Source organism: Mugil cephalus, chromosome 21 (assembly GCF_022458985.1).
Source record: "Mugil cephalus isolate CIBA_MC_2020 chromosome 21, CIBA_Mcephalus_1.1, whole genome shotgun sequence".
NCBI classification, from domain to species: domain Eukaryota; kingdom Metazoa; phylum Chordata; class Actinopteri; order Mugiliformes; family Mugilidae; genus Mugil; species Mugil cephalus.
Genome location: NC_061790.1, coordinates 8,493,394 through 8,624,882, shown reverse-complemented (window position 1 = coordinate 8,624,882; position 131,489 = coordinate 8,493,394). Strand labels below are relative to the sequence as shown.

General features: G+C 42.9%; 1 protein-coding gene across 3 annotated transcripts; it reads right to left on the bottom strand.

Moving 5' to 3' along the window:
- Nucleotides 1-40,442: 40,442 nt before the first annotated feature.
- On the bottom strand, nt 40,443-131,218 carry stxbp5a (syntaxin binding protein 5a (tomosyn)). 3 transcript variants are annotated; one of them, XM_047573830.1, is made up of 28 exons: nt 130,919-131,218; nt 130,580-130,724; nt 128,360-128,457; nt 97,662-97,743; nt 95,836-95,936; nt 83,305-83,439; nt 76,154-76,217; nt 74,682-74,765; nt 64,394-64,517; nt 62,267-62,345; nt 61,646-61,800; nt 59,824-59,896; nt 59,457-59,604; nt 57,158-57,225; nt 55,786-55,826; nt 55,413-55,633; nt 53,999-54,171; nt 53,530-53,655; nt 53,078-53,229; nt 50,719-50,781; nt 48,398-48,451; nt 46,475-46,525; nt 45,373-45,654; nt 44,870-45,239; nt 44,532-44,697; nt 44,190-44,301; nt 43,867-44,087; nt 40,443-43,200 (listed from the first exon to the last, which is right to left on the bottom strand). In XM_047573830.1, the coding sequence occupies exons 2-28, from the start codon at nt 130,715-130,717 to the stop codon at nt 43,159-43,161; spliced, it is 3,423 nt and encodes a 1,140-aa protein (XP_047429786.1). In that variant the 5' UTR covers nt 130,718-130,724; nt 130,919-131,218; the 3' UTR covers nt 40,443-43,158. The 3 variants fall into 3 exon arrangements, with proteins under 3 accessions (XP_047429786.1, XP_047429787.1, XP_047429788.1); XM_047573831.1 differs by lacking the exon at nt 48,398-48,451; XM_047573832.1 differs by lacking the exons at nt 46,475-46,525; nt 48,398-48,451 and having other exon boundaries at nt 45,373-45,612.
- Between the last annotated feature and the right edge of the window lie 271 nt (nt 131,219-131,489).

The window sequence follows — 131,489 nt, the reverse complement described above, 5'->3', positions numbered from 1 at the left end:
CATTTGTCATTTGAACGTATTCCAACTTCTGAGGCCCGATGAATAAATTGCGCACAGAACAACATATGAATTCTAATAACCGGCAAATCCATTAACATTTGTTTTCTTATGCTCCGCTTCTGCAACATAATTGTACTTCGAATACCTCCCAGGGGTTATGCACATGCATCATCACGAGGTACAGCAAGAAGTGCAAGGCAACCAGAGACACAACCTTGTGACACCCCCCCACACACGATAAATGCCAAAACTGTATGACTGTTGTCAATCACACCGCGAAGTATGTGTCATAATTGGCCTTACATCTTCAATCCTTTTGTTTTCCATATAAGGACTAGTGCCTGAATACCACACACACAACGGGTGGTAATTTGCAATCTGCTACAGCTCATCACGCTTTACTGCTTCTACTTGAGTATGGCTTTTAATTCTGAGGAAATCTCATTCTGTCAGGTAGGATGTTTACAGCAAATGCAAAACCCAAGCTATTTAACCTCCTCATGTCAACATTATATAATCTTACGCTTGACTTCAACTGCAGAAAAGGTCACTTTGCTGGTACCCTTGGTAGGCTATCGTAACCTTTCTAATGTTTCCCCCCCTCATTATACTGGGAAAGGCTGAATATCCATAGAGAGCCTGAGAATGTCATCCCCCAGGTTCAGTAAATCCACCTTTATCTGATCAGTCTGGCAGCCAGTTTCCCTCAACTGAAGATACTGAACATCCGAGCTACAGTCTCTTTTTATATTGGTATTTCATATAGTAGGTCCCTTGTTTTCAGTCACTATTTCTCAGCAGCTCAAGTTAATAGATAATAGAACATCAGGTATAAAACGTTTTGCTGTTATCACATTAGCCGTATCACATTGCCGTCGCACCAGGAACTATAACTACAGCGAAGGCCGGAGCAAATGATACAGAAAATGAAAATGAGATGGGATCGTAAAAGCGTGCGATATCACATTTTGATGCATTTCGATCACGTTTTACACAATAAAATTCGGCGAGACACAGGTGAACACTAATCTCAACTCTGAGGCGATGAGCAATGGCACAGCTGACTGACGCGTGATGCAATCGGAATGATTACCACGAGCATCCACGAGTTCACCGCCATTCTGCTTGGAGCGTCAGGTGAGTCCTGATGGAGCAGCGGCGTCGTTGACAGCATTTTCTTTCCACATTAAGAGCATTGACAGGAAGAGGATCAAGCTCTGCCCTTACTGCTGCAGGGGTTTCTCCAATCTTCTATCGTCCAATTTTGGTGAGCCTGTGTGAACTGTAGCCTCAGTTTCCTGTTCTTGGCTGACAGGAGTGGCACCTGATGTGGTCTTCTGCTGCTGTAGCCCATCTTCTTCAATGTTTGTCAAGTCTGCCTATTCTCCTCTGACCTCTCACATCAACATCAACATCAAGACATTTTCGTCCACACAACTGCCGCTCACTGGATATTTTCTCTTTCTCGGACCATTCTCTGTAAACCCTAGAGATGGTTGTGCATGAAAATCCCAGTAGATCAGCATTTTCTGAAATACTCAGACCACCAACAACCATACCACCTTTAAAGTCACTTAAATCCCTTTTCTTCTCCATTCCGATGCTCAGTTTGGACTTCAGCAAGTTGTCTTGATCACCTCTACATACCTAAATGCACTGAATTGCAGCCATGTGATTGGCTGATTGGCCATTTGTGTTAACAAGCAATTTAATAGGTGTACCTAATAAAGTGGCAAGTGAGTGTATGTTAACTATAATCTTTAATATAAACAGACACCACTTGACACATTGAGTATATTGATACTGTGACGCAGCTCTGCACGTTAGTTTTAATTTAAGTTCCGCTGAAACCACTGCTGATCACTTCAGCGCCTCTTTGACGGTTTTTGCACCAAGTGGTTCCAGCTGCAGTTTTTAACCTTTCAAGTGGAAGTGATTAGAAAAGAAGTTAAATGAACATTTTTTTGGTTATAATGCTTTTAGCCCAACACAGGCAGCCACGAGGAAGGAGCAGAGACCATCAAAAAGCTCCCATTACTCCCACTTCAGGAAGGCAGAATAGTCAACTTAATGGCTTAAGGCAGTTAGATGATATAATTATGTATGAATATGGACTTAATTTAATTACTGATTACATATTAGGTAGAGCTCTCTATATTTCATCTTCCCTTCATCCCAAGGCTTTGTATACAGAATCCTTGTGAATCTATTCACATACACTATTCCCAGCAATGGCAGGCCTAGCTTTGTTCCGACCTTTTCAAAAGGCAATGCAAATGAAATAAATATTGTTTGAAAAACTTTCTCTTATCTTTTAATTCACACTTGCCCTCTATCTTTAGATTTGCCTTTTCTCCCCCCTCTCCCACTCCTTTCCCTTCACCAGTTGTCTGAGGCACAGTGAGCCAGAGAAATATAAATTCTGAGCTTATCAGTCAAATGGGATGTAAGTCAGAGGGGTTTCAGCTCAGATGGCGCATGCAAAAACGCAGATAAGGAACAAACTCTGAATTGAAAAACGTACTACCTGAATAGGGTGAAAAAAAAAAATCTCCAGTGAGAGGAAAATAATGAAGCAACTAGTAGTGACTGAAATAGTGTTTAGAAGCGATGAAAATACTTCCCCTAAGAATAACCAAAAAAGGTGTATTTCACAGTCTAACCAGCTACATTGCAGCAGAGAATTTGACGTGAAAAAACAACTCTAAAGCATTAACGCCCAGCTTATTTAAAATAGGTTTAAAATGAGCTAAACATCCCACAGGGAATATACTGTCCACAACTTAGAAGTGGGCCAACTCTCCTGCAAAGCCACTGACAGTTCCACAAATCCTGCTTCTATCTGCACGGTACTAAATGTGCCATCCAAAAGCTTAAGCCCCCCGGTGCTAATGGTACGCACTGAGCTGTCAGATTAAGGCTCATTTACTCCCAGCGGGGTCTTCAATTACCAATGATTAAAACCCCTTTTGGTATTCTGTTTTAAGAAGAAACGGGATCTGTCTAGATTCAGAAGCTCCTGGAGAAGCGTGGAGCAAAACGGGGAGGGTCCAGGTGGCGGTCGCATATTTTAAGTGGGTAACACCAAAAAATTGAAATCGCAGTTAACGATACAAAGTAAATGGGGAGGATGTGAATGGCGTACTACTACACCCTTTAAGAGTTTGGCGTTGATCCTAGGATGGTTTGTTCACACACGTCACCCCCGTCTGCGCCAAAACGTTGCGCTTGAACACACCACACCAGACCAAAGCTAATTGCCACATAAATTCTGCGACTGCGGGAAAGGCAATAACTCTTCCAAACAGCAGTTGGGAGCAGCAGATGAGACACTACACCAGCTATAAACCATCGTGGAGACCTGATGGTCGTGTCACCGTGAAAATATTCACGTATTTGAATACTCAGACTGGATGAAGATGTAAATCAAGATGCGTGACCATTTAAACTCTTCTCATGCACTGGTCTCCTGAGCCGAGACTCAGGTTAATCGCTCTCACGCTCTCTCGTGCTCACTCACGGACGTTAATCAAACGTTTCTTAAGTGAAGTCAGCAGTTTAATTCGGCGCAGTTCATCACAAACCAGAGACAGCGCTTTTAAATCTCAGAAGTCGGAAAGATGGGACTGACCAGTGTCACTGTTCCTTTTTTGTTTTCTTCATAACGTTTGGCGAGGAAGTTCTACGATGGTGTCCTTTGGCAACGTGGGCGACAGCCGTCACCCTTGACCGTTCACAGAATATCAAACAGTCGGGTCAAAACCAGACGACGACAGCACTGCTAACCTCTGCAGGCAGTGAGAGAGAGGCAGATGGCACAATCGCAAAAACAGATAAAACAGAACGCAGTTACTCTATTAAGGCAAAGGACAGCGTTCTGATTGAATTTGCCGTCCAGAGAAAACACAGCGCCGCAGAGCCTTTTTGGTCCACTGTATTTGTGCATGTGTCAGTCTCACTCTCTGCCTCATTCCCTACCCACCTCTATTACTTAAAGATACACGGGCAGGCAAGCAGAGCAAGTGTCATGCCTGAAAGCTCCTTCAGGCTTTTAGGCCTTTAATACCTGCTACAATTACTCAAAATCATTTAAATCTATTCTGGCTTAGTCATTCCTACTTCAACATATTGGCTGTTTTTTTGTTTTTTTCCTGCCAGAAAGCTAAGAAAGATTCTTTTTTGCACACTTGTTTCAGAACCAAGGGCCACCCTCCAGGTATACAACAGGAGCAGGGACAAGAAAGATAAACAGTACTTGTGTAAATATTGTATGGCCAGAAGAGGTGATGCAACACAGTGGTAAGCATGTCCTTTTAACGGTTTTTGAAAAGCAATATTAAAAATATATATCTCTAGGTGATGCAATGCATTTTGTTATTGTTTAAATATTATATCCCACTCCAACATGTTTATATTTCCAGCATGTACATCGCCGCTACATCGGGCAGTTAAACTGGCTTGTCAATGATCACCTGGGTTCTCATCCCAACCTGTTTTTCCCCTTTTCCCTTTTCCAATCTAAAATAGATGAATAAGACTTTGAAATGAGACCATTTATTATTAATCCCTCCCCGCTCACTCTGCCCCTCTCATCTGTCTTGGTCTGGCAGCGCAGGTAGCGAAGACTGTAAGACGGCCTTTGTCCCCCGACTTCCTCCCTTACTCCATCAGCTCACGTGCCGCTGCGAGGTGAACAAATGAATAAAAAAACAAGTTGTGACAGTCGGACGCAGGGCCAGCGCTGAGACAGTAAAACCCTCTTTGGCTTCTCTTGATCAATCAGTTGTCATTCGCCCGGCGGAGACACCGCTGCGCACGGGCGTCCAACCCTGCATGCATTAGCACTGACACACAAACACACACACGCGCACACACACTTCATGTAGCTTTCAAGTCACCCAAGTAAGAAATGTATGTCCTCCCCTCCCTTTACGAAAACGCGTATATGTGGGCTCTACTGGATGGAAGGGTGATTTGTCATGTTGCATTTCCCCGTACAGTGTGCTTCAGACAAGTGCTTTGCTTTGACAGATGGTCACATATGGTTCTTGGTTTCATATGTTATTTGTACACACGTGCGCGCACACACAGGGAGGGAAGTAGACAAACACAGAGATGTAGCACTGAATTGCTGTTTATCTGTGTATGACTCTATAGGGGATGAGTTAAGTGGGCACGGATGACCGTGGCCATGGGAGCGGCGAAGAAAAAAGGAAAAAAAAGAAATAAGCTATGTGCATCCTCGCATCTCTCGTCCATTCCCATCTCTCCCTCTGAAATAGGCCCACCAGGCTTGACTGCTTGAGTTAAGCTCCTTTTAGTCTGTGCTATAACTCCAACAGACCTGCAAATGACCCAGTTGCCCCAGAGCACCACCTAGAGATGGGATGTAAAGATTGGAGGTGCTCCCGCTGCTAAATATTGCCAGGTAAATCATCTGCAATTTGACTTGTAAAAAAGATGTCTGTCGCCCTTTAAATGAAGATAAATGACGTGAGCTATTAAGGCAAACTCCGGACCATAAATCAACATTAAGTAGTGTTTGCTGCTAGTTGTCTCTCTCTCCCTGCGCTCGTGCGTCTGTGTGTAATATCAGGATGTGCCAGGGGTTACACGCTCACCCCGCCCCGTTTCTGATCGCATGTGATGTTTTTCTAATTACTCTGAAAAATGACGGCGCGCGTCTCCATCCGAGTGTGTCCCCGACTATGGCACCACTGGCTCTGAGACATACATCACTCTAATTGGCTCAAATGGCTCTAATATATGCCACCATGTTGCCTTCATGGATCAGCAGCATCGCCTTTTGAAAATCAATACAGAAACACGCTGGGACAGAACAGCGTTGCGTTCAATAAGCAGCAAAATGACTTTGGTATTTCCGTGTTAATCTCTCCCCCCGTCCGCCAGCAGAGTGAGCGGTAATTGTCAGTAATTGGGGGAATATTAAGGTCTGAGATAGAGACAGGAAGGGTTGAAATATGTCAGGATTCGCCATGTTTTTAGGAACATCTACCAATATGTATGAACTTGGTGGGCGGCTTAACGCATGCGTGTCTGGGGATTTTGTAATTGCAGGCACCTTCAAATCTGAAAATATGAAAGAGCAGAGGGTGCGAGGTTGATGCTGCAGGATACTGATGCTTCATCATTAACGTGTAGCTTCATTTTCAAGTGTGTGGGTGACAACTAATCTCTGAACCGCATATTGTGGAAAGCTGCATTTACGGCGCTACTTAAGCAGGGGTCTTACAGAAGGTGACTGATGCGACGCTGAGAAAAGAGCTTCCAAAGTTGTTGCTGCGAAGCCAAACTGAAAATTAAAAATACCATGTAATTCACCATAAAGGGCATTATATATGATTTGCAGCAAAGACGAGTAGTTTTAGCATTTATTTAAACATGCCACTGATTTAATAGAAACAGAAACAGCAAATGCAAGTTTGCAGACCGAGCGCTGCAAACAGAGCTCAGATCATCACTGCAGCCATTATAACGTCTTCTCAAAAACTGACACGTTTGATCAACAACGCCAACACAGATCTGCAGGTGTTTCATCTGCATGTGAATGATCTTCAAAGGGAGATCAAAGTCATAATTTTAATAATGGATAGTAAGCACTCTGAAAGGCAGCAGAAATAAATATGAAAATCCCCTCTGTGATTCAACCCTACTTTGTCCGGTTGGTTTCAATGTGGATTCAAGCCAATTAGGACGCCCCTTTCCCTGTCCACATAACCATTCACGGCACTGTGTTTTTTTCAGCTAATTCCGAATGTCGATCTGGCATCAGAACAAGCCGATCAGAGAGATCTCCCCGATTGGCTGTTCAGCTCGGCAAACCAGTACATCAGAGGCGAAACAGATGATAACTGTAAATAAAGACTCCTGATCTCATCTGAATATTATGATAAACAAATGAGTGATAAAAATGGCATTGGTAATTGTTATAAAATGTAGACCAACTGATCCATATGATTTAGGAGATGCAAGGCTAGGGATGGGCATTACAGGCCTTTAAAAGGGTTAGTTTCAATTGGTTCAATTCATGGATATCATTAGCCTTCCTGCTAATTGATTCCCCTCATTGATTCATTTCGTGATGAATCTTTACGTCCCAGTAGCAGTAATTAGGGGAATATTAAGGTCTAAGATAGAGATAGGACGGGTTGTTTTTAGGAACATCTACCAATATGTATGAACTTGGTGGGCGGATGGTGGCGGTAATGCACCTAAAAGTTGTTTGACAACCGCCATACGTCGATCACATCATGTGATGCTCATGTGACAACAAGGAAGACATGATGCCGGAGAGACTGAAATTGTCAAAAGTGTGGCTTCACTTCACCAGAAGGGATTGTAACCATAACTTATGCAGCAACATAATGTCAAGCAAGAGCGGCAACACCACCAACAGGATGAAGCATTAGTTGATGACACATGGCATTAAATACTGACAATCTCTGGTCAACAATTGCAGCTAAGTCGCTAAGTCTCAGCAGAGCAGTGCTAGTCAGGTTTCAGTGACCAATTTCCTATTCGTTTACTTATACAAGTTATACAAGTTATCTCTTGTTTAGAAACTCAGTTAGGTTTCTTGTTTACATGTAACCATGAATGACTACTTTGTCTAAACCAAAAAAATTCACAGGAGGAATTGACAATGGCATCAGTATCAATAAGAGGAGGGTTTTGGCAAGGACTTCACGATACGATACGTATCACAATTACGATACGATACATTATTGCAATATTATGACATTGGAATATTTTCCATAGCTTGCTGAAAATTTTTAAGTGTAGCTTAAAATACACTTATATATGTACATCAGATGACAGTGATAACTTCATTGGACAAATTGAGACGAAACAACAGTACAACAGTATTAATCCAAATGATCTATTTCCAATTTATTGCATTTGTACAGAGAAAGAATGGTGGTGGAGGTGTGGAAGTTGTTCACGATCCGCCCAAAACACGACCTTTTCTTTCAAAATCGAAATTAAGACATTGAAAATTGTATCGGAAGGCAAAGCATCGTGACATATTGCCATAGTGATATTTTTTTTCCACCCCGAGTATCAATAAAATGTCATCGATGCCCATCCCTATGCAAGACACGGGTGACATGAAGCAACAGCAGTCAGACTTCATTGCCGGTAATTATTCAAGGTGAATTTGGTGTCTCCATACCTTAAATAAGCTGCAGTGGACTTCCAAATCTGAACTCAATTGATGGTCCAGTATGTTATCTCTGTCATACGTTAAAGCATGCATTAGAAACTGTTGAGGAAAACACCAGTGTGAATTTCCCCTTTTGAACCCAATGCAAACAAACGCAAACACAGTGAGAGACGATGCATTGAATTCCCAGCAGAACGTCTTTGATAAAGCTCTTCTGGGGAGTCTCCTCATCATTCCTTGAACTGGTGTATTTTCTATCTATATAGTCTATCTGAGATTAAAGGACAGAGGGAGGAAAACAAACCACGCTGCCCACCAGGACACATAGATCACTGTCACCACGGTGGAAATAGAAGGTGGCCTTGCAGTCAGTACATTTTGTCAGGAAATATTCTCCCTTCCTCTCTCCCTTCCTCTCTTATCCAGACCATCTCTGATGGAACAGCTGTAGAGAAGACTTCAGCTCGTGTCGCTCCTCTTCATTTAGGGTCGTAAAATGGTTCGAGGAATGATAAACATGGGCTCAGTGGTGATGTACCACTGGTGTGCTAAAACCTCAGCCGCACTGGGATTCTGACCATGCCTAAAAAAAAAAATAAAATAAACCCCGGCCTTGGTTTTCTGCTCCCTTATCACGTCGTTACAGCTGTTGGTGCTCAAAGAGGCTCAGCTGCCTTCCTCTGTGTGTGTGTTGGAGTGTGTGCACAGGAGTGTTTCAGCGAGGAACAGACAGAAAATGAGAATGAAGTGCAAGAACTCTGGGGAGAGGGATGGAAAAGACAAAGACAAAATGATTCTGAAACTCACTGGCTACCATGTAACACCGCTCATAGCTCACCAACGTTTCCATCCATACAAATACTATATATTGGTCATGGTTTTGCATAAAGTTTTTTTTTTATTTATTTTTTTATTTTATCATTCAAGTCACCGCTGTAGGGAAAAGGTAACTACACTACATTATCTGTTCAAAGTGTCTACCATATCACTTCCTCGTCTGGTGATGAGAAGTACATGTATTTGTATGTGGAGTAGCAGCAAACCCACCATCAGGGGTCAAATGGTTCAATCTCGGCCCAAAGCCGACGATTCCGATACCCCATCCCCAACATTAGTGAAAATGGTGTGGTCAGAACTAGACGGCCAATACCGATGTACCGATCATGTCAATCAGGCCAATGGTTGTTACATGCTGCCGCGAACCCACCTGGGTATTGGCCGATACCAGTAACAAATAAATAAATTAAAAAAAATTCCAAATATCGTCCTGATAGTCGGCCGATCTCTAGGATCTCTAGTCAGAACACTGGCCAGTAAGATGATCTGAGCACATGTGCCATGATTAAACAGTGGCTAGCACAGCGACTTAACAGCCACTTTGGGCGACACTGCAGACTACCTTAGCAGCAAACCTTTTAGATAAACCTTAATGTTGTTCTTTTGACTTTCTCTGTATGAAATATACTTGAGTGCCCAGCACTGCTTTTAACTTATTTGTTTGGTGATTTTGTAAATGGAAGTTGCCATTATAAAAAATAAATAAAAAAAAAAACAGAGTGAAGCGGTGCAGATGAGCCGTTGGAAAAGGTTTGGAAGACAGTGGCGGTTACCTGCTGGTCTTAATGGACCATACATTTCAGTCACTACTAGGGGAGTAGCTGTGTGACAACAGAAACAGAAGAATAAATAAACGAGAAAAGCTTCGACATATGAACATGACACGTGTGAGCACAGAGACTAGAAGAGAAGCAAACGAAGACAGGATGCAAATATGACTGAATGATTTCATGCAAATTGAAAAGGAGAATTAGTAACCAGCATGAAGAACTCTATTATCATCACCACCACTACTCACTTGATATCCACATGCTCCACATAGTATTCCAGTTCTGGACAGAACGTAACTTTACCCTCTAGATTGAATTTAATACAGAGTAAATGTATTTTTGTTCACCCGTGATTTGCTCTTGTGATTTAATTTCTTCACTTCATATCTCTGAGAGGATCAAATGTTGACTTACATAATGTGGAATTTGCATTTTATCTCACACCTGCATTAAAGCAAAGACAGTATGTTTGCATTATGAACAAGTGTCTCAATGCAAGAACACTAAGTTATTGTGTAAACCGTATTCACTCATGTCAGTTAACGCATTCAGCGAATAAATACGTTAAAATAAAGTAACTGGAATTTAATACTTGAGTTAAGGAGTAGCACAGAGCTCTCAGTGGTGTGAGAGACCGAGCAAAGCGCACTTAATAGAATGCCTGTTATGGTAGCCATGTTACAATTGGGCCTTGGAGTAAATAAAACAGGACCCGAGGGAGGACAAATGGCTCTAGACATCTAAACATATACAAAGCCAGGGAGAGATTAGGATTTGCTCAAAGAATGCACACACATGTGCATAAACTAGCATGAATTATGCATGATCCGTTCAACCATTCATGCATGCAGTTATATCATGTCATTTCTTCTACTGAGAAGACAACAGCTACAACAGCGTAGTCATTAAGATGCATACGTAGCTATAGACAGTATCTTTAGGAGCGAAAATTCACATCACACTACGAAAAGTAAACACTGACCGACAATGTCATCTATCACAAAGAGCAATCTAAACACACTGGCTGACAGTATAACTGGCTCCAGTCCACGTCCTGTATTAAGTATCATGGTTGTAATAATAAACAAGTCATTTAATCTCACTGTTCATTTTCTGGTCCTTAGATCACGTTGCCCACACACTTATTTCTACTTGTGCCAAAAATTTTAGGCAAAATAAAACGCTTCACCGGATTCACAAAATTCACTGATAAACAGAAGTTAACCCTTACCAAGACTAGAAAATAGGAAAAACACACACTTCCGGCCTGTTCCAGGATACCCCACCTTAATATTTTAAGCCTGATGTCCAGGAAACATTTTGAGCTTCGCTTCCCTCCGACAAATTTCTGTCTCTCCACAGTAGAAGCTCAATTACCTTAATGTGCCAGGCCCCGGCTGCACGTTAAAGCCATATTTCCTGAGACTCATCAATCAGGCATCAGTTCTGTTGAACATTTAACTGATAACATTACCAATAACATGACTCATCCGGTTCCCTTAATATTCTATCAGCCCATTTCCTAACGGATGTAATCCAGCTTGTCTGCCCATTTATTTTATCAGTAATTAACTCCCCTCTCTTGACCGGCTCCATTGTCGAGTCTCTCCTAGAAAACCCTTCAGAGCACTTCATCCTCCACAACTGTGGGCTTTTTTGTATTAAAAAAAAAAAACAACCCTTTTAATGAGCCAGTATAAAGTAGTTCTGTACTCTTCTGGTGACATAATTACAGTTTGAAATCTCCTGTAAACACAGCATTTGAAAGCGTACAACCCTTCTTTTCCAGATGGAACTAAGCAATTCAAGCGGCCGTGTGTGCTCAGGTGTATATTTCTATTGCATATGATAAGAAGCCCTTTACATACTTTGCATGAAGCACAAGCTCAGAGAGACCGTGGTCTAAACAGCTGGTTCGCGAATAGATTCCAAAAAAAAGAAAGTATGAGCTAGAGGTTTGGGTACATGCTTGGCTATATCCCAACGCAGAAACTATTTGACACACACAGTCAAACAGCATGAAGGAAATGGAAGAAAAGGAGGGAACAAACCCTCCACGGTTATCTAATGAGTGGTTTCTGCTAAAGGCCTGCGGAATTAATATACAACACGACTCCAAACAGTGTCCTTAAATTGAGTCTAAACTGCAGCAGGCAAAAAAAATAAAAAAATAAAAAAAACAAGGTCACCTTTTTTTTTTTTTTTTTCCTTTTTTCTTTCTTTTTTAAAATCCACTCACATAAACTTTCTAAATGGCCCTGCTGTGTTTACTTAGCTGCCAAATAAGGACGGGGAGAGCTTTTTACAGGGCCACATATTGTTTTAATTCCAGATGGCCGACCGAGCCCTCGCATAGCTCGAAGGGGCTGCAATCTGAAACATGAAACACAACGAAACAGCAGTTGACTCGCATAAACCGAGGGTTAATTGGGGGCAGAGATCGCTTCACTCACTCCGCCGGTCTTCGCACGCTCCGGCCTCCGCGCTTTATTTGCCGTGTTTACATTTTTTTTAATGAAGTGGATGGCATCTGAAAACATTTCACTACAAATTCCAGATAGCAGAATTTGACCTTTCTGCAGCGCAGTGGAGCAAGCTGGAATGTAAATCAGACGTCTGCTCCCCTCTAAACACAGAGTAGGTGAAGAAGCCGACAATAACAACTATGCGATACTGTGTGGCTGGTAGGCAAGTTTTTCTTATTTTTTTCCACAACAATACACGGGAGAAGTTCACTGACGATAGTATTTTCTAAACACAGCATCCATGCTTTGGGATCGCCATCGGCATTAACAAATTGCCTCTTGTCTGGACGCTACCAAGTCCATTTTTGGCAATGTTATAAACCCTGGTTGGATATATTGGATCTACAGGCATTTTCCCTGGTTATTGTTTGGCTTCTTCCCAGACTCCAACGTAAAGACAGGCTCCTGCTGTACATCCTTTAAATAATAACAGCGTTAGTGACAGCTGTGTCTTCAGATTCGTCCAGGCTGAACTTTTCAACTTCGGCGTCTTCCCCTAGAACAAATAAGCCTCTGATCCTGGTCGCCTGCGCGCGCCAGCAACCTTCCAGCAGATACGCGCTCACAAAAAAAAAACGCAACACTAAAAGCTCTTGACAAGAGGAGGTCAGCGGAGGAGGTTATCTGGGTAATGTTTTGAGGATGTGAGTGGAGGGTCCGGCCCACAGCCGTGACCCCGAAACATCTCGGCCGCTGTCAAAACAGGCGAACATGCTGCTGTGAGTCTCTGCAGAGTTGCTTGGAGTTCAAAGTTCTGCAGAAACTTCGAGTTTCCAGGAAGCAAAATAAATGTTTTTGAACAGATAGTGGAAGTGAAATCAGAGAGGATCAAATTCTTGCACGAACACAAATACTTAATGACAAGATTTGACTCAAAATGGAAACAAGCTCTTCTGCCTAAACTTGTTTATTTATTCATTTCTTTTTTTAATCTTCACTTCGGTTTTTCCAAACATGTAGACTAACTAACTCCACCTGGCTCGACTGTTCACCAGTTACGCTAATAACAGTTCCAAACATTGTCTGTCTGTCTGGTTATGGTAATAAACTTTCATTGACTAAACATGGTGTCATTCAATCATTCATGTGTCATGTGTCAAAAAGTGTGAGCACCTCGTAGTTTTCACCTTCGCCGCACTTTACCATCACCTCCTGCCTCTAACCACTAATGAATTCTCAATAAAAAAAAGGTATAAAGGGCAAAAATATGAATTAACCCTCCTGCCTCCTGGAAATCCCTGCGAGTCCCACTGTGTGTGGTCTCTCTGATTTATGTTTTTTTTTTATTTATAGCCCAAAGTAAAGAGGATGAGTTTCACGACCCCTGAGACCCGAGAGACTCACTCCAAACACATGTTGAAACTGGAAAAAAGAAAAGCGCGGCCGTAAATCTGAACGACGTGTCTTCTGTTCCAGTCTTCCATCCGAGAAACTCTTTTAAAATCCACACGAGCGAAGGCAGAGTGATTAAAATGTATCATCTGAATAAACCCCAGACATCAGAACGTAGCAAAGAAGAAAGCGGCGTTTGTTGTTTTCTAACTGGTCCTATTACGCAAACTGAAAAAGAGAGAAAGCACAAACCTGTTATGCATCGTCGCTGCTTTATAGCCGAGGCTACTCCTGGTGCTTTTTCACAGATCCATCAAAGCTTAAACAAAGGCAACTGGATTTGTTTGGGTTTTTCCCCACTCTTCCATGCACCTCTTTTAACATCATACACAGACAACTCCTGGTTAAGAAAAAAAAGTATATATATATATATATATATATATATATATATATATATATATATATACACACACACACACACACACACAGCAGGAAATAAAAGAAAAGTCTAATGGTGATTTCATCCAAGGTCTGTTCTATTCTAATTAAAACCTCCAATTCATTCATTGGTCCCATAAGGACCCCACGGAAAGCAGCCGACAGAGACCTGATTCAAACGAATGAAGGAATTAAACGCAGAAACAAAGGCCGTAGCCAAAGACAATTGCAGAGGAAAAGGCGCCGCGATTGATGGCGACATCACCAATATAAACAGGCCCCTCAGACGAGAGCGCATCCCGAATCAGACGCCTCGTATTCACAGCCGAGGAGAATGCATTAGGCCACAGTACAGCAAGTCAATACAGTGCATGCGTGGCTTGTTAGTAATTGTTAGAGTGAACTGCAGTGACTCAAGCCGTGTTACCAGATGCGAACAGTTGAAGCAGGCATTAGCAGTGTCTGCGGGCTACAACAACTGGTGGCGTGGTGTGTGTTTGCACACGGGTGCGTGTGTGATACATGTGATTAGATAAAGCCGTATAGAACAACTAGGCCCCGAGTACATGTTATAAACACATGAGCTTTGCTGCTGTGACTATTGATTCATTAATGAACGGAAAAACAAACAGAAACGCAAAATGTGCGATTTGTTGTCACGTTGGTGGTGTGCTGCTTGTGTGCAGCATCATGAGGTTCGATTAAGCGGCGCCCATGGGGAGTAATGCAGCAGGATAATCAGCGAATGCAAAGCAGATATATCGTACATATTAAATGTATCATCAACTCACCACAATGTACAAATTTACATGATTTATTATATCAGAGTGCAAACAGCTTCAAACCTGTGACTTTATATACTGAACAGAGCAGATGTATTGTTGTGATCTGAAAAGACAAGAACATGAGACGGTGCTGTGAAAATACATCAGTACTGAAACTACGGATGCCAGATAAATGTGATTTATGGCCTATTTTTGTTTTAAATGCTGTCAGACTGTTAATTGAGGTGGTAACTTCAACAAGCATGTTACTAGGTGATCCTTTATTAGAACCACCACATAAATGTACATATGTGACAAAACCATGGCTACTTTACATGAGCACTTATTTGGGTTTTAAGAAGCACAGTTGTGTCACAGCATTTGCGTACTGATTCTGTGCTGAGGTTAACTCCTGACTCTAAATTACCAATAGGCGTGAGTCTGAATGGTTGCATGTCTCTATAGTTTAGCCTCGTATTTGACTGTGTTGACAGCCTCTCTCTCTCAAAGCCGGCTTGGAAAGTCTCCAACCTCTGTCCCACCCTGTAAAGGATAAGCAGATGCAGCTTATGCCTGGACGGATTTCTTTTCACTTACCTCACACAGTCCATGTTCAGACACACCTCTGGTAAAAGGGAAATCAGAAACACATTAAAATATACACTAAGTAATAGTCAAAGGGATTTTGACTTGATACAAATAGGTCATTTGGAGCCCAAAACCCAGATGGATGCGATGTTAGATACATCGTAGGGAAGATTCTACAGTGTAACCCTACGGGGCAGATGTGTTGTGTTGAAATAAATTGCCTATTTTCACCATTAATGGGCCTGTAAATGTTATTGCCAACATCTGTCAATATGTAAAAGGTCCTCACTGAAATATCCCAGCGTCTACAACTTTAAATATCTTAAATGAGCCGGTAAAATGCTTTGTAGCCCAATTGCCTCATCAGTCACGGAGCTGTGTTTACCTTCTCCTCAGTCTCCCGTGTTTAATCGATTGTCATTAAAAGTTTGAAATTACACAGAAAAATTATAAATACTCAGAAATAGTGATAATCAAACTACTTACTGTTATTTAGTATTATCATTATAACATTAGCACGCTAGCCATAATAACTTAGTAGTAACTGAGGCAAAGTTACATGTCAACTAAATTTGTCTAGCTACATGGACATGTGGGTTTCACAGTATATATGACAGAAACTGCTATTTTTCTAAGTCTTGATAACTAGCTAGCATGAGGCTAGCATCACATCACATTAGTAATGATATGACTTTATTTTTCCTGTATAAAATCTTAAATGTCAATGAGAGACATTGACATTTACCTCACATAATAGGGAGAAACCAGTTGAAATGCAGTTCATCCTTTTAATCTTCAGCTCCTATGACTTTCTCCATTTTTGTTTTCTTGATCTTGTGCTGGAGCCGTAGGCTGAGCACTGTGGCATATTTTAACTTTGAATCCAGTTTATTCTCAATTATTACTACTTCTCTATGAGTCAATATTGGTTAGATGTATCCAACATGGCGCCCATGAAACATGTGACCAGCTCAGAGCCAATCAGCATTGAGGGATAGCTCAGACAGTCCATTCCCTAGTTGGCCGGATTCTCTCCAATATATGAAGAGAAGTGCTCACCTTATTTAGTCCATTGATTTTTAAGTTCCAAACAGAGTCCCAAACTAAAACTAAAGACAACCTCTCGGTTCTGTCAACCTGAACCATGAAATGGCAAACAACACATGCTGTGTGTTCCTACAACAATCGGTGTTAACTGTACTATAAATATCAATCATGTTGAGCTATCTCGCATATTAGTGTTAATAACTTCAAAACTTTGTCCTCCTCTGAGTCAAACTTAAAACCCATTCTTCAATCCATTCTTCTCTAGGATGGATGGAAAGACCGAAGCACAAGTGCTCAATATTCTGAGACAAGAAAAGGAGGCAAAGAAAATATCAGGTGTGTTCAGCTGTCTCTTTGTCTGTGATGCGTCGTATGGACGGCTGAGCAACCGAGCCAACTGATACCCAGCCCCAAGTGGACAGGGATGCTTGCATATGCAGGCAGGGACTGGTAGAGGACGCGAGGCCGCTTTTAGCAACGAGTGATGCTGCATGTGCGTGTACTTCGAGCAGTTTTACGACATCTGGCACCACATCTATAGCTTAAAGGAATACCATTAAAAACAGAATGCGCAACTGTCGTGAACCGCTGAAGGTGGATGACACTTGCACATCCATGCTTGTAACAGAATATATTTATGTAGCTGCCTGGAGACATGTGTTCTTTGCACCGTGGAACGCAGCTGAGGAATGGCTGAGGAATGGCTGCTATGGAACAGAAGGAGAGACGGTCACTGAATCCCTGATTCATTCTTGGCACGTTTATTTTTTGCTGGGATCGTGTGCACGCGAAATCAGCCGACCCATTTCTTCAGCACCAACTGCAGAGGTTCGTGTAGGGGACTGAGAAGCTAAGACAATTCAAATGAAAAACAGAAAACTGAAATAGAATCAAGTGCAATCAGTTGTAATCACCAAGTTGAAGTTTACATCTGTGTCGGTGCAGATGTAAATAATATATGTAGTTAGGACTTTGAAGGACTTGGATGACATTTTGCAGGACAACATGTTACCATTTTCATATTCTGGAACGATTTTAAGATTAGGATTTTTTGATAACTTGTGAAAATCAATCCGTTTTCTTTTTTTCTTAGCTGGAATCACAGCAGCATTTTCACAAGTACAGGGTGGTCTTTTCGGGCATTTTCACAACATCATCAGCGATATATATCACCGTTTTTCCTCGACGCCGTCTGTCCTCTGAAGGTGACACGTGACAGCTGTTGTATCACAGCTCATCTTGTCACCTTATCCCCTCACAGCTTTCCGTGTCTCCTTCGCCCGGACACACGACGATGCTCGCAAAAAGCTTTGTGCACTCAAAGTCACACCCGCGCCATCTGAGGATTCTGTCCGGCGCTTTTCGACCAGCCGCCCAAACGCAGCTTCTGTTGGGTTCCCTGTTCTCCTATTTGTCTCAGTCCCTTTATCGTCCTCCCTTCTCTCACACATCTCCTCTGATACTCTAGCTTGAGCTCTATATCCTTCATCCTCATCCCGCCGGTCATTATTCTTTGTTGTGTCCTTGAATTCCACAACTCAGGGAAATGTTCCTCTTGAAAGGAAAAGTGCTGACTGGGTGGCGTCTTGGTGACAAAAAATAAATAAATAAGTAAATAAAATGGGGCAAGCTAGTTTGTCAGATGCTCTGAGGTGCAAGGATGGCTGAGATGTGGAGGTGTTCAAGGTCAGCACTTTTAGAAAAATATACAATGACAAGCATTTTAGACCAAGGTGTATGTAGTACCATGATTGATTCAGCCCATGCACACTACTGTACCTCTTTATTTTCATTCATATTAAGAAAGGCTACATTTCCTTTGCTTCAGAATAACTGTGTGGCATATTTTTTTTATTTTTTTTTTTGGATTTATTGGATTGGACCCCTCATAGATCTGGATTTGCCTCATCATGGATCAGTTTGACATTCTGGGTGGTTGTGTCTGTATTAAAACTGTTCCAATTTTGAATGTGACCCATGTGCACATGTCTAAACCTTTCTAGAAGGTGCAGTGTTTGGATTAAGTCTTCAGTAAAAGTTTAGTCCTCTAAGCACAAAAAGTTCCTGTGCAGCACAAGCAAGATTTAAAAAAAAAAAAAATGGAAAACCAATAATGTCTGCAAGCAAAGTATGCTTTTCATTTTACACATTCAGACCATGGTGAAAAATCTGTTCCATAAATTCATTATATCTGTATGGGTGTAATGAATTCCAGTCAAAAGGGAAATCCACGGGGAGAAAAGAAAAATATGTTTAAAAAGTAAAGTCAATACGTTGCTTTAACAATAACTCATGTCTCTCTAACCCTTAAATATGCTTTCATATTACAGGCACCGTGGAAATAACACCTAGACTAAAATAAAAAGGCAAAAAAAAAAAAAAAAGGGCTGCATTAACACCGGTTATGTAACTGTACAGGATGTGCTGTAACAGCTCTGTTAAAGCATCAGATGTGCAAAAACCAACACATTACAAGGTGTTCTTCTTCACACATCAGCTCTGATGTAACTTAACGTGTCTTTTTGTCCTCTGTTGCACAATATTAAACTAATATTTAATCAAATGTATTTTCTTCCACACAGCTGGTACCGGTCAGTGCATGTCACAGAGCTCTGAGTGTTTCTCATAATTACATGGTTAAATGTGACAACGGCTTTACATTAAACAGATTCCCTTTATTCACTCCATTAATGTAATAAATCACTGCATCACTTGATCAAAGTAAGTACCAGAGAGGATCTCGCATAGGGGTTTGAAAAAACAGTCTATGGCATAGGTCTTCAACGGGGGGTTTGCGACCCCTATGGGGTCCGCAGAGGTACTGCACTGGGGGTCGCAAAAACTTTGGTTGATTAGACATTTTTCACGTTTTTTTTTAGTTTCCCCCACAAATTTAAATTTCTTTAAGTGCACATTAACATGAATCCAACGTATTTTAGTAAAGGGATGAGGGACAGCCTAATGTTGAACACAAAATGATGGTAATAATAATAATGTTTATAAATAGTACTAGCTCAAGTTTAATATAGGACACATATAATATGTAGGGGGTCCCTAATTAATCTCTCCGTTCATCAGTTTTCAAACGTTGAAGACCCCTGGTCTATGGTATTATATTAAATTTCTCAGTAAATATTAGCCATATGTCCTCCATTGTAAATTTAGTTTTGCTTATGCGCCAGCTCTTGGTCAGAATACATCTGCATGTAAATAGTTTTAAATCATACTCCATACCACATGTATAAGATAATATTAATACAATGCACAATTTAGACCATTAAATAAAAATGTGACCACCCACCCAGAAAACATAATTATACATGATATGAATTTTAAGCCATAGACAATAAATGCTCAACACTGAGAAGAGCAAATTAAAATGACGGTATATATCTTGCAGGGATCCTTATCAGTGATATCAAGGATGGATCATCACAACATGTTGCTTCTTACAGTGTGGTCAGACACAAAACTTAATGCAATCAAGACTAGCCGTTAAATACCTTACACTTGTTGGTGTGCAACTATTAACACTGACAAAAAAAACAAACAAAAAAAAAACCATACTCCTGAGATCAAGTTGTGGTTTTCTTGGTGTTAAACAGTTGCCATGTTGCATCCTAAGTGCATGTGTGGAATGTGTTCCCCACCATATTTAGCATATACAGAAGCATGCACGCTGTCCATGTGCACGTCTGCAGCTATCTGTGTCCATCATGGAGCAAGGCTTCTAAATACAGCTCAAACCAGACAGCGCAGACTCTGAATCCAAACAGCCAAAACTAAATTAAAAACATATTTCAACTAGATTTTCATTCATTTCAGAGCCATCAAACTTCTCACTTCGTCGTACCATTCAAGACTAAACTCTATTGAATTCATCCTGGTCAGAGAAGGATGTCAAACCCAGAACATCCTCGTTCATATTTGTGGTGTGCAGTAGTGTTTAAGCATCAGACACAAGATCTTCTCAGAGGTCTTCGATCCAAAGGCGGGTTTGGCAGTGTGGCACGAGCGAGATCCGCTGACAACAGAAATGCTGGTTTTGTGGTTGCATCTTTGCCTGTAAAGTCGAACTGAGACTCTGAGTCTACATCTCATTCACTGTTGTTAACACGAGGAAACCAGAAATAGCTTGAGGATCACAGAGCCTTGGCACAGTTAAAACTATTATTAGATCTGAACGGAGCAACAAAGACGAAGAGCATGGAAACATAACGGCGCACACAGAACCAGTGATACTGGATAAGGAAGAGAGATAAGCGTTTTAAAAAGACCAAATTAGATCATCAGAGTGGTTTGGGAAATAAATGACAGGTATGAACAGACATGGGGGAAGCACCACACCTCTTGCATCTTTCTTTCCCCTCATAATTACAGCCCATTATTCTTGCACATGGTATCTGCTTGGACCTTATTAATATAAAGTTTCAATGGAGATGCTAGAGTGACAGTTGATGGAACAAGAGAAGAGTTGAGACTTTAGATGAAGAAACAATTGTTTAAATAACTAATGTATGGTCGCTCCTGAGTAAAACTATTAAATATGCATTAGTCCCTAAATGTTGCCCTCTGGCTCCCTGACTACTTAAAAGAGTCAGACACTAAGGAACGCACTTTTACTGCATCACTGATCCAATTAATACTCAAAGCAAATATTTTAACAGTTGCCAATTCTGTGCAACGAGTGTACTTAAACTGCAATTGTATTACACACAATTACAACTCATTCTGTAGTCGTAATCACCATCACATGTTCGTGCTGCCTTAAAAATAACTTAATACATTTTTATCTCTCCGGACAAGATACTGCACACAGTACACTCACTTTAACCTTTCCATGACTTGACAGTTTTATGAGCGTTAGAGTGTGTCGAACATGACCTGCCCTAGTTTTTGTTTGTGGTTAAGCAGCTCCTCATTAGCCAAAAAGGCTACTAAACAAACTAATTAGGGCTTATAATTAACTGTTATGCACAGTCTTGCCTCAGTATAACACTTTACGAAACCACACGCTCTGTTACAAAACAGCACGATCTAGATTTCGTTTTCCCTTATTTCACTTAATTATTTAAATCCTCGGTTCACATCAAGAATCCATTTGCACAAATTACAGCAGGGATAAACAAGCTACAAGAAAAGAGAGAGAGGAAAAAAGATCCACCTCTAACTAGCTATCCCAGTTGCCCCCTCATCACTGACAACAGCCATTTCCCATTCTCATAAATGCTTCCTAAATGGATCATGCAAATCAGGCTATGAATTAGCGGGAGGGATCATGATGATGTGTTATCCATCTGTGGCATGGCGCGTCCCTGATACCGCGTCTGTAATTGACGATCACTGTCATTGTACTGCATTTCAAAATGAGGTCTTGAGTTGGCCCCAGCTGCATAAATTAAGACACATGGAGTTACCTAATTGCTCTGATTAGCATGAGCTCTGTGGCAGAGCAGTGATGCTAATCATGGCGGCCAATTTGTGCCCGCTGGATTTAGCTATTTCGGCGTCAGCGGCTTCAAATCAGACGATCTGGGAAGCTCTCACTGATTTCCTTACGTCCCGATTCCCTTAGCTTTACTACAAAAATATGAACACATCTAACACTCCCACACATAATGAGAGAAAGTAGATTAAATCTAAATGGACTAATGGCTTTGTGTTCCTCTATTCGTAATGCACCTCCAAATCAACACAACCTGAGATGAGTTGGGGATTTGTCATTTTCTGCTGAAATTATACTATTTTGGAATGACAATTACTGTTTGCAATCACATTATTTTGCCAATTACGAGTAATTTTGTTGCTAGCTAGAGTTTGAGGCAGTTGATGAGTAATCAGGTTTTGATTTCACTTTGAAAGGAATAAATTAAAGATGCAAACCAGGGCAGGTGATGAGAAGAAACCCCTATGATAATATACTCACTCTGATTTCTTATCTTATAAAAGTTTCTTTAGTAGTATTCTGTGTATGTCATTTTAACCAAACCTCAAATGCTTAAATATCACTGGCTGACACACTGCAATATGCCAAGGAAGAGGAAATTACAACGGCTTGACTTGATAATAAAATACAGAAAATAGTTTCCGTAAAGTGATCCGTCAGGGTCCTTTGCAAATGACCTTCGCTTTGCATGAAAGTACCGCCTGTAACAAAGAGATATAGAATGTACTTATAACCACTGCAGTCTGGAAGAGTGAATAATTTGTCATGGTAAAAGCAGACACAGCAATATCACAAGTGGCCTGTGTCGGTTTCTCTATCTGAACCGTTGTTAATACACGACTCTCTTATGCGTGGTGTGAATTCATGCATACTTTGGGTAATTGATTCGCTCCTTTGCTGGAGAACGTAGACGCCAAGAAGTGCTGATAAGACACTAACCCAGGCAGCCATGTGAACCCAGGTGAGTGGAACAGCAGGGACGGGAGCGGGGACTTCGTCGTTAAAGACTCGGATTGACGGATTGCCGATTTTAAACCGCAGGGTGTTGGACTGGTCCAGCTAGCATAGCAGGCTAATGAAGAGCAGGGAAAGAAGATTAAAGGATGAGGGATTGTTGCGACGGTGATTATATTTGAGGCCAGAGGGAGCAGTTTACTATCAGGCAAATCAAAACCGAAAGGGTGAGCAGTTGTTAACCCAGTTGCCCCAATTGGGAGTTTACACAGCGGGACTTCTACAGAGGTTAATGCAAACTAATCCTAAACCTCATTTTAGGCCGGTTTTAACAGCTTATCCATGATATGCATTGAAAATCGGTTTTTATGCCAAAATATCAAGTAGTGGTATTTGACGTGAGGGATGTCCCGGTACTACTCAGTTATTACTAAACTGATTAAAGGTCCATTTGCGTAGGACATCTTGTACCACTGAATCAGAACGTTAAACCAGAAATTTAAGATTAGCATACGCAGACAGAAGGGTCACATTAACGAGCAGCTAATTTACTGATTAAATGGAGTACAGTAAATGTAGCAGACGCACAACCTAATCTATATACAGTATGTCCTGGTTTGCAGACTATCAATAATATGCCCACCACAGCTAAATAGTCACCGGCCTGTCCTTTGGATAGCAGCAAACATGCGTTTTGGATAAAAGCTGATCTGATTTGCACATAATGGGATCATTACAATACATTGCAATGTGACAATAATAGCAGCTGGTGAAACATTTGTGCATCAGATCCACCATGAATGATTCAATTACACCATACAGTGTTATCAATAAGGAACACGCGCCGGCTTCCTGCATCACAGCGCGGCACAAAACCGGCTTTTGTGCTTAGCCGAAGACAGGCGGCGATCAACACCCTAGCCCATTGTGTGATGTCAGTCCAGGGGCACGAGTGTTTCAGCATGCGCGCGTATGCCGTTCGCTCTCGATTAAATTCACCGACGACAGATCAAGCAGACGTCAGCTGCCGGGGCAAACAGTGAATTTTTGCTGACGGCAGGAAAGAGCCGACAAAGGGCCAGCGCTCTGTTTACACACAGGACACACACCAAGATCCAACGCGATAAGACAACTGAAAAGATATGAGGGGAAACGGCAGATGGCTGCTCTCTCTCAAAATAAAAAGTTCACGAATGGAGAATCTGTTTCGCGACAGGCTTGTCGTGTTAGGGGTAAGGGTGACATTGTGAGGGAGTCATGTGACGAAAATCTGTCCCTGTGTTTCCTGACGGGGTTGGAAGAAGCAACAAGAAAGACAGGAGACATTATAAAACAATAAACAGTATAAGACAGAATATAAAAGCAGTTCTAGTTAATAAGACAATCAAACATACTGGTGATTTAAGAAATCACAAAAGGAGGCATTTAGCCAGTGTCACATCAAACATCCGAGCTCCTTTTTCTAAGGAAGAAGTGACATGTGTCAGACTGCTCGTTTCAGACAAACAGTGAATATTTTTCCATGTGTGGCCGATTGTCTTTTAAAGGACTTTCTGTAGCCGCCTGCTCCACGGCTGCTCTTCTCCCCAGGGAGAAATCTGACAAGCAAGCTGTCAAACGTTCAATGCCAAAATGACAACCATCACTGTACCTATACTGGTTCTTCTCTTCGGCAAAGATTTTCACCAGAGACTGTTTTTTTTTTTTTTTTTGTGCCGTAGATGCTAGAAGCTGCCAGTTCCAAACACTTAAGTGATTTGACAGCCTCCTCTATTTTTGGAAAGGGGCTTTTACATGACATTGTTTTTAACAAAAATATCACAGTCTAGTTAAAATACACTTATCGGGGCACAGTGAATGCACCGTGAAAAGCCGCTTTCAGATATAAGGGGGGAAAAAAAACATACCTATATGGTCCTGTGTGAAAATGGATTTGGTTTTACCTTAATAATACATTTCTTTGCCTAATATTTAAAATTGTTTAATGATTTGAAATATTTAAGTGTGACAAACATGCAAAATAAAATAAAGATATTAGGAAGGGGGCCAACCTTTTTTTTTTTTTCCACTGCACACTTTGATTCAATAAGATTAATTGTTACACTTTAGGAGCAGTACATTGTGCCTGCAGGAGAGCAGGCAGAATAACTATAGTTAAGGTGAGGATTAACATTTTGGTTCACACTGTTCTTACTTTCACGGGCTGGTTATAATTACAGATATCCCCATTCCCTAAAAGCCAGTTTAAATGTGCAGTGTGGATCTCGTGTCTGCCCCCTTTGGCAGTGAGAGTAATTACACAACCACGGTGTGTAAAACATATGTCTCCTAGTTCTGGCTGACAAAAATTTATGTAAATATGTGACACTAATCCATTATTTTGGGATTCAATAGCTAGCTAGCTAGTTTCACCATATATATATATATATATATTTTAAAGGCAACATCTGTGTCAGTGCTGGTCAACACTGAACACAGAGTTTATTTTTTATCGGGAGCATCAGAAACTTCTCTTTAAGACCTGCTAGGTCTGTTGTATGCTCAGTTTCCACTACTGCCATAAATACGTTGATATAAAAGGAATCACAATATTTACACCAGTGAGACCAGTGCAGATGGTTAGTTCAATCAGCTAATCAATAGATGATTAGCTTAATTAGCTAATCCATAAAAATAAAATAAGCTTGATAATTAAAAATAAAGTATTTTCTTATGTGTGATGAATCGATGAGATGTTGTGAAACACATTTAGACGCCCGGTCCAACTGAAAAACTGACCAGCAGGCTAGCAGAAGACACCAGCTAACTAGCCTAGCCAACAGCAGTAGGTAAGAAGTGATGGGATATGCGACTACATGTCAGCCAACACTTCTCCCCTCTGCAAAACACATTTAGAAATCCAGTCCAACTGGAAAAAAGAAAAAAAGGCCTGTTTAAAATGACAGGACAAGAAAGACGTACTTTAATCTTTGTTATGTAATGAAACGATGTCTAAAATTTGCTTTAGACGCCTAAAGCTACACAAAAGACGAGTGGGAAAACTGTTGCTAACCAACAGACTGGTTAAGAAATTAAATGCAGGCAGTTAGAAAACCCAGAGAAGGAAAATGTTTGGTCACGAGACACTTCAAACTAAAACCTTATCTGACTTCATTATGAGGTCATTCCCTGAGGCTGAGGGATTACATTTCGAGGTATTAGTGTGATCAATTTCTGTCAGCTCGCATTTGCAGGACCATTTCTCACTATTAACAGACCAGATGAGAAGCTTTTAACAAATAATTGTTGCCGCATCAAGCAGCCCACTGGATTTCCTGCATCCCACAGTGCTGCTGTATTCAGGCAGATTAATAGCGGCCGTCCTGTGTGTCAGAACACAATGCCACTTTGAATGCAGCACAAATATTTTCATTACCATCTCTAAATAGAATTTCAAACAGAAGAAATCTTATTGATTTGTTCCTTTTTTTCTTTTTACAGTCTCTTCTGGTGTGTACCTTGTCTTCTGGAATAGGAAACCATTCAATTAAAATGGGAAAAGCGCGGAGAGACAATATCCCATTTCAGGCTCAAATTGAACACAGCTGCAAACACAAAGCGAGGCATGCCCTTCCATTTCTGAGTCTCGCTCCCTGCAGAGATGGTGTTATGTTAGCATGTGTTGAACAACCTGATGTTCTGCTCATTTTGTGCTGAGGTCTGGATGCGTGAATGTATATGTATGTGCAGGACGAAATAGCAGCGGTTCATATGTTATTGGCAGAAAAGCAGGAAAAATTAAGTGATTGTTATTCCGATACTGTAATTTCAGACAGAATGATGACCAATAATGCACAGTGGTGGCGCCACTGCAAACTAGGTAGTGTCAGGTTCTCCTTTTGCACAGTCGTAGGGGTCTTGTTGTGTGTATATGTATACGTTAGGGGGAAAAAAACTCTAAATAAACGCAAATTTTATGTAATGGTTCTGGATAACAGGTTATCCAGGGCATCTTATTCTTAGTATTCAGCCACTCTCAACCACCAGAGCTAGGGAGGAGAAAGCAGGGGATAGGATGGATGAAGTGATCATTAAGTTCAAAAATACATTTAATCAGTATATCTACATGTACCGTTTTGGATTTGTAAAATCAATATTACTACTATATCATCATATCCCTCGTAACAAACCAATCATTAACTGGCCTGGAATTCCTCACGGGTGTTTATGTAATATTTAATGATGTTCCTGCCAGTTTTACAGTTGGTAAATATCACACATGTGCACACCTCGGTGCGTAGCTTCCAGAGTGCTCATAAAAGGGAGACTGTGGTTTTAGAGTACTTATTTGTAAAATGGTTGGTAAAAAAAGAGACGTTGTAAGTAGTGTAAAGTAAGTGGAGGCGCAGCAGAAAGAGCCAGGGCCATCATAGGCTTTAAAAAAAAAAAAAAAAAAAAAAAGGCCAGCTCTGACGTCCATCCTGCTTTTTGTTTAAGTGTTTAAGATTTTCTGCCATAGATGCACACACAGTCTTAATCATCAGCTATCTGTTGTCCTCTAGCTGTCCTCGACGTGATTGACAACAAGTTGAAACCAGGGACTGTATTGAAAGAACAGTAACTCATCAGGGCAGCACCACTTCTTCCTCCTCATGTTAGACTCAAGGCAGACTGGACCTTATATTGATTCAGTATCCAGGCCAGCAGCACTAGCTGTTTAGCATGCAAATTATACAAACAACAAAATTCCAGTGAAGCCTTTTAAAATATATGGAATCTGCCTCTGCTTGTGTCTCGGGTCCCATCAAACTTATCTTCTGGAGGATCCAGACCACAATGTAATTAATAGAAAGTCTAAGAGTGTGTGTGTTTGTGTGTGTGTGTGTGTGTGTGTGTGTGTGTGTGTGTGTGTGTAAGAGTGCTACTTTTCAAATGGCAGAAGGTTTCTCGACTAAACAGCTGAAAAGGAACATTCCCATAGTTACAAATAGAGCTGAGCTAATTTTGATTATACGAATCTTAAATACTCTTCATTTTTGATCTTTTCATTCATGTTTTATATTTAAGTCTTAGAACGGCTGATGTTTTAAGTACCTTAATTTTATCAAATACACAAGGCTACTACAATATTAGGTTGAATCTTCTGTGATTACACTTACGTCTTCATACTTACAGAACATTCTTGTGCATTAACTCATTTTGAAACAGCGACTATCTCTTAAATGTGGTGCAAGGTCATATTTCATTTTCCTGTGTGCAGCTACAAGTTGAGTATATTTCCCAGCCATTGTCAAATGCCATTAAAGAATCAGAAAGGAGAAAGATTGTGGACCACAAGAAGCTATTTAAAATTATGAAAGAGTAAACCTCCTTTGAAGGGGGGGGGTTGAATACATTCAAACCCCAGGGCACCTTTTAACCTATGCTGATGTTTTCACATGTTTACACTTGAGCTTAGCCCTCCTTTCTCCTACTTGACTTTTGGCTACACTTGACTGAAAGTTGGTTTGCCTGGGGTGAAAGATGTGTTTGTAGTGGTTAAATACTGTGACAGTAATTTAGCAGAGAGATATGGGTTTGGCAAACACGTGAAAGGAATTCTTTGTTCACCACAAGGCTGCGAGCTACGGTGCGAGCATCTTTTTAGATAACTCGCCCGTTTAATGTGCCTCGGAAAGCAGCTGTTTTGACATGCAGGGTTTTACCTGCAACTTCTGGATGAACAAACGTCTCTGCAATCAAAATATCCCATCCACGCCGTTTACGCTCTCACGTATCTTTGTTTTATTTGAATGCTGAAACATTTTTTATAAAGCTAGCCAACTCCAACTTGTAGCTTCTAGTGCAAGTCTGTTTTTATTTAGTCTATGTGGGTGAACTGGTCTTGGCCTTTCTACCTAATGCAGAAATGCATAGTGACACCTTTTAAAGCTGGAAATCTGACTCTGGCCTCTCCATGAATAGCAGCAGTGGATCCATAGCTCAGTATGTCTAGCCCTCGCTTTCTTCCTGGATTAGTGCTGAGGTAAGCAGGCAGGCTTCTCTCTGCTCCATGTTCACTGGAAAGGAAGTTTATGTGAAGAGCTCACGCTGAGACACACACACACACACATTCACAAACTCCTCATTCATAACCATTTATCCGGAGATACCGCTCAGGGTAACACATAATTAATCGTGACTAAAAGTGTTGATGCTTTAGGGAATTGTGCATTTGTGAAAATAACTACATGCAAAGCTCTGCCTGGCACAGGGAAAGTATTTCTGGCCCCGCGTGTCACTCTTCCTTAGCACAAGTGTCTTGTCCTGATCTGTTTAAAAACTTTTCCTGTGGCACTTCAGTCTGTTTAGCATCTCAGTAGATGGACCACAAAACTGCTTTGATGTCTTTACTGGTGCAATTATTTTCTGACTAGACATGAACAAGTATGCTCTACCCACCTACACTGTGTGAGTCACATCTGAGTAAAATCAGCAATGCTGCACTTCAACTACTTGGATGCTGTTTGTTCTGGGAAACAGCAAATGATTACACAACAAACGCACATGTTGTGGGATGGAGGTTTAACCCTCTTGATGGACACCAGCACCACCTGACAACTAGAGGGCCAGGGACTGATTCCCTGCATCATCTGTGCATCAGCTGCAGATGTCTCTTCATCTGGTACCTATTAGCAAAATAAATTCATAATCATAAAAAAAAATCTGTTTGCATTTCTGTTTATGTCAACAAGTTAAAAATAAACTCCATACTTTGGATTCAATGCAATAAAAGATGATAAATATTTAAATATATACAGTACTTTATAAAGCATATGACACTATTACCTGTAAAAAAAAAAAAAAAAAAAAATTAAAGTTTCATTTAATTTTAAAAATACATATATATTTAAGTGGATGGGTCAAACCGCAGGAACATTATGTCCCCAATATCAATTATATTTTTTACATTTATTTATTTATTTATTTATTTTAAGCTCCATGCTGTTAGCTGCGTATGTATTGGTGTAGTATTTCCAATCTAATAATGCTGTGATGGCTGTCCAGCCGGGGGCTGGACCCAGAGACTATGAGGCTCGTGTGAAAGTCAATAACATGAGTTTATTAAAAATTCTACAGGGTAAAAAAAACAAACAAAAAAAAACGGAAACTCTAGGGGAAGGAAAACACAAACGTGTCTCTCTCAGAGGTACTAATAAGGATAAAAGACACAGGAGATGAGTCTTTGTTTGCTTATGTTTGTATGTCAATTATATTGTTTCCCACTGCGAGGCATGCTGAAAATGAGGTTACTCTTTAAACAGAGACCTAATAAAATCAACACATTGTTAAAATGAAATCGTTGTAGAAACACCTCATTGTAAGGGCAACAACATCTACGCACAACATCTCATCAGAGAACATCCGTCGGCTTTTCAACTTCAAAATGACTCAGACAGAATCAGCGTTGTTTCAGCTGTTGACTGTGGGTCGGATCCTCGGTTGGTGGCGAGGTTAACATGCGTTGGACATACAGATGTGTGGACGGCTATAAAAGTCATCGCTTGAACAAAGAGATAAAAATATTCCCAATTTCTTAGTGACAAATGGACTAAATAATATTGTATTAGTTACCCTATTGAATATATTTGATCTTCATCTGATATGATTTTTTGAATAATATGCAATCTGACAGTGACAGGAAATAAAGACAAATATCATCCTTATGGTTTAAAATCAAGCTTTAACATAATATCTCAGCTATATATCAGCCCTTCCTGTATGTGGCCTCTTCTGATCTGATAATGCTTCACACATACTAATAATAATAATAATGGCACAGCCACAAAACATCTGTAATCATAAGATTTATATCCTGATGTGCAGATGTTGCTCTCTGCCTACTAGATAATGCCTCTGCAAAGCATCCATTAGTAGCTGGTTTGAAACATGCCATTAGATATGACACATGAAATATTCATATCACTAGTGGCACACTGCAAATGTGTCCTAAGTGGTATTTTTAACAGATCAGTGTCATGAAGACTGCTTGCTCTTGCTTCCGTTTATGTTCTATGAGATTTCATCTTTTAAGATGTGAGGTCTTGAAAGCGTAAATGAATCAGAAGCTCAATTCATTTGGTTTAAACCTTGTGATTAAATAAAGCAGCAGAGATAAATAACATCAAAACACATCTAGTTACAGAAACTACTTAGTGAGTATTTATCTAAATGAGAACATGATTTCAGACTAATAAGATGAATTATTCGAAACTATGCTGCAATGATTTTTACTGCTTAATGCAGGAAGATGTGAGATTAATACAATCATGTTAACACAATGAATAAAGTATTTATCAACAATTTGGAAACCCAGATTTTAACCGCTGGTACATATTGCTGTTCATACCATGTACATGGCATTAAATTGTTCATTAAATGAGATGCCTGATTTTTTTTAAAAAAAAAAAAAGAAAAAAAAGAAAAGAAAGAAAAGTGATCAAAGAGCAAGCACAGTGCAGGATGACATCTGCCTCCATTAGCCTGCAAGCACTGGAAGTTCCCTTTATTTAGCCCCCGCTTCATACTGCCACACATTCATCACACGGTGCAGTTCAAGGAACCAGCGAGCACCATGCCGTTCTTAATGGAACACAGACAAGGCAAGCAAAATGCAAATTAATATGCCTCACCAGGGTGAAGACTTAATAGAAGCTTATGATTGACCCACATTTAACATAAACTCTCGCAGGGTAAAATATATCCCTGTGGTAGCACTCAATTTTCCTCACTGACAGCGACCATTCAAATCCCCCTTCCCCAATCACACAGTTGCCTTGGAAACGCCAGTAGCTGCCAGGCAAGCCATTTAAAAAAAAAAAAAAAAAATTCCAAAATGAAACGCCTGGATCGGAAAATTCCAGCAGTGGGAATATCCTCGACCAAAGACACACGAGCCCGAAGGAGGAGAATGAGAAAACATCACCGCATACTGTGAATTTGTTTTCCATGTGAAATGATGCATTAAATAATTATCTTGCGTAATCTGAAATGACACACAGGAAAACTGAGTGAGGAGACGGGACTAAGACGTGCAGTTTGCGGTTTGTGTTTTGTCATGCTTCACACCATCTAGTCCGTCCGTGCAGGCAGGATGATGAGCAGCTGAGTTTGTTCTTTTTTTTTGTTTTGTTTTTTTTAAACTGCTGCTGTTGTGGGAGAACAGAGCAATTTACTGACCAGACATGTTAATTAGACCCTGTGTGCTATTCAAGCAGATAGGAGAATGACTCACTGAGTGCAAACACCTATGACTCCAAATTAACAGACAGCAGCCTGCGTCCGTTAAAGAAAACAGTCTGTCCACTGGGTCCGTTTAGTGGCGTCCTGAAGCTTTTGATTACATCACATGATCTTCACCAACAGATGTGTGTCCACTTTGTGTTCATTTAAAATACATTGTTGGCGTAACACATGGCAAACTGCGTAGAGAGAAAAATGCCAAACATTAAAAGGCATGATATGAAAAAAAAAAAACTTTCTGTTTAGTCCAGATCACGTATACACAATTCTGGAAGTCAGTTCTTCTCAGTGTAATTAAAAACAAGTTATTATAAACAGAAATAAATACTATCTCAAAACATTAGCTGGGTTTACATGGAGCCATATATTCCTACTACAATCGGTTTAGAAGCCCAAACAGACAGAATGACTCCATATAAACACATCATTTGGAATAAACAGGCCCAAACCGAATTAAATTTCACCAGTTTCACAGGGGTTGAATATTCATTTTCCAACATTGAAAGTCATGTAAACAGTGAATCGGAATGAATCTAAAGCTCCACAGAGAGCTTGTTTTTAATAACAACTCTGAAAGAACTAGACATTATCGCACACTTAGACATCAGAAAATAATAGAAATATTGAACTGTTTAAAAAGGTCCATAAAAAAAATGAACTGAAGCCGAGACCGAAGCATGGAACAAATTCAGAACGGCTGGAAAACCTTGAAGACTGGCTACTATAAGGCTCACACAGTAGCAAAAGTGGTGTGACCCCACAAACTCTCTGAATCAAGCTGTTTCATTAAGAATAAAAGTGTAAGAACAACAGCAACTACTACGCTGATTAGACGAAGAGATCAGTCACAGGTGTTTTCATCGATCTGCGCCTGTCACAGGTCTGTAAAACAGCCGTTCCGATTACAAGTAGTGGTGCATGTAAACAACAGATCAGTATAAATCACTTAACATGTAAACAGCTGACCTAAAACCTTCAACTGGAATGACTGTAATCAGAATGAGAAAAGGTTTTCTGTGTAAACCCGTCTATTGGCTTGGCTGCATTTCAGAGAAAAACATGTTTCAATGTCTTTTATATAATATATAACTAATTTTGAGATTGTTCTCATATTAATGTCCTGACAAGATAACGACTCTTAAAAAAATGAGAAACCAATAAAGAAATAGTGCATGAATTGAAGAGAGATACTTACTGTGATATGCCAAGTCATTATTTTGGACAAATTAAAAAGCTTTTGATAAAAGCCGCCTTTCCCAAATCGAACTAAATAATGATGTTGCTACATTAGATAAAGTAACCATCCATTAACATGCCTGCTGTTTCACTCTCCATACTAAAGTACTTTAACCCTCTCTAAGCCCACGTTCTAACTCGCCAGGTCCATTATGAAGGTCTGGCGTGGGAAACGCACTGACCAGCTTCAGCTATTCACACCTACAGTTCTGTCCTTCTGTACCCTCGTCCTATTCAAGCTGCTACACATCCCACAGTCAGATAAAGGCTTCAGTCACCTCCACGGCATAATTCACACCTGAGTCATGCAACGAGATAAAAACACCAACGTTAACATCGATTTTACACTGAGACAAAGCCATTTTGTGGAAAAGAGAAGTGTTGTTTATCAATACGCTTTCAGTTTAAAAGACACAGTACAGCAGATGAAACGGTTTGTTGGGAAGTAAGTTGCACAGAGTGTTTTCTGGTTATCTCTCATCTACACAATGACCGCGCCTCTTGGGGAAATAATACGTTATTGTGACAGTCGGGGAAGGAGTCATGCTTCTCTAAATGATTGCTTACCAAAGAAAAGCACAGGCTGCACCAACTGCAGCTCTTCCTGACCTCAAAGACCACAGGGCGCCCAAACAGTAAGCTCCCATCCAGATTTGGAACAACCTATGCTTAGGCAGACCAGTTAGGATCATGAATGGGTGCCTTCCTTCCCAGTTGGTGATTAGCTTTAAGGCATTTTCATGAAAGGGAACCTCAAATAGTGCAGGTAATCCTCTACTTTGAACTCTTTTTACGCAATAATTAAACATGTGGATGAAGATAAATAGCTGTGCACATGCTCCAGGAGTTTATTATCATGAGCGGTGTCTGTCAGCTTCACCAGTGGAATACACTTACATGTCTCATTGTTCCCTGCTGGGAAATATAGGTATTTCCAGTTCTAACACATGAGCGGTGTGCTTAAATCAGAGAAACGATAACCTCTCTACTGCTCAGGAGGGGGATCTGTGTGGCCTAGATAAGGATCATGGATATTTATTACTCCCTCAAGAGCCCTTGGACCGCACCTGTGGATTCCCAGTATGAGTCCACTGGGAAAACTGAACAAATATTAGAGAAATGTCTTGAGCTTTGTGTTTCTACTGCAGAGTCTTTAAACAAAACGCTTCACAATGCAGTTTGAGTATTCTTCTGCGCGGCGACTAAGAATGTTAATCCACACGCTAGCCTCCTAAACAGCCTCTCGTTGCCATACAGGAAACAGATATCTTGCTGAGAGCATTAAATATTGATGAGGTGCAGCCACCAGATTAGATCTCCTGGTATGATCAAATATACATTATGGCAAACAGATGCATTTTTAATGAATTTGTTGCGGTAAGCAGGATACATGAAAGATAGTCCAGGAGTGAAGACTTAAAAGGACACTACGTGGAGAGAATGTGTTCTTTTTAACATTAAATCATCTGCATTTCGTTGCTCTGTACTTGTACGTGTGACAAGTAATGAACCTATGTCACAGAGTCAAATTAATTTTAGCTTCAGTCTCGTTCCTTTGATGCTGGAAAACTTGCAAACACAGCATGCAAACTCAAATGATCACTCTTCCTCAAAGATTTGCACAAAAGCACACAAATGGCAGCCATATCATTTTTCAAAACTTAATTATAAAATAACTTCAGTCAACTCAGTCAAATAGATACATGCCACGAAACAGGAAAATACACATAATTCATGACACGAAGGCAACAAGAAGCACACAGTCCTGAATTAAAAACAACAAAGCTCTCAATTTACATGGCGCATTAAACCTCAAATAAACATAGGCTGATAGAGAATAGAGAAAACTGCAGGAGGAATTATCTGTATATTCCACAGCTTTAAAGCGGACACGCTGCAACACGACCGCAGCATTTACAGGAGACCCGTTTTCAACCATTCCCTCGCTCTAGGAGCGAGTTTTTCATCTCTTAGTCACGGCTCACAGAACCCGACTGATTAAACTCACTTCAGTGCCTGTTATAATTATACACATGCACACAAGACCTCATCAATTTGTGTTTATTAGTGCTGTAGTATTCCAAAACCGCATATTACGGCAAATTGAATTTGGTCGTACAAGCTGAGGGTTTGGATGGTAGCCATTTTGTTTCGGTATGCGTTCTATGACACCGTTTTTTAGTTTGTTTTTTTTTTTGCACGTGTGCCCAATCCTTCTCCACAGGCGGCCGACAAGACCGATAACACAGACGCTCGTGATACTTTTCTGATATCATCTACACGCGTGTGTGGATGGATAAGTGGACAGGAGATGCATGAAGCAGGGTCTCTAAGGCAGAGCGAAGAGCATGTGATGTGACCGCTGACTGGTGGTCCACGGCCACAGATCATCACCGCTGAGACTTCCCTTCAGACCATCTTCTCTCCACCAGGGAAAGAAGCACTGAGCTGGAGCCTTTTTTTAAATTACAAGGTCGGGGTTTGAACCACACCCATGTCTGTTTTAGACACCCCTTCTCTTCCCCCTTCAGGCATAAGCAGTTCCATACACACACACATGTGTGTGTGCGCACACCACACACAAACACTACCAGTCAAAAGTTTGGACACGCCTTCTCATTCATTTCAGCGAGAGACTGGTGGTATAGAGAGGTCTTGACAGATCAGAGCAAAATACCCGTTCAGCACGTTTCTCCCTGATGTTAACTGTTAAATGAAATCAAGAGATGCGTATTTGACTGAGCGTCCTGTAAAATCTGTGCTTTGGAATCAGGCGAGAACGGATTTAAATCAGTAAAAATGCTGTGAGGGAACGTGGAGCGTATTTCCATGAAATAAGCAACTTTCAAATGTCATGGCTTAGATTATTCTCTCTCATATCGATACTGGAGACAGAAGGAGAAGAAAATCACCATCACTGATTAAAGAGGCGAGAACGGGCTAAAATCAAAACTGGATGAATAAATAAATACGCAGATGACAAACCTGAATAAGTGCAGAGGCAAATTTAAAAAAAAAAAAAAAAAAAAAACAGAACCACTTCATCAAACAATCTATTAATTTAATTTTAATACCACGTTATTCATCGTGTGACTTACTTAGAATGGATTTTGTATGAATGTAAAAACTGATATTTTAGGCGTTTAATATTCATGTTGGAATTTCCATTTTTTCATGTTTTGAATAACACCAGTTCACAATGTGTGTGTAAAGGATGCATAATATAATGCTGTAAAACATCAGCTTAGTCGACCAACTGATGCGGAACTAATCTACAACGTGATATCGTATGTGTGTAGAGATTACTTTGGCTGCTGTGTTTACCCAAAAAGAGTCCAGAGCCAGTTATTCTTCCACTCCACCATGCTGTGTACCTCAGACCACAACAAATTATCCAGTGGGCACCACTGTGGGCCAGGCCCGACTGCTGTGAGGATATTCACCAGTAAAACAAGCAATAAAAAAAAACAGACGCACAGGCCATGTTTAAAACAAGAGTCCCGCATCTTGTGAGCTCTAAAAACCCTCCAGACATATTCTCTGAAGGTAAACTAAATGAGAACGAGTATTTGCAGAGGGCGATAGGCAAAGCCGTGTGGCATTTTTCCCCAGTGAGGAAATACTGCCGGACAACTCCTTTATAGTTATGTCAACACCAGAAGAGCCAGAAGGTCAGTTCAGACATAACAGCCAATTAAACTACTGCACACCGGAGCCACCAGCCAACAGACAATAAATAAAACAGAGAGCAGCAGCTTCCACAGCAAACATCAGCAGAACGTGAATTCTCCAGATGCTCAGGTAGCTAAAGAAAAGCAGCAGCAGCAGCAACAAGCTAAAAACACTCTGCTGACACTTACCTCGGTGTTGGGAAGAATCATGTCGGCTGGTTTTTTCCGAGGTCACCTCTGCAGAGAGTAAACGTCCGAGTTAAATTGAGTATTTAAACCAAAAAAAAAAAAAAAAAAAAAATGAAAGACCACAGTTGCGTAGGCATTTTGAAACGGAGAAAGCGCAGGTGTTTTGATTAAGGCTGCATTCCACTAAGTGGAGGTTCCACTTTTGCACACGTTGGTTCACTGTCGTGGTTCACTGGAGACACTTAATGGAACCGGACCTTCATTAACAGGCCTGTGTTTTCCATTCAGCCAATGGATAAATGTCTGGCCTCAAGAAGGACACCATTGACTTTTCATGGCTTAAGTATTGATAGTAGGCATAAAAATGATCAATAAATAACTTAAGAAAACTGCTAACTAGTTCATCTTACAGCCACTATTCAATATTATTATTTATTTTATTTTTTATCGTGCATTACGAGAAAAAAAAGTCGAAATGTCGAGAATAAAGTCGAAATATAATGTGGAGAAAAGAGTCGATATGTCGTCGCGGAAGTGCATGATGAAAAAAAAAATACCTCCTCATTTTATTTGTTTATTTATTTATTTTAAGTTATTTATTTATTATGTCTGCCCCTGTGTGGTTCCTACTACGCGTCAAAACTTATGCCATAAAAAGTAAGTCAACTTATTCCAAATTAACCCTGTAAGACTTGTACGTCCGTCTGCGCACAAAAAAGAAAAAGAAAAAAAAAAACTTGCGATATTTGAATTACCGTAATTCACCGATGGACAAAATTCAAAGTGTGACTGAACACTGGGAAGCTGCGCTCTCTGGAAAAGAAAGCTGCTATTACGGTAATGATGACGCACCGCTGCTGTTGGCTGCAGGTTGGGGGCGACAGACAGTTGTTTGAAGGAATTAACGAAGTTAGTTATATCCTTGAGATGTCATGAAGGTCTTCCAAACAAAAACACAATTTCCCCAGTGTTCAGCCACACTTTGAATATTGTCAATAGCGCAAACCACTGTGAGATCCTTGTGAGATAGCTTAGGTTTTAAAGGGTTAAAGCCCTTATAAATAGGGAAACCAGATGTACTCTCTGGACATGTCCTCTTTTTGACCCCAAAAAATGTGTCACTCTCAAACTTTGAAACAATTTTGTTCTGCTAGAGCCTCAAACATGTTTACATCGAATTTGTGTTGCGTTTCTTTGTGTCCCCCCCTGAAGGGAACTAAAACTAGCTTAGCAGGAGGGCTAGCGGCAAGCACAGTTTGTAATGTGCAGTAGCTGGCTAAAAGAGAGAATGCTTTAATATTAAATGACATTAATTAGATGAATCTGGGCAAAACATGCATTTTTACTTTTGTGTTGTAGTACTGGATTTGCCTTTTCTCCATTTGTTAGATAAAACAGATAATAAGTCTTATTTTGTACTCATTAAGTAGATAAGGTAAAGGCACTTTTAGTAGATAGTTAAAATAGGCATTTACAGTATGTTTTGCCTGATATATTTATGCTCCTGAAGGATTTAAAAAAAAAAAAAAAAAAAAATGATGCAACTGTTAATCAGTCGGATGCATTAAATCAAGCTGAAACAGACACCGTCGGCCTCCTCCCGGTGTCACACCGATTCCTGCTGCGCAGACACGCTGGGGTCATTCATGTTTCCAGTCGCCACGGCAACAGTCACACCGACGTGTCATTTGCTGAGCCGCGTGCTCGGGCCCGGGCTGACGAACCCTGCATTTCATTCAGTCAGTAGTTCAAACAGTATGCATCAACAAACGCGTCTCCCGGGTGACCTTCTCTTCATGGCTTCAGCCAAATTGAACAAATCAAAGTGTTTTTTTTTTTTTTTTTGTTTTGTTTAGTTTTTTTTTCTCCCCCTCAACACCTACCTCATTTCCCTTTCTTTGTCTCAATTTCCCACTCTTAATTTACCCTTCAGGTTCTCACAACGGCAGAAGGTTATGTGGAAGAGAAACACATGCACGCCACCTCATAAAAGGATGACACCACTTTGCCTGATGGGTTTGTTGACATGAAGAAAGGATGCAGACCGTAACCCCTGTGCAGTGTATGGTAAAGAGTGGACTTATGGAAGGAACCATAAACACAATGAGTGTAAGTGACTATCACATTACTGTTTGGTTATACACTTAGTTTTATCATTTTCATTGCATTATGGATTTAACTTGCAAGTTTCGAGCGTGCTTCTTAATCTGTTGGCATTCCAGGAAATCACAACGGCACCCAACATCTGCTCTTAGTCAGATTGATCCTTACGGCGCGTTAAAGAGAAGGCAGCATTCACTCATAGTCTGCTTCATCCCCGCAGACAGAAATCAATATCTGCAATATTTGTGCGTCTGTTCACAGCTATTTCATTTGTTCATTAACAACTGTGGCGGCCACGAAAAGTTCAAGAAAAGAAAAACAACACGTCTGTATTGTGTTCACCCGTATTCGACTGTATGTCTGAGCCGCTTCGTTCGCGCCGAGGTCCATCTATGTGTCACCGGGAGTGAGTCACACGTTATGTCAGGAAGCATCCAGTGACAATGTGGGGTCACAGTGCGTAAATCTGTCCCCCGTACAGGAAATTACCAGCCCTGCTGGAAACCTCTCTGGTTTCTACAGTAATTGATCCATATATTAAGCAACTGTAGAGGTCTAATATGCAGCAGTAAAGACAGATGCCCAGTGTAAGTGACAAGAGGCAAATACAACATAACAATTAAAGTCAAAATTAGGGTTAAAGCAAAAAAAAAAAAAAAAGACACTATTTTTTAAGAAAGAAATGACCTCCAAGAGCCTGACTAATCAATTCCTCACCTGACATGGCCTTTAAAGAAACCGCAGCTGCAGTGTGATCAATACAGGATTAGGTTGCTCAAAGAAATGGGGAAAATACACACAATAATACACACGACCTAAAACTACAATAATGAAAAGATCGTTGGCTTAACAGTTGCATTCCAGGACAATTTTCTGTATCATCAATAAATCTATCCTTTTATTACATGTGCCAGTTAAAACTGATATCATTGTGGCCTGTAACTCTTTTTGTTAACATTCAGGCAATCACGCCGGTGCATGTGTGTGTATTTGCTGCCACCTAGTGGAGATCCTAATATTTGCGGCTTTTCACGCGCCGTTTGATACTGGCAACCCGTTAAAAAGGCTTCAAATAAGATTTAACAAGACAAAAAAATAATTACATTTTCCACTTTTATTTTCCATTGCACAGTAATCTCTATCTACAGAATTTCTAAATTTTTGTGGCAGCAGATAAAGTCATAAACATCCATGTGAAAGTTGCATAAAACTGTACAAGAAAATTGGCTACAATGAGAAAAATACTGCAACCCACTGATAAACTGTTGAATCCAGGACAGAAGATGGCATATGGCAGATAAGACAGGACTCCCTCTTATTGTTTGAGTGTGTGTGGACTGTATCGGGTAAGAATACTGCATACCGTAGTGTACACACAAGAAAGAATAAAACCACTGAAAGGAAAAGAAAAAAAAAACGTTAAAGGGAAAGACATCGAACAGGCTTTGGGGGGATGATTTAGACCTAAAACGAGCTTCTTCTTCTTTTATTTTTTTTCCTGAAGTTGATTTTTATTTTCTCCTCTCTCAACTTGTGGGGAAAAAAGACAGACCTAGCTGCCAGCATCCACACTACGATGCCTACTACACACAGAGAAGACCAGATCTGAAGCCGTGGAGGAAGAAGAGCACAGAGGACAAAGGGGGGAGGCAAAGACCGACAAGTGAAGGGTGCAGTCCAAGCATGTCTGCAAAGACTGAACATGCGGCAGTTAAATGAAACCATTAAATTCATTCCCATTGTTCCCTCTGTGTCGGCGGCTTCGGCTCGTCAAACTGACACTCAGCTGGACACGAACTGGTCAGAAATCATGTCACGACCTTACATGGACACAACCTTACGCGCAAACAGAGAAAGGGAGAGACACACAAACGCGCGCACACATGGACGAATGCCGTTAAATGTTGTCATGAGGCGTAAGTGGAATGGTTCCGGCCACGTGTGACGTTAGCCTGAGCTACTCACGACACCTCGCGCTGAAAATGGCTGAGTCCAATTGCAACTTCCCATATCTCGAACCCTGATGAGTGATTTCTAAATGGACCTGGGCGAAGCGAAGCGACGCCGCACGCCGGCGGCGGCGGCAAAGCTAAAGCAAAGTCTTTGGCGTCAGAAAAAATATGGCCTGTCTCCTCTTGTGTCGCTTGAGCAACCCTCGACGTTCACTTTCCAGTTGGTCTTTAGATTGTCAAACTATTTACTTAGATATATATATATACAAATAAAGGTTCATCGCCTGGCGGATACAGAGATACATGGAGCACGCTGACTGCAAACGCGGAAACAAGGTGGAGGTTTCTGACACCAAACGCGACGGCCGCCCCTCGTGCCTCAATAAATAAATACACAAACAAACAAGAGAAATCGCGCAATCTTCTCGCACAGACAACTGCCTTCAAAGGATTACACAGCCATTTTTTCTACAGTGACGTACACGTGGATGCTATCAGGGTGTAAATCTCCACGCTGAAACTCAAATCTGACGATGAAACATCAGTGTTTATAGAGTCAGACTCGCACGCTGAGCCTCGACGTTGAAGCTCGTTACACCTAAGGTCAGGGGGCGGCGGCTAAAGATCACGTCCGCTAAACGGTGACCGGTGAATGTGTGCGGCTCGTATGCTTTCAAAGGATGGAGAACTCCGATGGCTGTCCGTGTCAGTGAGTCCTAAATGATATATGCCTTTTATATCCTTGCCCTCCTCATAGATTCCAGCCCTTTTCATAATGAGAAATTAATTTGAGTCGTTAGACAAAAATGTCACAAAAAAGGTGTATACGTTTGTTTTTTTTTTTTTGTTGTTGTTGTTTGTTTTTTTTTACCCCCTCGACAAATCAAATTTCATCCACTTTCACAACGATAGAAAAATAAGAGATTTTCCGATAATACAGACGGAGCAAAAAACCCAACGGATAACAAATAGAGGAACGGCAAGAAAAAGGTAACACACACATCCACGCGCTCGCACGCACGCACGCACACACACACTGTTGGTAACGATATGAAAGTCTGTCAGATACGGAGGAGAGTCTAGAGATTGAGCAAGATGACGGAATATCCAGTGTACATCGCAGTTGCTTTCGCCCTCGCGACTCTCTGCATAGAGGAGGCTCCCCTCCCTCCGACGTCGCCTCCTCCCTCCGGCCTCCCGCCTCCTCCATGACGTCATCCCTTCTCTTTTTGTACTTGTCACTCGGAAGTGGATACAGCATTGCACATTTATTAGATCTATGTATATATAATGATGTATTTAGATTCTTTCTTTTTACACTTTAACAATTTTTTTTTTTGTAGTCTTTTGTTTCTCCGTTAGATATTTTGTCTTTTTTTTGTCTTTTTTTTTTTCTTTCTCAGCTCTGTGTTCGTCGGTTTCCGTGGCCACCCGGGTGCAAGGGTGGAGACGGCGAAGAACATTTTGGCAAATGATGAGTCCCCGGGAGCAGAGGCGGAATAGAGATGGAACGAAGAGACGGGAACATTTTCTTTTAAAAAAAAAAAAAAAAAAAAAAAGAGAGACACCATTTATTCACTCCCTCTGAGGTTGTCCTTCTCCCCTGTCGGCCCCTCAGTTCCACCCGAAGACTGAGGTAAGTACAGTATTCAACATTGTGCTAGGGAAGAAAATCCCAAGTGTGTCAGTGAAGAAGGCTTGGAGGGATGGGTGAATGGAAGGACGGACGGACGGACGGACGGACGACGGACGGACGACGGACAGAACGACGGCTGGGGGTCACGGTGAGTCCAGGTGAGCTGATGGAAGGTTGGTCGGACAGTCGCGGTGATCATGGAGCTGCTCCAGCCTCGTCACCGATCAGAACTGGTACCACTTTTTGTCTTTGCACTTGAGCATCATCTGGAGACAGAGGACACGTCGGCATGAGGACATTTGACATGTGAAACTGGTCAGTCAGTCGAATCATACACAGGGCAAGAAGAGGCGTTTGACAATCTAAGCATCTAACCATAACATTATGACCACTGAGAGGGGAAGTGAATGAGCCTAATTGTCTAGTTCAGGGGTCTTCAATGTTATTTAAGCCAAGGACCCCAAACTGATGGTAGACTAAGTAGGGACCCCCTCATTCTATGTTTTCTTTATTAAACGCGGCCTAGAGCTATTTTATAAATATACACTATTATTATCATTTTGCATACATATTCAATATTAGGCTAATCAAATAATACACAGGTCCAAATATCATTTGGTTCAAATATTAGTACAGTATTAGGCAGGTGGTCATAATGCTGTCATGGATTTGTTTATGTCTGACATCAGAGTAGCTCATCCTTTGTACACATTTCATAGCCAGATGCTGCCCTCTAGTGGGCAAGAATTATATTTTTAAAACAATTTAAGGAATTCAATATTGTGCATTTTCACTCCTTTTTTACTGCACTATATTAACTATTTTACTTCCTGTACAGTTTTTTTTTTATAGAGGATCAACACAATTGCACGTTAGTTTTCAGCTGTGTGCGCTAATGCACAAGCTGCTACCGGCTCCTGATTTGACTCTACCTCATGGGCGTGTTTGGAGAAAGAGTCGGCGCTGGCCATCATGGCGGCCGTCCTCTCCTCCAGCTCGCCCAGCTTTTGGCCTCTTTCATCCAGCGCTATCCGGGCGCGCGCCAGATCTCCAACCACGCCAGAGGCCGCCCCCTTCATGCCCTCGAGGCCACCCGGGCCCGGGATGTGCTGGGCCAGACTTCGAGACGCCTTTCCAGCTGCCACCTCACCGACTAAGCGACGAAGGGAAGGAGAGGAAATGGGAACATTGATCAGTGCCTGAATCAGGATCTGCGGGACTAGTGGTGGATGTTCATGGAGTGAGTGTGGCTTACATAGCTCCTCTCTGTCCAGAGACTGTGCTCCTCCCCCAAAGAGGCCTTTGAAGAACCCTCTGTTGGGAGCCTCTGGTGTCTCCACTGGCGTAAAAAGTTCACCCAGCATCTCCTGAAACGACAGCACACATTATCGCACTTCGTTACACAAACACACAGTATACAGCTCCTCAGGTAAAATGATTATTTTGCATGAAATTAGATTTAATAGTATTTATTTTGCGCGCGCAGAAAAAATATGCAAATGCGCCATGGCCGCAAGCACGAGAGACTATTTAAATCCTTTAACGAGACTCATTAAAGCCATTTGCAACATGTACTGTACGCAGGGTTTTAACTCGCCTGTAGGTTTTCACAAGTGTCCTGGCTGTAAGTGATCCTCTGGATCTCAGTGGGGGAGCAGAGGTACATGGCCTGACCCAGATTGGTGAAGCAGAACGTCCTGGCTATCCGCATGTCCGTCAAAGGTAGGTAGTTCACATCCACGAGAGGTCTCAGACCCGGCACGCTGGGAACGAGACGCACAAATGAAGAACAGACCACAGCTCACATGAACAGCTCACTGATAAACTAATTTACCCCACAATCAAAACATGTCACATTTTGTGGCTTAACTCCCGCCTTTTTTGCTCCGTTACACCGAAATCAATTTCCCCATATCAGGCTGCCGTGTTTCTCACCTGAGCGTCATGATGTGGCCGTTGGCGCAGAAACAAGCGACGCACGCGCCCTGGCTCATCTGCACCACGTCGGCCCGCAGGATGAAGGAGGTCTCTGTGATGCTGTGTTTGTAGATGCAGGTTTGGGAGGGGAGGGACATGACTTTGGCCTGTTTCTCCGAACACACCACGGCGTACTGGCTCTCGCTGAGGTCCTGGGAGGTGGAGGGGGACACGGAGACGGGCCGGCGCTTGCGGACCTTCTCCCTTTCCTCGCCGTCCACCGTGACGTTGGGCTCGTACCAAGGCTCGTGAGCTGGGGGCAGCAGGGAGCCCGTGGAGTCCAGGAAGGCCATCCGCATGATGCTTCCCTTCAGCCGCACCAGCATGCCTGATGGATGGAACGGAAAAGGCTTGTGGATGTTTGAACAAAAACAATCTTCTTCTTCAAACAAAGACAGAATCTTAATCTTACAGTTTATAACTCCACGTTAAATCTCTCACTTCAGAGATGAATTACCCACCCGTAGGTGAAATGATAACCGGCTGCAGTTGCCGCTGCTCCCCAGCAGGCGGCAACGTGAGCGCCAGGACCAGCACGGTTCCCAGGGAGGTGCCCACGTACAGGCAGGGAGTCAGGGCGCTGTCCCCCTTGCGGGCGAAGGTGTCGCAGAAGTGGAAGGAGCTGATGGCCTCCCGTGCCTCCTTGTCGATGCTGGTGACGCTGGAGGAGCGCGAGCGGCTGAAAGAATTGTCCCGGTGGTCTAATGGGTTGGCACCCCGCGGCGGGCATACAGACAGGAGGACAGTAATGGAGAAAACACAGAGAGGTAAAGCACCCGCAAAGCAGGGACACGGCAAGAGAAGACAACACAGATGGGGACAACGGCACTGTGATGAAATAAAATGACACAGAACTGTTTGGATTTTAAACTCAAAACATGTGTAGAGTTACTGACAATGTAGAAATAGGAAACTGGAGCATGGATTTGGATCCAGGACAAGATAATCAGTGGTGATTTTACAACGTTACAGCTGTCTTATATTTTACAATAACAACAAATCCAGCACTAATGAATCGCTCAAAATGCCACATCACCAATAAGTACTTTTGTTAGTATGAAATAACTAGCTGCTAGGAACACCAGGGTCTTTGACCCTTTGAAATGAGACGTTTGGAAAGAAGGTTCTACAGCCCTGAAGAAAGTCTTTTTTCCTCAAAAAGATTCAGGAAAGGACCAATCAGACAGAGAAAATGAAGACATGAAGAACGCAAGGGAAAGACAAAGCTGCAAAAGTTATAGAAAGCTTCAGAGTGAGATGAGCTGTGCGAAGTTTAGCTTAGCACCACTGACCTTTGGTGACACTCCCCACCGTGGTCCAAAGGTGGGGGGGGGTTTAATTCCAGCAATTTGATTCAGCTCAACAAACTTCAGTTCAGATCAGATCAGTGCTACTCTTGACGCATGCAAACTTAGGGAGAAACATCTGCAGGAGCTTGCCAAAGTTGAGGCTAACAACCGGGGTAAAAACTGGACTAATGGAATGTGGTGGGAGTCCAGCCCGAGTGAGCAAAATATACTGCATTTCATACAAATTGTTTGGAGACACGAAGTCAAGGCTTACCCAAGTCTGGCTTTAGCTCAGTAGGCAAGCTTAATTTCCGTGACATCTTTGCTGGAAAAAAGAGAACATCCCTCTTTACAAAACACACGTCTAAGCTAAGACACGATGCCATGCAAAGCTAGATAACTAGCACTGGTTTGTAGGATTGCGCACAGAAGCTAAAATACACCAAAAAGACAAAAAAAAGGAGCTGTGGAAAAAGTGCCGAGGACAGGGGGGGAGGGGGTTGTTTGACTGACTAAGACGAGCCAAAATGCTTTACACAGGAGGGGACACTGCATAAGGGACAACCCCGTATATCACGGAGGCATGCGGAGACAGACGAAACAAAAGAGGTGACCTCCGGTGGCACAATGCCCTGGAAGAAAGGACAGTAAGACACATGAAAATTGCACGGCCATTCAAGAACCTTCATGCCGAAGAAGCATGCACCAAGAACGAGGAAGTAACAGGGAAGAGCAAGTAATGAACTAGAAATGGAAGAAGATAGTGGAAAAGATGGTTAAAAATATACTGAGGCATTTAATTGCTGTTTTTTTTTAGCACTGATTGAAACAATCATTCATTTTAGTGAAAGTCTCGGACGTTTGTGTTTTCTCTTAAGTAGAAGACAAATGATTAAACGATTCATTCATCATGCACATACTGAAATGTGACATACACTAATAGTTATGGCTAGCTAGCAAATGCTATTTTCTTTTACTCAGGAACCCAATGTAACACAAAGAAACCTACCTTCAAATGTAATCTGCAACATAACCCTCAAGATCAAATAGTTATGGATGTAATTTGATATAACTATTAATTAGCTTTGACTTTAACAAAGTGGCAGCAATGTCATTTTACTCTCTGATACCACGCTGATTTTTCCGTTTTTAAGGCTTGCTGTTGTGTAACGCCCGCCCTTGATTTATCCACAGAAATTTACATTGACAGACTCTTAGCTTCCGTATATCTGGCGCAAGTGTCACGTACTGTGGCAGCTTTGATTTATGCTAGGGATGAGACGGTGTCACCAAACTCCCGGAACCTTTCGTTTACTAAAAATGATCCAAGCGGTCCGACTCGCGTGCAACAGAGCTAAAAGGGAAAACGTGAATTAGAAGAGATCTAATTTCTAGTGAAAACACATGTCGAGAGTGATTAGCTTTTAACAGGGTTCACGCTACCCAAGCGAGCTAACGTTATGAAGACTCCACAACCTTTCAAGCCTGGAGCTCAGGTGAAAAATTCAACATCTGACTTAACTGACATTGTAGATACTGCATTTATTAACTTGAATCTATGAATTCGTCTACTTATTTAATTTGTATATTTAAATATACAGTATTTAATAGCGGCTAATAAGTGATCTGTTTCATCAACACACACTGGAAGTACACAAAGACAGTTGGACAGATGAGTTGCTCTCCGCTCTGTGGTACCATCATACCGTAATATGGACAGATATATTGGACAGATACCAAACGCAGGCACGTTTACAATCTGACAGTCGTGCTACATACATGTAGCATGCAATATGTACAATATACTGGACAACTAAGGTGTACTTTGTGTTAACAGACAGCTGCAGCCCCGCCTTCCTTACAGGTTAGCATCTGCTCCAAGAGCTTTCACTCCTCAATATATCATGTTCCATTCATTTTATTCCGTGATCAAGTATTATACAGAATGGCCTTGTTGTTTTTAAAAGGAATTTCATAATTAAATACAAAGAGAACCAAAAGATTGTGGAACAGAAGCTGACCCAGAAGTAGAGTGGAACCTCTCGTTTCTCGAATTCTTCCTACTGTGGTGACTATGGACACGCAGGACAGAGACAGTTTCTCCACAACAAAGAATAAGAATAAACAGGGGCACCAAATCTGGACCATGTCTGTCCCGACTACGCAGCTTCTCATGGAGATTTTTGGCCACTCTTACCTCCTCTACCACCGCCATTGTAGAATTGCTGTAGATTGCTGTTTGACATCAACACTTTTGAGGGTGTGCGGGAAAAGTAAAGTAAACGTGCAGTTAGAAACACGTTCGGTCTTTTGTGCTACATACAAGCTGTCGTACTTTATAGCATCTGAGCAGCTAAATGGCAGTTTGATTTCATTGAAGCCGATCCACGACACAAGTTTTCCGCAAACACCTTGTTTTCTGACAAAAGCTCCAGTACCTTCAAGTTTTCACAATGATTGGCGAAGGAATTAAATATGCACTTATACGTTTATTCCTTCTGTATATATATGTATATGTGTGTGGGAAGTGTCAAAATATGAAAATGAACTAAAACACCAGAGAAATGGACTCTTGGGTACACATTAGCATTATATTAACTATTTCAGGTGTATTTTAGTGTTTTATTTGGGCATAAACTCCCATCAACTAACGTGGAGTAGGTGGAGTTTATGAGCTATACTGCAGCCAGACGCCAGGGGGAGCTCTACTTGCTTTGGCTTCACTAAGCTCTATGGTATAGCCTTTTTTTTTGAATAATGTCACTCTATCCTTGATCCTGTCTTTTCTGAATTTGTCTTACAGTAAATGGTAAATATGGTGGACGTCCTTCCTCCATTTTAATAACTCATCACGCGAATAATAATTTAAAAAATGTATATATATAATTTAACTTTGGGAGTCATCTAAATGGAACATATGAATTCATTTGACCATAGAACTACTTAGAATTGCCACCTTTTCAAGAGAGACATATTAGCTTTACTACATTTCTGCCTTTACATGTGGTCACGTTTACAAGAAAGGTCCACACAGACAAAACTCAACGCAAGAAGATTTGCAAAAAGATTTGCAAAAATCTGATGTTTTTGCTGTTGTTTTCGGAAATACAGTTGGCCTGGGTGCTCAGTGGCATCTAAATGCCAACAGGATAGGAGCAGTGCTATCAACTGAATCCCCAGCATTTTGTGTACTACCAATGTAGTACCAAGCATATGTCTGATCAAGTAGTTTGTGTTACTGCTGCTTTGCATATTACTTTGCAACGGCTGTGATAGGAGTCAGCGGAGATCCAAATATATATGATAATACATTTCATACCGAAACTTATTTCAAGTGAAAACAGACGAAACTAAATACAATTTCTTCCGCAAATTCCGGCCTAAATGAGCAGTTGAAGCACTCGGTATTTTGCAGAAAAGCACCCTCTCTCTTTCTGTCCCATGAATAATGGAAAGCAGACAGATGTATCAGACCACGGTCTGGCAGCACCAGACATGGGGGCTGGGACACCCTTCATACCTGGAAACAGCAGCAGGACTCCAGACTTTCAGATTTGTTTCCTGTCTGACCTTTTTGAAAAGCTCCTTATTTCCATCATGCTAATGCCAAGCTACCCCTGTTCTCACTCTTCAGGCGGCTTCAGCTGAAATACTAATGACGTAGATTAAGACTGAAGCGAGTGAAAGAGCGATGGAGAATCTTAATGCTTCAAAAAAAAAAAAAACACAAGGCACTTCTTGCCTTTGTTCATCAAACGGCTGAGTATATCCATTAATTAATAACATCCATTTACATAATCCTGGCGAACAATGTCATATACAGTATTCGGTCGTGGAATATTTTTCAGAATTATGCAATTATGCAAATGTAAATAAAGAGGAAACCATTTCCTTTTTAACTAATACTCACTTTAACTGATACTGATTAATTTAAAGTAATGGATTTCTCTGCCAGAGTGGAGAGTTTTGTTTCAGAGCCTCATTCAATTTAAAATTCTTAGCTGCCACATTGAATTAGCATCACAGAGATTGGATACATTTGCAGCCTACGGGCCAGTTTTTCTGGGATACTGAGTGAGATTAAAACAAATTTATTCCTGTCCATTGAACTCTGTACAAAAAAATAAATAAATAAACATACAAATGGGTAAGTAGTCTCAAAAACCCTTAAACGTACGATATTAAACTCAAGCAGCCCATTTTTAAAGACTGAGGTAGGATGAAATTGACAGCAAGACAATTTTACGGTTCAATGAAAAAAAAAAATAAATAAATAAATAAAATTCCACACAGCTCCAGTTGGACGAGCAACAATTTCAATAGGAACGACATTAAAAGCGGAGGCTCTTTTGAAACACTGATCTCCTTCTCTAACCGATGCTCTCCTTCCATGCACATACGGTACATACGTGGTGCTGCAGGTATATTCTGAATGGTTCACTGTTTGAGCTTTACATCTAAACAGCACAAAGCCTCGGCTACACGTCTCTCCTGATAAGCCACTGAACGACATGCTACCTGAAGTGGGAGACTTGCATCGGTCCTCGGATGTGGCTGAGCATTCGTTGATGTCGCACAAACCTGCAGAAGAGATCACACAATTTACCATTAATCTCCATAAACATAGCACGGCCTTTATTAATATAGCATAGAAAGCAGCTTATATATGAAGTGGGTTTGTCATTATTGATGGTTTCTGTGACAGATTTGCAATTTTAATGTTTCTTTGACAAAATTGAAAGCGTCGCTTTATAAATGTTCAGGTATAACAATGTGTTTGTGTGTGTGTGTGTGTGTGTGTGTGTGTGTGTGAGCGCTCCTGGTTATTTTCTAGGCATCCACCGACATAGCAGGGACCAAACTGGTGGTTAAGACTTTCACACTGTACGCAAATAAACACAGAAGCATATTGGATCTATATCACTACCGGTTTGTCAGAACCAACAAACAGTGGTGTTTTCGTGTAGTGCATAAAAAAAATAAATAAATCATCAGATTGTAACTTCTACCCCGGGAGCTTCCATATGCACCTTAATCTCCGGTAATAAAGGTAAGCAAAGACACCGGTGATTACTGAGGAAATACACTCCACGTTGCCCCTTACACAGCAACGCGATCGCATCAGTAATTAACCACATGCCGGCGCGTTATTTAATGACAGAAGTGCACACAGTTATTAAAAACATTCATTCGTTAATAACTGTTTAGAAATATTTATCATTTAGTACTTTAAAAGGGTTTAATTACTGATGAACACACATAAGTTAAAGAACTTCTTCCTTTTCAGGTGATTATTAAAAATAGTGGTCGTGTGTTTTTTTTCTCTGAATAAATGAGGAAAAACCCAAAGGTTTTATTTAATGTGTCTCAGGACACACAGTGCGTTCACACTGACAAAATAACGAGGACCAATGTGACCTAGACCAACTCCAAACGGTCAAAGATCCCCGGGACAGATGTTAATGGAGGGTCTGAACAGGCCCTGAGAAAGAAATTATGTTAATGAGGGTCGCTACGGTGATTAGGATGTGTGTACCTTTTCTTGTTTTTGTATCCTGCTGAGGACCCAAGACTGAATCGGGACCGCGGTAAAATGAGTACCCCACGAGTACGGCCTGCTTTTTTTTGGGATTAACACTGGGTTTTAGGGTTGGAATGAGGTTAAGATAGAGCCTTAAGCAAAGGGACTAGGGAATGCATTATGTCAATACATGACCCCTACTGATAGTGGAACAATTTTGTCTGTGTGACACGTTGTCCTGCGAGGCAGAAAGCCAAGTAGACAGCAGTCCCTGTTGGCAGAGAAACACAGCTGTTCGCCTGATTACTGCTCACAGTCACCAAGCTCTGACAGGTGCCAGCCCACTGCCCACCAGCCAGTGACACCAGATGCTCCGTGTGTATTTACACATGCATGCTCTTATGTATGCGAGCAACAATTTTGCTGCTCCTACATGCGCAGCTGTTTAGCATATTCGCGCAGGATACGCATCAAAAAAGAATTCCCTCGGCACCCGGACGCGCTCCTTATTAGTTCATCAATCAAACTTTTTTTTGCTTGTGTATGAACAAGCACATCGTCATGACACTGCGGCATCCTCCACGTGGCTGCGCTACCGCCGCCCTACACACGGTGGCAGTGTGTCCATATCGAAAGGATGCACGTTGTGCAGCGCGGAGCTGCATTGGCGATGTGTGTAAAAAAAAAAAAGGGCTGGGCTTCGAGAGTGTGTCAGTGAGTGAGCGCAGGCACAGGGAGGTGGATAAACAAAGAAAGTCAATCAAAGCCCAAAGAAAGACTTAGTATTTGCCCAAGTGCTCCGTCATGCGTCAGGCTGGTGCACGAAGGCTGGATGGAGGGAACGTGTATTGACACTTCATCCCGTGTCATATTTGGATTGGTTTACAGATTAGATTAGGGACTGTGGACCTCTGGGGTTTGCTCGGGGGCCTAAAACAAGTCATCCTGCTCAATGAAAACCTGCAGTCCGCCATGTGACAGCCAGGACCCTGTATCTGATTGCAGCTCCCGTGAGATCCGCTGTGGTCGGACTGAGCAAGAGCTGACAAGGAGTATTTGATGCGCGCTGCAGTTTTCCGGGGCCATTTCATTTTGCTTTTAAGACAAGAGCAGGATTTCAAAATCACGGTCAGTCACAGTTAGTGACTTGAGTATCTGGAGATTAAGTCCAAGAAAGACTTGAATTAATACCATATTTTGTTGAATGTACATAAACTGGAGCGGATTAAGCTTAGACGTGTAATTGTGGACACTCAACACCTGTCTGCTAGGCAGAAGCCTCTGTTTCGTGTGATCACAAAGCTTCATAAATAGTTTTTCTTCCCGGCGTCTTTCTTATACCCTTTTCATTATTACCTCCAGAAGGCTGTCTTGCCTTTCTTGGCGACCGGGGCTGTCTCTGGTAGGGGTCGTTGGAGCCGTAAAGCTCGACCGTCCCCAAGTTGAGCACTACTGTTTTCTGGACATAGTCCACCACCGCCAGACCGTTGCTGTTGCCAAACACCAACCTGGAAAGGGGGACGACAAAGTCAGAGAGTAAGTGGAGATGGCAAGGATGAAAAGACAAAAAGATGTGGCCAAAAAAAAAAAGAACGTCGTCAGAACACAAAAATAGGCCTGAATGTCATTGTAGGTCTTTGGCAGTTACTTTGTAAAATTGCAAGCTTGTCCACTTTAAATAATAATATATTTTCTTAGACGCATTTTAGCAATGTTCCTTTTTGATGAAATTGCTCGACATAAATAAAATACATCCCCAGCTCCCCATAAAAGACATCTCTTTGTCTAAAATGTTGCTGTGTACTCACAGGCCGTAGGAGGAATTGAGCGCCAGACTTGTGATCTGCTGAGGAGGCTCTCCACTCACCCACACTAGCTGGACCACCAAATCTACCTGGTAACCCGGAGACTGCTTCAAAGGAGTACTGCGCACTCTGCGGAGAAGACGTCGAAGCGGAGGAGGGGTGGGGTGGGGTGGGAGGAATGAAAGACATAATAAAAGGTTTCATAAAGAGAATGACAAGCGGCGCAGATGCAGCTCTGAAACAGTTGCGCGTCGAGGGCCTGGCGTGAGTGGCTGCGAGGGAGTGACGGGGAGGCTGCGGCTGAGAATGCTTCAGGCGCCGACTAAGTCTGTGCAAGTGCGCTCGAGGCAAAAAGAAAGACTCTCGTGTGTGTGAGTGTGTGTGAGTGCTTCCCACCGCTCAGGAGAGTTTACGTAGGTGCTTCTATGTGTGTCTGTGTGTGTGTGTGTGTGTCGGCGCGTATGTTTCATACTTGAGACAGGGCATGTTGCCTCCGTCAGAGTTGTTGCTGCTGGTGCAAGGGTGTGAAGGTGAGCAACTCGTCTGAGGGGACGCGCCAGGTGTGGGAAGCGCTGATGTCTGTTCACCCCCGCCATCTGGAGACTCCATGTCGTTCAGCTCGTACTGCATTCGCACCTCTAGGAGCTGCATGAGAACACACACACACACAGAGGTGCACGTTAGAGGGGATCGGAGAAAAAAACGCACGCGAGAAGATGACGGAGCTCGCAACGAAAAGGTATGAGATTCTTTGAAACGGCGGCCCCTCTCGAGGGCGTGCGGCGGCGAGTGACAGCCGCGTGCATCCGCGGAGTCAATTCGATGAGAAGTGTTTGTTTGACGTGTGTGTGTGTGTGCATGTGTGCGTGGGCAGATTGAGAGTCAAAGAGGTCCTCCAATGCTGAAATATTCCATTCCTTCGAAGTCCTCCTTCAAGCTACCCCCTTTTGTAACCTCCGCCTCCGCACTGACACACGCAACTGCTAGACGCGCACACACACACACAGACACACAAACGCTTCTAAGATCCCTCTCTTTTGCATTTTCTCTGTCTCATTAGCCCCAGTCACATGTGGGAGTGAAGAGCGAGCAGCGGCCTCCTTCAGATCGCCTGTCCTACCCTACTTTCGTTTTTCTGCAAGGTTGCCGGGAGGCGTCTTGAGTCCTTCGCTGCCGCTCCCCCCCGACGCAACTCAAGCTTTGGGCTCCGACGGCAAGGCGGACGGCCTGGACGCTTTTTGCTGTTTGTCAGGAGCGACAAAAAAGAAATGTGAATATTCACGGCAAACACCCAAAGAGCATCTGCACAACGCATCACCACCCACGCGCGATGATTGACAAGCCGTATCTGTGAAGCCTGGCTTAACAAAGCAATGAGCAATGAAAATGTTGCCAGACTCACGAAAAGATACAGTCGGCTTCCAGTTTTTAACGCTCGGCTGCGGCAGACGATGACCAGCAGCGGAAGCTACGTGCCTGCGTCTGCTCTCTCGCGATGTAACAGCTGTGTGCAAACACGCAGATTAAACTGCTTTTCTCTTTTATTTCAATTAACACCGACTCTCACCGCGGCGCCATTAGCACTTATGTCTCCACCAAAGCAGGTTATAATGACGGTCTAAGCTTCGCTTGCTCGCCGCTCCGTCTGTTGGCATGGCAACCATACTGCCTTTGACTAGGCAGATCTTCGATTACGCGTGTGTTTGTTTGTGCGCGTGTCTCGGCATCTTAAAGCCGCAGAGGGAGGGAGAGGCGGGGGAAATTCATGACAACACGCGAGCAAAATGTTTGGACTTCGGGGGTTTCTTCTTCGTCCACCGTGTGGTTCTTTGGAAAAAAAAAAAAGGAAAAAATGTTGAGGACAAAAGTAATCACTGAAAACCCACCTGCACCACCTCAGTAGTTACTTCCAGCTTGCTGAAGCGGTAGATGATAACGTTGGCTGACACACCGGCCACACACAGCATCCTGCTCTCAGGGCACCAGGCCATGATCTGAATGGCGAAGGGGTCTTCATCCGACACCTCGGTGCTGCCCTTGTCCTCCTTGGGCCGATTCCTGTCAAATACCTTGGCCGTTTTGAGCTTATAGAGCACCTGGAGCGTTACTAGAAAAGAAGGAGGGGGGGAAGAGAAAGCATCACTTGCAATCCAGGGATGGAAAACCACTGCATGAGAAGACAACATGACAGTAAGATGGAATATAAATCAGAATTATTGGATTTTCATTAGAAAAAAGACACACTTTAGCATGACTTACTTGCGGAGGCATCCCAGAACTTCACAGTTCCATCGGCATGCCTGGACAAGAAAAACGAACAGACTGAGAAACGAACAAGTGAAGGAGCACATGAGAGAATAAGTCCAATGTTTTAACTGTGGTTTTCTGTGCATTTTAAGTTTACATTTCAGTCCAATTTGTAAGATCTATAGAAAAAAAAAACATATGGCATATACACTTGCTGGCAACTTTATTAGGTACACCTGTTCAATTGTTTGTTAACACTTATAGCTAATACACTACATTTAGGCATGTAGAGGAGATCAAGACAACTTGCTGAAGGTCAAACCGAGCAGCAGAATGAGGAAGAAAGGGGATTTAAGTGACTTTGAATGGGGTATCTGAGTGTTTCAGAAACTGCTGATCTACTGGGATTTTCATCCACAACCGTCTCTAGGGTTTACAGAGAATGGTCCGAAAAAGAGAAAATATCCAAATCTGCATCAACAGTGTGATACTATCGTGTCAATATGGACCAAAATCTCTGAAGAATGTTTCCAACACCTTGTTGAAAGTATACCATTAAGAATTAAGGCAGCTCTCGAGGCAATACGGTGTCCAACCTTTGACTAGCGAGGTGTACCTAATAAAGTGGCCAGTGAGTGCATATGTCAACACACGTGTTGGCTGTTAACTGTTAGCCCCTTAGTTCAGATAAGGGTAATCTTAATGCACGTTAATAGAGAAGTGGGTTCCTGCTTCGGAGCAGAAAAACACTAAATTCACGCCACCATTCAGTTTGTGATCACATAACAGTGCGATGTCCCTCTACTTTTCATCTCGCACCATAAATTGTGTTAAACCCAGTTCACGCACCGATAGTTGACAGTTCCTTTGTTTAATGTCACAAAAAGGATCATGTACTTTGGATGTCATGTCCTCAATTTTTATCCCCATTTCTCTCTCTCTCCCTCTCTTTTTTTTTTTTGTTGTTGTTGCCAATTCGTCTGAGTGGATTGGGAGATAAATATTTCGCAGGCTGTGGCACTCTTAAGAGAAGGGGAAAGGAACCCGGACTGAATAGTAATACGGAACGAAGGGCTGAGGGAGGGAGGGAGAGAAACGAGAGGAGCCAGCAGCCTGCCCACTGCCAAACCCATACCTCAGTGTCACTTCATCAGTGCGTGCTTTCCGTTAAGAACACCCCTTCTATCCTCGTTGACAGCACAGAGCGGGATAATGAACATCAAAATGGAGCAAAGAGCACATGATTGGAATATATTAACGCCTACGGTAAAGAAAATAAATAAACAAATACGGCAAGCTGCTTCGTCGTGACCCGACAAGTGCAGAAGAGGTGAAAGTATTTAGTACAAAAATGCTAATGCTAATGAAATCAGCATCGTCTTACCCAGTGATGATGATCTCTGGGTAGCTCTGTGTGCCTTGACCCCAGTTCCCACCACTAATAGGCCATTCCTGGACAGAGAGCAGACACGCACGTTACATTGGTGAACGATACATGCAGTCCAAGAACAAGCACGTCAATAAACGCGGTGCCGATAAACAATATCGATTCTGGAAAACAGACGACATGATAAAACCGCGAGAGTGTGCCCCGGGAAACCAGACGAGGAATCCTCAGAGTGTGTCTCCCAGCGTGTCTCGCAATTATACATTATGCACCTCAGCCAGTGTGCGTCTCCATCTGTGCGTGCGTGTTAGAGGGGGGTTCGGCTTTGAACACGTTGACACATACAAAGGTCAACGGGATGACTCATGGTGATCTTTATGTGAGAATGCCCTCCTGCGGCTCAGTCAGGCTTTTGCTTAACAAAAAAAAAAAAGAAAAAATTAAAAAAGAAAGAAAGAAGAAGCCAGTTTGGGTCAGTGCATGCTGACATTTCCGACAGAAAGCCAGAACAAGGCGACGGGGGGAGGAACATAAGCATACATAATGGCTGACGGAGCAGGGGGTCTGTCTAAGATGATTCAGGGATAAGTGATGAGGATGAGAGGCGAGAGGAGGTGTGCAGAGGGAGGGGAGCATCGTTAGGTAATATGACGCCGTTATGCGGTCCGTTTAGCTTCATGGACATTCAGAAAGCACCACCGAGACTAATTCACCTATGCGAAATGCGGTACGTTGCAGTGGCATGAGGTTCGATGTATTAATGTGCCCTTTAGATTGTTCTTGGGGGGCATGATGCTTAGAGAGTGGAGTGTGGGACATTTACATTTCTAATTTAGACATTTAGCTTTTTTATCACAGTTATTTCATAGATAGTCATGAAGGAGCACTGCATCCTCGGGACAGTATTACAAAGTTAAATCAGGAATCTGACATACCCTGTTTGCATTGAATAAAACCAATGAGCAGTTACAACTGTTGTTTCAACAGAATAATGGTGGGGTCCAATCGAATGGATGTGAATGGCTGCTGCTCAAGTCAGATAAACTTCACCAACCCTGACCTCAAAATCCAAGATCAGTATACTGTTTATTAGCTCTTCTGTCTGTGTGTGTCTCATTGCTAAGGTGTTGGTTTGAGCAAAATATGTCATAAGCCCTATTCGTAAGGGGCTAGTTTTACCAACCTACTCCAGTGTGAATCGACATCTCTGTGACTTAGGGGTGATTATTTTTAACTTTTTTTGCAACTTTTGTTTGATTTGAAGCTTTTTGTCTACCTTTTGTCATGAAAAATGTGTTATAAATCAAAGTTTGGGCAGATGTTAGAGTGTGAAGTCAAGATGTCGCTGAACTATTCACCTGTTGAGACGGGTGAAATGTTTTCGGAATGTGCTCATTGGCAAAGGTGGCACTGGTTTAACTACCAGCAGGTCGTTGGTAATGTCTTGGTAGTCATAGCATCAAAAATTTATTTTTATCATCCATTATAATTCGCAAAGTAATTAAAACTGTCTCTGACACACAGCGGAGTCAGACAGAAAGTAGTAGAGCCAAAACAACAAAACTGAATTTAAGTAAAACACAGAGTTTGTTTATCCCGTGTGCATGCGCCACATGAAATACAGATGCAGGGGGTAATATGTGAATGAACTGGATGTCCTCAAGTAAAACTAATCCTGTGCAAATAGGGCTATGATGTGACTTTATGGCTAATCTAGCTAGTGAGCAAACCCTGCCGTCTTGTATGTTGGTTTTCCAAATCGTTTAACAGGCCAACCCAATCTCAACTCCAACTCCATTATTAATGCAGCTTTCAAACACCAAAATTCTTGGTGGTGAAATGGCAACATTAGTCGTACATCACGAAAACACTGCTGCTAGGGGATGGTTGGTGTCTACAAGCCACAAGCTTAGCAAGCTAAAAAAAATGCTAAAATTCTGATAACATACTGTATATATAAAAACTAACAATAAATCTAAGATAATATTTACCTGCCTTTAAATGTTGTTCTCAAGGAAATTTCAGTTAATATTTGTTATTTTTCAGTAGCAAGTACTTTAGCGCAGAATGAAGAACGTTTTGTGAATGCACTGCTTTTAATCTATTTCTTCTGCTTATGTAATTGTCCCCTTTTTCGTCTCAGTGCAAAACTGGCACCCTGTAAAGACGTCTTTGTGAAGTCTGCGTATCTTCATCCAAAGCCTGATTTTTACCCTTGATGTGTTACAAATGATTTCCTATCAAGGACTCAGAGAAAGACCAACAACATGCACCGTGAAGTCACCCTGTTTGATACCTTTTTGCTGTAGCCCTGTCGTTTCTGCCGTGAGCCAACGGAGTAAAGTGCAGGTATGAGGTCCACAGGGCAGTCAGCAAAGTATTCGCAGCAGGTCACAGGAGACTCGTGGATGGTCAGAGGATAGGGGTTCTCGAATATGGGATAACTGTTAGGAAAAGAGAGCACAGGCACTAAAGCTATACTCCTGTCACCATAACTCCATTGCTCCTGTTCAGCACTGCATGCTTGCTAGGAGTTGACGTTCAATATATAGCAAACACTGACTAAATATCATGAATTATGGGCGATGCAAGCCGCATGATAATATAAAGAAGAGTGCAATAAATAATAGAGATAATGGAGATAACCGAAAAGTCAGACTCACCCATTTTGTGCAAGGTCGATCACCACTAAATCCTTTTCAAGAAGGACCACCACAGCGTAAGGTTCCTGAAAATCTACCAAAGGGAACACACAGAGACAAGTGATTCATCACACCACACTTTAATCAGTCTCGTAATTCCCCGAGAAACAATTCCCCTGAAATCTGCAAACCGCATGGGAAGAATTCCTCACACTTCACACGACAAATCATACCGATGGCCTGAGGTTGATTGGGTAGGAAAGCTCAACACTTTCCTTTTATTAATCTACGTGATTTATAACAGCGGGGGATATTGCTCTGGGTGGAATTTGTATCGGTCTGATTTGAAAAATTCATATTCCACCTTAAGAAGGGTCCTTTAAAAAAAAAAAATGGATTGCTTAAACTGAAACTGCTGAATGAATTCATAATCTGTAACTTTACACGTCCACACAATCTCCACGCCACGCACTGCTGCTTCGTTTCGGATTAAATGCAGAATCCAGACATCGTTTTATACTGACCACTTGTCCGGTGGAGAGTTTCCCCGATTTGTGTTTGCCATTGTACTGGCAGCCACTTAACCGGAGCAGCTGGGAGCTAAAAGCCTCACTAAAGAGGAGCTTGCCAAAATTTATGGGAAAGAAAAGAAATACAAAACTGCCTTTCTAACCTCAAATCGCTTGCTGCTTTCAGGCTTTGTCCGGACCCAGTGCGGTCATAAAACACCAGCCTTTGCATTATGTCTAGACGGTTAGACTTCCTCATTTTTTTTATTTTTTTTATTAGATTTTACACACAATTCATATAAGTAGTACTTTGAGGGCGTGTGTTTGTGCTCTGCTGTGTAAAAAAAAAGTCCGACTGGGCGAGCCGAGGTTAAAACACTGTCCTTCTGTTACTTCCCTGGTTCTGGTCAATGAGCGACTCACATCCTGTACGCATGCTGTGTCAATCAAGTCAAGATAATAGAGGAAATTAGTTTTACGTCTGAATAGGACACAAATAGCATCTAAGTAATGAAGATTAAAGTACAAAGCCTGCACGTCTTGCTTCATCTAACATGGAATTTAGTGACATATGATGCTTGTTTGTGTTTAATTTTAAATGAAGTGCGTTAGTTTTAATAGTAATAATGCAAAAAAAAAAAAAAAAAAAAACATATTTGCCCCAACTAATATGGTTCTGATACTGTGATTTGTTTTCCTTTCAAGCATATTGTTGCACACATTACGTTTAGGAACACAGCATCGTCTGCAGTCACATCACCATGGATTATCAACCTCCTGTGCACACCAATGACGGTTTAAGCATGTAACACCCAATCAGGCAGACATATATTGTGTAATCCACACACCCAGAAACGTCCATTACCAGATGAAACGAGCAGACAGTGACATCAGGTTCCCAGTGACATAATGAAGCCGCCATTGTTACATAACCTCGCTAATCCTTCCCACAGAAGCAGAGATTACTATACATGTTGGGTTATACGTACACGCAGGATCCTGAAAGCTACACTTGGTTTAACTGTTGACTCCCCAATACAGGAAATGAGTTATTAATTCCATTTAGACAGGGGGCTATTGTGTACAGAGGGATGAAATGAAAATAGAACATTCTGTGCGTGAGATAATGAAACTGAAAGGTACGATCCCCTCGGGAAATTTGATATTTATTGCAGAAACGCGCCAACACAGGGGCAAGCAATTCGACATAATAATAAAAAAAAAAAAAAAAAGCGTAACGGTGCCTGCGTGTTTGTGTGTCTGACATGAGGATAAGATGGCTCGGGCACGGTACAAAAACAAAAGGTAAACACACCAAAAACAAAAACACTTACCGTTAGGATATGGGGTCTCACAGAGTGTGAGGAAGTCTACGATAGGGTAGTCCATCTCCAGCACAGCTGTACTCTTCCCGTGCATCACGGTCAGACAAGGCCGCCGGCCCACCGTGTCATAGGACAGACCACCGGACAAGATTATGAAGGGCTCCCTGAAACACACACGCAGGCATAAAAAAATATTTTTATTTAAGAGCGCGCCCTAAATATGTTTGAATAATGCATATTCCTATACATTAAACATTGATGATGTTTAATATAACAAACAAATAAACGCAGTCACATTACGACTTGCTTCGGGCTCTAGTATAATGGACTAGAAAATATGTTTATTTATCGCTTATATTGCAAATAACAGCTAAGTAGATAGAGTGGCGGTTAACTGACACAGGATTGAATTATGGGTGGCTCCATATCCAAGCCGAGTGCACATTTATAACTCAGGCTGTCTCTTTAACCCCTATAAAAAAAAAACCTTGTTGTGTCTTCTGTCAGAGCCGTGTATAATTAAACATATTCATGCCCGAGCATGTCTGCAAGAGTATGGAAGTGTGTGTGTATAGTGTGTGCGTTTGAGAGAGAGAGAAAGAAAGAAAGAGAGTGCAAGAGGGACGCTACCCATTTCTAGTTGTTTTGTACTCCACTTTAAGAATTGGTTTACAAGGCTCTGGCTTCTTCCCGTCCTTGGGCTGTTTTCCTAAAATAGAACAAACAGAAGTTACTTTAGTTTGCTTGTTCACTCCTCCTTCACCTCCCCTGTTCTCGTTTCCCCTGCCATCCACCCCCCATCCGCCAACCCACCACCACCCACTCCGACCCCAGGAGCAGCACTTAAAAACGCTGCGGCGAACGGCAGCCAGACAATAACAGGAGTCCATTCATCAGAGGAGGGGTCAAGGACACGCAAAGAAGGCGTGGGGACCACTGATGATGAACGGCAGCCATCTATTCAAACCTAGCAAGAGGTTGTCAGTCAGCGTGGAGGAAACGCTCACATCCGTCACGCGCGTGTCTACCTGTGCATATGTTTTGTCATCAGAACAGCGAACAGCAAATGGTCGAATATATTTCAGCTGCTACGAAAGAGTCCGAGGGAGCCTGCTATAGAAGGCAGGTCCGTCTAATAAAGAACTTAATGACTACATCTAAATAACAGATATCTAAAAAAGACAATTGAGGGAGGACTTATACGCCTTACATAAACCTGTCAAAGGAATTTGCATAATTGACTATTAAATACCAAACTAATTATGCATGCAGCAGTGGGAGAAACAACTAATTAAAATGCCTGTGTGGTGAAATCCTTTCTACAATCCCCTACACACAAAACCAGCTTGAGAAACAAAGAATAATGGTTAGAAGTTTGTTTTTTTTGTAGTCCTCCTTTGATTTAATTCCTTTCTCTGTTCGCCTTTTGGACTCTCTTGCTCTTTGTCCGGTCGACGCCGTCTATTTCTTCTCGGCCCTTTATCTGGGTGAATTGTCATAGTGCTCTGTGAGGTGAGTAGGTGTGCGCGCGTGGGGCGGTTTGCGTGGATTAAAATACATCTTCAAAAGAGCAGACGTGCTTCCTGCAGGAAATAAACAAGAGCGGCAGCGCTAAAGTTTGCAGACGCAAAGTAAAGCAAACAGAGTCGGGACATAATTGAATTGAGAGTAATCTTCCGGCTGAAATGAGGAAACGACGAAGGGGGCCACGTGTAGGGGGGACTCACGAGGGATGGCTGCAGAGAGGATTGGCATAGCTGCCGGGAGGCGCTGTGTTGTAAAACTTGCACAATAATACTTGACTTCCACACAGAAAGACGATTAATCGCAATTAAACATCATTCATTTTTAAACTATTTTAACAGATACCTGAATATATAATGTGCAATGAAAATGTGTGTGTCTTACAAATTGGTGGTTAGAAAAGTGGTACAAAATGAGAAATTAAGCATTTCATTGTCTTCTACTACGACAAAAAAGATCAACCGTGTGGTTACAATGCCAGTCAAAGGGTTAAGTATTCGGACCAAACAGAATCATTGTTTTGTAGATGTAATACTGTGAAAAAAAAACAGAGATTAAAGAACTACTGTCAATGAAGACCAATTGCGACTATACCGTAAAGACTGCAACCAGGAAGGCTAGAAGTGGCTACAAACTGTTGTGCAGAGCTGGTCTTCCCCGAATCATGCCTACCAGTTGGTCTGAAGTTTGTGAACTTTGGATGATCTCACCATTGTGAAATGCCTCCTGAGAGCCCTTTGAATTTTTTTTCCGAACAGGCGCCCCAAGAGATGAGAAAGATTCACTCCACCAGGCTGAATAGGCTGAAAAGCCAACAACATGGGGTCCAACTTGCGCCAACAGTTTGGGACACATTGAAAAAAAAATAGGATCACAGATGGCCCAACACCAGAAAATGGCCGACCATCGGACTGGTGTGTCACGGCCGTTAGCTTTATCTAAGGCGGGCCTCTGTGGGAGTCCTGATCCCCACACTGGGAGCCATTTGGGGGTCTCCGAACTGTCCACAGATAACTAGCTTAATTACAGAATATGACTAAACCTTGATAACTTGAGGTATAGCCAAAGAAAAAAGCTCCAAAAAAGCTGCGATTGATGGATGAGACAGTCATGATCTTGTCAGTGTCTGCGTCTTTACCCTCCACAAGTATCCACTATGAGCACTGTGTGTGAATACGAATGATTTCAGACACAGCTACATGTGTGTGTGCATTCGTGTGTTCAGCTCCTTACCGTGCGGTGTGATTGTCTGTATGGGCTTGCCCTGGCCTCTGACGTTCCATATGGTCAGAGTTCCATCTGAGTGACTGCAAATGAACTGCTTGCCCTCGTGATGCCAAGCAACTGAGTGGATAGCCTAGGAAACAAGAGGCAGGAGGGCGGGGGTGAGGGTGACGGCGATTCAGCAGGATGAAAACATCAAGCGCGCTTGTGGTTGCATTACCACAGCCATACGGTACATGATATTCGCATGTGGTTTAAATGGCAGTGCCTTTGCACTCTTGGGCAGATGGTGAAAGTGAGATAAAAGAGAGTCTGGATCCAGGTGCAGCTGCTTCCTCATTAGAGGAAATGTTCACATGAAAAAGGAATACGCACATTCGGCTGAGGAAGAGACTGCGTCTTCGATTTAAGATGACTGATGTAAGATCAAATTAAACCATTTAATAGTCTAGTCCAGGAGTCTTCAATGTTTTTCAGCCTAAGGACCCCGAACTGATGGAGAGATTAAGTAGAGACCCCCTACCTACTATATGTGTTCTATATTAATAAGCCTTACATTATTATTATCATTTTGCATTCAATGTTAAGCCATCCCTTATCCCTTTATTAGAATATGTTGGATTCATGTTAATGTGCATTTGGAGAAATGTAAATTTGTGAGGGAAATTAAAAGGTCTTTCCTTCCTAGGCTCCACAATGAACACTGCACAATTAAAGTGTAATGATATATGTGTAGTTTCATTACTCCTCAAGGTTCAACACTCTCACCATTCACTACTTTGTACAACCCTGTGCAATATCTGACAATTGTTATCTGTTTGCAACCCAATTACTTTTTGTTGCAATTCAATACTTTTTGTATATATACCAATACCTGTATATTGTTTATTCTATTTTTATCTTAATATTTATCTTTTACAGTCTACTCTTTATTCTTTTTAGTTCTCTGTCCCTATGTATGCTGTTGCAAACAGCAATTTTCCCATTGTGGGACAAATAAAGGTTTTTCTATTTCCAAATAAATACACAAAAAATGTCCAATCAACCAAAGATTTTGCAACCCTTGCAGTACCTCCGCAGACCCCCTAAGGCTTGTGGACTCCCTGTTGAAGACCTATGGTCTTGTTTATCCAGACAACTTAAAAACAGATCAGATGTTGAGCTTTGGTCTTATATGGCCACACCAATTTTGTCAACACAACACATCTTATAAACACAGGAAATGAGTTTGGTGGTAAAAGGTCAAAGATCAAACACACCGTGGCCCTTTTAAATATGTTTTTGGCCTCAACAAGATATTTATGTGAGGCACAATTTGACACAAATATCTAATAAGATAAATGTGTAATCAGTGACATAATGTTTTGCAAAAGTCTTCACATGTATGGATCAGGACATACGTTACTGTAAACTGCAGGACTCAAAATGGGTGCAAGTTTCATCACAGACAGGAAGGAAGATTAATTACAGTTCTTATGTGTGTTGTATTAACAGGAAAAACAAGAGATGACCTTTTATCTGAATCCCAAAATAGGACACAAGTGAAAAAATAAAAGTACAAAATGGAGATACAGATCTTTTACACAGAGAAATGCTAACAGATAAGGGAAATAATAAAGACAGACGGGCACTGTCCTCGTCTTTCCCATCATCCCTACAGTCCCGTCGCGGCTCATGATGATTTATCTACTGACAAGAAATCACCGAAAACACAAACACATCATGACCAAAAGTATGCCAGTAAAGGTCAGCCTTGCTTATTGATGCCCTTTTCATAGCTGATAATTAAAGCCAGCAAACATTTTGACATTACTGAAACACAGCGTCCACAGTGTGAAGCTCAGAACAGCTCCGGGAGTAGTTTTACAACATTCATTTTCACTCGCAGACATACAGCATCTGAAATATAGCTCACCACAAGTCTAGCACTCTGTTCTGTCTTCCTCAGATAAACATTAGCCTCTGACACCCCGAGTTATCCCGTGTGAAAAATGTGCATCTTGGTCATGCTTAAGGACTGATTTAGCATTTCCACCTTCCAAAAATCTAAATCTCCATTCATTGTTCATTGTTTGATCTTGCCACCGGTCCAGGTCGCCTTGTCTCTTGAATACTTCTACCTGTCTCACATCGCTCATTTGATGTGATTGATTGCCTCGCCGTCAATGCCGATGTGAGCACAGACTCAATCTCTTCCAATCGCGGCAGCAATTTGTTTAGGTGTACATCAATTTGGCCTTCAGTGTGTCATTAATCATAAATGGTGGCGTGTGTCGGGCTCCTCAAAATCTGCTGAGTTTTTAAGAAAATAAGCAAGACGAGATGTGTGTGGAGGATATGGGCAGATTGTGCTTATGTGCAACCAGTGATTCACTCACCATATACTTAAATTGAGTTATCTTATACTAGGGGTCTACAACATTTTTTTCAGGGGGAGGAGCAGGGACTCCTATATTATACACTGTATAATATATTAAACTGTTATTGTGCATTCATTACTAAGCTATCCAAATAATACACGGATTCATGTTTCTATTTTAGACACTGTCCATACACTTGGCATAATAATAATATACTGGACACAGTAGTGACTATAGATGAGAGTTGCAGTGTTAAAGGCTGGAATATCTCAAAAATGTTTTGTATTTTTTGAATTTCTCCAATGGGGTTCAATAAAGTACTATCTTAAAATGATCACACAAGGATATGTGGGTGAAGTAAATGTCCTTGTTTGCAAAGGTGTCTTCTGTCATGTTCTAATGCAATGGGCATCCTTGCGTCTGGGATCTTTTGGGGACCGAATGAGCCCTGGGTCAATCAAGTTGAACCTGAAATACTTACGCCAACAGGTCCAGGCTAGTATTGTGTTGTGAGTGAACCAGTGTCCAGCTTGAGAGAGCTCCTATGTGTTGCTGAATGTGACTGAAAGATTCAATGATTCAAATGCCTTAGGGTTAGGGTTAGGGATTAGAGAGATTAGATTAGACTAGAGATTCATCTTCTAGGATCAATTGCCCTAAGGGCCATCAAAAGTCAAATACTCTAGGTTTCTCAATGGGATTTTCTCCATGTGAGTTCAAAGAAAGGGAGCCATGTTTATGTGACACTGTGCTCAGTAACATACCTTAACTCATAGCGCAGCTAATGACTGATAAGTGTTCCTTGGTTATAGGGTCTTATTTTCTGTCACAAGGATTGCTTGCTTAGAAATCATTAAGCACGATGAGTAACGGCTTAGGTGTCTTTCCATTTGTGGTGGCAGTGGTGAAGGGAACGCGATGGGGACGGTGGGATGCAGCAGCTCAGGAGCAGAGATACTTTGTCAGTGATGTTTTGCCAGAAGTGATTCACTGGTGCGCAATGCCAGATGGCGTGGATGTAGTTATCGCAGGTGTCCTGAATGCGGTGTGAACAAATTTCTGGTTCCGTAAAATGTTTCGCATCCCACACTCAGGAAATGAATTATCCAAGACTAAGTACGCTGTGCTATCAATTACACAGACAATGTATTCTTGGGGATCCAAATCCCCACAGTTGGCACCAGGACGTGACTGACTCTGCCAGTGTTGTTACCAGTACATTTATGGTTGAAGGATAGACATGAATGATCAGGGGTACAATTAGAAAGATTTGATGTGCTGATGTGCAGGGAAGATGCCAAAACTCACCAGACTTTTAACAGAAATTCAATGATGTCTTGATAGTAACAGATTTTTAGACAAAGCTCGAGGAATCTGTCAGCGCATTGTGCTCTGTGACAGTCCCAATAGGCAACAATGCACTGGGCTTAATTGGAAAATGAGCAGGGTAATTAAAACGCATGGTACACATCAAATCAAACAATACCAATTAAACGGGCTAATTTCATGATTTATTACACCAGGTCAGTCTTCATGGATTGGTCTTTGGAGAGGATGAGAGAATTCGGTCAACACTTGATACAGTCACACCAAAGCTCCTCACACACACACACACACACACAAACGAGGCAAAGGCATCGACCTTGGTGAAGGAATACAGAATGATCATAAACCACAGGCTTAGTTGAAATAGGTTGTGGGACCCAGAACAGCCCTGAAGTACCAAAGACACACATTACATTCCCATGTTATATTTCCAAGTTATGTTTCCATCACTTCACAGGACATTACACTGACATAAAGTACATCAATTTCCAAGAGACTCACTATAACCATATCCATAGCTAATACTTGCACAATGCTGTTAATCACAATATGGAGACTTCAGCTTTTTGTTACCAAAATTGAGTGTAATTGTTTGTGTGTGTGTGTGTGTGTGTGTGTGTGTGTGTGTGTGTGTGTGTGTGTGTGTGTGTGTGTGTGTGTGTGTGTTGAACATGAACTTTTCCACGCAGGGGCTCTCATAATGGTAATGTGGCTCAAGTAAGAAAAAAGTCTACAGCAGCAAAACATCCAAACAAAAAAGGGCTTAATCTCAAAAATAATCACTTGAGGGTAAAATGTCAACAGTAATTCCCAGAAAAAACTATCTATTTTTTGTTTCATAGAAAACTTTCTTGTTTTTGTGTCGCCATTGTTATATAAGCCCAGAAATAAACAAGCGCCAGTGGGCTTCTATTTACCAATTAGGACTTTTTCTGCATTAACGAGATCATAATTGTTTATGATATGTGCTATTTCAGTTTGTTATGTCAAAGTGAAACTTGAGTTTTAGAGGTAGACCGGAGTGGAGATTTTTACCCCAGTGTAGTTTTAGAAAAAACTTTGGTGACTTTCATAATCAGACAAACAAAACAACATGAGGCATTCCCATCATTCATAGCACTATTTGTTTAATGATAATTAGCAAATATTAGATGGATAGACTAATTATTTATTGTGTTAATTATAAACAATGCCTCCACTAGACAACAACTTACAACAAACTGTTAGCTTGCTAATATGCTAAGCTATTCATTTAATATGGTAAACATCGCATCTGCACATCAATATCAAAATGTTAGCTTTCTAGCTTCTATGAATTCATTATATTTATGGTATATTTATGGTAAACACTGCACCCCCCTCACATCAAATGTTAGCGTGCTAATATGGTATGTATAGTAAAGGATGACAATAAACTGTAAGCTTGCAAACAAGCTAAACAACAAATTTATTACATTCATTTTAAATACTACACCTGCATCAAAATATTAGCTAAATGCGCTAAACCACTGATTCATTCTATTTTAGGCAAACTTTTCACTTATAAGCGCTATTGTACACTATACAAGAAGCAGTGTAAGCGTACATTTATCGAAAGCATCACCCTTGGTCCACAGCGCTTGACTGACTTAGCAGAACAATTTTCGTAACGACCTTTTCAACAGCTTTTGGTTAAGAACAGACGGGGTGGGTGGAGGGGGGGGGGACCATTTTTGTGTCTTTATTTAATGAGATGTCTTGCGACAATGTTAGTATTATGAATAATATGAAATTCTGCCAGATGGACGCTGCCCCGCAGAGACTAACCATCATATTAAGAATGATAGTCCATCAACTAATGGATATTACACAAGACTTGCCAAATGACCCATCAGCTATGAACAGTTGAGTTATCTATTTGAATTCTCAACAGGTCTTGAGGGGAGGGAAAGTACTTTCTAATGAAGCCAGACTCACGTCAGATAGAGTTTGCAAATAATTTGTGGCATTTGCTTTTAAACCTCTTAGAAAACCAGATGGAAGGGATTTACTGCAGCAGGACATAATAACTGAAGACAACTGCACTTGCCACAGCAAATTTGTAGCAGTCTGGCCTTTCTAGTAATAAGTGCATTGTCTCTTGTGGAGAATCTCGGCGGAACCAAGCGTGGTAAAAGCGCTGTTGTACATCTGTCTTGACCTGCATCCGGCACTGAAAACAGTGTCAGGTTATTTTAATTCTGGTATGAAATATGTTAATGTTGCAAATTTCTCTGCAGCCGACGCAGGCAATCATTGTATTTCTGAAATGTAAATGAAGGTAATTAAGTAATTAATGCTTAGCGGGAATAATTTTGCATACTTTTACTGTTATTACTACCCTTCATTAATAGCTGTGAGAATTACAGTTCGCTCCTGGTCGAATTAAAGAAGACAATTTAACCCCTCTGTTTTTTTCTTTTTTTTTTCTTTTTACGTATCGGTGCAAATATTGACGGACCATGGCGTGGGTTGTGTGTGTGCACAGACATTCTTGGTTATCGCAGTCACACCAGAGGTATTGCAGTGCAGTGCAGTGAAGTGCGCAGTCAAACCTATCTCAACAGTGCTGTGTCGGAGCTGGAGGACAGTCTTCCCGAGCTCATTATCATTCTGGGACAAGGGGAAAAACACTCGTGTGCGTTTCTCTAAAACCACACACAACTGTCTTGGGCAGCGCTAAGCCCTGATGCAGCAAAGTTGCCCTTATGAGATAATGTCGCTGAGGACTTGTTTTAAGTGGAATTTAAACATAAGGAGGTGCCTGAGTGTCACCATTAAAATGGCTTATTTCCAACAAAAGCAAACGCTACTCAGACGGTGAAAGTCATGTAGTGTCTAGTGCTGTGTTACACAAATTTCACTGATAAAGATAATTTGGTAATCTTGCCCTAGAGGTGAAGCCTGCCTGTACTTCAGCTCTGGAGGAGCTCGCTGGACTCACTGCTCAAAGCAGAAGTGTAGTGGATCATTACAGCTCTCAAGTCAATGTCACAGGCGCATGCATTTGCTAGAGGAAAAAAGTACGTAGCAAATAAGCTGATGGCCATGTCAGAAGGATCTTAAATCTATACATGCATTCGGCAAAAGAACCTAATCGCACAACCCAACTAACCAATGAGCTAACCAACGTTTTTTATTTTTTTTTGGTCTGTTCCTTTCCACGATTTGGCAGAAAAATAAAAAAACCAGAGCAGTGTGAGCAACATGGAATGAGTCTGGTCTGGCTGTAATATTAACCGTTTATCAGGGCTGCACTGAGTCTAAGGTGTTGAGTCAGACAGAGCAGAGTGAAGCAGGGTCACGGTGACGGATGCTCTCAGGCTAGCACTCACTGGAAACCCATATTGCTGATCCACGGCTAATAATAGACGATCCATTGAAAGACACACGGTGGAAAGCGTGCTCTCTCAGCTCTTTGAGAGCTTGTAACTTCCAAAGTTTTATTGCTTCTGCTGTCCGTCTGAACTTTGCCACAAACTTTGCTGCCATCCGAGAGTCATTACTCCCCCCCCTACCTGCTGATGTCGGGCGAGAACGTTTGCAAGAATCGTTAAAAATGGGCCCCGGCAAACAGGAGTCAAACCTCACCCCCATTTGTCTCAATCCTCAGAAATCCCACACCATCGAACGGCTTGCGCTTGTTTGAACGGACACAAGCTAAAATATTATACCAGGGTCCGCATCAATCACTGCATTGGTCTGCTGGCTCATCTGTGGTTGAAAAGAAGATGAAGAAAAGCTTCCTTGTTCATTTCGGCCGACGTCTTTGATACTTGGCAGCGAGCTTCTAGGCAAATAAGAGTTTGAACCCAAGCACACGGCAGGAAAAAAAGACGGAGCGCACAACAGGAAGAATGTAGATTGGAAAGGATTTCATGGTTGTAAAAAGTTTTATTTTTCACCCTGCAGCGTTGTTGGAACAAGACATACAGAGACGGAGTTTGCAGACGTTCATTAGGCGAGTTAATGACGACCATAATTCTTGCCGCTAACCGATCAGAGGCTCGGAACTTTCAAAAACTAGCAGACAGCTAATCTGCATCTTCACATCGAGTAAGACCCACGTATCCGTATCAGACACAGAGCTCAGCTTTTTGATAAGCACATCATACGTATCTTTATTTTAGCAGAAAAAGACCATAATGACAACTTTGTAATTTACTCTAATTACAAAGGGTGGCTCAGTAGACTTTCATAATGTATCTGTACAAAGATCCGGCACAACATTATGACCACCTCCCTAATATTGTGTAAATTTCCCTGGCGCCTCCAAAACAGTTGTGAGCAATCAGAGAATGAACACAGGCCTGAACACAGGGTGTCCTGTGTCCTCTGGCAACAGGATGTTGTTAGTGGGGGGTCTTTGGGTCCTATTTGTTGAGGGGAGGGGCCTCTGTGGATCATCCCATACTTGATCATTTTGGGATCTAGTGAACTTGGAGGCCAGGTCAACACCTTGGGCAGCTCCAAGCTGGTAAATATTGATAAATGTATGCAAAAATGTATTTTTTAAATTATGAATATCATATTCATTTTTTATTAATATTAATTGTGACTACTGAGTTGATTCTGCCCCTGTCTGTCATTGGTCCAACTGGTCCAATAAAACACTATATGTATCTCTCTCTGTAAAACATTTGGATTTATTAGCCATGGGAATATTCCAAAAGAGAGGAGACAAGGGCATTGCGGGCTCCCTTCTTAGTTACTTTCCCTTTTCCCTTTTCCGTCTGCGCATATCACGATGAGCAGAACGAGAGAGCGTTTACGCCTCCCTTCCCCCCCTCCCTCAATTCCCACCCAATCATCCCCTAGTCTCCGGAGAGGTGTATCTGTGAGCTTAGGGAGAGCGGAGATGAGCTCCTTTGGGAGATTCAGTACGAGAGACTGTAATGCCCAGGAGCAGTGGGAGGATATTAGCTTATCTGAGAGAGGGAGATTGAGCAGAGAGACAGAGACACAGGGAGAGAGAGAGAGAGTTCCCTACATACTGAACATACAAAATCCACTATCGTCTGTGTGTCAGTGACTCTGAGTATCTCAGACTACTTACAGCACTGCCAACAAGGTGAGAACCACTATGAGTTAATCTCATTATCTTAAACAGGCGGTTTAGCTCTATGTCCAAACAGCACATACGCCGCTGTATGGCCACCTACATGCTGCCTGACGCATGTGTGTCCACAGCCATTCAGTCGGCTTACGCCTCAGTCACAACTTTATGAATGAGCTCCTATTCATACACATGTTCGGTCAGCCTACACGGTGGACTGTAATCACATTGGGCAAATCCCGTACACTTATTGTAAATTTGCAGTTACTTAAGTACAAAATAATAAAGTAAAAAGCAAAAAAAAAAAAAAACTCCTGCAAACACAAACAAACCATCCAGGTTAAAAGAACGCTAAGCGCAACCTTTATCTAAGTACAGATTTCATATGTGCACCACAGCGTCGCTACATCAGCTAGCTAGACACAGTCTACGTCTGACACATGCCAGGCCCACAGAGAATCTAAGCAGCTCTGATAGTGTCTGGATTTTATTGTTTTGCTGTCTGTTATTTATAGACACACACTATTGCCTCCAGGGGAAGCCAATAAAGCCACATGACTCACGCCTTCATGAAAGGTGGACCTTTTACAAACCAACCTTTCACAAAGGGCAGTTTGTAAAAAAAAATAAAAATAAAAAAATATCGCCCTACAACTGCCATGTGCAAGGAAAAGCAGAACTCACTCTGGAGACATGGACACGTGGCACTCTACTGATTTAATCATGGCTCCGGTAAAAGATGCATTTCACAAACTGTTCTGCTTTGTAAGTGTCACAACTCATGTCGGAAACATCTTTTGCTTCCTGCCTTTCTTTTCTTTAATTTAGATGCTTAGATTAATCATTGTGTTCCAGCAGGGAGGAGTCTGGGCTGTCTGAAAGTCATCTAGCATTCAGTTTGGAGTAGCTGCTATAAAGCATAGGCCTTACACGGGGGGTACTGCGGGGGGGTCGCAAAGTCTTTGGTTGATTAGTCATTTTTTATATTTTTTTTTTTAAATTTTCCCCCACAAATTAAAATTTCTTTAAGACACATCAACATGAATTCAGCATATTTTAGTAGAGGGATAAGGAATTGGTTAATACTGAATAACAACATTATAATAACGTATATTATCAACAGCACTAGGCAAAAAAATAATAGGTAAGGGGTCCCTACTTAATCTCTCCATCAGTTAAATCATTATTATCCTTCAGCTCATTATTAGAACTATAATACTACTTCCTAGTAGAGACAGAGCGCTGCATTTCTTCCCTGTCAGCACTCTCTTTTTGTACCATTGTCAGGTTTAAAACACAGATGAGAGCGGAGACTCGGTTTCAGAAAGGTGTGTGCACGAACAGCATGTGCGTACAAAATCTACATGCGCATCTCACAACCGTTGCCTTCCATAGTAAAACACGGCGCACGCACGACGGTTCATGGAAATGTGATTTAATTCCCAGTCTCCGCATTAAAAGATTCTCCGTATATCAGAAGTCGGAGGAATGTCTGAAAGCTGCTGGAGAAGAAAGGAAATCGGGGAGATTTGCCTACCTCATCATAAGTGTAGCGATAGTCTGCCTTCTTTGATTTCAGATCCCACAGGACCACGATCCCAGACTCAAATCCAATTATAAGCTGGAGAGGAAGAGCGACAGGCAGTCAGTGAGATGGGTCGGAGAGATGACAGACAGGGGATAGAGTAGACCCCATGATGGGCAGAAAAAGAAGTAATACATTTGACATTCACACACAGCATGAAAGGAAGCCAGGTGTAAGTAGACTACTGTTACCCAGGAAGAAACCTGCCCACCCCCGGCTCACAGGAGATGATAACAGAAAATGCAAAAAAGAACGCAAGCCTTTTTAGATTCTGGCAACTTATTTATAGAAAACAGCATCTCCTTCTCTCCTTGTCTACGCTTTTAAGTTCAAACATGTGTCACATTCACCGTACGTAGGAAAAATAACAAAACTTTACGGCATGCGGCCAGGGACTATGAGGGTCTATACGAGGAAGTTCTTTTGGCTTCTAAAAAATATATATTAGCAATACTTATAATATATATAAGTATTGCTGTGTATTTGCATAGAATTTCAATTGTGCATTGAGTTTATAACTGATGACGGAAACATCAAAGCATCAATACCCTAAAAAAACTGAAAACTGAACACGTTAATACGCTTTACTTTTCAAACGCACAATTTTTGCTACATTTATGCCTTTTACGTGTCTCTCGGTGACACTGCTGACCCCATTAAGGTTTAAAAACTGTGGAATTACAGTATGTTTGATCCACTGACTGTAAATTCTATGGACAAACCCATCATGACGTCACCCACTGGATTCTGAACCTTGAAAATGAAGCTTGAAGTGGGGGGAGCCTGCAGCCGCCATGTTGGATGTGCTTTACTCCACCTCCACTGGGATACTCCTAATATGGACATGAGGGTTGTGCTGAGGCGGAGCTAAAGCAGCCTGGATGTTGAGACCTGCCCACCCAACTCTCTGCTACCACTCAAAGCGGGAATGTCCTTACTTAATGAAAACAAAGACTTCAGACTTGAGTCAATCTATATTTTCTGCCGACTATAGAGCAACAGGCTACGGATTCAGTCACCAACAACTCAGTGTGAAAGCAGCACTATAAGCATGTGCTGCTTTCAGTAACTATTCCACTTTGCCATTGGTCTGTGGAGACAAATGTCTGGTCTTTTTGGGCCATTGCTGCTCTTCTCCATGGACATCTATTTTAATTTCGTTGTCTGAAACGGTAAGGCAGTGTTGACGTATGCAGCTTAACCTCCTCTAAAGGCCAAGGTAGTTCCTGGAGCTGAATTGACGTCTGTGCGAAAGGGAGAGCAGACACGGCGGGGCGTGCTGCGTTAGACGCCAACACCGTTGTGTCACACGTCACGTCTCTGATTTCGGAGCTCAGTATGCCACCTATGTTTGCTTTACAATGAGGGGTCTTAGCGGCTTTTTGTGTGCGGGTACATGCATTTGAAGTAAAATGTTTCTTTACCTTTCCCTCATCCATAGGGTTATCACTTATGTGGACGACTGGTCCAGGGTGAGCCTTGGAGGACCTTGAGAGAAAGACAAAGAGAGAGTGTTATTCCCTTTCATGGGAATTCATGGTGTAGCAGTCAGACAACCCGCAAGATCATAGCATCGTTCACTGGCGTCGCATCGTAGTGATGTATGGAGAAGGGTGAGGGCAGGGAGCGAGTGGCTTTGAACCTGTGGAAGAGGACTGCTGGGAGGATGGAGCTGTCAATCACTCCAAGGCTCTAAAAGGCTGCTCAAAGACACCAGCCCACTGAAGGTTGTGATGGATTGATCCGTCGGGGGGGCAGTCGGCAGTCCCCGGCGGATACGTGTGCCCATTTGCATGCCAGCGGTGAAGGCAGAGCAAAACGCTTGGCCAACCCCGCCGCCCGCCCGCCCACCCTTCCTGTCTGTGCTTTACCCTCCAGACAGCCTTATGTCAACTCTCCTTTCTCTGTGCGCCGCGTGGCAGCAGAATTTATCTAACCTGCCCTGCCTTGCAGAGATGATGTGGGCAGAGAGACGCCAGGGAAGGTCACTGCTGAAAAGGAGTGACTGCCGGAGCCTGAAACATAACCCCAGCGCCGCGGCGCAAGGGCAGGGATGCCCTGGGAGGCAGAGGAAGAGGAGAGGAAGGAGGTGCGACCAGATGTAAGTAATGCAAAAATTAGGGAATGCAAAGTCCTCGCCTTGACCCACGCCCCGGCAGTTAAAAGTCTAAAGAAAGGGCAAAGGAACAGGAGAACATGCAACAATGTGTTTGTGTGTCTGTTAGAAGGTAGCGGTTAGTGGGCAGGCAGGCAGTCAGTCAGTTGTCTCTATATTTAGCCTGTTAGTGCTGGAGCCTTATTACCTAAGCTCTGCTGCAGCCAGAGCTGTTGATTTATCTAATCCCCCTTCACTGGCTGTCTCTCAGCTAACAGCCATCCGCACCAGCACACACAAACACACACACACACACATTTGCATGTCAGCACAATTAAGACAGAACTTAACACATTTGCGAACAATGACAACAACTAGCGCCCTTGCTAAATTACAAAATGCAAATTTCTCGCAGGGTTTATTGGTCCCAAATGGGTTGATTTATCTTGTTTTACGGTTTCACGCGCAATGTTCCCCGCGCTCCCCTGCGACGCGTCCGGAAAGGAGCCCCCGCTTTGCGGAAAGTCAGCCGCTCCACAGTAAACAAATCCGGCGCAAACATATTCGCCAAGTCTACATATACACATTCAGGTTTGGAGATAAAGGAATCACCATGGCAACAGGGGAAGGATGGGCAGAGCGCAGACAGGCTCCCAAAAATCATCCGCGCTCTGCCACAAACACACAAAATCTACCCCCACAAATACGCACAGCGGAGGGATGTTTTCCTGTGAATGCACACCGGTGTATTTGTTTCCATCCTTGCCTGTTTGGGTGTGAGCACGCCTTTACCCTCGTAGTATCGTGCACAGTTACCGCATGTCTGTCTTTCAGCTACGGATTCAAGGTCTTTCATGTCACACGCACGCACACACAGTGCTTACGGTAATGACGATCACAGAACACGGGAATCCTTCACCTCTCTGCACCTTCAGTAAAACCAGCCGTCTTCAATAAATTTTTACTGCACCAAATCCCTCTGTGTACATCGAATATTCCCCCCGCACAGTAATGCCTTCAGCGCATTAAGGGAAATGAGCTATTACTGTATGTATGTGTATGAAACACATGAGCGCACAAACGCGCCATAAAGCAATTGTATTTGGGCGCGCATACGACACAGGGGGGATGCTTAAGCAACGGCAGAGGCAACACCTCATCGGGTTTAAAGACGTCGGCTCTTCGCAGAAATCCGCATTTCCTTTTCCACACAAACATAAAACCAACCCCTCAGAAATGGTATTTGCGTATGAATAAAAGGAACCCGCATTTGTTCGGAATGCCCTGACGCAAACACGCACGCGTGCACTGTGGGGTCCTGAACATCTGGCGTCATGACCGGGTGACAGTCTCTGAGCACAGCAGAGGTGCAGTCACCATGACAGTGTTTCCGCGGCGACGTGGCTGGAACAGCCGGTTTGCTGCCCGCCCATGCCGCATGTGACCTCATGTCACCTCGGGAGGCTGCCTGAATGCAAATGTCATAATTATCACCGTGTGTGATTCTCCGACGTAATCGTATTACATGACTGCTATGTATGGAATTCCCGGCTTAAGATCGTGACGTAACCATGCAGATCATCCCTCCTCAGTGAGAGGAGGAGGTGTCTGGTCTGGTCTAGGTGGGCGCTACGTGTCTAAGTAACATCCACACGAATGCAGTCCCGGCAGAACACTGCTTGTCGCAAGTTGGTCAATGCTATTTACTTCTCTTGTCATAAGTACAAGTCCTCAAACTGAACAAATCAATAGCTGTTGGCTTTACATGCTCTCATGCTCATAAATGGCACTCTTAGCGTTTTCCTGAAACAATCAACCCCCCTTGGATGGCTACCTTTTGGCATACCGTGCAATGAAAACCATAACCCTCCCCAAGCCAGCGAAGGCCCTCTTTAATGTATCAAGGGTAACTCAAGTAAAAGTGGAAACACTTATTCACCTTCTTGCTGCAAATTAGATAAGATGGCTCTCTCATATTTGTTTTGAAGTGTGAGGCCACAGCTAGCAGCCCATTAGTTTAGCTGTGCATCGAGACGATCGGAGACCGGCTCGCCTTGCCTCGCTCGGTCACGACTCACAAATAATCCCAGAATCTATAGGCATGGCTCCTCATAAAATAAATAGCATGATAATCAGCGACATTTAAATGTAAAGGAAGGCTGATTTTTTTTTTTTTTTTTTTGGGCGCATAACGTGTCCATCAAATTTATATTTAATGGACAGAAATGAGAGCATTACTTCTCCGCTCATCAAATTCACTGCATGACAAGTCAAATAAGCATATTTCCTTTAAATGTCTGCTAAGCTATGTGGGTTTAATTTTATGTCGACAATCAACTAAATAATATAAACTGGACCAGCAAAATTTGCGAGCAATGCAAAAACGAGGCCTCCCGATACTCCAGCCAGGGTATTGCATTACTGCTGAGTCCAGCAGTTAAAGGTCACTACGTCAAGCTTACGCCAGGAGCCTGGAGTTCAGGAACCCGTGTGAATGGCTCAGAGGAAACTGGAGGCTGTGATGCCTCCCCAGTGTTCTGTCGCACCAGCTGAGGATGTTACTTACGCATAAAAAGACAACATGCAGGAAGGAGAAGCATTAAAAATTCAACCTAGTATCTGCAACAGCTACGGGGTCCTGAGAGGGGGAGCGGGTGCAAACGCAAGGGGATGGAACGGGAGACGCCTCAGGTCGACGTGTGCACGTGAAGCATGCGTCATAGTAAGCTGTAAACATTTGCCACCTCTGTCCTACGTCTCCCGGGCTCTCTGCACCCAGTGACCATTTAGCCGAAACAAATCAAACACAGGCACGCATGGCAAATGCTTTTAAACATACAGTGAGAATACATGTATGCTGTGTGAATAAACACAGATCTACATGTGGCCTTATTGCAAAAACCTTCAGCAATGACTGAACTACGGTGCCATGCAGTTAGTGCAGGAGAGGTGTTGGTCTAATAGTCCGGTGAAGCTTCCAGTACAGTCGCATGGGAGGAGAGGTGTGAGTCATACAAATACATGGGAGCAGTGGGCCAGGCAGGGCCCGGGGCCACTGGCACAGAAACAGCAGCTTGTCTCCAAATAGAAGGGCCCGAGGGATAGTGACCCCGGTACACACTGTATTCTAGCCTCATTACAGCAGTCACAGTCCAACAGAGGTGGACGGGGTATTAAATGTTAACTCTGATGTTTCTGTAGCTCCACCAAGCATTTGTTTAGTCAGAAAACGGTGAAAAATGATAATTAAAAATTGCTAGAAGCCAAGGTGATGTCTTCCAAATTATTTTTATTTTAGTTAAATAACAGATGAAAACAGAGAGATTTTTTTTCCCTCAGCAAGATTTCCAGACAGGCTCATCCACAGGCAGCCCTGTGCTGCTGGAGATGCTGCGGACCTGCGCAGCCCATACATTGCCCAACCCCCACCAGGAGTGTGCGTGCAGCTGGAAGCTTGCTGAGTTGAAAAAAACATTTTTTTTTGTTTTGTTTTTTTTAAAAAACACTGTATTACTCAGCACCAACACATTACAGCCATTAGCACCAAGTTTTACGGTTGCTAGCTGACGTTTTTTTCTCTCTCTTTAAAGACAATTGTGCAGGTTGTCAATCAACCACTGTCCACAATTTAGATTGGAGCTATTGTGCTGCTGTTAAGCTTTTGGTAAGAATTTGTGTTGATGTTAAAGTCAAGGTGTAAAACGCCCCTGCTAGTGCTCTACCTCTTTTCGTCTCCAAAAAGTCGGCAGCACATATCGGCAATCGGCCAAGGGTATCGATCCATATTGGGCAATCTCTACTAAATATTTTCTCATTTTAGAAAGTGCAACCTCCAATTTTGAAAGGACTAAAACAATTAAATAGCTTCAAAAAGTTATAATGCTCAACCGGTCGTTACAACTGAAACTGGAGTTAGAGTAAGTATGATCAAGATCATTAAGATCAGACGCTATCGTCCCCTGACGGCAGCATCACAGGGGGGGACGAAAGGAGAGGCACAAAAGCTTTTGTTTCTGGACTGAAACCCCGCTAACCCCACAGCTGGCAGCGAGACACAAGGAGAAACAGAGAGAGAACAAGAGAATCACCTCACACCTCTCTGATGTGCGTCACAGCAACCACAGACACACACTCGTACAACCACACAGATATGCAAACTGAGATTTGATTCCCGGCACTGCTGCCGCACACCTCCTACATCACACAGAACGGCTGTGGGATAAAGAAACCAGATTTCTCAAAGTAATCATGAGCTCGGAAACAGCGAGGTGTCTGTTAGGGCTGGCAGGAAAACAGTGTCACGTTAGAGGATGTACGATGATGAGCACGATCTCTGGGTGGGGTGAGGAAATGGAGGATGAGAGAAAAGATATAAGGAAAAAGTGAAATTTAGAGACGGGGGTGGTTTGCAGGTCACGCAAGGCAAGTATGATTCAAAAATCCTTTTTAAATCAATTTAAAACAGTTAAAATGAATGTGCATGGTGGAGCAACATGGTTTTTGCAGTTAGGATGTCATGAAGGTGGCATTAACCTCCTGAGACCCTGCGTCCTCATATGGGGACATTAAGTTTTAGGTTTTATTGCAGCTTATTGTACTTGATTTAAACATGTTGTCCTCGTTAGTGGACTCTGCAGCCTGTCATCTAGTGGTAGTGGTTTTGTGCAGGTATTAAAATTAACAGTTTTACATTTTGTCACACACGGGGTGACTTATTATAATATATATAATATAAATAATGAAATAATCCCAGTGTCCACATATGAGGACATTGTTTTTTTTCAAAAACTACTACTTCCTGTTTAAAGATGAGGCTTACTTTTTATACATCTTACAGGTCAGTGGGGATCCTGGGTTCTGGGGGAGCCACCGACGAAGATGTATACTCTTTACCTTAACTAGTGCCCACCCCAAATTAACTGTACACAGGCAGCAAATAGAAAGGAGGAGTCGTGGAGTATTTTTGATGCACTGTAGCAGCTTCATACTAGCCATCAGGCTACTTTTTGCCGACAATATCTAACAATTTCAAACACTTTCAAAAATAAAAACAGCAATACTCTGGAAGTAGAGATTTGTATACAGCTAAAAAGGGTAAGACGCCTCCCTCAGGTGTGCCCTTCACATAAGCTCACAAATATATTGATGCCAATTTCTTACATCACACATTTTCAGTTGGCTGTGTTCTGTCCAGCAGGTTATATCCTCATAATCACTGGGGCTGGCACGAGGTTCGATCCACGGCCCCCACCCCCTCCTTGTCAGCATGTCCGAATGTCCTTGAGCAAGCCGCTGGACCCCTGCCGCACCTAATAGTCAGATCCAGCCCAGCGGCAGCTTACTGACTGCAGTCTGTGTGTGTGTGAGTCCGTACATGAACGTAAGCAAGAGGAAATGCTTCAGATAAAAGCCTAACGGATTCCATTATTTCCAGAATATGTATATTGACTGAATTATTAGTCTGTCTTGGTTTACGTGCAGGAAATACTCTTTGGAACTGATGATTTTTTCTTCCCTCCCCTCAGTCACACTCAGTAACCACTTCTGACGTTGCCCGAGATATTTTTTTTTTTCACGAAGAGCAGTAATTCATTCCCGCACGGATAGCTTGGGAATAGAGGTGATTAGTTAAAACAATGATATCCGAGGCAAAGTGAAGGTGAAGGAGAAAGAGAGGAGAAGGCGTTATTGGGTGACCCGTGGTCACGGCGTGCCCCGGTATCTGCCTCTCCATCGCCTTTATCTACTCTCCATCTCGCCATTATCACACCTTGCCTTCCTCTTTTGCCCTTTCATCTTTAATTGGAAACCTTTTTCCCCCGTCTATCTTCTGCTCTGCCCTCCGTTACCTGCATTTATCCCTCTGTCACCCCCCCCCGCCAAAAGCCCCGTCTCATCCGTTCCGTTCATGCACTCACCCCACTCTCTTTCCCTTCTCTTCCCTGCGGCCCTGTCGGCGAGACGAGACGGCGCGTCTCTATGTGTACCATACACTGATCTCGGCAGACACCTGTTCCACCCCCCACCCCGCCCCCTTCTTCGCCTTTCCTTCGTGCACGTGTGCAAACTCACACACACACACACAGAGAAGGGGATGTGGGGGGAAAAGCGTGAAGCAAAACGCTCCAGTGAATAATTTAAGTCTGTACAGCAGGGAACCAAAATGGAGCCTGTCAAGCTGACAGATCCATTGAAACAGCAAAGAGACGGGTTGCTCGCTACCTGGAATCCGTGTCTGGAAAACGATAGACTGCCTAATGATTCTTTCTCATATCATTACATTTAAAGCATTAGAAGACGAGACGCTGATTACACGGCATTCCTCACCTCATTAAACCTCACTCCGGATAAGAGACCCTTCTACGTGACGCAAAACTTTCACAGCGGCGTGCCCTTTTTGTGTGGAGAGCACAGGCAGAGAATGGAAGCATCGAAGGGTAAAAGGGAAAAAAAAAAAAATTAGCCAACGGGACCACTCACAGTTCAATGGCTTTGTTCCACATGATGACGTAGCCTGAGAGCGTAAAGGACTCCACGTTGACGATGTGGATGTTCCCTCGTTCTGTGCCGATGTACAACCATTTACTCTGGAAGGGCAGGTGGCAGAAAGTTATTCTGTGAAGAGAGAGAGGGAAAAGTGGGGGAGGAGGGGGTAATAAGCGTCAGAAGTGTAGGACAGTGGAAAATTGCTTGAGCAGACCATGGAGAAAGATAGATACACCCAAAAGACACAGGAGCCTCTTGAAAATCACTCAAAGTCCCATTACACCCGGAGACGAATTATGGAAAACTGAGAAGATTATTTACAGCTCCACCAGGTCGAGGCAGTCGAGATGAGAGTGGCAAACCAAAGAGATTTTTGAGTCATTCAATCAGTCCCCGCCTCCCCTTCCGTTTTTTTTTTTTCACCAGAGTCACCCATAGCTCTCCTGTTTTCATTATCAACCGCCCCCCACCCCAACCGACCGACCCTCCCATCTCCTCCTTCCATCCATCAATCAGACGTAAGTTTAATCAGAGGCAGTAAACCCATCCCTCCATAACCGTGGCTATTCATTCATCTTCTCATCCCTTTTTGTCCGTTCATCCATCCTCCGACTCGACCTCCAACCCCGTCCGCCGGATAACAACGCGCGACCTCGGTCGCTCGGGGCCTCCCAACGTTCATCAAGGTGGCTCGGCTCCTCCGGCGATCCCTTTGATTCCGCTCGGTGGGTTTCGAGTCGCAACCTGTGGACTCGGGCCGGCTGCTATCTACCAGATAACGCCCACAGGTTTCACCACGTGGGACGCCCACCCACGCAGGCAGGGAAAGAAAGCCGTGCCCGTTTCTTGCGGTGGCTCTTTCTTCTCGGCCCCAGCGTTTACAGCGAAGGTCACATTGGAGTATTTCCTCCGCAATCCCGACATATTGCATCATGCTCAGCCGGCGAGTTGCTCGGCATGACAAGTTTAGAATCCGAACGCGATACCGTTGATGCCGTCGGGACTGTGCATTCACTTGGAGTGATATTACCCGGCATCTTAAATACAAATGAATGTCTACTGTATCTGTGGTATTTAATTTCCTCCGAGTTCCGTTCATATAGAGCAAAGCTAACGTCCATCATCAATCAACGATTTGGCAAGACTGAGAGATTAAGAGCACAAGGACACAAACATGTGGCATTTCCACCGTTGCATCGAACAGTTAGCAATTGCATCTCCTCTTAAACGTATTCGGCGAATCAGTTTAGCGGAGCAGGAAACCTTTTTCAAAATGAAGAATGACATGAAAACATAAATGCACTAGGGATTACATATGCCGAGCATGCGACACAACACAAATCTCTGTCCTTGCAGTGACTTTCAGTCTGTTTCCTGTATATTTAAATGCTCAGGAGGCTCCTCTCTCTCTCGTCTTTCACACGCTGTTGCTCCAGGGCTGTATTGAGATGAGCAGCTCCTACTATAACACACGCTCCGCTTTAACACATGAATATATTCATATTTTTGGAGAAGCACCAGCTACTCGACTAAGGTTTGATCCACACCATCCAAAAAAAAAAAAAAAAAAGGCAAGCGTAGATGTGTTTGTAACAGGCTCTGTGCTTCAGCTTATGCGGTCTGAAATAAAATAAACAGATGTTTCATTTAAGTGTCAAGTTTAATATGAGTTAACTGCATGGAAGATGTATCGTGTCCTCTTTAAATGAATAGAGTCCTGAGATTAGAAGCTCAAAAGTAATTGGACAGGCGCAGCTGAAATTAAACTAAATATTTAATACGATCACATGACCGAATCAAAAAAGGACAAACTGATTTTATTTAGTCTTTAAACAAAGGTCAACACTGACTTTTGATGTAAGCTTTTCTCCTATAATATCTTTATGTTATTTAACTGTTACAGCTCTGTAATATACAAAAACATTTTGTCTTCTACATAAGCCCCTGTTTATACTACTTAAATATTTTTTTTTAAATTTAACTTTAAATGACGCTATTTTAGCAGATGTTGCAGTGTCATTTGACTGCTGCTGTGCCTATGCGTTAAGCCTGTGACAAATGAAACCCGTATATGCACTCACTTGCCGCTTTATTAGGTTCAACACAAAGAGCTAATCATCTGCAATTCGATGCATTTAGCCATGGTTACGGTGATCAAGACAACTTGCTGAAGTTCAAACTGAGCATCAGAATGGGGAAGAAAGGACATTTAAGTAACCCTAACAACACCGCGCACCACTCCTGTCAGCTAAGAACAGGAAAGTGAGATCAAAATTGGATTTGGCATAAACAACATGAAAGCATGGATCCATCCTGCCTTGTATCAACGGTTCAGGCTGCTGGTGGTGGTGTAATGGTGTGGGGAATATTTTCTTGACACGCTTTGGACCCCTTAGTACAAACTGAGCATGGTTTAAATGCCACAGCCTACCTGAGTATTGTTGCTGACCATGTCCATCCCTTTATGACCACATGTTCTGACGGATACTTCCAGCAGGATAACGTCACAAAGCTCATATCATCTTAAACTGGTTTCTTGGACATGACAATGAGTTCACTGTACTCCAATGGCCTCCACAGTCACCAGATCTCAATCCAGTATTTCACCTTTGGGATGTGGTGGAACAGGAGATTCTCATCATAGATGTGCAGCCGACAAATCTGCAGCAACTGTGTGATGCTGTCATGTCAATATGGACCAAAATCTCAGAGGAATGTTTCCAACACCTTGTTGAAAGTATGTCAGAAGAATTAAGGCAGTTCTGAAGACAAAAGGGTCCAACCTTTTACTAGCAAAGTGTACCTAATAAAGTGGCCGATGAGTGTAGGCAGCAAACATGTCCTGCCAAATATGTTTCTGAGGAGTTAGTATCAAGTTGCCTGAGGACGACCACTAAAATGGAAACATCTCGTGCAGAACACTCAACTATAAGTTACTGGTTGAATGTGAAATTATATTATTTTTTAGGAGGCAAAGTTTGCAGGAGCTAAATTAACCAAATGTGTCCAGTTGACCACTGAGATGTACAGACTCATCCAGGAAAGTAACATGAGAACTGTGGCTTCCTCGTACACAGTACAAGCAGACTGTTTATGGAGTTTAACGTCCTTTTCCATCTGTACAAACAGATGTGCCTCGACTATGCATATGAGGGTTGGTCTATGTATCTATACATCCTTGTCTGGATTACTTGCTCATCTGATTTAGTGTAATTGCACATGTGCTGTTTGTAAATGCATGCATATCAATATGACTGATGTGCGTATGATCGCACGCACGCAGGCCGACTGATGAAGAAAGCAACAACTGAGAGGTAGAATCAGGAGAACAATTATACACATTTGCATTTGCTCGCAGTCTGTTAGCACGTGCCCGCGTGTGTGCGACCATGCCGTTGTTCGCCAGCACGTCACTGTGTTCACACTTGCTGCGTGTGCGTGCGTCTTCTGGTGAAATCTCCTGCTTCGAGTGGTCACGACGCACAAAGGCAGCTGCCAGCCTGGAGGCCCGGGGGCCAGGCGCGCTGCCTCCGAAATGACAGACGCCTGCCACGCAGTCCAACTCCGAGACTAACTGCACTGTGGGCTAGACGCATGAAGGCACGGTTCACCGCCGCCGAATTGGGGTGAGGGGATACTTCAGAAAAATCATCTTTTCCAATGCATGGTTTTATGTGAGGTTCTCCGCAAACCGGGATGATTCTTATAAATGGAGTAATCTGCTTCTGCCTGTCATGCCTTGATCTAGTGTCACCTTCCCTTTTCAACTGGACCACCGACCCCGCAACACCTGAATGGACAACTAGACAATAACCATGCACGCAGTAAGTATTCCTTAGTCTTTATGCTTATCTGAGCTATTATTACACATCAAGGCTCAAGACTAATGGCAAATATTAAAATATCAAATCATCTCTTCATTAAATTATTATATGGCTGCTATAAACTTCTACAATGGCTGAGAGTTTTAGGAGTAATTGAGGCTGCCGATACCCCTCCCGGTATAGTTTGGAATGGAGATTCCGAAAAGATGGGAGGATTACGCAGCAACAAAAGAAGCAGGAAAAAAAATCTATAATTTAATATTAATTGTTCAATACCTTTTGGACACGCGACAAATTGGCCATGAATAAGAGAGCACAGATCAAACAGAAGTAAATGTTTGGCAAAGCTCCAGGCTGGATGTTCTGAGGTCTAATCTGCCCCAGTCTACCACAGGGTGGCAATTAAAAAGATCGAAATTTAATAGCAGACTGAATCCGCACGCACACACATCCTCAGACGCAATCCAAGTCATCTTTTTAAAGCATATTTGCACAGTTACGAGGTTAAGATGGAGAGGAAAGACTCACAGGAGGGAGGTAAATCAACAGGTCTGCAACAAATGTTAAGTCACGTGACTGACACAACCTCAACAAACTGCAAAGTGGACACATCTAAGACAAGATTTACCGCCTTTAAAAATAAATACTTCGAGAGACGCCCCTGCTGGTATCAAACCAGAGATTCGAGCAGCTTTAACCAGATTTGCAGCAAACGAGATGTGTCATTCGTTCACTCCCCTCCCCTCCCCTCCCCTCCCCTCCCCCGCCAAAATCTCCCTCCATCGCAATCGCCCCGTTTTGAGGAAAGCATCCACATCTGCAGTGCATTCCTGCGAGGCCAGGAGGTGACGAGCGCATCCTACGCCAGAATGACTCGGCAGGATTTCTTTTGCGCTCCCTCCATCCCCACACTCCTTCCCACAGACTGACTCACTGCTCTCTGGCTGAGGCCCAGTCTGTCTCAACTCCTCCTCTCCTCCTCTCCTCCCTTCCCTCCTCTCTCCTAGCGCCTGAGATCTGATGTGAATGGATGCCGACGCTGAGGCGTTGGGTGGGGGGGAGCGAGTGGGGGCTTTCTGCAACACTGCTTTCACCCATCAACTTAAATTCTGATCAGGGCAAAGAGGGGTAGAAGAAGGGAAGGTCTAGTTTGGAGTATTGGAACGGGCCCTGCGATGAAAAGCACCATATAGATTTATAAAGGTGAATTTAGAGCCATGTTAAGGTGGGAAAGAACAATTTTTATGGAGGGTATCCTCTTGTTGTATTCATAAGCTCGTAAAGGGACAGTTTTACAGTCTCATCTTTTATTCCTTCTGCATTTTCTACATTAAGTTGCCTGGCCCTCAGTTTGCTAAAGTGCCTCTTGGCTTCTAAATGGCAACAGTTGCCTAGCAGTGGTGTGCTAACGTCTTACGACTGATGCAACCATTTGAGCTTCCCATGTTGTAACCACGAGCCCATGAATTTAATTTCAGGGCAGCTACAGACAGACATTAAGCAAGAGAGCTGAGCTCAGTGAATGTCGCCACCGTCTATTAAAGGAACAGTTTAACATTTTGGGCGTTAGAATGAATTGCTCTCTTGTTAAGAGATACTGTAGAGAGCTAAATCAATAACACTCAGGTCCGTGCGCTAAGTAGGTGATTGGGAACACCTAGCCCAGGCTCTTTCTACAGTGGAGTAAAATGCCTACTAGCTATCTCTACTTTCCAACCTCTAAAACGTACACCGATCAGGCATAACATTATGACCACCTCCCTAATGTTGCGTAGGTCTCCCTTATGCCTCCAAAACAGTTGAGATTCATCAGAGAATGGACATGGGTCTTCCGAGGGTGTCCTGTGTAAGCTGATCTATGCTCACTAGCCATTTTATTAGGTACACCGCGCTAGTGCTAGTTGCTGCAAATTTGTCAGCTGCACATCTATGATGCCAAGCTCCCGTTCCACCACATCCCAAAGGTGCTCTATTGGATTGAGATCTGGTGACTGTGGAGGCCACTGGAGGACAGTGAACTGTCCTCCAGTTCACTGTTCCTGACTGGACATGGTCAGGAACAATACTCAGGTAGGCTGTGGCATTTATGGTTTAAATCAGTTTGTACTAAGGGGCCCAAAGCGTGCCATGTTGTTTACACCAAATGATGGACCCTGTCTGGCTCCATCAACCATGTCACGTTCAAATATCACTTAAATCTCCTTTCTTCCACATTTTGATGATCGCTTTAAACTTCAGCAAGTTGTCTTGATCACCTCTACATTCCTAAATACATTAAATTACAGCCATGTGATTGGCTGATTAGCTATTTGTGTGAACAAGCAATTGAACAGGTGTGCCTAATGAAGCGGCAAGTGAGTGTATATCTTAGCTTGACACTGAAGATACATATAGCAGCCCTTTAAATACAGCTGTACAAAAGCCAACAACAGACATGCTTGCATTTTTTTTCATGTGATAAGTGGAGAGCACTTTAATGAGGCTCAAACATTCGGGAGCATTTGTTGAGGAGCAGACATATGGAAGTCAAGGACAGCCGTGATTTAAATTATTTTTCCCAATACCATCGTCTCAAGATAACAGGTTAATTCATCTCGTTATCTAGAGGATAGAAAAGGTCTCGATTTCTCCGGGATAACAAGATCATTTATCACAAGAAAATAAGTTTCGCTTTCTTAAGATCACGAGCTGCAGTAATTGCGTAGAATTCGAAAACGAGCCCCTGCAGCATTCAACACTGCTGTCATTACTGTAGAGGAGGCCACATTACAGGGAGAAGAGACAGTCAAGGCATCAATCCCAGTTTTGTTTTGCAACAGTTACATCGTTAGAGCAGACAATATCAATTTCTAGTGGTAATAATAGACCAGCAATCATCGCTCTGTTTAAGTAAGAAGAGAAAGAGCCCTTTTGTTTAGTTGTGATAACGCGTGACAACGAATAATTGACTCTTCATCATGAGAAAATACGTTTTGTTGCGTAACTTTATTAACCCTCGATCTTGAGATCTTGAGCTACTGATAATCCTTGAAGGATGGCCTTAGTGTTTCATTTGGCTGGTGACTGTGTTTTTTTTGCTTTTTTTTCTTATATTGCATCCTGCTAGGAGGTTGTCTTGGCAGTTCTGAATGCGTGACTGTCCTTTTGTAGGAGGAGGAAATGGCTGCACCGTCCTCCCAGTGCCGACAAGTTAAAGTCAAGCTTTGAACAAGCAGTGAGAGAAGGGGAGAAGAAAGACAGAAAGCTACGGTAAAAAGATGGGACAGAGAGGCGGCGGGTGACTGAGACTTTTTACAGTTTCTACAGATCTGTCTGATTCAATCCTGCGACACGTCAGCCTTGAAAATGGTCGACGCTGTTTCTTCACTTCAGCGGTCACGCTTAACTTCAAGTGACACTTCTGTGTGATCTTGATTTTGGAGATTTGTACCCTCGTGCTATTTTGTTTCAAGACTACATGACTGAAAAGTTGTGATCCATGCGACAAAAGCATGCACATTTCCATATAAACTAAACAAAGCAGAGATAACAGATGGTTATATCTTAAAAGCAGACTGCAATTGGCTACACTGAGTGCTAAAAGTTGTAGCAAAACAAGCCTAACAAAGCTCATCCAGGTCCCATTAACTCTGGAGTCTACTCCTTGGGGTATAGCTATTATAATAATAGCTGTGGAGAACTGAGGAGGTGTATGTAAGTACACAGAGAAGGCAAATGGAGTGTTGATCTGCAAACAAATGAACATAATTAGATACCATTACATAAGATACAAATACATTTCACCTAAATAATTTCATTTCTACTCAAATTGTGAGGACTGAAAGATATTTTCTCCAGTAGGACCTCAGTGGAAAATATATTGTTATTGTTCGAGTAACTGCATTAAAGAAGCTAGACAAATTACTTGTTCTGAGCTCGTATATGCATATTGCATGCATGTAAAGAGGTGTGGATGGTCACACACAGTAAAGATAATATTGAGATATTTTATTTTATTGTATAAATTGCCACTTTATTAGGTACACCTGGTCAATTGCTTGTTAACACACATTGCTAATCAGCCAATCATTGCACTGCAACTCAATGCGTTTAGGCATGTATAATTTCAAACTGAGCATTAGAACGGGGAAGAAAGGGGATTTAAGTGAACGTGGTTTGGTTGTTGGTGCCGGACGGGCTGGTCTGAGTATTTTATAAACTGCTGATCTACTGGGATTTTTACATACAACATCTCTAGGGTTTACAGAGAATGGTCAGAAACAAGAGAAAATATCCAGTGAGCAGCAGTTGTGTAGACGAAAACACCTTGTTGATGTTAGAGGTCAAGGAATGCAGAATACTATCTCTGAACGCACAACACGTCCAACCTTGAAGAAGATGGGCTATAGTAAAAGAAGACCACAACGAGTGCCACTCCTGTCAGCTAAGAACAGGAAACTGATACTACAGTTCACACAGGCTCTTGATTTCAGAATCAGTCAGAATTTGGTGTAAACAACATGGAAGCATGGATCCATCCTGCCTTGTATCAACGGTTCAGGCTGGTGGTGGGGTTATGGTGTGGGGGATATTTTCTTGGCACGCTTTGGGCCCCTTAGTACAAACTGAGCGTGGTTTAAATGCCACAGCCAGAGTATTGTTGCTGACCATGCCCATCCCTTTATGACCACAGTGTACCCATCTTCTGAGGGATACTTCCAGCAGGATAATAGCTCATATCATCTCAAACTGGTTTCTTGAACATGACAATGAGTTCACTGTACCTCCACAGTCACCAGATCTCAGTCCAATAGAGCACCTTTGGGATGTGGAATGGGAGATTCACATCATAGATGTGCAGCTGACAAATCTGGAGCAACTGCGTGATGTTATCATGTCAATGTGGACCAAAATCTCTGAGGAAGGTGTTCCAACACCTTGTTGAAAGTATGCCACTAAGAATTAAGGCAGTTCTGAAGGCAAAAGGGGGCCCAACCTTTTATTAGCTAGGTGTACCTAATAACGTGAGAGTATAACTAAGCAATCTGCTCATTCTTCTTGAGATGGCCAGCAGCTGAACATACAGACCCATAAGACAATGTATGACATCTATCAATAAGCTATTGCCTAACATTGCTATTACTATATATGCAGGTTCAAGCACACCAACAAAGGTTGACATCAAGCACCAAACTCTGGATCTAAAATTAAAGACGACACAGTATCATCCTGTATGCTAAGTGTCACCAGCCGTTCATCCACCTTTATATACAGTAAGTGATTTCTACTCATCAGAGTGACAACATCTCCTGGATTCAATTAGTATATTTCGTGCATCTGATGTCAAATACTGCAAAGATTTGTGGCGCAGCCAGTATGTGTTTTACTTAACACAAGCTGTATGTCTTTGGGATGCAGGAGGCAACCAAAAAAACTCATAAAAAGAGACATCCGAGAAAACATGTTTTCATTATTTCAAATGGTCAGTTACACAAATAGAGCAAATCAAATAGTATTCTGTGAGACAGAAAAGCCCTTAAGTGAAATCACTGTGTGGGACAGAACAGCCAGTCTGAGTCTAACGCTGATATCAGCTGGTAAGACATTGCAATTGACTTACAAACAAGAGTCTTTCTTTGCCATTTTCACTCGTTCCAGTTTATTTAGTTTAATTTTCTTCTCTCCCCTTCCAATTCCCAATGTTTCGAGTGACTGCAACTTCTCTTTCTTGTCTTGACATCTCTTAAGATGCAGCGACCAGGCTCCTCTGATGCTGTGTCTCGGGGTCATTGCGTTGGACGACGCTGCTTACTAAATGTCAGAGGCGGTCAAGCGCATCTGTAAGAACACAAGCTGCCCTAAAAGCCGCTGCTGGCCACCTGTCCATCACATCAGCGTTGTCTCAAATCATCAGTCCTGACGTTTAACCCGTTCACCATTTATCACAGTGACAGATCACTGGCTAAAGATATGATTGGCTCTGATGGGTAATCACTGCGTTTGTGATTGGAGGAGACAGTGCACATCAACGTCCTTGAGGTAAAGCGATTCTGCACTTGTACCTCAGAGATTAGTCAACTGCATCATTTTTATTTCATCTAAAATTTGACTGTAGTTTGAAATGTATGCACTCATTGTTTTTCTGTATTTTTAAATAGCTTGTAAAACATCTGTTGCAAGTAATGTGGGGGCACCACGGGAAACTGCCCTGTCTCCTTCTCATACAGCTCTGGGTCCTGCCACCTGCAGAAGTTCTCTGATGACTCTGGAGTGGTAGAGTGTATCAGAGATGGACAGGAGGTGGAGTATAGGACACTGATAGGAGACTTTTGGAGTGGTCCAAGGTAAACCACCTACTCCTGAATAAGGACACGACCAAACAGCTGGTCATTGACTTCAGGAGGAAGAGGACAGCAGTGGAGCCCATCACCATCCAGGGCCTGGAGGTGGAAGTAGCGGACCGCTACAAGTACCTGGGAGTCTACATGAACAACAGGCTGGACTGGAGAGATAACAGTGACGCTGTGGACAAGAAAGGCCTGGGTAGACTCTACTTTTTCAAGAAGCTCAGGTCTTTCAATGTGTGCAGCAAGTTACTAGAGTCTTTCTACCAGTCTGTTGTAGCGAGTGCCCTGTACTTTGTTGTGGTTTGTTGGGGGGAATAGTACCAGCAAAAAAGACCTCAGCAAGATCAACAATTGATCCAAAGGGACATGGACATGTGATTGGTAGGGAGTGTAGTGATGGACAGGAGGACACTGGAACTGCTCTCTAACATGGACAATCCAATCCCATCCACTACACCAAACACTAGAGAGGCAGAGGAGTTCATTCTCCAGCAGACTGATTCAGCTCCACTCCCACAGTGAATGTTACAGAACTTCTTTTACACCAAACCATCTTTTTTTTAACAACTAAGCTACTGTGACCAAGCAATTTTCCTTGTGGATCATTAAAGTCCGTCTAAGTCCAAGTCATAACTTTTTTTTTTAAAGGTAATGACTATAGTAGAATACTATCATCCATTAGGTTTAGAAAGAGACCTTGATTGGGAGCTGGAGATGGATGAAAAATAATGAGCAGAACAGAATTTGAAAAAAAAAAAAAAAAAAAGGATAAAACTGAACTTTGTAGTTAAAAATTCAAAACTGTAAGCTTGCTCATGTAATCTAAATCTACTGTATCTGAAGTCTTCATCTAGAACCAATGGCTTCCAACCTGGGGTCAAAGCCCATCGTCAAGGAGCAGGGTGGTTAGGTTGTCGAAATTTGATAAGCCATGTTAAATAAAATACTAATGGCAGGGTTACTGAATAATAAAATGTATACACATATCTGTTGTTTTTGGTTCTCATTAAAAACATGCGAGCTACTTAACAGGCCAAAAATCGGTAATCTCTCAACTTGCAACCCTCAGTCATTTTCGTACATGGACATGTGATTGGTCAACTAGAAGCTAGATAGCAGCTAGGTAAAAAAAAGTTCATATAGTTTATATGCATATGTGTCTACAATGAATGTTCAAACATCAGCTGGATGGACTCTTAGCTTTTTTAGACACAAGAACCACTGAGCTAGAAGATGGTGGCAGCTATGTTACATCACAATGATAATTACGATAATCTAATTTAATATCGGTTTGTTTATAGAATTTACAATTTTGCTATGATAAGTTATGATAAGTTATGAAAGAGATTTTGAAAACCCTACTGATGCAAATAAAATTCTGAAAAATAATTCTGACCTGGTGTATTATTAAAAAAGAAGTTCATATACTTTTCCCCAGATCTTCTCTGTCGACATACTTTTTAAATCCCAAATGCTCAAATAAATGAGCTTTCTGGTCTGACCGTGCCGTAGTTGGCAAGTCATCCGAAATTGGTGAGACCGTAGCAAGATTTTTAATGAGAGGATATTGGAAATGGCAATCCAAGGGTGTTATGTATCCACTTCAGATCTTTCAAATGATTTAAATAGAAAATGTTTAGTTTTTTTAAACCTAGCACATTATCATGTGCTTTAAAATTGATTAGCAATAATATAAAACGCACATACCTTGTACTTAATACTGCAAAATACTACCTAAAAAAACATACTGTAACGTTTTCATTTCTTAAAGTTTGCATTGCTTGCACATAGCTTGTGTGTGTGTTTATGATCTGTCTGTAAGTCTGTGTGTGTGTGTGTGTGTGTGTGTGTGTGTGTGTGTGTGTGTGTGTGTGTGTGTGTGTGTGTGTGTGCGCGTGTGTGTGTGCGCGTGTGGAGAACAACCTGCTGGTGTAAACATTCAGGTGTTGGGATAGCTTCACACCTGCGCCCCAGCGATGGGAAATCCTCAAAGGCAGAGTAAGTGACCCAGATAAAGAGCATTTAGTTCGAGACCAACAGAGGCAGAAATAGACAGAGAGCGAGCACCAGCCTCTCTGCCACCTCGTTTGCCTTGTGCACAATTTTTGAAGGCGCGCAGACACATTTGCCAAATGAAATTCTGTCTGTTTGCATACAGCATGACAGAAAAAAGTAACACTCGACACAGACGGGAAACTGTGATGCAACCCCAACCCCCCCCTTCGCTCCCTCCCGCTCGGAAAGCCACAGTTCATGTTACACCAGACCAAGTGTGGAGATCTAACTGAGCATGGAGAGGAATAGCTGAGAAAAAAAAAAAAGGACAGCGGCATCGTCGTCGACCACTGACATGCAGTTTCGTGTGGGCTGCTCACCTCTCTCTGTTGAACTTGAGGGAGTGGAGGATGGCTGGTCTCTTCTGCCTCAGGTTCCACAGGTGCACGCTGTCGTCAGCCAAAGCACTCACCAGCGCTCCCTGTCAGAACAGGGGCACACACATTTCATTCTATCTTAACAAAACTTAATTTGCATACCGTTAGTCATAACTATAGAAATTCCAATAAACATATCTACAGACTGCACATTTTATCTGTGAGCATGACAGGCATTAGTCACACCGCATCCCTTGGAAAATAATTTTTTATCAGCCAGCTTTCTCCCAGGTAACAATAATGATTCATAAGACGTATATACATGAGTGTGTGTGTGTGTGTGTGTGTGGGAGGCACTAAAAATCATCTCCATCTCCCTGAGGGTTTGTTTTCAGCTGCTGAGTCACAGTCACACAGACGCTGACAAGCAAGCGCACACAACTGAGCATGAATTACTGCATTTTTCATAAAAAAAAATTACATAAAATGAATCAGAAATGTCTGTAGGTATTCCAGGCAGCATGTTTCCAGCTCATCAAAAAAAAAAAAAAAAATGACCGACAGCACAGAGCTGCCTATTTTAGTTGAGCAAATTCTTAACAAGGGTTGGGAGAGTTCTGCCCTGACTGATATTAAAAGGACTGATGCAAACAGCTGTTAGGTACGATACTGTCCTTCAAGAGTGGGGGTTGTTTTCATTTAATAAATGCATCAGCACACCCAATACATTACCAATGGTGTGTTTAAACACAAGCAGCCATGACTAAAACTAGCAAACAATCATGGCTACCACTGCAACATGCTTAATAGACCCCTTCACGGTTTGTAAACAATGTTTTTTGAGGGGCGGGGCTTAACTGGATGCTAAACATGCTACAGCTTGTAAACGGCGGTTAGCATGTTTCGATGGACTGTTCTGGCAAGAATGTGCAAGGAAAACGCATATTTTAGAGAACATACTAATACACTCACTCTCTGAGAACGTGAGTGTTATTTTAAAAAGTGAATGACTCTATCTGGGACTATATTCACGGACCCCTACACTCTCACTCACTGGATGGATGATTTGACCAAAGGAGGACACAGAGGGGATGAAGCCTGGTCTGTCTTTATCAAGTGAAGATTCTCCCACAAAGATATTACAAGAAGTAAGTGGAACCACTGTGGAGGGTAACGTAGTAAACAACTTCTTCTTGGTCACCCCAGAAACACGCAACTAATGCTGTGTTAGCATTAGCATTAATGTGTAACAAGACTCCTTAATAAGCATTACGTTAATATAATTTCAGTCACAATTTATTCTAACTCATAACTTTATTCAGGCTGAAACTGATGATGCATTACATAGTAATCTTCTCCGATAAGAAATGTGTGTGTTGTTGATTGTCTAACTCCAGTCCTTTCTTTTAATCGCCAAACCAAAGTTGTCAACAATTGGCAGTGGCTGGTACCTGATAAAACTTCATGTTTTCGGTTTTGTCACCACACAAATACAGCAAGACGACCTTTTCACGGTTGAAAGCGACAGCCTCCAGTTAACATCGTGACTCACAGTGACGTAGGCCATGAAGGGGTCTATATGGGTTCAACTGCTTGTAACATTGGTAACCTACCACCCTAATCTCAGCTGCATTGCATTGTGGGATAGCTATGCTAAGCAGAGTCCAGTATATTATTTACCCCAAATGAATAAATTAACCACTTCATGTGCTGTTGGTTTTATACTAAAACATTTTTACAGCTGTAGCAACTACTCACAAGTCTATATATTTATTTCCATTGTAGCATTCCCCTGTCGATGACATTTTTTTTTTTTTTTTGTGACCTACCTCATTGATAAGAAACTGCAGCTGGATGACGGCCGCTCCAGTCTCGTGTTGGCAGTAGCACTCCACACCAGGACGTCCAAACCTGAGGGGTCACCGGTCAAGGAACGAAACACTGTGGCTAATTAACGGACCAAACCTTCCTCTTTTTTTAATTTATTTTTTTTCCTGTTCGTGTAGGCTTTCTAGCGTGTGCTGCATCTACATGAGTTGCCTCAGCATTTGAGGGGTTTGAAGGTCACTACACCTGACTCAAAGGTCATGACATCTGTAACTTGAACATATTCAAGCCCCCGAACAAGGAAAGATCTTCAGATTGCAAAACCGCACTACTGTAGTTTAGACCCTCCACACGCCTTCGTGTCACATCCCTTACCTCATTATATGCCCTATGCGGTAGCTTTATTTTAAAAGGACAGCATGTTCTCAGCGTAAATGCAATCAGATGCCAAACGCTAAGGTGAACCGCATACTGTAGGCGACTGCAAAAACTGTTCTGTTGGCAGAGTGTGCTTACAAGGAATAAAATATAGAGCCATGCGCAAAAAAAAAGAGGATGATACCTGCAGAGGTAGAGTGAAACAATAGAAGTGTCACAAGATTGAGCGGGGGAGCTTATGAGAAGGGGACGGCTCGGATATCCAAACATATATAAAATGGATCAGATGAGAAGAGGTGCGCCTTATGTGAGCGGATGAGACAATAATCCCGCAAAGTGAAAAGGAGTGAGAGGATACGGCCAACTCTGACAAAAGATGCAGAGAAGGGGGGATGGGGTTGGGGTTGGGGGGGTGGAAGCCGGAAAATAAAACGAGAGAAAGAAGCGGGGAAAGAGGAGGGCACCGACAGAGAATAATGAGCTCCTCTTCCTGAGGAGAGTGAATAGGTGAGCTTACTGATTATGTCAATTCATTCCTCCCATGAGCATCAAGGTGGGGGGGGGGTGGCAATTTTTCATACAGGGGCACATAGAGGTGTTAACACCCAAGGGAAGGCACTATTGCTCATCATTAGCATGCGTGTGCGTGTGGCCGTCCATTGTAAATTGCCTGCAGAGTTTTCCAGCTGAAGCCCATTCGGACACATGCAGCTACTTATAATACAGACTTATCAGTCATTATAAAAGAACCCTTCCTCTGTGTGATTAAAAAGAAACAACAAAAAACACGGAGAATGAGATGAGAATGGCTGATTTTGATTATTGTTTTGATGATTTATCATTAAACAGACAGAATACTGTAAATACACAGTATACTCATTACAACCCTTTAGAGGCTTGTGTTTCACTGATACTCGAGTGCTTAACGCTGCTACAATCAATATTTTCATATTAACGATGGATGAAATGGTTGTGTGAGAATAACAAAGGTAAGCTTTAAGTCATAAATCCACGGTGGTTTAGGTTTGCTGTCCCATAACTTGACTGGACACTGGATCAGGAGCTGGATTAGTCTAAAACAGAGCTAAGGACACAGTCAACGTACACTGATCAGGCATAAGATTATGATCGCTTAATAAAGTTCACCATCTTGTGACAATTCACTGTTTGGCTGGGAAACGTTTGGACCTGACATTCATATACTGTATGTGGATATTACTTAGACATGTAGCACTCATCTAGACAAGACCCCGATAGCAATGATCCAATCCCACCATGTCAAAAAACATGAAAAACAGTTCCAAGTGTTGACCTGGCCTCCAAATTTACTAGATCCCAAACTTGAAGTATCTGTGCGATGATCCACAGAGGCCCCTCCCCTCAACCCATAGCACCCAAAGGCCCCGCACTAACAACATCCTGTTTCCAGACACCACAGGACACCCTCAGAAGACCCACGTCCATTCTCTCATGAGTCCCAACTGTTTTGGTGGACACCTGCGCAATATTAGGAACGCGGTCATGATGTTGTGTCTGATCGTAGCAGGAGACTCAGCAAGATGGCCTTAAATCCACCCCGAATGAATCACATCAAATCCAAATACTGCTCTGCAGCAGCTGGGTTGTGTAAATAACCAGCCGTTTGTTGGACATCATTCTCGTGGTCCTCGACCCATGAGAGAGCTTACAGCCTCAGCAGCCTTTATGCTGCCTGAAACCCACCCTTCAACCCTTTAGGTGGATTTAGCCTTTCCCCAACGCCCCTTAAGCAGGCAATTAAAGGACTATATCTCTCCCACTGATGATCTGACCATAAAAGAAATCCACAAGCTTTCACTGGATTCCAGCCAATAAGCCCCCAAGGGGATTGAGCGGCCTTGAACTATGACACCTGGAGGCCGTCGCCAGGTCAGTGAAGTTCATATCTCCTTCTGCGTCAGTAGCCATGAAAAGAGCTTAGCCTGAAAAAGCTCGAAACTTCTTATGGCCCATATAGGCGCCTCTCTGACCTTCAGGAAACCCTTGAGAGCTTGGGATCAGTCAACTTAAGACACCAAACTGACCTGTTACCGCTCATCGAATACTGCCTGAAAATTGTCTTCACCTTAAACGGCTTTACTGGGCTTCAGCGAGCCTCTCAAATTCTACAATTGGGCTTTTTATTTTACAGCCTCTTCCAAAACGGAATCCGAATGCAGCTCTATCCTAAATGCCTTTGGCAGAGAATTCGGCTCCTGTGGTGTGATTGAGGAGGTGAACTGAAACTAGAAAATACCTTCAGAGTGAGAAAGTGCATTCATCAATCCTGAGGCTTTGGGTTCCACACGGAAACAGCTCACAGCTCAATGCAGCGCACACACACACACACACAGCTATGGAGTGTATGCTCACATGTCACCAAAGCGAACGACGCGTTGGTCACTGAAGTCCCAAGACGTGAACTCAATACGATCCGGTCACGTACCTGAAAACCTTTGGACACGCATGCGTTTAAGAAGCTGAGTGAAACTGCTACTGCTACTCAAAATGCTAGGACTAAATGAGAGACACAAAAAGCTCATCATCCCTGTCACACCCAGTGGATGAGGACAGAGAACCCCAGCGCTCTCTCCACTTGACCTGGTCTGCCCCGGTCTGCTGCTGCTGCTGCCGGCTAAACTGACACAGACTCAGAGAAGGACGCTCACTGACATCTATGTGAGCCAAATGTGCAAGTAAGAGACAACAAGTCATTTCGTAGGGGTCGAGGTATAGTGATAAGGCCTTTTAATTGATATGTCTGTGATGGTTCTCAGTCATTCAGGTCATGGTAATCCAAAAGGCGTTTAAAAAATGCAACTGGACTCATAGAGTTTTGATACGACGTCTCGCCTTTTTTTGAAGGTTAAGAACAACTGTAGATAAATTGTTCCCTAGTAAAATTAATAAATGTTGAGAGAAGAGCCAAGAACTCGATGTTAATTCTGATTCCTCCTTCTTCACACAATTTATCTTTCACCTTGGCACAGAAAGCGCATACAGCAGCAGCAGCGCCAGTCAGGTGTTAGTCAGGATGGTTTGGACCCAGCGACGGCAGAGGCCGCCTAACTCAAAGTGACTTAATTGAAAACTCCGTCCTAATGTTGCCTGGCAACCAAATCATCCAGGGCCAAAGAAAGAGAGTGAAAGAGGCGAGGATTTAAGGTTGTGCTTTTTAAACTGCTCTCACTGCCTTCTCTCTGAAGGGAGGCGGCCGTCCTACGCGCACATTAGACGCCATCATAAAAAAACATCCTGCAAAATAAATTCACGCCGGTCTTTGAGGATGAAAACGCCCCGATTTTGTTTTCAAGTTGGCATGGAAATGCCCATAAAAAATGCAGCAACAGGACTTTGCAATGAGAAGGCTAAGATTCAGTGGATGCGGGCCTGAGTTCCTCCACAGCTTTGTAGTCTTCTCTTTACATGCACATGCATCCAACTGAGAGTACATTTCAATGCAAAAATAACCAAAGACCACCAACAATTAATCAAGAAAACAACAGTAAAATGAATCACTGAAAAGTGAGGCCAGCAAATCTTTTATTAATCATCTGCAACTGTACATAAATGCTCTGCAAAGGCTGTGAGATTAATTCATCAATGACTGCTGTAAATTCTGTTGTTCAGACGACCACTGCTTCCTAAAAGCAACACCGCGTTATTTATTTGAACGCCCTTTCTGCTGCTCTCATTACCCGACGGTAATTCAGTCATTTTTTCCAGTACACGGAAGCCTCTGCATTCGTTTCTGTAAACCCCCGGCGCTGTGTTGTTTAGGTTTACTTATGCTGTGTCAGAATGCGTTCCCTATAAAAATACATGTTTCCTCTGGCAGAGTAGTGTTTTTTTTTGCCTCGATTTCACGCCACGCTGGGAAATAACACAATTTCAATTTCTGTGGGGCGTTTTCACATCATTTCGCTTTTGACATGCAACATTAAAAAAATAAATATATTTCACTGGATTAGCTGACAAAAAAGAGAGAGCGGACGACTTCCTAAAATGAACATTATCTTTTTTTCGCATATTGATCTTATTTGTATCATTAATTAAAATTAATCACAAATGATATTGAGAGTCATGAACAACAGGTCTTTCATCCCTGAACCTTATAAAAGACCGTGCATCCCTTTGCGAGAGAAGGTCTCCGACATCCTCAGCCGTGCGCTTTCTTTCCGGCATTTTAACAAACATGACTCAAAGTTGCTCCGAAATGCCCCGGCTCAGTCCACATGGGACTGGCTCGGTAGAAGATGTGTCACAGTTGCTGACAAGAGCATTCCTCATTCTTTTTTAAGACGAGCGAGGTCTCTATCGCAGCCCCGCATACCCTCTCCCCACACTGCACCAACTCTCTCAAAGTGGACAGACTGACCGCGGGCAGCGATAAGCAGTGAGACAAGAAAGACAGGAAGACAGAGGAGCGAAAGCAGAAAGTGGGTCAGCTTCCAGTCTTGTCAAGTCCGATGAAATTTTCCCAAGCCGTTCTGGAAGTCAAAGTTGACTGATAATTCACTTGTGCGCTGCTCTCCTTATATTTATTTTTACCAAAGCCACGGGCAGCATTCCTGACGGATAAAGGTGAGTCACTGGGCATCTGGGCGAAGCGAAAGCCTCCGCGGAGGGAGCTGGCTGTGGGATGCAGACAGACTGCGGGGTTTTATGAAGCCATCCAGGAATAGGGGCTGATCTTGATAAATGTAACTAAGCAGGGATGAGGCTGTGCGTTGCATGAGAGAAGGGCTGCTTACCTCAAACATGTCAGGCCTGTCTATATTTGTGCGTCTGCGGGAGGAATAAATAGTGAAATGAAGGGGTGGATGAGGCGCTCGGCGAGAATAGAGAGGGTGAGAACAAGACAGACGGTGGGCAAAAAAGAGAGCCAAGATTATATTTTAGCATGAACCAAAGTGATGAAAAATGACAGAGAGACATGACAGAGAAAGGGAGGCAGGGGTAAGATATCACGGAGGATAGAGAGGGGAAGGAATAAGGGAGAGGCAGCGAAGAGAAGAGCACGCCTGAGAGCACTGAGTTGCTATGACGTTGGGCCTGGAGTGACGTCAAAGCTAGCCGCTCATACATCACCCTGCCAGGGAGGGGAGGGGGCAGGGGGCCGCGAGGCACAACCTGCAAGGCTTTGGACCCGGAGACGGGGATGAGGCGGCGGTGGAAGTATAGGAGGCAGAAAACCGAAGGCGAAAACAGCGGCGGAGTTAAAGGACAGGAGCTCGACAGGGGAGCGATAAACCGAGGAAACAGCGCCGTAATAAGGAAAGAAACAATGTTGCAAAGACCCCAACCACACCCACGAAGGACCGGGCTCAGCAGCTTGTCCTCACATTACTCAGCTCCCATTTGGAGGCAATACCCCGCAAATCATCCGTAATGCCTCCGCTGCAGACCTTGACCTCGGCCCGCCTGAACGATCCCATGTCACCTATCGCTTGCACTCCCCCTGGCTGTTTACGTCAAATTTAAAGGCTGCTGAGGGAGCTGCGTCCCTCTTCCTCCAGGCCACGGTCCGACCCTGCACTGTGACCGCCATCACCGAGCCGCCATGTCCGCCTCTCATAAGTCAGCCTTTTTCTTAATTACTTTGCGCCGCTTAAAACTGAATTAAACGCACTGTGATGCAGCAGCTAGTCGGTTATTATACCGATATCATTTACACTACATGAACTACTATTAAAATCTGCCATAACATTAAAACCACGGACAGGAGAAGTGAGTAACATTGATCATATTGTGACAATACATTGTTCTACTGGGAAACTTTCAGACCTGGCATCTGTGTGGATGTTACCTGTACTTGAAAAAGTCTGACCTATAGAGGCCCCTTCCCCTCAACCCAAAGACGCCCCACCGACAACATCCTGTTACCAGACACCACAGGACACCCTCAAAAGACCCACGTCCTTTCGCTAGTGAGTCACAACTGTTTTGGAGGCACAAGGGAGACCTACACAATATTACGAAGGTGGTCATAATTTTATGCCTGACTGGTGTATACTACACTACATTTCCTTTTGTCGTTACAACCATACAGGCCATTCTGCGCGCCCACCCGGGTCCTTGCTTTACAATGTTGACACCACTAGGTGAAAAAATGTGCTCCTGATAAAGAGGCTTCATTTGTTTCGCTCTTTGCAGCACCCTGGTCAGTCCAGTTTCAAAAAAACGCCTCAACTTGAGCACAAAATGCACTTTAAACAGGTTTTCAATTGTCGCTTAGCAACAGCAGGGACAATGACAAGCATCCCACCAAGGTGCTGGCGCAGACTGCGGGAGCACTCGGGCTCCCCCGGACGCAGGTCTTCGCCCCTTTGAGCTCGGGAGATTTACACATCGTAGCGCTTAAGGGGCCCTCTGACTTTATTTCTGTTCATTTGTTTTCCTTCCCCCTTCCCTCCACCGGAGCATTCAGGCAGCACCTGATACATCGACGGCAGAAGAGAGTGCGACAAATCTACAAGATTTGCAGTCCCTCCAGAATTTCCGACAAAAAAAAAAAACAAAACAACACAAGCCTTGTCATGCAGTTATACTGAAACGCGGGCAAAAAAAACCCACAAACGTGATCCTCGGGCGCTGACACAGATACACACATCAGGAAAAACGTAGCGTAGAGAAAACCGGTGATTCATTTGTTTAACACAGTCCTTGTATAAATAATCCTTCCTGACACGTTTGATTTATTATGCAGGCAAACAATTAAACTCTGTTGGGGCCTCTGAGTATTTGTCGCCGCCTCAGCTCCCGCACTCACCTTGGAAGCACACACACACACACACACACACACACTCTGCACACACAGTCTACATCTGCTATGGACCCTGATTCATCTAGACAACATTCTTGACAATGGCCATTTGCAAAGGTGCACAGTTCAAGATTGCGGTAATCACCATTCAGAAAACAAAACAAAAAAACACAAGGCCTGCTCCCAGTTTGCAGGATGATTACGTGCACAATGATGCCACAAAATGAGGGCTGCACATGCATTTCTCTTGAGTCGACAAAATCAAAGCTTACCGACATTTCGAAGGCATTGTACAGGGAAGGAATAAAAACATGCAAAAAAGTTTTAGCTTATTTGTTGGGCGTACTGCAGAAAAAAAAAACATTACCCTGAACTAAATAAGGCTCCATCCCCTTGAGGCGCCTATGGTCTCCCTCACTGATCTCCCATGATTGCAGTGAAACACAATGCTGAGGCTAAAACGTTTGTGGCCAGTTGTACCAGAATCCCTGCTCTGTTAAGAAATATTAGTTTGGGTCTGAGCCAGCAGAGCAAAGCAGCCACAGTGGTGATATACAGTAAAAACTGTAACCCCCCCCCGCCGTAGGGATAATGTGAATTGCTGCTTGTTGGAGCAAGGCCAGTTGTATCCAGTACCAGGGTGTTAATAACCCGGGACATCATCTAATTTCAGCACAGCAACTCAGCGGCCAGATAGCGTACATCCACTCACGGGGAAATGTCTAAAAAAGAGATGGGATGCAGAGGGAAGAGAATGAAACCATTGAAAAAGGGGTTTGGAAATTCATTGGCTGCGGAGATCGGAAGGTGGGATAGAGCGAGGGAGGGTGGGAACGAGTGAGGACAGAGAGGCGGCGGGGGGGGGGGTAAAAGGCTGAACTACGAGGGAATAAATGTCGAGTCGGCAGAACACTTTGTGGCCGATTTTCCGCGCAAAGAGCGTACGAGAGAAAATGAGAGACGTGAAAAAAGGGGGGGACGAGAGGAAATTGAAAGAGACAGGAGGGGAAAAAAAGAGAAGAAAGGGAGGGAAGGGAAGGAACTCAGTAGGAGAGGAGGGGAGATGCAGCATAAAAGCAAAAGAGAAGCGTACGTACGAAACGTACGACGTTTCTATACATCACAGATTTTTGGCATCAGACTGCAAACGCTAAATAGTTTAATAGTCTCATTTACACGAGTGTGAGAGTCAGCGGCTTAACAGAAATCATGAGTTCGGGTGTTGTGATAGCAATGCAAAGCCAGTTAAAGGATTATGTTGCAACAGGCAGAGGGAAGCTAAATACAACAGGGAGCAGGGCTGGATACTGTCACTGATCTATGGAATAAGTCAAATCAGACCACGAGAGAAAAAAAATAATAATAAGAGAACTGTCATGGGGAAAGCAGCTAAGAAAGAGTTTGTGTGAACCCAACTTGCTAGTAGTGTTTCAAACTATTTAATATATCCTATGTAATAAGGACAGCTAATAGCTAATATTATAATAGTCAGCTTGTCGAGGGAGATTTGTACCAGATAACCAGACACCAAGTAAACAGTTTGATTGTGCATTAATGTACAAGGTTATATGTATGCACAGCATCTTTGGTTGATTAGACATTTTTTATATATGTCTTTAATTTTCACCCATAATTTTTCACAACAAATTTATATTCATTTAAATATTCATTAACATAAATCCAACATATTGTAGTAAATGGACAAATGGAGGCAGAAGACGTTATCTTTCATTCAGAACTCAACAGACTCACACTAGACCTGCCAATCTCAGCCTCCTGTACACAGTAGGCCCCACCCCTATCGAGGCCGCATATTACATGCTGACTCTGTCAGGTTCCCCGCAATTGGCTGAGAGCTTATTCATTGTAATGAGTTCATCCTTCAGTTCATGTGGACATTTGGATCAAATTTGAAGGAATTCTCTTAAAGTTGCGGTAAGAGATATATGGATATACAGACAACCCAAAAACATGTTAGTGTCAAAAAGTGTTGAGTCATTTTCCAGATGAAGGAAAATGTGGCACTGACACTGCAAAGTAGTGCTCCTATTACATGCTTATGGCGTGATATCAGGTTGCCATAAAAGTATATTTGCAGATGTGACAATGGTTGCTAGGGAAGCGGGGCCTACTAAGACTGAGACTGTATGAACAATCCCAACGGAGGTTTAGTGAAAGCTACGCCACTGAATGCGAAGGAAAGTTGAGCTTCGTCAACAAACACCTGTGAGTCTTACAGCTGCGTCTCTGTGTGAGGTTGTATTCAGATAACAAAGGAAACAACAAGTTAGTAAGGTGATGTCTGTGATAATGTGCTGGAAATCATAACGGACATCATTCATCTAGTCTAATCTGCCACATCTTAAACCACCTGTTCCTCCGTATGCCTCGGATTAAATCTCACTTCAAAGTTCTTGCCTTTTGGATCCTCGGCTTTCGGCTTTTCTCCACTTTATGATGTGCCACTGCTACTGATACTTAACCGCGGTGTTAAACAAAGCTCTGTAACAACCATGGTACTGACAATCAGATGTATCCTGTGTTTATCGATTCAATATTAAACCTGAGACAACCGATTGGTCACAGTGTCTTACCACACATCCAGCATGTACGGGATACTTGTAATGCTTTTGCACACAGAGCTCTGTCTTTGTTCACACACTCAGTCCACCGTTGTCATTGGACTGCAAATATTGAACATGGTTTCTATGAAGTGAAGTCCATAAACTCTACGCCAGACAGCCCAAACAAAGGGGGTAACCAGGCAGGACCAGAAAGAAGATGTAGCAGTTGTACCACGTGAGCACACAACGAGACCTCGCAGAGGGCATTTAAAGGACAGATCGAGATGCGTGCACACGCAATAAAAACGTAATCATTTCCCTGCAAGCCCTACATTTATCACCCAATTACAATCAATATGTCCCCCAACACAACTGAGATATTTAAGCTTTGTTAGAAAAGACATCAAAAGTCTGAGGCAAAGAAAGAAAAATAAGTGAAACCGTTTCAAAGACAAAAACCCAAGTGGACATTTACAAAGACATGGGGGAGAATCATTTATGGTAAAAACATACCTCTGTTAAGATACAAAGAGGAAAAAAGGAAGCAAAGGAGAGAATGAGGAGGAAGACACAAGCAACTGCAGAACTAAAAGTCTGTGACTGGTTTTCCTCCTGTCTATGAATAATGGATGCAGCCAACCGGAGCCAGCATATGCATTTAGATGGCCTCGTGTATTATCCTTTTCAGTGCGGTATGGGAAGAAAATGTTTTATTAGTATGTAACTTAGTGTCAAATTAACCTTTAACACGTTCACCTTGCTATATCGTGAGTGTTTGTTTTAATAAGCTCCAACGGCAATTAAATGCATCCAGACGCTGTGGTTAATCTAATTTGACCAGTGAGAGGTACTACGCTGTTGTGTGCTGATGCTGTTACATTAAAGTCTTTTACAAAGATAAAAATGGGTTTCCAACCAGCCAGCACATCCATTAAGCCTTTTTCCTGGAGCCACCTTCACTATATTCCCAAAACTATTCCAAACCAATCTGCACTGAACGATGTGTGTGTGTGTGGCTGCTCCTGTTCAGCTACCGTTCTGAGGACCATGTTACAATTGTGCAAAGTAAGGACACCATCTTGATTTCTTTATGAGGCTGTTTGAGGGTTAAGACTTGGTTTTAGTGTAAAGGTTACATTTAGGTTATGGTAAGGATTAGGGGAAGGGTTAGGGTTGAGATGATTAGCTTTAGGATAAGGGGCAAGGAGACATCAATGAATGTCCTCACAACGACAGCAACACAAACATCTGTGCCTGTGTGTTCCCCCTCCTCATTCCTCTCTCTGGACACAGACACACACATATGCACCCTCTGGCACTGATATCAAACAAATCTTTTCAAAGGTGGGACCACGGGGAGATTAGCCACTGCTGGCCTCTAATATGTGTCAATGTGCCAACCAATGCAGGGCCAGACCTTGCTTTCAAGGTCAGGTAACTGTGAGTTGCCAGAAAAGCAGAAATGTGTAAATTGCCGGCCATGCATGACTGAGTATGTACACAGACCTCCAAAACTGATGTGGGTGTGTAAGAAATGGCATTCGAAAATGGAAAGAATTTCTACAACAGGTCGAGGGTGAATTTGTCAGACAAGTGAAAGCCATCAGTTGGCCCTTATGCCACTGTTGGGCCATCAGGTGAATGTTTGCATTCACTGATAAACGAACCAGTGCCAAGAAAATAGAAACCGAAAAGATGGCAGTAAACAACACAACAAGGTTCAAACGGCCATTTCAACTTTTCAATTTCATCTGATCATCCCAGTACACCCAATATTTTCACAAAAACATGGTCATTTATAATATATAGATGAACGGATCAGCGTGATTCAGGAGACGGCGGCAGTGTACAACGTGTTTTAGCTTTTTCTAGCTTCAAAGCCCCCAATCTAATAGCAACTCTACCTGTTTTCCATTTTGATTAACAAAAACAAAATACTGCCATCAGCTGTTGGAAATAGTTTTCCTTTTTGGTGCAGTACAGAATATATGTGCCAACTGGCTTTGGCCAGTGTCTTTGTGGTGTGTTCAGGCAAAAGTGATGCGAGTCAACACCACAGTCTGCTTTTGCTGCCAGGAGTTCTTTGATGTCGGACCTTCACTTTAGTTAAATAAAAAAAGTAAAAATTGTATATTAATTGTGAAATTAAGGTTAACCTGGGCACCGAGACAACGGCACAGACCTGCGACTCTCCTGAATCCTACAGATTCCTTCAAGTCGATGCGTTGAGTTATCTACATAGCACTCCCTGCTGGCATGAATTCTGTTGTGTCTGCTTTAGGACTAATTAGACACTGTTGGTACATTGTACGCTTGTCAGTTTGCCAACAGCACGGCAGTGAAGGGCATCCTGCCAAGTGTCATGCAGCATATAAAATATTAATCCGAGTGCTGTCCTTTGCTCTTTGATTAATGTGAGACAGAAGGCCAAGTATTCCCTGCACTTAACAGGAGACTAACAGCGACCTAGCATGCACGCACAGAAACGAGAGAGCTGCAGCATCATACTTTCATAACCATTTTCTTTCCAGGTTCAGTTTTGGCAGCAGGGTGGTATAATCAGTAGGGAAGGTGTCCTTCAACTGGAGGACAATGGTACAAGCCCATGTTGGTAACCATCTGCTTTCCTTTAGTGTCTATATTTGAATTATTAATCATAACAGATTATCTCATATTATAGGTTTGGGAATATTTAAAGGATTTTTTTTTGTCATTTTCTACCGTATTTAATCTAATAGTGGCTTTTATTCACTTAAAAGCCTGGCCTCTTATGATGGCCGGGCCTCGAAGCTGGTCTCCTGCTTGGTGCACTAGTCAGCCAAACATAGTTGTAGTAACACAAAGGTGCCACAGATGGCAGTAGCAAGATGCACATAAACCTATACTTTCAATGAAACACTGTCAAAAAAACAGAGCTTTAGCAGCATCAACAAACATTGTCAGTATATAGCAGCGCAAAGAAATAAAAGAACTTCAAGGAGAAGGTTTTGAAATATGCAGAGTACAATAAAGGAGAGGAAGCTGTGAAACCCTTTAATATCGACCCGCTAAGAATAAGTTGTTCTGACACGGGAAAGATTACCCTCTGGTACAATATAACCACCAATTGCCATAAATTTTTCATGTGAGTACAGTACCTTTTTTTTTTGTTAATATGCCCAATTAATGGAAAAATTTATTTTTCACAGTTCAAACTGATAGAATTGTGTCATTTATTCATCCATCTGCCTTGACCACCCGTGCATAAGCGTTTATTAATCCTGGCTGCTGTTGGGTGCAGCTGCACCTGCTAGAGCAAAAAAAAAAAAAAAAAAATACCAGAGCAAATGGTAGGAAACCTTTGAACAAATATACTGGTACGTACCGGTGTGAAACTAAGGGAATTAGGAATAAAATAAAAACCTGCCTCCAATAACAGCCAGGTATTCAGGGCGGTTGTGTAAATAACGGCCCTAGCTACTATTAGAGGAAATACAGTATTTCTATTTCTATTCTATTCGTGGCCTCTGTTGATAGACATTATTGAAGAGAGAACATAACATATAAAGGTGAAAGAGTGAGTCTGACATGCAGCAAAGTGAGAGTTGGAATTGAAATTTTGAACTATTAAGGCACCAAGGGAATCCAGTTTCGAACATTTCAGATACAAAACAAATAATCAATTGAGATATTTTTTGTACAGTTTTCCTCGCCAACCAAAATAAACTAAAACTCTCTGATCAGGAAAAGCAGTTTGAAATGCATTGATGGGTGGATGACTATAAGCGCGTGAGTCATTTTAATACCTGTGAGCAGACAAACAGAGCAGCTGTGGATTAATTCAGGGGATGCATTGGATTGTATTAAGTACCTCAAGGCCACCAAATCGGGATATTTTCTTCCCGTACAATGTTGTGCGCCTATGAATCCAGCACAAACACTTCGGTACGCGTGTGTTACTTTCTTCCTCTAGCGCCAGGCAATTACAATAAGCAGGATGAGAGAGAAGTGAGAGGATTGGGAAGACATATAATCATAAAACACTACGTACAATAGCAGCTTTGAGGAGGGGGGGGAGGGGTCAAAAGTGAGCGCGCAGAGCAACAAAGCCGTACATTACATAAATCAAGAGGATTGCCCCTGTTTTGAATGTGTGTATTTGTGGACATGTGTGCGGAGGGCACACTGGCTGGGATGCATTCACTGCTGTGGGAAAGTATCTATAGCGTGTGGAAGAGCACAGGAGTGAAAGCCTGTCTTCCTCGCTTTGCTGCTAATCCCCTCTGTCGCCTCTCTGCATCTCCCGCTCGTACCATCTCTCTCATTTTTATCTCCGCCGCCCCTCCGTCTGATCGGCCTCTTTTCTTATGTCCTCCTCGCTCTTATTCCTTCGCCTACAGAGGTAGCCCGACTGTGACATGCATTCGTGCCGATATTCAGCTCTCACATGCAGGCTTTACACACACAAACACACACAGAGACAGTCACTGCACCCTGTGTTTGGCGTGTGTGTGTGTGTGCATGACTCTCCATGTGTTTGCACCTCACTGAGAACGTTCTTTGATACCAGGGACAATGGATAGACACGCACACAGATTTATTCAAAGCATCCATCGGTCTTGTCATTTCTTTCCTGACATTATCTATCTCCGAATCCCCCTTTTCCCCACTAGGGAGGTAGAGATTTATATCATAGCAATTTTATTTTCCTATCTCTGTAACGAGAGTGAGCAGGAAGCTGGAGATACAATGTCAAATGCATTTAATTGAAACAGTTTTCAGTTGTATTGAGCTGCCTTCTACCATATGAGCATCATTAGCAGCAGCATAAGCAGCCGAAGCACCATCATGTTTGACAGATGTTGGGGTAAGCTTCATGTCGTGATCTTTTGGTCTTCACTGTTTATTTCCTGTCTTCCATCAATGTAATAGACATTCATTCTGCCTTCTTTTTGCCATCCATCCATGAAAATGAACTCTGTTAGCCTTGCCTAACCTTGCCTCTTGCATGTTGAGGCCACTCCTCTGAGATTGCGTTCTTCTCTTGAAAAGGAAACCCGAACGCCTGCATCCTGCAGGGCGCTCATGACTTGCAATGCGGCCCTTAAGAGGTTTTATTCACTCCGCTAATGATTTTTCTGCTCACGCACAAGACTTCTGCTACCCATCTACTTTCCTTTGCATTCCAGTCGATCCAGCCATCCATTCAGGATAACTCCTGTCATACACACGGGCGCGCAGGTATCTAAGATTATTACTTTCAAGTTTTAGCTAATCAGTTTGCCCTCTGCACTCAAAGAACTAAATTGGATGAGCATTAAAAGATCATACTTAGGCTTGCATTAACCTGAAATTTCGCAACCTGAAATCAATGTTTTTCATGAGAGACCTTTAAAATAAACATGATGGAACATCTCGTTTAATGTCTTTAAAGCATTCGTTACCTGTATGGAGAGAGAATTTAATCAACTAGACGGATAGAACTTGAAAACGCTTTTACTTTAATCAAGGTTGTAGCCCTACAATGACATCTCATTCAGCTATATGTACAGTACATTATTAAGGAGCCTGACAATTAAATATACTGTTTGGCTCAATGTTCTCTGTTCTATTTAAGACTATTCTCAATCTTTTTGAACTTTGGCCAAGCCTCAAATTAATTTTGCAGAGATTCACTGGAGCCAGGGAGGGATTAATAGAAAGACCTCGGGGAATATGAGACCCACAGGTTCATTCAAAAGAATTGAGGGAGTGTGTTTGAAGCCCAAAGCTGTCGCATCACATTTGCGTCCAAATCCCTGTTGGCAAACAAAACGGTGTACAAACACAAGTGTACACACACGCTGACGGAGGGTTACGCACACATATATTTCACATGAGTGGCTCTTCTACAAATACAGCAAGAGAAGCGAAGCAGCCTCGTACATGCGTGAGGCATGTACACATGACCGTTCACAAAGGACAAACCACATGCACACACCCTCTAAAACACAGCCTGCTACAATGGCCTAAGCCATTAAAAATGCATGGCACTGCAGCAACAGTTTCTAAAAATGAGCAGCAGGGCCAGCTGCTGATCGGCGCTGCCTACCCTTTCTTTCTGGAAAGTATAGAGTACGTTTAAACCAGTCCTTCTAATACTACTTAACTGTCAGCGCAATTGGTTAAAGCATGCGCTATCTCTCTGGATGCTAATACCGTCAGGTCTGTGGCAATGCCAACAACCTTTAATGCGCTCAACGCTGTGCTCCCTCATCGTGTTATCAGCAATCATTGACACCCGCTTCTAATGCGAAAGCGAAAGCGTTGCCAAGCACCAGACAGGATGAGAAATCAGGCCAATAGACCCCAATCGAGGCTTAATGGGGGCCCGGTGACATGGCTAGCGGAGACCTCTCGCACCGCCTCTTCATTATTCATTCCGGCTTTTGCCCGCATGGCAAGGACTTATCAAACAAATTAGCTGCTTCATCACTGGAATGAAAGACGTGATCCACAAGGTTGTCCTTTTCCTTCGTCGGTTGTCCTTGTTATGAATCAAAGATGTGAAAGGAAAGGACGAGACTGAGGAATCTGCAGCTCTCACAGCGGACAAACAAGCAACATGTCTTCAGCTTGGGCTTCGGCGGTCTGATTACAGTTGGGTCAGGAAGCCAATTGTTGCCCCTCCGATCTCTACAAACCCCTCCCGCCCACGCAACACCAGGGCTCTGAGTCACAAAGCAGAATGGCTGCGACCACTATGGCTCCACTCCAGATGCAGACACTCCTACGGTACACTTTATCTCCCTCTAATTTCTCTTCCTCCTCTTCACTTTTCTAAACTTAGATGTAACTTCGTCAGTCTGCAGTGACTTCATCCCTCCACTCTTCCTGTTGCTTGTCAACCTGTCTCTTTTCGCTGCAGGGATTGAGGCCTGGCAGTGCTGCAGTGAATGACAATCCAAGGACATATCTGCTGCTTTTAGGCGTTTGTATCTTTACTGTTTTTACCACTATGTTGGTGCTATCCTAAAAGTCTCCACTACTGTAAATATGAATGTATGTATGTATGTATATATGTATACACACACACAACATATGTTCCTCTTATAGAATCTACTAACTGCCAAAATGGATGATGCTCGAGCAAACAGACGAAATGATTCACAGCACTTGTCTGGTCAAACCCAACTGTACAATTCCCTCCTTACACCCCTCGCCATCCTGCTTCCTCTTCATATGTCGCCTCCAGTGCTGAAATGCCTGTCTAAACCTCCGTGCCCCTCCCCCACCATTCCACTATTTTATATGCTACAACTGGACAAAAAGGCCCTATGGCCAGCCATGATTTACACACATGCAGGACATTAACGGACTTATATGCACTTAAATGTAGGCCTACGTCGCACACACTAGCAGGCAGAGAAACTAAAGGAGATGGGAGGGCTGTGTGCACGACAGCCATGTGGCAGGGCATTAAGGCCTGAGTCATCAAGTCATGCGACACATGTGTGCATCTTCCCTGCAGGCACGCAGCATGGCGGCACACTAAAGGGCAGCGTACAGAGCAGCAACAGGGGGATAAATATCATTGCAGCTACCGGCAGAGGAAGGTAAAACTTCAAGATTTGTGTGGCTCTTATTGACAGACAAAGACGGTGCCAAGTCAGGGGGAGAACTTCTGCCTCAGTTGGCCAAAGTTTAGGACACTGATTTTGCTCGAGCAAGGTCCGTATTACAAAATGCCATCTATTTAGGCTGGCAGCAGTGAGGCTTAACTCACTGAGCGGATATTTAGAGCCCTCTTGCACAGGAGCTGAGGAAAATTTCAAACATATGTTTGTCATTTTGCTGTCAGCGATAGGAGGGAGTAAATGCACTCCGCAGGCCCACGATTGGATGGAAGTCAAGGGAGACATGATAAAAGAAATATCCTAGAGAAGGGCCACTGTCCAACTAAGTTCAGTCAACTCACATGGACTAGATGAAAGATTAAGTCATTAGAGCATGCACATACGCATTGATGTTCTGGAATCTAAGCTGTCCTCATCACTCCTCACAAGGAAGCACTGAGCACATCTCAGCAGGTCATGGTGGACGACCAAAGGGAAAGCTTGAGTCGGGGCCGGCGGGCAGATGCAGATTAGATGGGCTGAGGTGTTTGAGTTGTTGTCAGCAGCAACAGCAAGAGCATCGTAGCTCTGATGTGAGCAGCGTGAAGGCTGGGAAAGAATGAGTAGAGAACCAACAGCTTATGCGCACGTCCATGGTTAATAGGACATGATTGGTATGTATACCTGCGAGAGGTACAGTTCTGTGCAAATGTTTTAGGCAGGTGTGGGGGAAAAAATGCTCTAAACAAAATAATGACTGTTTATTTTTATCAATTTGCAAAATGCAAAGTGAACAAACAAAAGAAACATTTAAGTCCCATCGATATTTGGAGTAACTACGTCTTCAAACCAGCATCAATCCTTATTGGTACACTTGCACAAAGTCAGGGATTTTGAAGGATTGTAGTCGCAGTGGTCGGCAAATGAAACTAAGCGCAGCACATGAACAACACATCGAGCTTATTTCCCTTCAAAATCGGAAGATGTCCAGCAGTGCCATCAGCTCAGAGTACAGGTACTCAGGTACCCCCATCGTCTGTCTGATCAGAAGTGGTCATCACGGAAGAGTTGCAGCCAAAAATCCATACCACTGACATGGAAACAGTGGAGTGGAGAAAAATGGCAGCCGGTGCTCTGGATTGATGAGTCGAAATTTGGCTGCAACAGAAGGCGGTTTGTTCCCAAAGGGCTGGAGAAAGCTACAATAATGAGTGTCTGCAGGCAACAGTGAAGCATGGTGGAGGTTCTATGCGAGTTTGGGGCTGCATTTCTGCAAATGGAGTTGGGGATTTGGTCAGGATTAATGGGGTCCTCAATGCTGACAAATACAGGCAGATGCTTATCCATCATGTAATACCATCAGGGAGGCGTATGATTGGCCCCTAATTTATTCTTAGTCACAACAAAGACCGCAAACATACAGTCAAGGTCGTTAATAACTATCTTCAGCGTAAAGAAGAGCAAGAAGTCCTGGAAGTGATGGCGTGGTCCCCATAGAGTCCTGATCACAGCGTGTCTGTGATTACATAAAGAGACGGAAGGATTTGAGGAAATCTCCATCAACAGAAGATCTGTGGTTAGTTCTCCAAGATGTTTGGAACCTACCAGACGAGTTCCTTCAAAAACTGTGTGTATGTGTACATAGAAGCATTGATGCTGTCTTGATGGCAAAGGGTGGTCACATCAAACATTGAATTGATTTAAATTTCTCGTCTGTTCGTTCAGTGTATTTCTTTGATTGATGAAGATAAACTATTAACACTTTTCACATTTTTGAAAGCATTCTTGGTTCACAGTATTTTCTCACACCTGGCTAAAGCTTTTGCACAGTACTGTATGTCTTCTGAATGTAGCAGCAACCTTGCTGGGGTGTGATAAAAAGGATAATATGTAGAGGTACAGGTACAGGTATCAGACATGTCTCAGATACTGTTTAAAACCATTTTGTTTTTAGGCTTCTCTGGCCTTCTTTGTCGCTCTATACTGACCTAATGGCGTCACCAATGGCTTCACAACAAGAATACAATGTGCAAAACAGGCAACTAGTAGAAAGTGGCGCTCCTTTATAATGTCATTAGGACCAGTTGAAGTAGAGTGTTCTCTTAAAATACAATTTCAGCTGTCTGTCCACCTTGGTGAGAAATATGTTTGTTGGGAGAACATAACTGTGAGCAGACTGTGCCAAATATTATCTTAAGGTAAATGTCATACGCTCTTTGTTGAGCATGTGCAAACACTAACTAAGGTTTATTATGCAACAACCAGTATGTACTCCAGATAGAGCAGTCCTTGCCTCAGCCTCAGAGGATTTACTACACTTACACAGCATTAGGATGAATTATCTAGTTATAGTATGTATTCCATGATTTGCCCATGAGCAACCATACCCACATGGCCACACTGGCAGTTTAGGCTTGTTAGTGCGGCTCACAGACACGTTAATATTCTCCAGCTGGAGTTGGTTTAGTTGAGTATGTAGAAATTAGCCTATAGCAAATAAGGTGCAAAGCATGAAATAGACTAGACTGACTCCGATTGTTAAATACTTTGTCTGGGACACGAGAGTAAGAAAATAAATGCAGACAACGCTGCGTGTCTGCTGTAACAGATGGTTCGCGTGGATGCACGCCTGCCTGGATGTGATGGCCTTGCTGTGGTTAACTACACACGAATGCAGACTCCACTCAGGACACACACCTACTCTATGTATGCAGCTGAAATGACATGCAGATCCGTCTCTGTCTACAAGAGCCTCCATCAGACACACACACACCCACATCTCAGCAGTCACAACCGCGGTAACAGGCAATTCCTCAAGGTCTGGTACCTTGGGAACCGCTCTGTCTTTCCTCCTCCGTGTGTGTGTGTGATTGTGCACATTGCGCGTGTGCATCTGTTCATGTCGAGAAGACCTTGCAGACAGAGACAGAGCATCTAGATTATAGTAAGGTCATAGCCAACCATTTACACAGCCCACAGCCATTAGGAGCTCACTCTTTGTCACCTGCACACCATCATACCACAAACACTTCTTCTGCCTCTTAACAAATCTGTTACACACTTGGACTTAGAGCAGCATGGAAGGGTTAATCTAATGCAAGTGTACACCTGCAGCATAGCAACACTGAAAATTCGTTGCAGCCGTAATCAGCGGTACTTAAGCGTCCTCAAACCTTCCACCTTTTGGCGACATCGCTGTAACAGCTGCAGGCACGCATTAATAGCAACTTCAATATGTGATCTCATTAAACGCTGGCAAAGCGCACTGCATAAAACATGTGCATTAATAACAAAAAGAGCTCTCTAATGTTTCACATTAATGCCACCTGTGCATTGCATGATGGGTAAGAGAAAAATAATTGCTAATTAATTACACTTAATTTGTCGCAGTGGGGTTGATGGGAAACAAATTGCGTGCGGCGAGCATTAGAAGAACACACACAACCTCTTGCAGCATGAGCCTCTGCGTGAAAATGTTTAAAAAGGCAAATCATATGAAAATATATGAAACATTAAAAAAAAAAGAAACTAAATAAACAGACAAGGGGGCGCAAAGGCCCCAGAGACCTGAGACAGAGCGGGATATTATCCCTAGTAGCTAAACAAAAATAATGACATAGCAGAGAATGAGCACAGGGACCTGGAACACAAAAGAGAAATCTGTAAATCTCATTAAAAGAGAGAGGGAGAGAAACCGCACAGCTGTATGAATTACAGTAAATTTTAAAATTCACAATGTGGTAGAAAAAAAGAAATAATATGAACAAACAGAGAGCATAAAAGAAGAAGGAGGGAGAAATAGTTTCAAATTATTTCCCCCCGTGGAGACGGAGGTCGAGTGAAAGGCAAAGGAGAAAAGCAAGACGACAAAATCTTTGTGCTTCACAGCATTCAGTAAGCCGGTCCCCTTACAAGCACCACGGGGACTACGGCAACCTGACAGCATACGTTTGACTCAACCTCGTTACACTTCAACACCTCGACGAGGAAAAAAAAAAAACAACAACAAAAAAAAAAACACAGACGCTGCTGTTATATTAAAACAAGCACTCAAACAGACATTCTTTCATTTTTTTTTTTTTTTAGCTTATCTTTAGCTCGCGGTGTTTTCATCTCAGTCGAGGAGAAGCCCCGTGATCCCGTCGGGTCACCTTGAGAATAAACAAACACAACACACATTTTCTCACGCAAAAGTAAACGTTACTTTCCTCTTCCTCGACAACAAGACACAGAGAAGTCTTCCACCGTAGACTTCTATTTGAACAGAGTGTGTGCCACTCCTCATATACCCGAACAATTCCTACTCCCCTTTTCCCTCAAAAATGCACTTAAATTGATCTCGTACGGCGCTGCCTCTGTCGACTCCATGTATGATTTCTTAAATGACTTCATGTATAATTTACGGCGTGTAGGACGTAGATATTTATATAAGTGTACAGGCTAAAGCTATCAGCACATGCCATAATCTGCTCCGGGCGAGTCGCAAACAACAACATGTACTTCAATCGAGCCAACGTTGTGTTATTTATAGAGAAAGGGCAACATGAATTATTTAGTTTTGATAGTATTTAACCCTCAGGAAGTGTCAATGATAATAAAAGCCTCAGATTTACAAATTAAAATCAACAGGGGGAGATTGCGTTAACGCACGTCAGGTATATGAAGCCGCGCACAATGACACCAAAACAAATCCATCAGAATGCGCAGGCTGTGCTTGAGTCCCGACGCTGAGGGACCTCTGCGGTGCACGGACCCGACAGCGGTCAAACCCTTTGGTCACGAGAGGCGCGGTGCATTACAGAAGCATATTGACCAGCACTAATATGAGCGCAAATCAATACAGTAGGAACGCGGTCCTCACAAGTGGCCCCAGGAATACTAAAAAATGCAGTTGTGTGTAATAAATCTCGTCATAAATCACAAGACACCGACAGGCCTGTGTGTCCCCGACTGCCGCTGTCTGCAACCGTTATGTCAAGTCCGTTGGCTAGAACAGTCTAAACCTAACATCGCAGATCATGTCAGAATTGCAAACACGGCTTGTATATTTGGTATATTTGTAGCTTTTGCCAATGCGATATTTTCACTTTGTCCAGTAAATACGTCGCTTAGGTCTTGGCTAAAGTTGACACCGGTTGAGTTTCCGTATAGTTCTCAGGCTACTCTGAAGTGAAATTTTGAAATGTTGTAGGAAGAACACAAAATTCTTTCAATTGGTTTGGGCTGTAACAAACTGGAGCACAGTGTCATCAAGGTGGTAAAAGCTACAATATGAATGTGATAGGCTGTGACAAATACACTAGAAGTCTGATAGGAGGTCGCAAAACAAAAATGAAAAACCAAAAAACTACAATCTAAATGGTCACTTTTGACATTGGAAGAAAGATTTGCCCAACTATTCCTGTCCATGTTTCAAGCTGCCTGGGAAACAAAGAACAGTACTGAAATGTAAACAGCAAAGTCAATTCAACAACAGCCAAGCCATTAGCTTAGCGGTACAAAGGGCTAAGCTAATCTCTTGGTGGTTGAAAGTCACGCGGTTGTGTGGTTGCAGCATGGAGGGGGGTGACTCCAGGACACTTGAACTCTCTGCTAAGTCTTCTTGTGGTGTCATGGGCCTAACTTAATCAAACATCGGTGGAGGGAAGTGCCCACTTGAAAACCCCAAAGATGTGCAGCATACTGCCTACTGTTGTTGGCTAGGCTAGTTAGCTGGTGTCTTCTTGTTGGTTGCTAGTTGGTAGCTGACTGCTAGCCTGCTGGTTGGTTTTTCAGTCTAAATGTTTTGCCTGATAGCACAGGAAGGTGTGGTGCACGTCTCAGCTGGTCAGTTAGGACTACTTAAATAAATAAAAGGTTAACTTAAATGACCTAATTAATAGTGTAATCTAAATCAGAGAGAAAAAGGTGTGTGAAATTTCAGCTGGTGTAAGTACGTAGTCTTAGATGTTGTGATTGCTGCTGATATTTCCAAATTCTTCAAAACTAACTAGCTATCTACATATCTGACAAGGATTGTCAGAATTGCACTGATGATAATGACAAAAACACTTTGATGTGATTGTCCTGAAGGTAACTCTTACCACAGCTGGATAGAAAAAAAAAGAAAATTCAGATACATTTCTTTGAAACATATGGAAAATAGCTCCTTTACGCTCAGTTTTTAGTGTGTTACCTCAGTGTTTATGCTCAGAAAGAACCAAATTACTTAATGAGGAACATAAAAAACCTATGGCTAAAAATAAGAGAGAGTCTGATATATACAGTTTCTTTCTTTCTTTCCGGATTATCTCAAATGTCTGTAAAATAATGGAATGGTAGACCAGTCTAGTAAATCCTGAGAATGAGAGAAAATATGCAAAAACCTATGTCCTTAGAAGACCTGGGTGAAGCATGTGCTGATGCACAAACAGTCAACACTCAGCTTTGGCTACTGCATCACAACTGGCTGAAGAGGACGTATGGAACGCCAGTAAAGTGAAAGAGGTTTATTAAGTAAGTTAAGTGGAATCCCAGACTGCCGTATTAAGTGAGGGCAGGGAAAGGGATTTTTTTATGACTGTGCATGTTTGGGATTGTAATAAAAGTCCATCAAAGGTTTATGGAGTGAGATAAAATACTGGGCATATGCTTAACATTAGATGGCAGGTTTTTCATACTAGGATTATATCCTGATAAGAACAGGCTGCGGTGTTGCTTTAAATTTATAACTGCATTATCATGGGATGAATGGAAAAAATGACTTGCGTATTAAAACGTGAACAGGAACTTTATGGGGTGTGTGAAGCTGGGAGAGGAGGATATATCATGAATGTAGAATTGTAATTTGCTCGTGTTCCTTTGCGTTCCGACCTTATTTGACCATGTCACTGTGGTCTCAGGCCAAGTCAATTATTCATTTCACACTTAGTTTCAATTAATCCTTTCCTACTTCGAGGCGTTGTGACAAGCGGCTCTCATCGCCCTGATCAAATACCGCAGCCTCATGCGGCCACGCACAGCCAGAATAGAGACGGCGATCGTCGAGGGCAGTGGATACGCCCTCTCAGTGTACAAATATGAACCCATTTATCCTCTCCAGCCCACATGACACTGTGTATTTACGATGAGCCACTCAAGCGTCGCCTCCCGTCTGTTGGGAATAAATAGTTCACAGGTTGGTGACCTCTCAGGCAGTGCTATTCTGTATTAGTGACACATGCATGTCCACGCACGTGCCCTTCCTGCAGCTTGGTTTCCATTTTTATTTTGCAGAGACCGAGGACATTAAAGGAAAAATAATGCTCCCTCCGAATGCATCAAGTATCAATAAATATTATGTTTCGTTGTTGTTTTTTAACAAAAAGAAAGGAATAGTCGGTCAAAAAAGAATAAAACACTTATGTAGGATTCCTCTCATAGAGGGTATGCATGTGACATCACAGCAAGCGGAAGTCTCCTTGGTTACAGCCACTGAGTGGCAAAAAGTGACAGTTGAGCATGGAGATTAGCAGCATTAGTTTGAATCATAGGCTTTAATAGTGTCTAAACTGTAAAACTAAATTAAAAAAAATAAATAAATAATGGAGAAGAGCTGTTGGCTGCACCAACAGATTTGAAAAGCAGGCAGAGATGTATTTTTACAGGCTCCCAAAAGAAAAGAGAAGTAAATGGATCACTGCATTAGGAAGAAACACCTGGAATCCAGGCACAGAAACTCGGTGTTGTGGTTCAGACTTTGTGTCAGGTAACATTAATTTATGCTAGGAATTTTTTTTTTTTTTGACGAAGTCATACCTCAAGTTACGTATTATATGGCTTGACATTACTTCTCAGTAAAGCTCTTAGCGTCTTTTATTTAGCTGGATTTATCATAACTGAAATGAACGAAAACTAATTGAGACTGAGGCTAATCCACTTTTCCAATAAGGGGGTACTCCAGTGCAAAGCCATTGGAGCATACAAATATCACGATAACTGATTTCTGGCCACATGTCAATGTCTGTGGATCATTTTTTATCTGGTAGTTTGTATGAATCATTGTTGAGTCCAATTGTCCTAAATTTGATCTGATAATCCACATTTTCCCCCGGTCTTGCTGTATTTGTTGATACATTTCACCATGTTTTTTACCACTCAGGGGGCGCGTCCCTGGACGTAAGTGACGTCAATGCATACCCTCTATAGTAGCCCTTGGCGTTAACTTCCAAGTTTTCCCGCAGTCCAAAAACTTTGCTTTCAAGTGAGTGCAAATATCACATGGCTTCCTGAATTGTGATGAGTCACCAGATCGAGGAAGGCTGTGCGTCTGTGCATGGATGACTTTTTGTGTCTGTGCAATTTCCCATTAGTTACATGGTCACATAGCTAACCTTCAAAGTCGTCTGTCTCACTTGAACATGCAGAGACGCACACACACACACACACACACACACATAAGACCGTCATTCCTTGAAAGGCAGGAGCCGACAGAGATAAGGGACAGCTAGCGGGAGGGAGTAAAAGTCGGAGTTAAACGTACTCTAAATTATTGAGGAGAAGCAACATGACAGCGCAACTTTAATCACCCTAAACCCAGATCCCATTTGGTGCTTGTCGAGGCTGAAGGACTTAAGCAGAACCCCGTGTCAGGGTATTGGACGGCGAGGAGCAGCGGCCGCATTGTTGTGGCACTGATGCAGCAAAATTTGTTTTTCCATTTCTAAGAACCGATAGAACGGAGGTCGCTGAGTGCTTTTGGAGAGCTTGAAAGACGAAACCCGGCACATTCTTTGATTAAGAGCGCTTCTGCACGGCGCACCGACGCAAAGCTTTGTTCCGGTAATGGTGTAAAGTTGGCGCGCGGTGACGTGACAAGAAAGACGCATCTCGGAGGCCTGCTCGCCGCACTTTACTTTTAAACGTTTGTTTTAAGATACCATCTGGCAGATACAAGCTGACTCCTCGCACCCATCCAGCAGCTCTTCACACACACACACCATTAAAGTCTCTCTAACTTGATTTCCAAGTATTCTCTCTTGTTTCTCTTCACCAATCCTGAGAAGTAAAATGAGGTCAACAGGGATGAGATTCTAATCCCTCCTGATTTTGTGTGATACCACTCGTCTTTTACAATCTCTCATCCCCCGTGTGCTACCGCGAGCTAACCCGCTAACCACTGAGACATTAGGAGCGACACGGTAATCAGTCTCTGTGGAAGTATGTATTTGCTATAAGGAAGACGGATGTAAGTGCTGATCGCACATGTGCTTCAGTCGCCCAGCAAACCCCTGCTACACAGTGAAGTCAGCCATGTCTTCGCCAGGCAATCAATGGTCTGGGCTGGTCAACACCATGGACAGCAATCCAGAAGAATTAACTTGTGACCCAGAATCTCAGAGAAGAAGGAAGCAAACTGAGAAAATAAAAGAAAGTTGTGACAAAAAAGAGGAGATTAAATGAATGAACAAATGATCTGTGACCTGGAAAGGAGTTATTCTGCTGTCTCTGAAGATTCGGCAGAGTGTCAGTTATCACTCACCTATTATTATAATCACAGAAATAATGACGAGGAATTGGATGTAAACAGCGCGATAGCTGGAGTCAGTGTACTGTTAAAAGCCTCGGATGAACTCCTCGAACGTCGCATTAAAGTCCTAAAATCCTTCAGGAAATTCTCACACGCATTGAAATCCAATCAAAGTTTGTTCGGAAGGAAGAAAGCGAAACGCGAGCGACAGCAGAGCGCTTTCTTCTGGGCGCGCTGCACAGATGAAATTCCGGCATCTACTGCTGAGCAACGGTTTCTGTTTTAAGAAACTTCAAATTGTTCCCGTTCAGTAGTCCAACTCAGAGGACTAATGGCTCAGGGAGGCTTTTCTGTGACTGCAAACGGAACTTGAAGGGTGGTGCGGCGAACTGAGTGAATTAGACGGAAGATTGATGATGAAGACATGTCAAAGTCGATCTGTGCTGTGCCCTGTTCAACCTGAAAGCTCCACAGGGTTCCTGCGAGTCGCGTGCGAATGTACGCGCACCGACGTCTGCTTGCATGTGCGAATGTTTACCCTTCGCATGCACACACACACATTAAAATCTGTGTGAACGCGCAAGTGTGAGCTGCCTCTGCCACCTATATCCGGAAATAATAACTCTGTGAGCGAGTATGTGCCACCATTTGAGACCTACGATGTCCCGCATCTGTCGATGAGATAATCTGGCAGAGCACGGACTGACAATTTGATCTATTGATCTGCGTCTTGCTGGCTCGGAGGGAGTCTCTGAGTTATAGCGCTGCCATTTCTCCTGGCCACCACCAGTAAAGAGTCATCTCTCCAAAGGGGTGAGCAGCCACATTGTTACACACACACACACACACACACATGCACACAGCTGCATACCGCCAAGATAACACACGCACAAATATAAATGACCCTGAATCTAGGGTGATGCAGTTCCAAAATGTCCACAGTGTTCAAAGTTTGAAATATACCATGAACTTGGGTCACAGTTAAGTGTAGTTCCTATAGGTTTTTGCAGCAAATGGCACATACAGTACAGTTACCCATCTCCCCATTCAACCTGTTGAGCAATAGCGGTGGGCCAAGACCTTAAAATGAAGTACAGTAGGGACCTTCTGGACCTTCTGGACCTGACATTCATGTGGATGTTACTTAAACCTGTAGCACCCACCTAGACCAGACCAGACCACCTCATAGCAATGACACACCTTGATGGCAGCAGCCACCCCGAGCAGGATGCAGCCTGACACAGGAACAACTCAAAAAACAGGAAAAAAAAAACAGCACAAAGTGTTCACCTGGCCTCCAAGTTCACCAGATCCCAAACCGATCAAGTATCTATGAGATGCATTGGAACAAGCCTGATCCACAAAGACTCCTCCCCTTAACCCAGAGGAACCAAAGACCCCATGATGAGTCACAACTGTTTTGGGACCTACACGATAGCAGGAAGGTGGTCATAATGTTACGCCTGATCAGTGTTTGGTGGCTTCATGGACATTGGTAGCTCATTCATCGCTAGCCTTCAACTAATACTTGGGTCTGTGAGGCTCTCAGTCTCCTCGGTCATTGTTTCTGGATAACACTCTGTATCAAGACTCAAGAGTATTTGTCCTCTTTGCTTTTTCAAGAAAAAATTACATACAGAGCAAGAAAACGAGAAGGTTTGTTTGACTTCTCCATGCATTTTCTCACTCAACACTAACTCAGCATCTTAAAACACAGTATTCATACTTATTTGTTAAATTCCGCAGTTAATCCAATGTGAGGCGACTGCTTGCAAAGCAAAACCAGTTTTTTAAACATTCACAACTTCTTTTTCTTCTTCGCTGCTGAGATATTCTGCAGAAAAAAAAACAATTGAATGTGAGTGTGTGTGTGTGTGTGTGTGTATGTGTGCACTTGGGCATATCTGTCTCAGTGCATTACCACACACAGATCAATAAGGATTCTATTCTTGGCCATTAGATGTTGAAAAAGGGATAGCCTCTTACGCTCTATCCTATCTATTCCCTCTCTTGGCCTGTCCTCTCCACAGGCTCTCCTGCCAGCCTCTTTCTCTATTCCCCCTCTTTCGGACAACACCAAAGGGACATTGTCATTGTCCCGATGGACGGGGACGGCAGAGGCAGAGTCGGTGGCGAGCATCAAACATGGGACAGTTTTGGAGGGGATAACAGAAGTGATTGGCTTTTTGGCTTCATGGCTGGAGGAGTAAGGCATCTCCTCAGAGGGTTATACACACACCCAGACATATTCACACACACACACCTCCGGTATCTGCAGTAATTCTCAGTCGTCTGCCACACTGCCAGGCCGAGGCCCTTGATCTGCCACTTCCTGTAATCCTCCATGGAAAAAGGGTGCAGCCAAACATCCTGGCAGCCCAAACCAACACAAACACATGAACGCGGGTGGACACTGATAACCTCCAGAAGCCACTGGCGACCTCCAGGACGCAGATGTGTGTCAGTGCAGCAGTATGTAGATGCTTTTTTTTCCCGAAAAACTGCGACCAGATGAATCTTTTAAAATGCATTCAAACCCCATATGCAGCAGCACAGCGATGCAAAAATGATAATTCATGAACCCTCCGTTATACCCTCTCAATCTGCGCCACGTTGGTATCGCTGTCATCGGATAAAGAGATAGGGCTGACTAAACAGCAAAATAACGTAAGAGGAGCTCCAGCCACAAAGAAGAGATAGACGATAGATGACTCCCAATTCACCTTCCCCTCCTTCTGATAAGACTATCTGATTCAAGCCCTCCAACATAAGAGACATTCCTCTGCTCATAAAATTTCAGAAGTGACCAGCTTGTAGGAGAATAACTCTTGATAGTCCGAGGGAGAATGAATTTTTGATCTCTCTGCTGATTGGTAATACACTTCTGGGTTACAGCTTTTTATTCATATTCCGAGCTTACCCTGTTTGTAGCTTAAAGGAGTAATGTACCAGCAAGCAAGACATAAGCCCCATTAAGCTTATTCGCCAGCTCCTGCAAAAGCCTCAACACGCTACTTCCACCAGAGGAGGGATTTCATCTCGTATCTGCTAATGCACGAGCACCACTGCAGAATCTTGGGTTGTGGTTTATGTCGGCTCTGTAAATCTTTAGGAACATTCGGCCTCCTCCAGAAAAATGCGGCGCATTATCTCGCGTCCGCCGTCGCCATAACGAACCCGTTCCTGTGGAGCCTCATGCACATCATCATCTGCCTGTTAGACCTTCTTATTTTATCCTCGGCTCTCCAGCGCAGGTGAACGAGACTGAGTCACAACCCCGGCTGCCAGCAGGTGGGACTGAGGGACAGCCAGGCGGACAGCTCTTCATCACACCGTAATGAGCTGGCAAAGGTTGTCGGACAGGCAGGAGAACACATGGAGGACCTGTAAAAGCAGCCTCACGCGGGCGAGCTCGCGGGCGTTCTCTGAAGCTATACGGCTCCCCGCGGTGCCGTTTCAGCGCAAGCTGCTGTCCCCATTTGTGTAAATATCCTCATATCGCCAGAAAGCCAACACAAGCTGAATTACAGCACTTACACCAACATGTGTCTCGTCGTTTAAGACGTGCGAGCGAGCTTGCGAGAATGCGAAAGCAGCTCGAGTTAATTTAATCGTTGGTCTCGGGTTTAAGTGCATCTTGCCGCGTGACAACACCTGGAACTTGTAATTTAAGCCAAAGACAAATCAAAGCTTTTTGTTCTGGGTGCTGACGCTCACACGGAGCTCCATGGGAGCGTAAAGCCACGCTATCGAAAACTCGGCACACTCTAAAAATACACCAAAACCATCTCACTGTGGCGGCCCAGACATCTGTTCACTTACCTGCCGCTGTCTCCCGTGAACGCAGCTTCCCGAAGGAGCCGCCACAAGCCGCCGCAACCGACAACAGCTCAATGGCAAACTAAAAGGATACAATCTGAGGGCTCCGCTCTGGGTGCCGATGGCCAGTATCTTCTGCACGGGGTCGAAAGCCATGGACGACGGCTGATAGGGGAAGCCATGGCGGACGGTCTGGTGTGACATGCAGAGAAAAAAAAAAAGAAAAATTGAGAAATCAATTTGCATTTCACAACAAGGGTGCCGTTTTGTCAGCGGATGTCGCACACCTGATTTTGCTAAACAAATGGCCCAGATGGACATGGAACGCGTTATAAAACAGAAGCATAAAACACTGAAATTGTACCGACAAGAGGAAAATGAAAGACAGGAACAATTGTTCTCCCAGTTCTTCAGGATGGGCTGATATTTGGCCTCGCTATTTAGAATCCTTTTATAATCATGTGCCTATTTTGAGATTTCTTCTCCCTCATTTGCCTCTTTTTATGTTGTTTTTCCTTCTCTCGCTGCCTCCCACATGAAGTCGTGATTACACTTAAGTTTGTAAAAAAAAGAAGGACTTCAATAAGGATAAATTTATTTTGATTTGCTCCTAGGCCCTCCATTCGAAGGCATCGTGAGGTGCTTCACTCTCTGTGTGAACGTAGTTTTATGGCATCAGTCAGCTGGTGGTGGGCTGTTGGATTTGTTTGCTTAGTGGCAGAAGGCTAAAGCACGTTACATAAGATGCACTCAGTGCAGCAGAGACACCTGCCTTCCTTGCAGAGAGACGTTAGAACAAGCTCCAGTCCAGACAGACAGCGAAGGTGCAGGAGGGAGGCTGACGTCTTCGTCAAAGGTCCCTCAATCAGATGTCTGGCTGCTGACAGACAGATCTGGGATGCTGTGACTACCGAACCTACCGAACCTGAGCGGGTATTTTCAGCCACTAAACCACACTGTCCCCGAAGCATTCAGGTGCGCCGACTCCATTCTGGGTTACTGGTTATTCCTTCTGGCACAAACTTATTAGTTACAAATGTTCGTCTGCCCCAGATTTGTGGCCCGTGTTGTGGTCTGGTCTGGCTTTTCAGAATTCGCTTTCACGTGACTTCTTGCGGCAAACAGAGACACCGTCGTCAGCTGTAAAAATGTGTTTTCAACACAATGCTGCATAAAATACAAGTTCACAATCTCAGATTTAAGAAAGTTAACGAACCTGGATTATCCAATAGATGGAGAAAACAATAAAAGTAGAAAAGGAATCCGCAAAAAAAGCCTATTAGGTCAAATATGCGTGGAAATCAATAGCAAGCATGCAGTGGGGTCTATAAAAAAAGGCCACACCAAACCATTCGAGCACAACTGGGAACAGCAGATTAAAATGTAGCATACACAGCATGTAAATTGTGTGAGTGTTTAATTATCCCATCCATTCCTGTGGCCAAGTCAGACAGAGGAGGGTAGGGCTGCTTTTTTTTTTTTTTTTTTTTCCAAAACAGGCTCCCATTCACTTCAGGCGCCATCAGTCCCCACTGGACCAATGATCTGGGGATAAAGTGGTGTGTGTGTGTGTGTGAGGGAGACAGAGCACAGGAGTGTGAGAGGTGTGTGCGTGAGAGAGGGAGAAGAAGAAGAAGGTGTATGGGGGGAAGAAGAGAATGGAAAGACACTATAAAAGGGAAGGGAAAAAAAACGAAAGGAGGAAGACACACAGCCACACACTCACACACAGGCTACGCGCACATCAGCCACAAACCACCATTCTGCTAATCCAAACCCAGCAGATTATGCAAGAAGGGATCAGTTCAGCCCAGCCCCTCGATATGACACTTCATGCCATGCGCACATACAGCGAACTCCAGTATTTGCTGGAGTGTAGTATGACAGCAAATTGTGGCACCCCGAATATAACCAGATGATTTTCAATGTCTGTCAAGAACATTAATGCACCAGAAAAAGATGCAGCTAAACGGGAACTTGTTCATGCTTACTGTCCTGTCGCCAGAGCGCCGGTGCCATTCAGTATGCGCATTGTAGGATGGTATGTTGCCATGACTTGGTAGGGATTCTCTTTCTAAACCGCGTTCTATCACATGTTAATATCTGCTCGCATGTGAAATGATTAGAAGAAGGTTACAGTTTAAAATGCTCTCCCTACAATTAAACAATAACAGGGATCTCTCGTGCACCTTCTCTGTCCTGAAATGGGATGAGTGCAGCCCAGGCATTACAATAATAATGATAAAAAATGACAGCGGTGGGGCTCACTGTGTAGAACACAGATCTGTGTAATGAAATCATCAGTCTCGCCCACCTTGCAGAGCTGAAAATGCTCGGACTGGAGGGTCTCCTGGATCAGATGGTTCTCCTGTGGCCCCACTTGGACAGACGGTGTGGAGGAGGATGCCTCTTTCAAACCGTCCAGCACCTTCCTGATGTTGAACTTCTTCATCTTCAGACTGCAGAACACAGAATTGAAAGCACCCGCAAAAGATAAAAGGGGATAGCCACTTTCTTTCCCTTTCCCCCCTCTCTCTCTATCTATCTTTCTCTCTTACACACACTCTCTCTTTCTCTCTCTCTCGCTCTCACTCCCTCTCTCGCTCTCTCTCTCTCCCTCCCTTCTCTGATCCCCCCCCCCCGTGAATCTCACATTTTAGTGCTTATTTTTCTAGCGCAGTCTCCATGCCGGAAAGCTGTGGCGCGCGCCGCGCAGGTCGCCTCTTGACGCGGAAATTTGGAGTCGGACGGCTGCGATGTTGGTGCGTCGGTGCAAATTGCTCGGAGTCCGTGTTGTGCCCCACTGCGTCTCGGTGGCAGAGCTCTTCCTCTCGGCTTCCCTCCCCTCCCCTCTCGGCTATGTGCGCCGCTCAGCCAAGGCGGAAACGCAGCGCAGCGGCCGTGGCGGTGGTGGTGCTGCTGCTGCTGCTGCTGACGCTCTTGCGCATGTCTGACAGAACAGAGGCTTCAACACAAATCCACCTTACCAGCCCTCTCCCTCTCCCCCTTTCTCTCTCTCTCTCTCTCTCTTCTCGTTTCATCTGCCCCCAGCGACAACGCCCCCTCCCTCCCTCCCTCCCTCCCCTCTCCTTCTTTCTCTCTCACGCACACATAGTAGGTTTTGCTCCACTGCACCTGGTGATGCTGGTGATGTTGGGATGCTGCGGCGTTTTGAGTGTCTGCGTGGAGACAGACGAGCAAACAAACCGGGGCTCACTCCCATT

Coding starts and splice junctions, on each gene's coding strand:
- stxbp5a (XM_047573830.1), bottom strand. CDS start 130,717: ATGAAGAAGTTCAACATCAGGAAGGTGCTGGACGGTTTGAAAGAGGCA. Junction 53,656..53,998: donor GGCAACATGCCCTGTCTCAA/GTATGAAACATA, acceptor TCTTCTCCGCAG/AGTGCGCAGTACTCCTTTGA. Junction 44,088..44,189: donor TCTGGACAGAGAGGAGCTAT/GTAAGCCACACT, acceptor TTCGTCGCTTAG/TCGGTGAGGTGGCAGCTGGA.